Source organism: Ahaetulla prasina, chromosome 2 (assembly GCF_028640845.1).
Source record: "Ahaetulla prasina isolate Xishuangbanna chromosome 2, ASM2864084v1, whole genome shotgun sequence".
NCBI lineage: Eukaryota > Metazoa > Chordata > Lepidosauria > Squamata > Colubridae > Ahaetulla > Ahaetulla prasina.
The window spans coordinates 74,970,259-75,114,437 of NC_080540.1; the positions used below are offsets into that span (position 1 = coordinate 74,970,259).

At 40.8% G+C, this 144,179-nt stretch overlaps 3 protein-coding genes across 8 annotated transcripts in view; 1 reads left to right on the forward strand and 2 right to left on the reverse strand.

Annotated features, from left to right (window-relative positions):
* The window catches only part of LOC131191034 (protein mono-ADP-ribosyltransferase PARP3-like), a 26,370-nt gene extending 14,661 nt beyond the window's left edge, over positions 1 to 11,709 (reverse strand). The window contains exons 1-3 of one of the 5 annotated variants that reach the window (XM_058168719.1): positions 11,215 to 11,709; positions 4,141 to 4,367; positions 3,072 to 3,197 (exon numbers count right to left, since the gene is read on the reverse strand). In XM_058168719.1, the coding sequence (XP_058024702.1) occupies positions 3,072 to 3,197; positions 4,141 to 4,341 (327 nt within the window). In that variant the 5' untranslated portion in view covers positions 4,342 to 4,367; positions 11,215 to 11,709. Of the gene's footprint in view, positions 1 to 1,466; positions 1,578 to 3,071; positions 3,198 to 4,140; positions 4,368 to 10,589; positions 10,772 to 11,214 lie in introns of those variants that run through there. The other 4 variants (XM_058168721.1, XM_058168718.1, XM_058168720.1 and 1 more) reach the window with 4 other exon arrangements.
* Positions 11,710 to 11,781: 72 nt separating this feature from the next.
* Positions 11,782 to 29,007, forward strand: RRP9 (ribosomal RNA processing 9, U3 small nucleolar RNA binding protein). 2 transcript variants are annotated; one of them, XM_058168723.1, is made up of 15 exons: positions 11,782 to 12,013; positions 12,507 to 12,589; positions 12,917 to 13,017; positions 15,830 to 15,897; positions 17,341 to 17,382; positions 19,594 to 19,720; positions 21,220 to 21,344; positions 22,160 to 22,252; positions 22,885 to 22,985; positions 23,700 to 23,834; positions 25,017 to 25,079; positions 25,167 to 25,312; positions 26,693 to 26,772; positions 27,672 to 27,745; positions 28,821 to 29,007. In XM_058168723.1, the coding sequence occupies exons 1-15, from the start codon at positions 11,927 to 11,929 to the stop codon at positions 28,924 to 28,926; spliced, it is 1,431 nt and encodes a 476-aa protein (XP_058024706.1). In that variant the 5' UTR covers positions 11,782 to 11,926; the 3' UTR covers positions 28,927 to 29,007. The 2 variants fall into 2 exon arrangements, 1 of the variants encoding a protein (XP_058024706.1); XR_009153400.1 differs by lacking the exon at positions 28,821 to 29,007 and having other exon boundaries at positions 25,172 to 25,312; positions 27,672 to 27,729.
* A 7,826-nt stretch (positions 29,008 to 36,833) lies between these two features.
* GRM2 (glutamate metabotropic receptor 2) lies at positions 36,834 to 105,983 on the reverse strand. The gene is made up of 5 exons (XM_058168717.1): positions 105,513 to 105,983; positions 52,740 to 53,577; positions 49,862 to 50,928; positions 41,844 to 42,018; positions 36,834 to 36,907 (listed from the first exon to the last, which is right to left on the reverse strand). The coding sequence occupies exons 1-5, from the start codon at positions 105,981 to 105,983 to the stop codon at positions 36,834 to 36,836; spliced, it is 2,625 nt and encodes an 874-aa protein (XP_058024700.1).
* Positions 105,984 to 144,179: the final 38,196 nt, after the last annotated feature.

Here is a 144,179-nt window from a genome sequence, read left to right on the forward strand (position 1 = left end):
CTGTTGGGTGCTATTTTGGCATGGGTTATCACAGAGGTCAGACACATGGCTTCCACAGATTCATCTGCCTGGATAATACTTAAAAACTTTACACAAGCTTTTCATACATTTCAAAATTTAAAAATATACCTTTTAAACACATGGTTAGGGGTCTTTGGAAAGAGCACTAGTTAATTAGCAAAAAGACTAGGGTGAAATAATTTAAATTGGAAAATAAAAACAGATTTTACAGCTGCATGTTGCTGTCAAGTTTTCCATGGCTTCTTCTGAAAAGAATTCTCATATACTGTAGCTGAATTTTCATCTGCGTAAACTATTTCCGTATGATGCTAGCTATAGCAACCCTTTGGCAATCTCTTAAGATCATGGATTTGGGATATATAGTAGCTAGGTGAAACTGATGAGTTCTATTTGTTTCCTCTTTTAGTGACAGGTCACAGGTGCAGTGGAGGGGTGCAGGGTGAAGAGGAAGATGGCCCATTACTTCTCACAACCTCTTTAATCCACAAGTGACCTGTCACTCAGTCTATTTTTGGACATATGTTTAGCAATCTGCTGAAAAATAACTAAACCTGAATTCAAAGTGACAGGTTGGTAGAACATAGCAGAACACATTGGTAGAACATGGTAGAACATAATATTTTCAACTCACCTAATACTCTTCACTTACCTGATTGACCTTTTTATTTGGGCTACTTCTGAACACGGGCTTAATGTTTTTCCACAAGAATGCTAGACACATGTTCAGAAATAGCCTGAATGACAGGACATCACACAGATAACTTCCAAGACCTGTCACTCAATCAATTTGAAGGGCAACTAAAACCTTGACTCTTAGGGCACCTGCCCATAGTTACCCAAATCCATCCCATAATATATTAAGAACAGCAGTGGCTGGTTGTTTCTCACACTGGCAGGTCAGGGGATATGGTGGGTAGTTAGGAGGGGAAAACTTCCAACCACTGACTTAACTTAATCCAAAGTCTTGTCATTAAAGCAGAACAGAGCTCAAGCACTAGGGCAGCACAATTTACTCTTGCATATTTTTCTTCTGACTCATGGTCAGTCTGTATATTAAGGGGGAAAGGTCTGGGAAGAACCCTGGATTATCTCCTTATGTTTGCTTCCTGCATTTTGTCTTTTTTAGACCGGAAGAACCTATCTCTATGAATAGCTCGTGGGCTTAATTCTACTCACACATCTAATTTTGGATCCTAATGAATGAATGGCAGGATCCCAACGAGGGATTCTCAAGTAAAGACATGCTCTTTCAAAAAACAGGTTAGAGATTTTGTAGTTCAATTTGAACTGGATCTAGAAATTAACTGCTAACTAGCATGGATGACAAAGGACTGCTATAGATTGTGTTAGCCAAGCCCATCAAGGTACCCTGTTTTGAATAAACTGAGATGTCTCGTGGATTTTCAAATAGTGATACCAGTAAAATAATCTAAAGAGGAACTCACCAAATAGTCAATAACAACTGCAGGCCTGCTATTTCTGCCCATGCATAGCATATATTTGAGTCACTGTGAGAACGATCAGTTCCAGAGCATCCTCATGCTACATTGCTGATCCTGGAGAGAATGGATCTCCTTGAAGGACAATGTTGAACCCTACTTATTAAAACCAATGAACCACTCATAAACAGCAACATGGCTCACACATCACACTAAGCCAGAAATGTGTATATGCATGAAGGAGTTATAAAGCAGCTTGGCATTACGCATGAACTGGGCCACTACGACTTATGTAATAAAGACGTGAAACAAACCATAGCTTAACACAACATATTATGTATCTCCATCTTATCATGATTGAATTTTAGCTTACTGGCTCTGATCCAGCTCATTCTTTACTGTTTTATTTTATCTGTTATAAATTTTTTTGCTTTAGGTTAGACTAAAAATTTGTGAAACAAGAATACCTTACAATTTCCAGGAGAATTGTTGCATATCTAGGAAATGATTGTTTGAGAAGTGAACATTTTTTACATAGGTATATAAATATTTTGTGTTTAATTCAGTCTCATAGGAAATGCCCTTAAGTTTTGAACTATGGTTTAACTGTAAAAAAGATTAAATCAACATAGTGTGCGTATACACGTGCTACCGTAAAGCGTACACAATTGAAGCACTAGCTAATTATTATTTTCTTGACTCTGACTTTTTTGCTGCAGGCTCATAACTGCTGCTTTGATCGGGAACTAACTTGTTTGATTTTGTATTTTCACAGGAAAACTACACAAAGAGCAAATACTTTATTTGATTTTTTCTTCTCTGAAATGAATCTTATGAATAATAACCATGGTTATGAATACTATCTGAAATGTCTGACCATAATTACTTCCAGATCAGGTTTTTTATTGTTCAGCAGGTTTTACAAGAGGGAAAGCAGCATCAATCTTCCACTTGTAATCCTATCGCGTTTTCTTGCCATTTCTTTTTCTGTTTGTTTGGGAACAGAAAACCCATTAAGGAGGGAAAGACGGAATTGTTATGTAATGACTTTTGACTTATACTGCTAAGAGCTGTCCATTTGGAGACCAAGATTGCATGTCTCCCCCTGTCAAGGTACTGCGTATTACAAGGAAATGCCTTTCTTTCTTGATATTCATATAGCAGCAATCACTACACTCAGCAAAGTAAATAGTCATTTGGGAAACACAGTTGTTCAACTGAGGTATATTTTTTATGATAGAGGTTTCAGTAATTGCGCGCCTTGTTCTGCGGTTAGGAATCACTGGGCATAATGAGTCTAATAATGGGGTGGGTTCTACTTACCTTTACTACCGGTTCGCAACAGGAGCGCATACAAGCACTTACTTCGCTCACGCACGCGCTTCTGCGTATGCATAATTGTCAATTATGACATCCGGGTGGGTGGGTGGAGCCTCCCGCCACTTTTACTACCGGTTCTAAAGAACCGGACAGAACTGGGAGCGACCCACCACTGAAAAGCCATCTTAGGGAGAAGCTGCCTACAATGTCTCCCACCAGACCCCTGAACTGTTGAGAAATAAGGTACCAATCCTTTTGTTTACACAGACAAATTGTGGTTGAGAGACTTACTACACGGCCCCAGCGGTTCCAGCAACTGTAATTCCCATTTTGCTCTATCAGCTGGATGATGTAGAACTTGTTGTTGTTGTTGCCAATGTTGGTTTGGTTCAGCATACAGTCATAGTCTTGGTAAATCTAAAGTGATAAAAGAGGAAGCAGGGACTATGCATATGCTGCTTTCAAAACACCCATTAACCTCTGCACTTCTGCCAAATTGTAGTTTGGGGCTTTGATTTTGGGCCTTTACCTATTTGGCTCGGGGCCATCCTTACATTTCAAACTATACCTGCATTGAAATAATGGGAAGGGAATAATGACACAGCATCAGAAGCACTATGAAAACAAGGCAAACAAGGCTTTGAAAATAATGTGTTATTGGGACCTGAGCCAGGTGCCAGTATTGTGTCCTGCATTTTATTTGTTCAGGAAGTAATGGAGTCCAGGACCTATGACAGACCTGCATTCAGGTTGGAATTTGATTGACATCCCACCCATTACTTCCAGAGAGGCAGCTTCAGCTAACAAGATTGGCTTGGTCTGGCAGAGAACATTCTAAAGAATGAAGTACAATGCATTATGCTGGTTTAAGACCATCGTGAAGATTTGATTAGATTTAAATACAGTGCAACCCTCTGCCAAGAAAAAACTATTAGCTAATGAGACTTCATCATGGAAAAAAACCCCAGATTTCTGGCCAAGTAATTTTCTTCTCCTCCCAGACTGACTCTATGTGTTTTGAATAGACATGCAAAGAAAAAACAAAACTCTTACTTATGTAGAGGAAACCTGAAGAAGCAGGGTGCATACAGATTCCTATTTTTCCTCTGCTAGCACCCTCCAAATGTATTGGGGCTTCATCTCCTAGCATTCCTAGCCAATTTAGGCCACTTACAGGCACTTTCACCCAAAATATCTGGAAGGGAATATCCCTGTTGTAAGGAAAGCCAAACACAGGTGATCATTTGGCCTAAACCAGGGGTGTCCAAACTTAGCAACTTTCCTGGCTGAGGAATTCTGGGAGTTGAAGTCCACAAGTCTTATAGTTGCCAAGGTTGGACACTAAACTCTTTGCTCTCACCTGGGCACCATCATCATGACTCAGCTGACAGGCAGTATCAATTTTGGCCTTGGACTTCTCCTTGGGGGCTGCTTTCAGTGCTGCCATGGTGGACAGGAAATTATCTTCCTCTGGTTCAGGTTTCAGCTCTGGCTCCTTTTTAACTTTCTTGCCCTTGATGGCAGCCCGAGTTTGGGCAGCTGCTTTACGCTTTGGAGGCATGGTTCCTGTCCAATCTTAATTGTTACCTGAAAAAAATAAAACTGATATTCAGATTTACTTCCTCGGGGTACTGTGGACATTGCACCAATAAACAAATCAATTCCCGACAGCGTCCTTATTATTATCAGTTCATATTAATTACTGCAAAATTAAGGCCTCTTCATTGAAGATTATGCACCATAATCTACTATTCTGCTCCAACCATGCTGGTCCAGTGTCAGCCAGTTGATAGCTTTATCCCCACTTCTAGTCCAGCATTTTAACCACTACTTCACACTCTTTTTCAGTTCTATGTATCTAAAGACATAAATTGTAGAAAGACAGGGACTTAATTGTTTAATTAAATGGGAAAGGAAAACCTAAAGCTAAAATCTTATGTTAGTCACAAAATAAACACAAAATTCCAGGACAGACCTGAAAAAAAGGAAAGTGATGGTTCTGCTGGTTGGTTAATAGATTAAAAAATACTGGAAATGATGTCGAGTCCTTTGGCAACTACTTTGGCAAAATCTCAATAACATTTGGAAGAATCACTGATGTTTCAGGCCCACTATTTTTAACAGCTCATGTTACTTTGGAGATTAGTGCTAAGCAATACCCAGCAGTCTGTAGAAGCCATTGCCATAGCTCTGATATTCTTTCTGTCATGGCTTGAACATCATTCTGATTCAAATTTCATTTTTCCTTGTACATATATTTGTAAATCTTAGTGAGAAACAGGAGTCTATCCAAAGGTGGGTTTCAGCAGGTTCTGACCAGTTCTGGAGAACCGGTAGCAGAAATTTTGAGTAGTTCAGAGAACCTGTGGTAAAAATTCTGACTGGCCCCACCCCCACCTATTTTCTGCTTCCCAAGTCCCAGCTGAACAGGAGGAAATGGGGATTTTGCAGTAACCTTCCCATGGATTGGGGAGGGAATGGAGATTTTACATTATCCTTGCCCTGCCACGCCCATCAAGCCACACCCACCAAGCCACGCCCACAGAACTGGTAGTAAAAAAAATTGAAACCCACCATTGAGTCTATCAGAGCGTAAGTTAAAACTGTAAATGAAATGTACTGAAAAACCAGATAAGTCTTGTGAACGGCAGCATACACAGTGACTCTAAGAAAAAAATATTTCTTTGTAGGTTGTGTTTTTCCAAAATATCTTTACTAAATTACTCATAATAATCATTAAAGGGAAGCTGGAGAAAGGTTCTGCCTTTGAAATCATATCTGAAAGTTACAATTCTAATCTTCCCCTCTCCAATTCTGATTGTTTTGTTTGACTGATTGGTTTCAGTTAACCACGTGTAGTTGCATGTAGTTTGACAGATTCCCCAAAGGAGCTAGTTTTCATTTAAAATTGCAGCCTAATTTTGATTGAAGCCACAAAACCATACCACAGGCCAGTAGGAATAGATAATTCATAGAGTTTCTAAGCTTATTCACAATTTTGTCCTCAGATTATGTATAATTGTAAATTTTCACCTTCAACTAGCCTTTTTACAACTGTATTTCTTGGAAAGGAAAGATTTTCCTCTCTTTCTTATAGGTATTTGGAATTCAGTTTTCTCATTAAGCAGATATTTATGGGAATCCCATAAACAGAACCATATTTTTTTCTCATTGTTTCCCAATGTTAATAAGCATAGTTCTGAATTACTCTCATTTTCAATGAAGCATTTAAGGCTACTCAATTAAGTGGCCATCATAATACCACTAGGATTGCCTTGCTCATTCTTAGGAATGGGCAAGGAGAAAGCTAATTAAAAAGCATATTCAAACTAGTAGGCAAAATATGAAAGCTATAGTCCTGAGTTAAAATGTAACTTATAGTATATGCAAGTCTTCACTCCAATTTCTTAACAATGCACAAATATACAAATGTCAATGTCAGGGTTCCAAGTAACACCCCTTGATCTCGGCCTCAGCTTCTTCTCTGTCGGCCATATCTTCGAATCAGGTCTGTAGCAGCTGCACAAATTCATTGGCGTCATCTAGCTCTGGGGCTCCTTCATCGTGCAATTGGGTTATCCATTCAGCTGCTTCTCCCTCCATTATACTGTCAGCAATTGCTGAGATTATCTCCTGATCTGTTTGGTATTGATCCTTGGTAGCAGTTGAGGTGAGACCAAATCCAATTCAGGAAGTAAGCCAGCTTTCCAGGGGTTCTGTCGAAAATTGCTCTGAACCATGGGGGAGGGGCAGCTGGTGGAATCAGTTGCGGAACTGGGACTGGCGGTGAGGCCTGGGCTGGCATCCACTGGTACCTGTACCGACCCTTGGCTGGGATAAAAAGCCCATCCAGGTGGGATCTGGTCTGCCAGAGGCAGTTGGATGGGTGGCCGGCGAGGAGGGTATTCGGTCTCAGCAGTCCTAGTGCCTCCCCCTGCAGCCCCAGGCTGGACTGCCCCAGAGGCCCCTGCTGCTGGCTGGCGCCTGTTTCCACCAGAGCTGTCATTCCAGTAGACCGGGCTCGGTGGGGGAGATTCAGGTATGATCCGCTTTGCGCCAAGTGGAACAAACTAGATGCTTCACTCTGGATGGTCGTGCTGTATTGGCCCAGGAATGTGAACGTGGGCTACGCCACAGCCCAGTCAGGCTGACCGCTTGGGAAGCCTTGAGCGATGCTGCACACGCTGAGCTGACCTCCTCTCCAGGAGGCCAGCTAGTGATTGACTTCAAAACGACGGCGGAAGACCCCATTCCCCAGACTCACTGAACTCGATGGGTCTGTTAATCTCTACTCGAAGACTGTGGTGCGCTTTGCCTGGCCTGATGCAACCCGGGGTTCCTGGAGCACTGTCCCGCTAGCCAGCTCTTGGGGCAGTGGGATTCCCGCAGCTTCACCCCATTGAGAAGGATCCAGTTGAGCGATCTGCCAGGGCGCCAGCTCTTTGGACCGGGGGCCCTGCCGACACTCAGCCCCCGCAGCTTCCGCCTCTGCCAGCACGCTCACCAAGGGGGAGTAGATCGTTTCAAGGATGATCTCTGAACAAGCCTCGGTGGCTCCTTCCATGGTTGCTGTCTTCTCCTCCATCTTCCCTAAGTCTTTGCACTACCTGGTATTCCAGGCTGGTGCCCGGGGCTCAGGATCCTGGACAGCGGCCTCATAGAGCAGGGAGCTGAGTGTTTTTTAAAAGCAGATTCAGGTTAATGTCAGGGTTCCAAGCAACACCCCCAATGAAATCAAAACTCCAAGGCAGGCATTTTCCTCAAAGTTTGAATTTATTAGAGATATCATATTGGCACATCTGGGAAAACCCGAATCTGAAAGCCCCAGGTTTTCCCCACCCAAAGTCAAGTCAAAGTTCCTTCCCCTGCATCCACATAGCCATCACATGGTCCAATCAGGTCACTGTCCCAATTGTAGTTGACTCCCAGTCATGCCTCCCCAGGTGCAGGCTGAACATCCTTGACCCCCAAGGGAAAAAATGTTGTTACGACACCCCACATTGTCTCCACCCCCCCTCATGTTCCCTCAGCTTGCCCATCCACCACTGTGGTAACCCTGAAGATTCCAATCTAAATATGGCTCCAGGGCTATTTTAGTCAACAAGAGGGCTGGGCTTTTTGTAGCCATACAACACAAACTTAAATGCATATGCAATATAGGAATGTGTTGGAGATAAATTCGGGGAAAGAAAAACTTTATTTCACCTGATCCAGAAACTATCCTAGAAGTTCTGTACTGAATGTGGCATCCTGTAATATGTCTGCCCTTATTATGAAATGGCTAAAACATCATTAAAGACATATACAATTACAACTATTGCATAAAAACTATACTCACAAGAAACATGAAGAAATTACAAATTACTATATAAATGAATTACCCTTAATTTTTCCATCAAAAGAACAAAACACACATCCAGAGCCTATAAAATATAAAACCCAAACCAAGATTTCCTAAAGCTGCCTTGGAAAAACCTCCCACCAAAATCATGGCCAGGATGAGATCATGAGAAAGACATTATCTCGTATTTAAAATACCCTCACAAAGTATTCTAGCTAGAGAGCTATTTTAATTTTAAATCTTTCCTCTTCTGCCATGTGTTTCTGCAAAAGCTTAGCATGATAAAATGATTGACAGACAAGGCCCCTCTAAAAGAAATAGCAGCTCCCTATGCTTACCTATAGTATGTATGGACATGGTTAATTAAGAGCTCCCAAAATAGGTTAATAATATATTTACTTTTTCCATGTACTTCAGTATTAAATGATACAAGAATCTTGTGATTATAAAATCATTCATATATTATTTATTTTATTCTTATGTTTTCCAATAACTCTGAGTGGTTTGCAAAGGGTGAATTTATTAATTAGGTCTCTATCCTGCCTTTAATTGAAGAGCTCCAGGGAGCATATATAGCATTGCTTCCTCCCATTTTTCCCTCTTACAACATCCATATGAAATAGACTGAGCTCTGAGAGGGTGACTGGCCTAAAATCACCCAGTCAGGCCTCCATAGCTGAAGGTGATCTATATGTAGAAGCCAGTCGCTTTCTATTGGTAGAATAGGAGAGAGATTCTTCAAATAGGAAAATGACCTATTCATTTTGAAAGCTGTACAAATTTAAAAAGCAGCTGATGAAAATGATGAATCAGAAGGAAGGATCCTAAAATGATCATAGGAGCATGTACAATAGAGGATTTTGAAAAGAATGATAAGGCACATAGGTCTCAAGAAAGAAACCAAAATATAAACTTTTCCAAATAAAGATGCTATAAGATATTGAAATGACCAAATAAGAAAGAATGGTCTGCCCAGAATGGTCTAATACTTTTCTGTAGAGTGTGCAGGCAACAGAGTGGCACAAAATAATTCATGTCTGTGCCTAAAGATGTGAACAAATGCATACAATTGTTCATAAAAATATATGAAATATATATTCTCACATATTCCATGGGTGAGAATATATGAAAGCACCCAGGACTCTTGTGAAAATAATAGTATGTTAAAGGTGCTTTTTTCAAGAGGCAACTGGACTGTGTGAACTCTGTCCACATTTTGGACAGAGAGGATTACTGGTTTGAAAGAGGGGTCAATGAAGTCATCTATGTCAAAACTGAACAGCCTTCTCCCAACAGAGAGGGAGGGATATGGCATCATTTATTTTCATTCTACAACATAGTCCAGGGGTCTCCAATCTTGACAACTTGAAGACTTGTGGACTCCAACTTCCAGAATTCCAGCAAAGCTGGCTGAGGAATTCTGGGAGTTGAGGTCCACAAGTCTTCAAGTTGCCAAGGTTGGAGACCCCTGACATAGTCCTTTCAACAGTTCCAAGAAGGCTCCACACCCATCTGCACTACTCAGGTGACCCTGATGACACAGATAAACCTCCAGGTGGCCTCAACAACTTGCTAAAAGGATGCAAATTACTAGCAGTCTGCAAGCAGTATAAATTCTTCCCTTCCCCATCATCCAGTCGTAGCTGAAGAAACTTCTTGAATGAGAAAATGTTTTCAAAGAAAAACCAGAAAGTCCAGTTGCCTCTTGAAAAAGCACCTTTGGGACAACCATGACCTGGATGACATAGACAAATAGCAATAATAATGTGCCAGCTGGTTTTCCAAGGAAAAATACAACTTAAAAAGTCTGCACATTGGCTTCTATTCATTACCTTTCAATGGGGGAATCTCGATGGCAAAGAAAGTCTCGCTGACAGGTCAGTCATCAATGGCAGATAAGTTACAACCACTCACTTATTTTACTAGCCACTTCCTTGTATCTACCGGTATCAATGAGGTACATAAAAAGTCTGCAGGACTGGGAGCAGGAGAAGCGAAATAAAAACCAGCCAGTTTCAGAGTCTTTTTCTACTGAAGGTATCGTCTGTGGATTAACTTTTAGTTCCTGTGATTTTCTGCCACTATGAGAGTGGCCAAGGGTGGGAATTGTAGTAGCCTACAGCTGTAGAAGGCATCAAGATTGTCATAGACAACTAGGTAAATAACTGTTTATAAACAGGATTGAAGTGTGTTTTTTGTCTAAAAGTTTTTGCAGGGTCTCTAAGCCTTTCAGAGTTAGGTTCAGTAGTAGGAATACTTCCCTACTCCATCCCCTAAACACCAGCAGCAACACCAAATCCCGTTCTCCTGCCACCTTTGACATTGTTTGGGAGACCCTAACATTGCTTTATTGACAAATTCATCCAGAACAACAAATCAGGGTAGCTGTTGTTAATCTTTCACGGTTCCCTCCTTTGGAAACAAACCATCAAAACAAAGTTAAAGTGCGGTCTATTTTTAAAGCCCACCTTCTCCTTGCTTGGAGTACAAACTCACCGGAGGGAAGTTTGGGGGCGGGGATCCTCCTCGTTGCCCGGAGGTCCCACTCGAGGAGCCAAACGCCGGCACCGGCCAGGCAAGCAAGACAAGCCCGGACAAGCCAGAGGTCGTCAGGGAACGCCGCTGCTTCGCTTCCCGCCCCTCCTGCCGGGTGAATTCAGCCTTTTACGGTTCAGCAATAGCAACACGCCTCTCTGGGGAGAATGCCAGGCCGGCCCAGCGGTAAGGAAAGGGGCAGACAGCCTCCTCTGGCCGCGGAGGAAGCGCTGAACTAGCCCACGTCGAAACGCGGGAGGGATCCGGTCGCCAATGGGCCGATTGAAAAAGAAGACCCGCTGCTGAGACAGGTCCGCGATGATAAGGAGACAGCACCCCTTCCCCTGTTTCCCCTGCCCCAGTTTGGTTTAATGCAGAGAAATGATGCCGGTCACGATCTTTCGTGAAATCTGGGGTTTATTCTCATTTTTTAATTACACGTCCAGAAAGCGAAGAGGGAACTTTTAAAATACGTCGAGTTAGTGCGAGCGGGAAATACCCGATGCCCAAGAACGTTTTTCTGACAGCGAGAACAATCAAACCAATGGAACAGCTTGCCTTCAAAAGTTGTGGGTGCTTCGTTACTGGAAGCTTTCAAGAAGAGAGTGGACAGCCATCTGTCAGAAATGGTGTAGAGAGGGTCTCCTGCTTGAGGAGGGGGTTGGACTAGATGACCTACAAGAACCCTTCCAATTCTTCTCTTCTCTTGATTTTATTCTATTCTCCTATTCTATTTACTCTATTCTATTCTATTCTATTTATTCTATTCTATTCCCTATTCCCTTTTATATTCTATTCTGTATTCTGTTTTCGATTCTACTCCACTGTACTCTATTTATCCTGTGTAATTTTGTGGGCAAGTTAATAAAGAAATAGCCGCAACCCTCCTGCGTCGCTTCTGGGTTTCTGCATTCAGCAGTCGTCGCTTCTGTCCCTATGCAGCATAATCGGCGCTCGACTCCGTAGGGACGGCTCCAAACCCTGGAGAAGAGCTGCCTATTCGGCGTCCACTTCAGCATCTCCGACCATCCCACCCTGCGCGCTCGAAGCGCTCCCGAGCATCGTCCTCCTGCTGCCGCCTCGGAAGTAGTAACGGGGCTGAACAAGCTCCATTCCTTTGAACCAACGAGAGGGAAGAGACAGAAGGCCTTTTCGGAAGAATGGCAGCCAATGGGGAAGGCCGGAAACGGTTTTGTCCAATGGGAAAGCGCCGGAGGTTGGCTCCGGGAGCCACGTGTAGGGAAGCATTCGCCGGAGAATCCGAAGCGGCATGGCGGCCCCAGGTCCGAAAAAAAGACAGCAAAGGCAGCGAGGCGCTTTTGCTTCGGCCGCGGCGGCTGGGCGAAAGAAGCGAAAGGTGAGTGCAGGGAAAATGGGAGGGAAGGCAGCTAGGCGACCAAATGAAGGGGAGCGAAGCGGTCGTGGTAGAAAAGGAAAGCAGTGAAAGCAACAAGAGTTGTAACAGAACTTCCAGAAAAGAAACTAGTAATCCTGTTACTAAGAAACGAATGAATGTCAGAAAGTGTAGTGCATGCTTGATGGTTTAAAAAAAAGAGGCTAGAATGAAAATACCAGGGCTGAATTATGAAGTAGTTTGGACAAATTTGAAGTTCAGGTGGTTACTGTATGCGATGAGTGGTGAAAATAAACCGTGCATAATATATATATAGAATGATTAGCAAATGCATCAACTTCTGTTGCTTATGCTCTGCTAATGATGAGGATTGTATTAATCAAAATGGACATATTTGAGCCTGCTTATTCTTGCTTCCTCCATCTTTTCAGTAACTGAGTGAAGGCATCTTTTAATCAGTTTTGATTTAAAGTAAGTTTTTTTTTTTATTTCCCAGGTCCCTGCTGGCGAAGAAAAAGTTTGGCAGAAAGCTGGCTCCAAGTTGAATGAAGAGATCTCTAGTGATTCTGAACCAGATGTGTAAGGATATGCTAAAGTTGTCTTGGTATTTTTTTTTCTCTAATTAGGAAGCTCATGTCATAAAATTTAGGAACTTGCCCAGGAATTTTCTTGGAGATGGTGCAAGTGATAGGATTCCTGAAATACAGTTCTTTGTGGCATCACCCAATGGCCCCAAAGGTCTGTACTTTAGGAATTCCATGTAACATTGAATAAGGTACAGCAAATTTGCATAAAATTAGAACAAAGGACTGAAGGATTTTCTTTGAGGGAATTGTCTCTTGTTGATGGATAATTGTTGTGTGATATAAAGTATTTCTGTGTAAATTGTTTCTTTTTCATCTGTAGCTCAGAAAATAAAAATGAAGCAGAAGAAGAAATTGAAGAGACGCCACAAGAGAAGAAACTGAGATTAGCAAAATTATATTTGGAGCAGCTTCGCCAACAAGGTAAGGAGAAGCTAGATTTAATTTAACTGGACTGTTAATCAGATTAAAAATTTTAATATATGAAATGAAACTAGTCTTTCTCTCTGTCTATCTGTTAAATCTGTTAAATTTATATAGCCTCCCATCTCGGTATCATGACTTTGGGCAGTTTATAAAATTAAAAAAAAAAATTCAAGAAAAAATAACCCCAAAAATAAAAACATTAAAAAAAAACTATTAAAAACATAATCAACATCATTCATTTTCCTAATTGTGCAACTTATTAGCAAGTTCTCCACCAACATCCTCAGATCAGGTAGCAAAGCTATATCTGCAGAAGGCCAGGTGGATCACAGCTAATCTTACCCTCCGAGGAGAGGCTGTTCAAAAGTGGGGGGGCACGGCTCTCCTCCTGGGTCCCATCAGATCAGATGACTTTGCACCTACCACATGCCCTTTCTGATGGGATGGATAGGTGTGATTTGGTTGAGGTGGTCCCTCAAATACCGCAGCCCCATGCCATGTAGGGCTGCACCTTGACACAAACTGGTAGCCAATGCAGTTTACAGAGCAGAATTGTAACTTGCACTGCTGTAGATGTGTGCATAGCTGCCCATGCTTCTGCATTTTATACCAGATGAAGCTTCTAGATGCTGTACAACGCCACACCCTTAATAGACTATTGTAGGTAAATGTTTTAGATGAGGGAATAGAAGGAGTACTCATCAGATTTGTAGACAACACTAAGCTGGCAGGAATAGCCAACACCCCAGATGATAGGCTCAAGATTCATATAGATCGCTGGGCCCTATCCAAAAAAATGAAATTCAGTGTAGAGAAAAGCAAGATTTTACACTTAGGCAAGAAAAAACAAATGTACAGGTACAGTTTATGTGAAACCTGGCTCAAAAGCAGTAACTGAGAGGGATCTCAGAGTCCTAGTGGACAATCACTTAAATATGAGCCAACAGTATGTGGCAGCAGCCAAAAAAGCCAGTGCAATCCTAGGTTCCATAAAGAGAACAATAGAATCAAGATTGCATGAAATATTAGTATTGCTTTATAAAACTTTAGTAAAACCATATCTGGAATTCTGCATCCAGTTTTGGTCACCACATTGTAAAAAAGATGTTGAGACTCTGGAAAAAGCACAGAGAAGAGCAGCAAAGATGATTAGGAGCCTGGAGACTAAAACATATGAAGAACAGTTACAGGAATTGGGTATGGCAAGTGTAGTGAAAAGAAAGTTTAGGGGTGATATGATAGCAATGTTCCAATATTTGTGGGACTGCCACAAAAAAGAGGGAGTCAAGCTATTCTCCATAGCACCAGAAGGCAAGAAAAGAAACAATGGATGGAAACTAGTCAAGGAGAGAAGCAAATTAAAACTAAGGAGAACTAACAATTAACTAGTGGTATGGCTTGCCTTCAAAAGTTGTGGCTGCTCCATCACAGATGGCTTTTAAGAAGAGACTGGACAGACACTTTTCTGAAATGGCTTGAGCAAGGTGTTGGACTAGAAGACTTCCAAAATCCTGCCAACTCTTATTAGGGCATGAGTGACTGAGCATTGGGCCTCCTGGTCCAGAAATAGATACAACTGGGATACAACCTGAAATTGTACAAAAGCCAACCTGTTGTGTCTTGTCCGCTCTCACCGCAGCCGGGGTCTGCTTATCTGCTCCCGAACACGGAGGAATGTATGCCTCCCGGCCCCAGTTCTGGCTCCATGCCCAGACAAGCTGCAGAGGAGGGGGCACCTCCCGGTCCCAGCCCTGGCTCCATGCCCAAGCAGGCTGCAGAGCAGGGAGCATCCCCCGGCCCCAGCCCTGGCTCCATGCCCAGGCAAACGGAGCAGCTAGACCCCTCCCCCTCCTCCACAGCATGTGAGCCTGAGGAAAGTTTACTTCCAACAATAGCTGATTGGAGTGACCCTCACATCAGAAGATTGGATAGGCGGAGGCAACAGAAGGAAGGGAGGGGCAGGCCTTAATGAGTGCTGAGTCATGGAGCCACACCCCATGGCCTATATAAAGGATCTGCTTTCTGGCAGTCTCTGAATCAGGCAAAGTCGAACTTATCTTACTGAAGTCACTTACTGGTCTCCTGCCTGCTCTGAGGACTTTGCTAGGACTTTGGGCAGAGCTGCAGAGGCAAGCCTGATTCGGATTTCCCTGACCCGGCCGTCAGCGGAGGAGTGGGACACGACACAACCTATCTATGATTTGAGCAGGAGTTTTGAGTCCAAAAGGATTTCCAAATGGTACATTGGGTTTGTCTGGGGCAATGTCACCCATCCGGAACTAAAGATGGTTAATTGTCAAATCCTGTTGGTCCCAAGACCCGAAGCCACTCAGTTTTCCCAAGGTTAAGTTGAAGTCTGTGGTTTCCCTATATATAATTAACAGTACATTAATTATATAAGTTACTTAACCTGTTGTGAACTTTTATTTGCTTATTTAACTTTACAACTTTTTTAAAAGTTCAGTCCCAAAAAAGATGACTGGGAATTCATCTTGAGAAGTGGGGAGATTTTTTTTTAAAAAATACTCTTGTGTAAAGAAGCCATAGAAATCACAAAAGTTCCCCAAAATTTATGAACTGGGAAATTTTAAGACGTGTTTTTTAAATCAATTTCTCCACTGCTTTAGAAGATAATTTAACTTATTGGAAATACCAAATACTTTGGGGCGAAAAAATCTTACCCTACTGGGTAACTGATTGGTTCTGAGCATTTGTTTTACTGAAGGATCTTCATAATTTGAAATTTTATTCAGATTGGATTCTTTGATTAAGTAAACATAGCTATGTCTTTAATTTTTGTCTCTGGCAGAAGAAGAAAAGGCTGAACAAGAGGCTTTTGAGAAAGACCTGGTTGCTGGCCGATTAAAGGAAGATGTGGTGAGTAGGACTTGAGGTAGTTGACTGGAAAGAATTTGGTGCCTCTACCTATCCTGAATTGGGCATTAGAAAGCTTAAATAGCTCCACCTTCCTCATGAAGGTAAATGGTATCTTCTCACTGGAAAATAGTGGAATACATTGCTTCCCATGCTTCAGGCCTTGCAAGGCTCAATTCTAGTGGAGTGTAGGTATTGCTTTTATAAATAACACTCACTCTCCTACATAGAGAAAGAGATTAATAATTTGAAAAACAAGCATGCGTGTGTTTTTCAAATTATTAATCCTATGGTCCAGTTTTAAATGGCAAAAAGAGTATGAGAGCGTTTAGACATAAAGTCAATGGTTTGACAGGGAAATTGTACAGTCTAAGAAGTGACATGCAGAAAGTTTCCTTCCTCTTGTGAATTAAGCATCCATTCTTAAAATTCAGAAGTATAGTGACTTCTCTGGCATTTTTTTAGCATTTTGTTTATTTTATTTATACATCAAACTGTGATCTGGGTACAGTTGTTTTTAAGCAGTCATAAGACACATATTTGTTATAGTATTCATCACAATAATATTGATAATATAATATAATAATAATACTTAACATCTTCTTTAACCATTCTCCACTTTAATATTTCCTCTTTTTATGTCTCCTCCTTTCTAACTTCTGTTTCTATTGTCTAGCCATTAATAAAATACGTCTCATGTAAAAAAATATTCAGTTTCTTCTTTATTCTTAATAGTAAGCATTAATCTATCCATTTCTGCGCATTCTAGTATTTTCTTAATTGCATTCTCATCTGATGGACTTTCATCATTTTTCCATTGCTGTGCAAATACAATTCCGGCTGCAGTTAGTATATGTAAAACCAGATATATAGTCCTTTTATCATATTTTTCCGGTAGGATACCCAACAAAAATGTCTCTGGTTTCAAGTTTATATGCTGCTTTATCATTTTTTCCAACCAAGTATGCATTTGTAATCTGATAATGTAGTGTAATTTATTTTTATATCCACAACCACAATTTGTACTCCTTCTGAAAAAAATTCAGGCTGAAAAAAGCTAAGTAGTTTTGAAGAAGTGACTGTTTATGGGTTTTTCCCACTTAATCCTTGGAAACCAGTTCCTGCCTTGCTTCCTTTCAGTCATAAGCCAATAAGGTAATAATAAGTCTGATACTCTCAGTGTCAGTTTGGTAGAACTATGAGTTGAAGTTCTTAAACGTGAGATCTCAGAAATTTGCCATTTACTCATTGATTCTTTTGTCAAAACTGAAAGGAGATTGTGACCCATATAGAATAATTTAAGGTCATCTTAAAAAAGGAAATTAATCCAATTTAATATTTAGCTATATGTGGGTATAAAAATGAGAGCCACATACTTTTTCCTAATTTATATATTTTGTGAAGTAGGAAGAGTCAATCTAATTCTATGTTATTTGTCCCCCATAGCTTGAACAGAAAGGAAAATTGCAGAGACAAATTGCCAACAGTGTAAGTAGAAACTTTTCCCCACAATTATGCAGAATTTCAAAGCACCTATTACTCTTTCCCTCAAACTACATGTGATATGAGTGCCAACACATCAGTTTACAGAGCCTTTTATTATTTGAGATTATTGCAGGATTTTGCTATTTTTTATAGAATTATAAAATTCTATAATTAGACAGAATTATTTAAAACATTTATTCTTACACCCAACTCTGAGCAGTTAACATTGAATTAGCAGCCACAAACAAAAGCAAAAAACAAACAAACCCTAAAACACATTGTGCCTGAGGCCATTCGTACACTTATGTAGTAATTTTTTTAAAGATAAGCTCATCTAATTCCTTGGGACAAGCCCTGAGTCTTCAACGCCATGGCAAATCTTCAGTGCCTGCCAAGTCTTGAATGCCTGGCAAGGTAAAAGCAATCTAGATCTTGAAGGTTATGCCATTGTACAAAACATGAGCCACAATATAGGAGGAGCACAACAGGTGACATTGTGTAATACAAGGGACACAGATGCCTATGGGACAGCGTGAAATAACAGAAGAGAGGTGGTTCTACAGATAATCTGGCATTTTGCCATGAAAACCTTTAGGTGATAACCAACATCTTGAATTGCCTGCATAATTTCCTAGAAGCCACTGCAGAATAGTGACATATTGTATCCAAAAAAGTGAGGCATACCATGGTGTGCCTGAAACTACCCACCCCAGCACATCAATTGCAATTTCTGAATAATTTTCAGAGGTATACAGTTGAAATCTAACCTTGTGCTGGTGGATAGGCTCACCTAATAGTTTTATGTATATATTAAATATGAATGGAGAGAAAGTCCTGAGGAACCCTGCAAAAGAAGATTGAACCTCTCTCCCTCACTAACACCAACTGGAATCTCCTCAAGAGGAGTGAAAACCACTGCAGTATTATGCCCCCGTTCTCACACCTATCCCGAGCTAGTCTGGAAGGATATCATGATTTATAATAGCAAAGGCCACAGAGAGATAAAGAAGCAGCAGATCGGATGCACCATTATCGGATGCACCATTACTATTCTGATCCCATCAGAGTTCATCCTCAGATCAATGCCATCTCACTGCAGTATCCAGTTCGGATACCAGACTGAAGCAAGTTGAGATAACCCATTTCCTCTTAAACTATACTTCAATATTTTTCTCACAACCCAAAGAGAAAAACATTAAAGTGTAGACAAAAATTATTCAATAGCACAGTAGGCAGCAATGGTTTTGTGAGGAGGGGACAGGCCTACCTTCTTCAGTGCAGGAGGTGCCACCTTCCTGAAACAGGAGAAATTGCTGTTCAGAATTCACCTTCCTGAATTCTGCCTTGACCCATCACATTTTTTTGGCCTGAAGACGTTCATGGATCTAATATATAAGTGATCCTAGAGACTTAGACAGTCGGGGACGCAGTGGCAAGGATGCTTAGCTTGTCGATCGAAAGGTCGGCAGTTCAGCAGTTTAAATCCCTAGTGCCACGTAATGGGGTGAACTCCCGTTATTTGTCCCAGCTTCTGCCAACCTAGCATTTCGAAAGCACGTAAAAAATGCAAGTAGAAAAAATCGGGACCACCTTTGGTGGGAAGGTAACAGTGTTCTGTGTGCCTTTGGCATTTAGTCATGCCGGCCACATGACCACGGAGACATCTTCAGACAGCGCTGGCTCTTTGGCTTTGAAACAGAGATGAGCACTGCCTCCTAGAGTCGGGAACAACTAGCACATATGTGCGAGGGGAACCTTTACCTTTATCTTTAGAGACTTAGACATTTTTATACACATTGGCTAAATTCTCTCTTTGTCCTCCAGCAATACTCCAGGCATCCCTTCTACTATTTTATCTTCCAGAGTTCCTCTGAAAATGAGGGCTCCCAGGGATTCACAAACAAGGAAAGGCTGCCAGATGCAAGTCTAATTCAAGACTGAGGTTGTGATTAAGGCCTCTGTTGAACTATGCGTCAGCAACCCCAGCGCCCTCAGAAAGCTGACAGAATCTGTTAACCACCTGGGACAGACCAATTAAATAGATCCTACTTCTATGGTGACAGATAGTTGTTGAAAGCCAGGCAATCAGATTCCAGTTAACACTGTGCCATAAACTTCAGTGGTATCTCAGCACTGAACAAGTTGGTATGCTGCAATTTTTTTCATTTGTATTCGTGGTTCAGAATGCTGATGTAACTGGTATTCTCTGAATAGTTGCAGCTTCCAGACATATCTGACATCAAGATACTACGAGGTCACCAATTGCCCATCACCTGCCTAGTCATTTCACCAGATGACAAATACATTTTCTCTGCATCCAAAGACTGTTCGATCATCAAATGTAAGTCTTATTTTCTGTAAAAGACGATAAACTACAAGAAAGAATGGGCATGAAAGAAAGTATTCTAAACTTATATAAATTTATATTTTTATAACCCTATAAACATTATGAATTTTTTCTATAATGATGGCAGGTTCAAAGGATCAAATTTTCATTGCCTGAACTGACTAGATCACTATTGGAGTAACGGAGTGTCAACTAAATGCTGATGGCCAAGAATTGTAACCAGCATATTTTTTATAGCTACATTATTCTTAATATGCTCCTTTCCATTGATGTATTACCAAGCTATTTTGATATTTTTGAACATATTCTTGTAATCAATCTTTTAATATTAACCAGTGTATAGAAATTTGGGGTTTCTTTATTTATAGAGTGTATACTGTAGAGTGTTTGTTTATACACCCAGCATAAATAAACACTCTACAGAGTAAAACATTTTAGAACTTTTATCTTTCAGCAGAGGATTTATTTGTCAGTCTCTGTTGTGTCTGCATATAAGTTGGCATTGTTCTTCCATGCCAAGATAGGGGAAGGTGGGAGTTATCAGTGGCCTGCTGCAAATAAGTTTGCATTGTTCTTTGAGGCCAAGGTTGAAGAAATCTCCTACAATTTGTACTATAGAGATGGGATAGCTCGTAGGTAATTTTGGAAAATTCTTGACCCATTTTTTAAGAATGTCTTCATCTTGTAGATCTTGAATAAGTGGACAGAGTGTGTGAAAAGATGAGGGCCATACACCGGGTGTGAGACTCTTGCCTCTTCTGGGTGATAAATCTGGTTAAAGAAAGTGGTTTATGCCACTGTGAGAGGGATGTGCCACTTCCCCAGTAATAATAATGAGAGTAATAATTGGGGCGGGGAGCGGGGGGAGACAAGTGTGACTCAGGCTGCTTCTCAATAGAAGCACTTTATTGAACAGCTTCCCTTTGGAAGTTAGGTTTGCCCCTAAATGTTCTGCTCTTCTGGAAACTCCTGAAAATTGAGTCATCTCTTGGGGTGTAGATTGCAGAGCATGGCATCAAGCCAGCTGGTTTATGAGATATTGGAGATAGGTTGGCTTCTTCTTATGAAATAATTAGATTGGTCTCCACTTGAATCACTTGTAAAATTTAATTATTTAGTAGATTTTGGTATGGTGAACAGCAGCATTCAGCAAAAGTTACCGGGAAGGTGGAATTGGCAGGAATAATTATTAATAAATGAATATGGGTCTGGAGAGTGAGCAGGATCTTACTAACACCATACTTAACATATTTGAGTCCTTTTTTGTACGTTAGTATATTTGCAGTGAATGAAGTGCAGTTCCTGAGTCACTTATTCGTGTTTTGGAGGCAGTTGAAGCATGATGGAAGATTATTTTTTTCTCAAATTATGGATTTTACTAAAATAAATTTCAATGCTCTAGCTTGCTTACTTTAAAGTGTCAGAAAAAGAATTGTAATGTTTGAAACCCTAACCTTAACCCTAACCCTGATTTGAGCATCTTTATGCTGCAGGGGATGTTGAGACTGGAAAGAAGCTCCATGTGATACACAGAGGGAAAAAGGGGGCAGAGGGCAGCCATGTTGGACATACCGCACACGTCATCTCAATGGCTATCTCGTCTGATGGCAAATTCCTGGTATGAATCTTTTCTTCTGCTATGCTGAGGAAAAGAAAGCAACTCCACACAGTTCTAGCAGTGTTAGTAGAGATTTCTGAAGTTTGTTTTCTCCTCTGTGTTACAAAAACGATACTTTTTGTGATGGTTAGTGATCTTTTAGTACAGTAGAGAGATTCTTCTTCATAGTTCTTGAAACTGTTCAGTAGATCCTCCGACACCCCAACCTCCGGGGTGTCAAGCTAGATTTCTTCGAGGGCGAGATCAGCACTGTAGTTCTCCTCCACAGGTTGGCCTGGGGGTGGGGAGAGACAGGACATAAGCCTCCTGCAGCACTTTGCCAGCCAAAATAGGGTGTGTGGAGGGGCTTATCAGCGGGCCAGTCCGTTGCTATTTCCAGGCTGGTCCTGCGGGCCAGATTTAAGCACCCCACGGGGCGAATCAGTTTGACACCCCTGTCCTATATCAACTAACTTTTGATATAAGTTATACATCCACCCTGTTCAATGCTGTGGATCTGTGAGATCTGTGTATCTTGAGGAAATTTCCCTGAATCTAATCAATGGATATAATAGACACCTCTATTCACATAGACATTCAATCTCCCATTTTTGCGCCAGGCAATTCTATTCCTTTATTCCAGCTGGACTCCCTTTCTCAAAAAACCAAAAGGCAGTTAAAGAATGAGGTGTTTGAGTTATGTTATTGTAAGGAAAACTTTAAGGCATTAAAATAAGTCCGTCCAGAAGGTTTCTATAACAGTAGACCCATTACACAGAATGTGTGTGTAATGTGATAGGAGAGAACTGAGCAGGGTCTTTCTGTGTCGCTTCTAGGCCACAGGTGACAGGAACAAACTCATTATGATCTGGGAAGCTGCAACCTGCAAACACCTCTATAAGTTCACAGGCCATCGTGATACTGTATCGGTAAGTGACCCAAACTCTAGAGGTATTCGTATTTGTAGATAAAGTTCATTCCCATATAGGGGAATGTATTTATGGATGCTACTACTACATCTTTCAAAAAGAATTTAACAGTTGAAATGTTTTTACAACAATCTGGAAAATGATTTGTAGAAACAACTTGCGCTCTTCAATCAACCATCAGTTAAAATGATTTGAATCCTTTTTGCATAGATTTTTCTACAGTAATATTTTTTAACAATTTTGTTCTTTTGTAAATTGTCTGTATCACAGGAAAGCAAAATAAAAAGAATATTTTTAAAATATGGGAAATCGATATTAAATGTATCTATGCAAAAATTTGCATCCCCTCTCCTCTACCATCCCCCCCCCCATGCAAACATGAAAATCTCTGCTTAAAGTATAATGGGTATGGTGTAACAAAAATATTTTTTAATCTTGTTTTATTAAACAAATGTACATGGTGGTTATTCCATGTGTACTTTGTATGTGTTGTTCACTCTCTAATAGAGAAATCCACATTTCCCTCTGGGACAATTAGATTGGATGCGGTAAAGAAATCAAAGATTAATTCTGCCTGCCCTTGGGCTCATCTCATTCCATCTCTTCCTCTCTTCACGCTTTCTTCCTTTCAGGGCCTATCTTTCCGCAAAGGCACTCACCAGTTGTACAGCGCCTCCCATGACCGCTCAGTCAAAGTATGGAACGTGGCAGAGAATGCATATGTTGAAACCTTGTAAGGAACAGTTTTTCCATATACATGCAGAATTAGTGATATGCACATAGCATGTTTCTGATCTATGAAAACTACATTCTATGAAGATCAGAGACAACAGGAGGCAGAATTAATGTATCATTAATACATTGATATGGTGATTCATTTTTACAGAGGAACTCTTTATCAACTCGTACCCTAACACGGTAGTAACATTGCTCCAGGCTAGAGTTTCCCCAAACTGGCCTTTCAGATTTCAGAATCTCTAGCCCAGTGTTTCTCAATCTTAGTAACTTTAAGATATATGGATTTCAACTCTGCTATAATTCTGCTAGCCAGCAATCTGGGTAAATGAATTCTGGGAGTTGAAGTCCACGCAATTTAATGTTTCTGAGAAACACTGCTCTAAACAGTATGGGGATTTTTGGAGTTGCTGTCCCAATGGAACTCGAGGTGATCACCTTGGAGAAAGATGGCCAAGGTCATCGTGACATGCATCTCTAGGTCCTCATTGGTATGAAGCAGCGATAAATGAGGGAGCTTGTATGTTATTGTTAACAAAGCTTTTAAAAGAAACAAACTCCATTTCCCCCTTTATTGACGTGGCCATTCAGAAAGCCAGGATTTGCTGAATATGTAAGCGCCTACATAGCTTGCAATATACCCAACTGAAATACTGGATTCTCAAACATAATAGACAGGCCATAATTGTATCTCATTCTCTTTTCTCCCAAGGTTTGGTCATCAAGATGTGATCACAGGCCTGGATAGCCTGAGCCGGGAGTGCTGTGTCACATCAGGAGGGAGAGATGGCACTGTCAGAATCTGGAAAATCGCTGAGGAGTCCCAACTTGTGTTTTATGGACACCAGTAAGTATGAGAATCATTGCCTATTCAAGCTTCTTTTACAAAGTGTATTGTTTCAGAAAGAGAAACCTATATGCAGCATATTACAGAAGAATAATCAGCTACCACACTGTGCTTTGTTGCATCTCTGTTATCATCAAAACTAAATGCACTGATGAATGCTTTTTTTGAAATTAGGCTGTGGTCAGTTGTAGTTCTAATTTATTTGATCAAAATATCTTTAGATCTTTTAAAAAATAATTTGATCAAATAATTTTTAGATCTTTTAAAGAACTACTTTTTAATCCTCTCTTGGAACTGGGTGGATCTATAACTTCATGTTGCAGTCATTTTATGTCTTCATCCAAACTATTTGAGAAGGTTGAGGGAATTGTAAGAATGAGGTGAGATCTGATCTGAAGTGAGATGAAGCAGGGTACTAGAACTAGAAGAGGAAATGGCATGGTGAGGAAAGCACTGTTTTTGAGCTGAACCTTTCCCAACAAAGAGCCTCACAGTTTCTCCGATCCATGTGATTTTTGACCTGTTATGCAAATGTGAATCACTTTTAGTACATGAAATGGCGACTCTGGTGAAAGATAACCTTTATATTTTGCAGCGCAAAAAAAATGTAACTCATGAAATGGTGACAGGTCCACTTTTTGCAAGTGAGAAATTCACTTTCTAAAACTTTTCCAGCACTGTGTATTTTTTTTTAAATGAAAATTTAGAAGTGCAACTCTTTAAAGCAGCTGAAGCGTTTTTCAGGCTTGTGTGAAAGCTTCAGCATATGTGCTGAAGAACCTCTTCTGAATAATTTTTAAAGTATGCACAGTCATGTCCAATATTTGCGGCTTGTTTATTAGTTAGTTTTTGTTAAAGGAGCACAGTGTTTTGTAATATAGTCATGGAGGGCTCTAGAGGTTACAGAATGCTATAGATTTCCTAGTTGAAGATTATTTTTCTTGGTTGAATGGATGTTATTCAAATGCTTTATTTCCTTAATAGGAAGATCTTTCTACCTAGGGAATGCTTGAGAGATCTTACATTTTTCACCTTTTGTACAATATGTAGTTAAAAAGTTGAGTGTTTTTCATTATAAAAAAATATGCTGTGAAGCATACAGGGTAGATTGATTACTAGGAGCCTGGAGTATTTGCATTGCTGATTTATTAGCTGTAAGTATGGTTTTGTTTTTCCCATTAGGGGTTCGATTGACTGCATCCAGCTCATCAATGAAGAGCATATGGTGTCTGGTGCAGATGATGGGTGAGTATACTTTGAAACTGTAACTCATTAAAAATAAAACCAAGTGATTCCCACGTGATATGTAATGATTGTGATTTTGTTTCCAAGGTCAGTTGCCCTCTGGGGTCTCTCCAAAAAGAAACCACTAACAGTAGTGAAGCGTGCCCACGGTTTTCATGGCACGCAGGGGCTGGAACAGCCATTTTGGATCTCTTCAGTTGCTGGTTTGCTAAACAGTGACCTCGTAGCTACAGGTGACAAGAGATATTTTTCTTCCTTTTCCTGTTGCCTTTGGGGCTAGGAAACCGGATAAGGCTCTTTTTCTTGACATTAATAAACAACCAGTGCAGCAATTCAGCTTAAAATCCTTTATACAGTTCTAGGAAAAATCATATATATAAGTACTTTGAAGTGTATCCTATTATTTATGGTGGAGCTTACTTCTAAGTAGATATATACATGATTGTCCTGTCACCATATTTTTTTAAACAATCTTCTGATTCCCAGCAATCAATCAAGGACATTCCAAGATACTTATAAATGATACTCAGAGGCGTTCACTGCTCTGACTTTGCTGTTTCAGGTTTTGCCGGGATGTGTCTCTGGTTAGAAACATTCTGGTTTCTAACATCCCGAATCTCTGTTTTGGGTCCCATTTTTTTTGGAGTTCTGATAGCAATAGCACTTAGACTTACATACCATTCCGTAGTCCTTTACAGCACTCTCAGTTGACAGAGTCAGCATATTGCATCCAACAATCAGGGTCCTCCTTTTACTGACCTCTGAAGGATGGAAGACTGAGTCAACCTAAAGTCCGTCAGGATTGAACTCCAGGCTGTGAGCAGAGTTAGCCTTGCAATACTGCATTTTAACTGCTGCACCATCAGGGCTCTGATGTCTTGGTCTTGATGTCAGAGGATAACAATGGTTTTAGATAAATGTTTGGATTTATAAATTTGGGTCAGTTGGTTATTCCTATTAAAAAGGTCACAGAAGCACAGACTGAGAACCAGATATTCTTGCACTTCCCATAGCCATGACAGTAGTCACAAGATTGCCTCCAAAATTTACTTCTGTCTTATAATTCTTAAACTATCAGAAAGAGAAATGATTAAATACATGGGAGGTAATAAAATAATAAAATAAAATAAATACATTAAAAATATGGTTTTGGCCTGAGCCATTCTCAGTTCATAGAAGTGTGGTCCAAGGCTAGAGTGATGATCAGAAAGGAAATCTTAGTAGTGTAGATTACATGAATGTTCCTAGTATAAATAAAGAGCATGTAATTCTATTCTATTATGGCTAATAAGCACCAGACTACTTGCTTTTTAGCTAGAATAATAGATAGCTGCTAGACTTTAGAATTATGTGCCGTTTATTTGTATATGGTATACAGTATACTAAAGTTCCTCATGCTTATTGTATGTTCAATGGGGTAAGAAAATAACAGCAACAGTTACAATAAAGTCTTAAATTTGGAAGGATAAAAGTTAGATTGAGGTTTAGCCATTAATTTCTAGCTGTAGGTTCTTCAAGAGCATCACTTGAAGAAATAGGGAAGTGTCACTGAACTAGACTTTTTAAACTTAATGTGGACATTTTAAAAATATTATATGCTCTGCTTTTGACAGGTTCCCACAATGCCAGTGTGAAATTGTGGAAATGTGGAGAAGGATTTCGGAAGTTGGAGTTCCTCTTTGAGATTCCCTTGGTGAGGAAGCTGCTTTGAGCCATGGGCTTAACTTCCAATTTAAACTTTTCTAGCTTGAGATTCATATTAAACCAGTTTAAGAAACAAGTGGAGCAAGAGGAAATAACACTGTGGAGTTGTTGCAGGGGGAGTGAACCTGGGAACTCTATGCTGGAGTTGCCTTGTTAGTTTTAGTTACACTTTCCTCTCAGCTTCTTCCCCTTCTATCACAGGTTTAACTGTTCCAGGGATCTTCCTAAGGAATCCAAGGTTACACAGTGTAGATGAAATGTTTTGAATGTTACAGGAATCTACTTTTAATGATTAGTTGAGTGTATAAATGAGTTTTTCCTCAGTAACGTATGGAAGCTAATCCATATTGCAGCCTAACCCAATAGTTAGACCCCAAGGCTTCCTTTTGGGCAGTCAGGAGCACTTAGCCTGATACAGAAAATAGGTGTCTACAGATCACCTGCAGCCCTTTAGTGGCGGTTGCCTGTAAGTAGCAGGTTGCTGCAGACTGTGCTCTTCAGCTGGAAAAGGAGCTTCCCAGCATCTAGCGAATGGGATGTGGAGCAGGAGGCCTTCATTGCTGTAACTCAGATGAAAAGTTTGCTCATCTTTAACCTTCATGTGGACCCCTTTTTCAAATTTCCAGAAACTCATAACTGGGATTCATGTTATGGATCCTTATGCCTTATGATTCCTTATGCTTTTGTAAAGTGAAAAATCTCTTTCTGTCACTATCCAAGTAGAGGTCAAAGACTTAAAGATTAACATTTAATGTGACAGAAATGGCAGAAACCAGGCTTCCTCCAGTGTAGGCCCCTATACATATAATAGGACTTCCAAACTTCCCAAGCAGCACAGCAGGGGAAAAAACAATTACCACATTAAAAAAAACTCATTTTTTTCCCCAGGTTGGTTTTGTTAATAGTTTGAAATTTGCAAATTCTGGAAACTTCCTAGTTGCTGGAGTCGGACAGGAACACAGGTATGTGCAACATGAATTCAATTCACATTGGCAAACAACCTTTACACATCCTCTATCAAGGTTAAACATACTGTTAAAAAGTGTCCTAGTCTGTTCCCGCAAGGTATTTTGAAAACATAGTGTCAAGGTTCCAGAAAAACCTCTTCTGCATAAAAAAACCTCAGAAGCCATTGTCTTTCAGAGTTCTAAGGAAACTGGCACACAATGAGTGAAATTCCAAAACTGAACTTCCGGATTCTTTTCCCAGTTATACAAACCCCAAGAATCCCACCCCCCTAACCCCTTTGCTGATCACATGGTCCCACGTTCTCCCAGATATTCTCCCCCGAATATCTTCCCGCCACTCCTCCTGCAGATGTGAACACCATCCGACCTTGACCGCTTGAAGAATGTTACCATACCCCTCAACCCCCCTCCTTCCCCTCAGGGGAAAAATGTGGCAGCGTCTGGAACCCTAAAGTCTAGTATGGTTTCCAGGCCTGACACATAGATTCAGATTTGGGCTCATCTAAAAATTCTTTTAATAAAAATTATTCCTGAAAGTGTCACCGGCAGGTGATTATGTAGCAAATGCTGATGAACTCCCAAATAAGGATTTATGTTTGTAGCAAAAAATTTGCTACAAACAGGGAGAAATTTGGGCAGGGCAGAGAGGTTACTTCCTTTACTTTAGTACCCTGCCTTAGCTAATCATAAGAGTAGCTCTCTCATGCATTAATACCAAATTGTAGGTAACCCTGGGGTTTTTTGTTGCAATGATCAAAACAAAACAATGAGCTTTTATTCAGAATAGAGAACAATAAGAGGTGTGAAATTGACTGCCTTCTCCAGATTTGGGGATTGAAATATAAAACCCAGCTGTGAAACCACATGGAAGAAAGAACTGTCCTTGTATTAATTGTTTAATTCCAGCCTTGTCAGTGTCTTATTGTTTATCCTATTGTAATTTTTTGGGGTTTTATAGCATATATGAATGGTGAAATGTTTCCTTCAGCCCTTTTGTAGATTTCCTATTCAAGCCGACCAACAGAATGTTTCACAAGCAGATATTTATTTTTTCTGGGTTGTATTTCAGGTTGGGTCGTTGGTGGAGGATTAAAGAAGCCAAGAATAGTATTTGCATTATTCCACTAAAGAAGACCACAGCAGGCAATTCACAGAAATCATCTGAAGGCTCCTAATGCTTTCTTTCTGCAAATCTTGTTCACATTTCATGAATTATCTTCTATATTATATATTAAAGCTATCTTGTGTTTCTAGAACTTAGAGGTCATTTTGATTTCTTTCATTTTTATTTCACTGTATGGATCAATCACACTAATCTTCAGTTTCTCTTCTGGAAACTGAAACATTTTGTGTTAAATCATAAAATGGCTTCCTTGGTCTTGGATTAGCATTTTGTGTTACCTCAGCCATTCTGTATAGTGTCAAGACTTTTCAGTCCTGGAGTCTGGTAAAACATCTATTTCAAGCTCTGTAATCTTTGGCAATTCAAATCTACCCTGGCAATACATAGTGCTTTATGATCTCCATATTCTCTACTTGGAAGTTAACAATACAATTATATGCATTTTATTAGAAGAAAAAAATTGTTCACTAGAACTTACTTATGTTTCCTTCAGCCCTGAAGTATAACCCTGAAATAAGAAAAATGTGCTTGATGACTGCCATGGATGATTAGAAAGAAGAACACAAAGTTGGGGGCGGGGGAGAGCGGAGGACACACTGTTTTAACTTTTTTAGTGCCTTCAACAATAATTACAGTGAAAAGTGCCCCCAAAAATGTACTTAGGCCTACATGTATATGAAATTACTTTTTCCAGTATTAGAATCAGTCTTTTTTTTATTGTTTTATTTAAAGCATTTATATAGCTTCCTGTCTTATATCGAACTCAGAGAAGCTCCCAATCAATAATTAAAACAATGTCAATAGTACAGTAATACATATATCTATTAAAATCATAAACATTAAAAATCTGGCACCAAAGCCCTTCCTCTTGGTTTGGCTCCTTCAGCAGGCCTCTAGGAAAGCACTTCAACCCTGGCTTAAGTTGATATCTAGGCCAATGGTCTTATCTCGCCCAAAGTGCTGAGATAGGGTAAAGTGGATGAGAAGATTTAACAATGGTCTGCATGTGGAAGCTTAAATTTGGTGCCAGGTTTTTAAAGTTTACAGTTTTAATAATTGTTTTCTTGTTGAAGTTTTAATTGTTGATTGGTAGCCACCTAGAGTTCAGTATAAGATGGGTGGCTACATGAATGTTTTAAATACAATAAACAACAAAAGAGAAAGACCGGTTTTCAGTCTCAGCAATGTGCTAGAGCTAGTTAGGAAGCAAAAACTTTGATGCTGTAACTAATTACCGTTTTGTCAATTTCAGGCAGCAGGCAAGGGACCAGATAGGGTACTAAACAATTTGTGATTAAGGTCACAAAGCAATGAGCTTGTAAACTGTCCCACTTGGTAAGGAGATGCTTGGCTAATATTTGATTTTAAGACTATGACTTTTGGCGAGTAGACATGGGGGCAAAAAGGAAGTCATGTCCTCCTTTTGCTGTAAGTCTGGTAAACCTGTATAAGAACTTCTCATGATTCATGACCAGTAATAAAAAAGCACTTTATTTACATAAATTACAAAAAAATCACAAACTGGATCACAAAAAGTCTACTTTAAATTCTGGTTTTTTTAAAACAATATGCATCACAATAATACTTTTTAAAATTTAGATAATACTTACATTCTTTTTTGTTTTGTACAGGAGCACTTTTTCATTCCTATCGTTCCCATCTTCTGCAAAAAATTCTAACTTTGGCGAAAACGTCCCTATAATTATTGGTCCCATACAGATGTGTTGACTGCATTTCCCATCTTTAGCGAGGCTATATTGGCCCGGATGGTGTGGATAATTGTGAGTATAGTCCCGCATATCAAATTGGGGAGGTTGAGCCGTACTTGAACTATCAGGGAGCGTTGGTTGAAATCAACCCATGACCTAGATATCAGTTGGTTACCCTGAGCCAATCTTAGTCCGAGTTTAATTTGCAAGATGATTATGAATATAAAAATATTTATATAGGGCACCCAGGATATCCAGTATCTCCCTTGTGGAAGGGAAAAATTAAAATTTGATAAAGTGCAGAAGGGATTGGTTTGAATGGCATAGTTTCAGACTTGTATATTTTATCAGAAATGTTTACTTTAACTATCTTCCACAAGGGAGATATATCCTAGGTGCCCTGCTCCATTTTTTATAGTCGATAACTATCTTGCAAATTAAACTCAGAGACCAGGTTTGGCTGAAGGTAATCAGTTGATATCTAGGTCAAGGGTTGATTTCAACAAGTTGTCCCTTATGATGGTTCAACCACCCCAATCTGGAACCTTTCAGGTAAAAATTGCAAAATACCTAAATTCACATTTTACCTATACCTAGTAATAATACAACTATATTGCAGCAGGAACAGACTTTACCCTGGCTGTCATTGATGTTTTAGCAGCTTAGGGGTTTTCTCGCACATTTTACTCTCTTTTACTGAATACATAGTAGTGTTCAGCTGAAATAGAGAATTATAAGTGATGGAAAAGTAGGAGTCCTTCAGCTAAGTTCTGAAACTTCCAAACAGATTTGCAGTACAGAGTTAAAGCTATTCTACTTTCTCTATTTACTAAAACTACAGGCCTTATCCTTCAGATTATAATAACTAGTTGAATCATGCTATGAAGCTAAGGGACATTAACAGCCATTTTCTTCCCCCAGGCTGGCGGGTTTATCTTGTCAGGTTTGCAGGTAAATGTCACAGTTGGAGTAGCTATTCCAATTACTAGATTTAGAATTTTCCATTCAGGTTTCTATGTCATCTTGGTTTGATTGTATTGCCTTTTTTCATATGTGTTTATCAGGAATATGGTATTTCTCAAATCCAGGAAACATGTTTTTTTGTAGCATGTTGAAATATGAAAAATGTTCACTTAATTTAGTAATTTTTAGGCCGTCCTTCATTATAATCATGGATATTTTGGCTTACCATTAAAGACACAAGTTCACAATCACAGCACCTACAACACTTAGCCGAACTTGGCTGTTCTTGAAAAAGTTAAGCTGTTTCAGACCGGGTTAGTTTTTGGTTGGGAGAGAATCAGGATACCAGAGCCATAGACGAGATTGAGAAATGGAGACAATATCGCAAAAGAAAGCAAGGGCAAGCTAATAAACCAACATGGGCATGTCCATCTAGTCCTTTTGAGCCAAGCTGCATTATGCAAGAGACTCAACTTTAAAAGGGCAAGAAGGAAGGTGCCAATCATTAGTAATAGCAACACCGCTAAACTGCTCTACAGATTATGACTCAAATGAAACTTTCCTTTAGATTCTTGAGTATCAATTTTCCCCAGATGAATTAATCACTCAAGAAACTACTGACCTAAGGATGTTCTTTTTCTTTCAAATCATAGAGGCCTCTACTTCCAATCAATAGTTTTAATATGATTGGTTAGAGATCAGGCTAAGGGAAAAGTTTTCCTCCATTGAGAAACAACGGAAGTACCCAGTTGTAGAAGAGTTGATTCTATAAAGCGCAGTTATATTCCTTCTGTAACAACTGCTAATGTTTCTTGCAAGTGGATTGATATTACAGAATGGTCTGGTTGAAAGGAACCTCAGATGTTGCTTAGTCCGACTCTGCTCAGGACAGAACGCCCTACTCTGACAGATGACCATGAAGTGGGTTTCATCTTCAGTAAAAGATAATTCATCACTTCATTAGGCAGACTGTTCCATTGGCTAAAGGTTGCAACATCAGGCAATTCCTCCCAGTATTTAGCCTGAACCTACTTTCTTTGCAGTTTATTCCACTGATTCTGCTCCTGCTCCAGAACAGAGTCCTATAAAAGAGAACCATATATCCAGAATTATACTTCTTCCCCCTTGCTTGTTTCAGTGACTCTGGAGTTGCCTGAACAGTTTGGCTCCAGCTGAAGAAGACAATCCTGACACACCTCCACTGAATCAGAAAGAAGAGTACCCAAGTAGCAATCCTAAGGTATTAATGGAGCACCCTTGGCAACCTCTGTTAGCTTTGGAAGCCCTACTATATGCTGCCACTTTCTCCGGTGTGGAAAAGTAGGAGAGGGGGGTGAGGGTACAACGGGCTATTAGACATAACAACAGTTTGGAGTTTGTATTACTGAGGGAAGAACCTGAATCCCCAATTTTGGTTTTCATCCACTCAGTAATACAAACTCCAAAATCTCCACCCTCATGACCCCTCTGCCGGTCACATGCTCCAGTCCTCAACCGTCCCATGTCGAAGCATCACTCTGGCCACTCCTCCAGATGCGAGCCCAGCCTGACCTTGACCGGCAGGAAGAATGTTGTTATGTCTAATAGCCCCTTGTACCCTCACCCCTCTCTCCTACTTTCCCACACCGGAGAAAGTGGCAGCGTGTGGAAGCCTTCAGCCTAGTATGGCTTCCAAAGTTGACATCCCCATTTTTTCAAAGAGGGGGAAATGTCTGCTTGCATTACATCATGCTGAGGAGCACCTAACAAAGTTCAGCCATGTTGCTGTCACTGACTGGCAGGTGAAGTAGATCCTTGTGACAGTAGAAATGCTTCCCAGCATCATTTACTTGCAGAGGAAATCTAGTATTGGCATACTATCTGTGTAGCTGATCAAAGAAAAATAAGGCATTGAAATCATATTATTTTACACCCAAGTCCTAACAATGATAATTCATCATACCTGTATTGCCAAGTTCAAACACTGACATTGATAACGCTGAAAAATATTCCAACCTAAAAATACTTTTAGATACCCAAGAAGCTGTTTTTATCATTTTTGGGGCCATGCCCCACAGGCAGTTCACATGGGGAACATTTGAGAAATGGAAAATATAGTTCAGTTTTTGAATCACTTTAAAATTCAAAATACGAGCTTTTTAAAATGATATTGGAAAAGTTAGTCTTCCTGGTTGTGAGGTAGTTCTACCTCCCTATCTCACTCCACCTGTGAGCTGCAGGGAGAACTGCTCATTCCAGACCATGAATAAGGCTTACATTAATAATTGCTACTGGTTCTAGTAGCCTTGTGGTATACAATAAGTACGGTGGTTTTATAAATAGAATTGCTTTAGAGAAGTAAAGTTGTGCTTTTGACATTTATGTTAGCTTCCCTTGTGGCTAAGTCTTCAAATTCCTTCCACATTCCTTTGTTACACTTTACTCTTGTCCTGAACAAATTTAAGAACATACTGACATAATAGCATTTTGTTTAGTGAGATAGAGAAATACGAGAATTCATTTTCTTCAGCTGCCAGGAAATGGATGTTCAAACCTTTCACAAACATAAGCTCCATCCCAAATGATTGTCGAGCATCAGAACTAACAGAGGTGTGTAATAAAACTACCAAAGCACACAAAGTGAGAAATAGCTTCTTCCTTTGTGTTACTTTAGGATGAGAGTAAATATCTGAAAACAGAGCAAGCATTGTGATATTTAATTCTTTAAATCTTATTAAAGAAGCCCAAATCAAAACCATATGGGGGCAGAAGCCTCCAATTCACCCTTGCCCAAAGAAATGTAGGAAATAGTACTGCCATTGTGATTTCACCTGGGGTTGACACATTCCCAAGCGTTCTCAGAAAAGCCACAAATTAAAGTTATCCCTTTTACTCTAGCATGAGTGCTAGATCTCTATAGATTGTGCAAGAAATATTTAAATCTTGCTCCAGCTGCTAACCATACAATCTTTTTCCACTCTGGAAAGTTTATGAAAGTCTTCCATGTGACATCTAGTAAAGAATTTCATTTGCATTGTAATTTTGCCTGAAGTACTGAAGACCGTCAGCAGCCGGCCACACCCCATTTTTTACAGTTGAGATTTCTTCCCTGTAAACAGCTGCCTGAACAAAGGCTTCTTTTTCTCTCTCACCCACACCAACATCCCACTTATAAACAACTGCTCTTTCCTTTGTGCTGGCCTCAATGAAAGTTGGTTGAAGACGGTTTGCCTCAACCCCCAAGTTTGGAATAGCCTGAAGCTTTTCCTGTTGTTGACAGTGAGTTTTAGAGTTTCACAAGCCGTGATGAAGGTTTTAGTGCCCCTCATAGGCAGTATGGTATAAAATGCGTCCATTAACCAACTGTACAGCCAGTCATAGCAGCTTAGAAGAAATCACAGCTATGCTTGCACAAAGATACCAACTATGTTTAACAGAACTGTCTAATCAATTGGCTTTGTACAAAACACCAAGGCATAAATTAGCAAAAGATATTTTTAGTCTAACATACTAGGCTAACTCAACAGCCAGTCACAGATGGTTCTTGGCGTAAATTGTAACTGATGAAGTGGTTTGCACCAAAATATTCAGCACCGTATATACTTAGACGTAAAGGGTTTCCCTTCAAACCCTTCAGCAGCATTTCTAAAGTAGATAAATTTGCCCAGAGACGATGAATGGAATCTTTTTAGAGATGAATCTTTCCCCCCCTTACAGTTAGGAAGAGTTTGTGATGATGTTTGGTGGCCCAGTTGCTCTTTCAAGGAAGCATTTTGGTGCTTAAGAATGATAGATACTGGCAGATCCTCCAAAGAGTGACACTAACTGGAGCACCCAGTTTCTCACTACTCGCATAATATTGTCCCTTGATGCATCTGACAGATTTGAAAAGGCAACTCTACGAGCAGGGATAGAATGAAGAAAGCATAGAAGACAGATGGAGGCTGGGCAGGCTTTTCCATGGAGAAAAAAAAATGTGCTATTAACTAATTTAGCTCACTGGCAACACTGGTAGCTGAAAAGAAGAAATAATTGTGCTATAATAGAGCTGTTGCCAGGATCAGGCTACATGTAGACAAAGGTTCAAGAGTCTTCCGAAACAGAAGTTTGACTTTTTTTTCCAGATCTGGCCCAAAGCAAGTACTAAAGTTCCTTTATAACTTGTTGCCTCTTCCTTTAGATACCAGAAGTTCTGTGCATCCCTTTAGAAACCAACAGAAATGATTGCCATCCTACAGTAGTTCTAAGAGCAAAGAACTTTAGCCGATAGCTGTGGAGTAGCAACAGCCCAGAGGGCAGCCAACAGTTTTTGTGAAACATTAGCATCGAAGGCAAGCAGAAGAAATATTTTCCATGATAGAAGAATGTTCTCCTTTTTTCCCCATCTGGATGTAGTGGCATTTTGTCCATTGTTTTTCTCTCACTAAGTAGCTTGGATAAACTCTTGCTTGCTTAAGATCCTACGTTTTCCCATAACTGAATTTCTGTGAATCATTAGGACAAAAAGAAACTATTGGGCTTATATTGGCACTGTAACTCTCAATATTTAACTACTGTATAATTCAAGTAACAAGATCAAGGTCTTCTTCCTCTTCATACAACTGAGGACGGTCTGGAGATTAGGATCCCCTCTGAATCAATGTCTACAGTCCTGAATCATCATGGAAGTTTTCAGGCACCTTTTTATTGGTCTATACAACTAGTCCTTTGCTTATTCCGCTATTATTGCCAACAATATTACCCAACCATCAAAGAAGATTTCAGTGTGCATCTTCTGTATTGTTATTAAAACAACACAATTTCAGTGCTTTTCTTCCTAGTTTTGACCAGCTCTGTGTATTAAAATTCCATTTCTGCATTTACTTTCCTTCGTAGATTATGTCATAAGTTTGTTCATCAAAGAAAGCTCTCACCGAGTGCTAAGTTTGTAAAACAAACTGAAGAATATAACAATTTGGTTCAATGCAATTAAGACACATGAATCTCCAGGTTTTTAAATATAAGATTCTCTTCCACCTCTTGCACTGTACCAAATTTTCCTTGGTTTCTTCATAATTTGAAGTCTAACAGAAAGAAAGATGAAAATTAATACAAACAGAAACTGTTTAGATCACTGTCTTGTAGCCCAAATTCTTGTGTCCCTATTCCTTTGCCTTGAAAAAGTTTTACCAACAGATGAACTTGGAAACTAGTTGTTGTTATTATCATTTAAGGAAAGAAAAGGCTCAGTGAGAAACAAAAAAAGGCATTTGTTTGTAGGAGATGAGCACAACGGCTATAAATACTCATGGTCACCAAGCACAAGTGTTCACAAGGATGAGGTTGTAGAATCCACCACTTCGCGGCCATTGCAGACTGTTGGGACATATTGAGAAGTTGACCCTGGGAAATACAAATTGGGAAAAGATTTCAAAGGATGATAATTAAGAATCTCATGCTTAACAATGTGTTAAACATCACCATTTACCAACCAACCAATTATCAATCCCTTTCCCCACTGATAAAAGAGTTCACAGTAGGCAAACTGTTCAAATGAAAAGACATTACATCCAGGAAAATTGCCAAAACGTGTATAATAGAAAAGGATATATAGAAAAGAGTGTATCTTTGGAGAGATCTATCAAACAAAGTACATAAAATGTGAAATAGTCATGGAAAAGGAGTAGAAATTGATTGAAGCAAACTTTAAAATGGGGAAGGGGATGAAACCGGTCTTTTCGTTAATCACTATTTTCAAAAAAGCTAGAAATTTTCCTCAGTACATTTTCTTACATATTGACCTGTTCATCTAGTTTGATTTCTAAAATGACAGCTGGCATGTTCTGTTATTTTTATCCTTGAGAAACTCTTGAGCAGCCTGATATTTATCTGATGTGACTGCTGGGTCTAATCTAGCCCACCAATTCTTCTGTTCAACAGCCTGATTGGATGATGGTGCTTTCTCATGGAAATGAAGAAGGGCAAAGGAAAAGAATGAGAGCAGCAGTGCCAAAATAGTGAGATGCTGTTGGAGAAGACAGGAGAGCATCTTGAAAACTACAAACACTATATTCACTAATAATGGTAGGAATTTAAAATGCAAACTATAGACACTAGAAACATAAGCAGATTATACATTATTATTATTATTAATATCAATATCTTTATTCATTAAACATGAAACTCAGTCAACTGAACATTCAAAAAGGCATCACAAATACCATTGACTGGTGCTAATGGTTGATACGGGTTGCTGCCAGCGTCCTAGGTATCAACCAAGTGCCTTCTTAGAATGTACAATGTTCCAAGTAGCGCAGTTTTTTGCAGTTCCACTGGTGTTATTGCAGAAGCTGCAATTTTTTGATGTATCTTATAAAACTGTTGGACAGGGTACCAAATACCCCGATGACAATGGGGCAGTACTATTATTATTATTGTTGTTGTTGTTGTTGTTGTTGTTATTATTATTATTTTATTTACACAAAATGACAGTATACACAGCAAACGAGGTAACTATGCTAGATTTCGTATCACAGATCACTAGCCGAACACTTCCCAAGAGTTTAGGACTGCGTGATGTATCCGCGAATTATGCGAGCAGATCCCAGTAAGGTGGCCTTCTGCAGCTGACCAATGGTGATCTTGTCAGCGCCAATTGCTTTTAAGTGCTTGCCTAGGTCTTTAGGCACAGCTCCCAGTGTGCCGAGTACCACTGGAACCACCTGCACTGGTTTATGCCAGAGTCTCTGCAATTCGATTCTCAAATCTTGATATCTGGTGACTTTTTCAAGTTGTTTCTCATCAATTCTGCTGTCACCAGGTATAGCAATGTCGACTATCCACACTTTTTTCTTTTCCACAATCATGATATCTGGGGTATTGTGTTCCAAAACTTTATCAATCTGTATTTGGAAATCTCAAAGTAGTTTTGCATGCTCATTTTCAATCACTTTTTCAGGCTTATGATCCCACCAGTTGTTGTTGTTGTTGTTGTTATTATTATTATTATTAAAAGTGTGATTCATGGATGTTGCAATATTAGCCAACAGTTCAATTGACAAAAAACACATGGAAAAAGTAACAGAATACGGGATTTGCAAATTGCAGTTGAAAGGGTTTGGAAGAAAAGGTCAGCTTTAATACCATAGGAATTAGAGCTTTTGAAGCCTTAACAAACAGATTCTCCAAATATTTGGAAATTTACTGGACTTGAACACCAACACGTTTGTGGGGGAGAACCCTACCTTGTTTGGAACTTCTTCCATGCCACAAAGATGCCTCCAAGGTTCCTAGGCTTTTGGATAGAACCAGGGGTGAAATATAAAATTTGTTACTACCGGTTCGTGGTGTGGCTCAGTGGGGGAGTTAATGTGACTGGGTGCGTGTGGCCAACTTTTTTTTTTTTACTTTTAAAAGCATTTTTTCTACAACCTCTTCGGCCCAAGAGGTTGTAACAAAACACTTTTAAAAACCTCTGATGATCCCAGCTGAGCCGCGCAATCATCAGAGGCTTTTCTTTTTTTTTACTTTTAAAAGCATTTTTTTGGCCGAAGAAAAAATGCTTTTAAAAATAAAAAAAACCCAACAACCTCTGATGATCGCATGGTTCAGCTGGGCGGGGGGGGGGCAGGGATTTTTGCTACTGGTTCTCCGAATCACCCGCCACCATCACTACCGGATCGGGTGATCCAGTCCAAACTGGGAGCATTTCACTCCTGGTTAGAACCCAAATACCCAGTCTAAAGGCTGTGATACAAATTGGTTGAATAGACAGTGTAACAACTAGAATAGTATGTTGGCCAAGTATTGTTAAGAAAGTGTCCTAGGCATGTTTGCTAACAAAGAGATTTAGTTTCTCACAGTGCAGGCTCTCCTTAGATTATCATTCTATCTCTGAAAAGAATCTTGATTTAACTGTTTTGCCAGGACATATTTACTGGGAAACGTCCCTGTAGATAACTTATATAGATAACTTATTATAATAGTTATAATGTCCTTCCTGCCAATGACTACTTCAGTTTCAACTACAATAACACAAGAGCTACCAACAGATTTAAACTTAATGTCAACCGCACCAGTTTAGATTGCAGAAAACACGATTTCTGTAACAGAATTATCTATGCTTGGAATGCATTACCTGACTTTGTGGTCTCTTCTCATAACCCCAAAAGTTTTATTAAAAATCTATCCACTGTTGACCTCACCACATTCCTAAGAGGACTCTAAGGGGCGTGCATAAGAGCACAAATGTGCCTACTTTTCCTGTCCTATTGTTTCTTCCCCTATATATATATATATATATATATATATATATATATATATATATATATATATATATATATATATATATGTATATGTATATATATATATATATATGCTTATACTACCTTGTTTTCTCCTCATATATATGTTTATATATTATATAATCTTTTGTGTTATGCTTGTTATGCTTGTGTATATTGTTATGACAAAATTAAATAAATAAAATAAATAAATAAAATAACGCAATATCTAATTAAATGGGCTGCATCACTGAATTCAAATGGCTTACAAAGATGGGTCTTCATTTTATGTCCGGAAGTAGACAAGACAAATTGTGTGACAAAATAACTAGTTTTCATCTTTGTGTAGTTTCTTTTTTTGCTGACTATTTTCACAGATCAATTGTTCTCTGAAATCTATGACATGATTTCACATTCAGAGAAGAGCCAAGAATAATGACTCAAGAGCGGAGAAGATGATGACACAAAATTAACACCATTAGTTGATGGTTTTAGCTTAGCTGTTTTGATTAAGGAAAAAAACAATGTCACAGATCCCCCTTCTTCAGCCTTCATTCATCCTTCATATACCCTCTTTCATCCTGATTCTTTTCAGGCTTTTACTATGGTGGTTTATATAGAGCAGGGGTCTCCAACCTTGACAACTTTAAGACTTGTGGACTTCTGGCTGAGGAATCTGGGAGTTGAAGTCCACAAGTCTTAAAGTTGCCAAGGTTGGAGACCCCTGATAGTACATTAATTGTCCAATGCAAAGAGAGTTGTCAGTAAACTAGTTTGTGGGAAAATGGAATCACTTTATCAGGTAAGACATTTAAGAAACTTCCTTAGCAACATTGATTGATACTGAGGATGAAAGTTCATTCTTTGAGCTTGTGGGTTGGTTTCAGAACGTTTCATTACCAGGCTAGGTAACACCTTCAGAGGAATTTAATGTTCTTCTGTTTATAAGGGCTTCAGGTGTGAGTGTGTCAAGTGAGGGTCTTCTGATAAGTCAGGTGTGAGTCATCTTGTGACGGGTCTTGTGATAGGGAGGTAACACCAGGTCAGAATCATTGGGAGGTGAACTGCTGGTGGAGGGGGAATTGTGTGGGTTGGTTGGGGGTCAGTGCAATCTCTGGTTGGCTGTGCAGTTGATTTGGATTCTGAGGGGTTCGTAGGATGGTTGTAGGTCAATGTGTCTGTTGATGGAAGTGCCAGGCTTCAATGAACTTACAAGCATGGCTGGTGGTAGTGTGACTGATGATTTTTGTGTTGTTCCAATCAAACTGGTGATGTTTGGTGTCAGTGTGGGAAAAGGCTGATACTGCTGTTATATTGACTATTTAAACTGAGACAAACTGCAGATGCACAAATGATCACTTTGTCTCCATCACAGTTAATAGAGGGAGACTGGAAACTTCCACATTATGCCCAGATCCAAAACTATGATTAATCTATCTACAATTACCCTATTTCCCCAAAAATAAGACCCTATCTTATATTTTTTGAAATAAGCACTTGGCCTTATTGCCATGTGATCAAAAGCCCGTTTGGGCTTATTATCAGGGGGATGTCTTATTTTGGGGGAAATAGGGTAGTGAAAACAGGTCAGTTTTTTGAACTAAGATTTCCAGGTTTCCACCCAGCAGACTTAAGCCTCAGTCCATCAGAGATCAAGGCCAGCTGGGTTGGTCAAAACTGAAAAAAAGAAAAGAAAATCCTTTTTCAGAGGAGAAGGATAAGTACTGCAACTTGTCTTCATCCTACCAGATTTACATTATGTGTAAATATAGGCACGGGTGACAAAACCAACCACTATCAGCAGTTATTTTGGTAATTTCCCAGGAACATTTGTTGCTTTTCAGAGTGGTGCACTTTGATCTATGCTAACATCTACATGAACTCCCAGATGTTTAAGAATAAAGACAATTCAGCCATGCAACAGTCAGAATAAGTTGCTGCTGTAGACAAACTTATCCACTGAGTACACCGAGTAAGGAAAATCTTTGCTCTCAGTCACACTGCAGATAAATATAAGGTGGGGATCATTGCTTATAAGGACTCTCTCACACACTCACCCTGCGAGTGGCTGGAGCCTGCAGCTGTCACACTGAATCGGTTGGTGGAAACGCGATGGCTGGCTACGTTTTTCTGGGGCTGGAACAGAATGATATGCAGCTTGGGAGTAAAGAGGCAGCCAAGAACTACTGTGCCACTTAGGCTAACTGAGATGCACATCGTCGTGGTCTGAACCTGTAAAGGGGAACAGAAAGAAGCAAACCAGTCCAGCAATCTGAAGCATAAAGCAAGGACATAAAAAACAGGGATGGATTGATGGGCACTTTAACTATCCAGATGTAATAATCCACTGGCCCACTTTGTGAAGAAATGTTCATGTAAAGTCCAATCCCAACAACAACGATAATCTTTGGGCAGCCTGAAGGACATTTATAGCCCACCAACTTGCTGTCTCCTACCATGATCACTGAACAAGGTATGAAGCTTCCTTGTATCTCAAAATGCTTTTAGGCCTATTTGAAATGAGAGCAAACTGTATGGGGGGGCTTAAGATATTTGCAGGAAGTTCTGGGACTGGATGAATAGCCGCGTTGCTATAGCCCTGTGCTTGCACAAAAGGAAAGGAGGTTCTAACATTTTTAATGTCTTTTTTCTTTTCTTAGAAAAGAGCAAACTTGTGGCAAACATGGGCTAAGAGGTCTCATAGAGAAATCAACTAAGAAAGGGATTCTGTACCTCCTGAGCAAATGGCTGAAGAAGTTCCTGGAGGCAGTGAGGGTGCCCCTCTGCTGGTAGAGAATGAGTCCTTGTGGGCAAGATGCTGGAAATGCCCAGATTTGCAGGAGAAAAGTTTGCAAAACTTTCCATCAGTCCCGAGAGTTGAAATATGGCATTCTGGGAAAGTGACGCAGGACCCTCCCTTACCCCTCCCCCCAATACTTCCCAAATAGCCCTGAATATTGATGTAGGAAGAGTTAATTGCCTCCAGAGTTAATTCCACTTTTCCCTAGTGGAAGGGGGAAAAGGGGAAGAAGGAAAACAATGTTCTGTGCCTCCTACCTTCAGAAGCTGGCCATTGATGGATGTGATGGACATTCCATCATACTATCTCCCTATTACTATTTCTACTATTAGATTGTTGTGTAAGCTACATATGGATTTTGGGATTCAGTGTCTTCTCAAACAGCAATTGATAAAGATATATGGAAACTCCAGTAAGAAGCTTAACAGCAGTTTAAAAATTAGGAAATCTAATCAACCTATCCCCAAATTTCAGGAAAAAAATAGAACACCTAGTGCTGTCCATGTGCCCAATATAGCTGTATCTATTCTGAATTATTTTCCTGTGAAGATCTTGTCTAGCCAGACATTAAGATAGGCCCACAGCTGTCCAAATAGTTTTCTCAGCTCGACCAATATGGAGTCCCAGTTCAATAATCCAATTCTAATCCAATTTAAGATTGGAATAATTAAATTATTGGTAGATTGCTGCTTAAATGTCAAAATGAATGCATAAAAATACATGAAAAGAAGTGGGTGGTTAAAGTGTAGGAAAGACTAGCAGAGATTTATACAATGTGGAGAAAGAGACTCATTTCAGAAATGAAGCCATCCTTTTTTTGCACTCACTCAATGCATTTGCCACGTTGTCAGAAGTCAATTCCCACAACATATAAATGGATTTTAATGCAACAGAGTGTGAAATATGAAATAAAAAATATTATGAGAAAGGCTCAGGAGACCCGTGGTTGTCTTCAGGAATATACAAATAAATTATTTTTAACTTCTTCAGTAAATAAGGAATTAATGTATTTTCACAATAGCCTTACCGATTTGGAGGTAAAAAAGGAAGACTAGTTTTAGCAATACGAAATAAATGCATTGAAAAAAAAACTCAGCCACAATTACTTTTATACTTGTAAATCCTACTAGTTAACCATCGGTACTTCATTTAAAGTTTGTAACTATGTATCTTCTACTTTAACCCAACAGTGAGTTAGCTCCACATGAGGAAATATTGCAGGAATCCTGAAAATGTGGAGACTGCTTTCCATATAGATAGACTAGAGCAGAGGTCTTCAAAGTTGGCAGCTTTAAGACTTGTGGACTTCAACTCCCAGAATTCTCTAGCTAGCTATGCTGGCTGGAGAATTCTGGGAGTTGAAGTCCACAAGTCTTAAAGCTGCCAACTTTGAAGACTTCTGAACTAGATAGAATAGTCAAAAAACTAAAGTCTTGGAAGAAAAATAAGGTTCAACCAGGAGTAACCTTGCCTTTCAGAGATTAATTCATCATCTTGATATTTTGCATCTTTTAACTTATTCTAGGAATTTTTCCGTTTGTTCCATAGAAGTCTAAACTCATTCAAGAAGCCATAAACCTAAGAATTTGACTCCCAGCACCAGCTATTGTTTAATTTCCCCTGAAAACATCCAAAACTTTGCTCATCATCTATGCTCCTAATTTGCTTTTGTGGCTGGCTTCATACTCTGTGCTAAGCCATGTATGATTTATGTGGGGTTTTTTTGTAAACTCTTATATCTAAACTGCAACCATTTGAATGACAACTAGATGGCATCAGAGGATTTTTGCAACCCTCTTATGGCAGTCCTATTTTTGCTTCAATGTTCTCTGAGAGTCTGGTTTATAATTCATTGTAGTGCATTACAACCAGCAACTGTGATTTAGTAATTTATGATTAAACTAAGCCAAGTTTTTAGAATGATATGTGAAACAAATGTTAAACATGGTTCCTCTTCAAGGATTTTTAAAAAAAATTGTTTAGATACTTACCTTTACATTTCATGTCCCCCCTCAGATTTTAGGCAACTTACATTCCAAGCAATTAAAAGCCATCGAAAGGTATTAATACAGATCCATGCAGTTTCCTTAGCAACATTTTCCCAAGTGGTTTGCCAGGATCTTCTTCCAAGATGTCTTTAAATTCCCAAATTAGGGAATAATAATAAGGGAGTGGCTGGCTCAAAGACCCTCAGCTAGCTTCCATGCTTAAGGAAAGTCTAGAATTCAGGTCACCCTGCTCCTAATCCAGTGCCTTTAATCCAGTGATGGGTTTCAATTTTTTTTACCACCGGTTCTGTGGGTGTGGCTTGGTGGGCGTGGCGGGGGAAAGATACTGCAAAATCTCCATTCCCTCCCCAATCCAGAGGAAGGTTACTGCAAAATTCCCATTTCCTCCTAATCAGCTGGGACTTGGGAGGCAGAGAATAGATGGGGGCGGGGCCATTCAGAATTTTTACTACCGGTTCTCCGAACTACTCAAAATTTCCGCTACCGGTTCTGCAGAACTGGTCAGAACCTGCTGAAACCCACCTCTGCTTTAATAATTACATGAAAGTGGTCTCAACAGTATCATTCAGTTCGTTCTTATTTCTTTCAGAGCAGCCTTTTGGAAGGTTATCAGGAAGCCACCATTCAAATATGAAGTAAGGGCCAGGCTAAATCAGATTGAGGAGCTTGCTACTCAGGCTTGTTTCCAAACCCTTCTTCTCATGGCTTGTGGGGGGAATTTTCTCAGCCAGCTCTCTTGGCAGGATGGAAGTGGATAGGCTGCTTCATTTGAAGGCCAGACTAAAAATGTAGGCTCACATCCATGTGCACAGATGTATTCATTTTTATCTCCCAACAGGTTCTGCTTCTAAGCTACTTCAGTATGCTACGTGGAGTAACAGAGCACCAGCGTCTCCAGCTACATAATGACAATCATTGCATTTCTTCAATAAATCCTTACAGCCACAACAATTCTTTCACATTGCATTTTGTGGGATTGGGTAGTTTTGTCATAACTGCAAATGCTATTAGTATTATAATAGCAACTTCATAACCCTGGCTCCATACTAGCAACCCAGACCTTCAGCTGCTGATACTGATTAGTAGAGCGGGATTAAGAAATCTGAAGCCTCTAGTCTGATTTCTCCTTTAGTCAGATGAGATCCCAATGTGAAGATCTCCCATTTCATGTGGGAAAAATATCTAACTCTGCTGATTGTTTTAGAGCAGGGGTGTCAAACTCAAGGGCCGGGCGCTGGATCCAGTCCGAGTGGTTAAATCTGGCCCGCGGGGCCACCCTAGAAACAACAAAGGACTAGCCCAGTGTGCCTTTGCCAGCGAAAACAGAGCTCGGAAAGGCTGCATATGGCCCTCCGAGCTCCGTTTTCACTTGCAGAGGGCAGCAGGAGGCTGTCACAACTGAAAACAGAGCTCAGGAGCCTGTTTTCACTGACAGAGCAATCGTGCCACCACAGACGCTCCTGACATGAATGACATCAAGCTGGCCACACCCACCCCATCCACGCCCATCCCAGCCACACCCATCCTGGCCCCCGAGGTCAAACACAACCCGGCCCTCAATAAAATTGAGTGTGACACTCCTGTTTTAGAGGAAACTTCGCTGCTGAGATTCCTAAATAGTACACTCTCTTCAAAAAAAGTTAAGGAAAAATCATCCAGACAGCACAAGAACAGCATCTCCCAATCTTGGTTATAGCAGTGAAAACTTTTTCAGGTTTCCTCATAAATCTGACAAAACAAAATTCTAGTACTTCAATAGCTTGGCTCCTTAAAACAGCAGCTGCAGTTTTTCCAACTATCATATATTTATTATATCTGAGCTACACAAATCCAACTGGCAATAAAGAAAGATCTCTTTGCCTTTTTAATAAGGCTCTCACAGGCCCTTATGGAAATAACACATGCTTAGTCTTTAGTAAATTAGAATTTGCTAATAAACTCATCTTCTGCAAAATTCCTCCCAGAGCAAACCCTCCCACAAGCACAGAGGATTGTTAACCAACAACTTTAAGTGACAAGAACATGACCCAAGACTCTGCAACTCCAATTAGGCAGCGGAATTCAAATGTATTAGGGGAACCATCTACAAGCAGACAGGAACACCCATTCCTTCTCAAGCATTATGTGGAATTAAATTACCCACTCTTAAGGAAACTTAAGATGGTGCTTAATTTGAATGAGCACATGCTCATTTAATGTACTTAATACCCAAAGGCAAACAAGCTAACAAGAGCTATGCCAGTTGCCCAGTTAAAACAAGAGTAACGCAACCAGAACACTCATTATAGGGCCATAAAGATTTCCAGTATGAAACAGGAAGAAGCAGAAGCTGAGTGAACTTTCCAATAGCAACCCAGCTCCATGTTCCACAAGCAGATTGTGATCTTTAGGTCCTGCGGAAGCGTCTCCCACAAGGTGAGCCATAAGATCCTTGCATTAATGGCAACTCTATTTTCAGTTCCCGAACTCTCAGATATTAAAAAGGGTCACCTGAAAAAGCCCTAGCATTTATTTTTTATTTTTTATTTTTGGATGGGCAAAGGGGGTTGCTGTTTCTCTAAAGAAAGAAACATGATGGCTACAAGGTTCAAAGGGACCGGATAATTGAAGGTGAGGTCTAGAAATGCTTATTTTGAAAATTGCCTTAAGGTTCAAAAAGTAATTATTTCTCAGTTTCTAATTACTCAATTATGGATAATTTGAACATGATGAGAGCCTGCTATTTCTGACCAAAACTGTGAGGTTCTTCTTATGCAATTATATAATTATGAAAACAGTGTGGGCCCATGGCTCCCAAATTACTTGAACTACGATAATTTTGTTATAAGAATAATGCCTTTAAAATGACCTCTTTTATTATATTTCCTTCCCCAAGAACACCAGGGGCTTTTCTAAATAACCAGCTTTTCCAACTCTCAGTTCTCCTGAATCTAATTTCAATGTACCCAAAGTTGATTCTAGCCGTTTTGTTTACTTTCAGTTCTGCTCAGACACCAAGATGAAGTGAAGACAGGCACACTTATCTTCACAGAGGGTCACCAGCCCATTAAGCATTCATCCTTCAGGCCAACGACTGAGAAGGAAGATGGTCAGCAAAGCCGTTCTTGTTTGTCAGCCAATCAGTTGAGTGCTTTGTCCCACCTTTCTTGTCAACCCCTAAATGTATTCCTTTTCACAAGAGAGAGGCAGGGACTAAATTGCTAGCATTAACCCACGTTTCTGTGCTTGCTAACAGGAGAAAACCTTAGTTGCTTTCCAAACTCCTCCCGGTGATGGGCTAGCACCGTGATGGCAAACCTATGCCATGTGTGCCAGAGGTGGCACACAGAGCCCTCTCTGTGGCACGTATGCCATCGCCAGCTGTTGTTCTGGTTCTGGCTCATACATGTGCGCCAGCTAGCTGGTCTTCGTGGGTGCCGGAGTGCTGGAAAACTGCCCAAAACTGCCCGAAAAATGGCCAAAAAAACACCTGAAAAACGGTCAAAAAACAGGCATGCACGCGCCGGCCAGCTGGTCTTCAGATTTCCAGTGCTCTAACATGCACAAAGACCAGCTGGCTGGCGTGCATGTGCATGCGCTCTGGCCAGCTGGTCTTTGGGTTTTTAGTACTCCGGCGCACACACATGCATGTATGTGTGGGCACTCGGTGTTTGGGCACTCGGTGCCGAAAAGATTCGCCATCACTGGGCTAGCAATTCTGCTTTTCCATTTAATGATGCCAGAATATTGCCATGACTGGATGCCTGGAGTGGAAAGGGGCGCAATTAAGTCAAGCATCCACTCCAGGAGGAGTTTCAATTGCCCTGTCAATCAAAAGGCTGCAATATCTTGCTTAGCACTAGTAATCATTTCTCTGGACCATGGCTATAATACCTACACACAGGGATGTGGGAAATTCATTTTGTCCTACTGCTAGCACTGTACATTCATCTGGGACCCCTGAACTCTGAGTGCAGCAAAATTCTCTGTGTTAAAAAAACTCCTTGTGTCTCACTATATTTAGTGAAGCATGTTCTTAGGTTTGTGCTCCCCAAAGTGCAACATGATGATGAATAAATAGCTCTATTGTTGTGGTTCTCTATTATTGTTCTTGTTCTAGTTGCGCTATCCAGGATGCAATTACGCAAGCACCATTGGCACTTTTTGGATAGTTCTTATGATCTTAACAATAAAGAGCTACAGGTTCTTCCACCCCCACCTGAGCTTTTATTATCTAAGGATATTCCAGAAACTGAATCACAGTTAAGTATATCAAGTGTGGAGAAACCCTGGAGACTTTTATGTATTCTTTCCATAGGGAAAAGATGTTTCAAAAATGGAAAGAAAGAAAGAAAAAAGTATGACTCTTTTAATCTGATATGGTGAAGGACAGCTTACGACTATTACAGTGACAACTAAATTGAGGGTATAGTTTGACACTCTTTATCAAGTTCTGTTCCAGAAATTCCTAGACGTAGACTGATAAGTCAAAGCACAACTGCTGGGATATTTGTGTCTTGTGAAAGCCAGTAATACAGATATGCAACCGAAGAACTTTGCTGTTTGTCCATTCAAGACCTGGAATGCTGCAGCATTGTCTTTCTGCAATTAATTAATAGAATTAAAACAGAAGATACTTGTCACATTTTAGCTACCGTAGTGCTAATTATGCAGCAAACTTCTTTCTTATGTCCAAGATCTTCTTGGAATGTTTGCTCACTAATAAGCCTCACAGATAAAGTTGCTAGCACCTTCGACTTAAATTTGACTATTTACTCTTTTTGCTGTCTTTATTTTCTTGTTGATGCATGCTGTGGAATGAATGAATGAATGAATGGGTCTGTTAGTTGTTCTTTGAACAGATTAACTAAAATATCCTAGTATCAGGTGAGAGGGATAAAATTTGACATATGTCAAATAAAAAAAAAGATTACTTATGGAACAATTCACAATTTCTGATCGATTATATTTATTAGGGTTATATCCCACCTTTTATTCAGGAGCTCCAAGTGGCATACATAGCATTTCCTCCTCCTATGTTTCCTCACATCAATCATCTAATGAGGATGGAGCTTTGATTGAAAGAGAATAACTGGCCCAAAGTCACCAGTGATCTCCTGTAGCTAAGAGTAGACTAGAACTTCAATTTCCCCCCTTCTAGTCCAAACTCCATCAGTGGAAATTGTATCCCAGGACATCTGGACTGAATGTGGGAAAGATTCTCTGAAGCTGCCTGCTGTATGTTAAAGATACTTTTTAATCTTATTCCCAGCAAGAGCTAACTTACGCGGTAATCGCTGGAGGTAACATAGAAGATGGGCAGGAAGGCTAGCCAAATGATGCATGTGGTATACATGGTGAATCCAATGAACTTGGCCTCGTTGAAGTTTTCTGGACATTTTCTGGTCTTGAAGGCATAGACTGTACATAACACGATCAAGAGGACATTGTAGGTGAGTGAAATTAGCATACTGGAGTCTCGGTTGCTGCATTTGAGGGTGACAATATACCTTTTGTCAGACTCAGTCTCCTTTCGTGTGCCTGGGATCTCCACCATGAGCCAGATCATGACAATAATGAGCTGGCATGAAATAAGAGCCAGGCAGATGACCACTTGGGAGGTGGGGCTTATGAACCGTGGACGCTGCACGCCTTCTTTGACTCCACTGAAAATCCGTGCAATGCGGTTTGTCTTGGTCAAGAGGGCAGAGTAGCAGACAGCAAAGGAGGTGCCCAACCCTAGGCGCCGCAGAGTACAGACCACAGTGGAAGGCTTGGCAATGAAGATAAATGTCATGCTGTAGCACATCAGCACTCCAGTCAGCAGGATGTAGCATAGTTCTCGGCCTGATGCTTTCACAATGGGAGTGTCATTATTCCTAACAAAAAACCCCAAAACAAACAGAGTGGACATGAAACCAAGGCAAGAAATTGTGACTGGCCCAATAGCCCAGACATCCTTCCAGTGAATATACTCTTGGGGTAGTTCATAGCATCCATTTAAAGTCATATTGGGCCAATAACCAAGGCCACAATCTCTGCAAGTAAATTCATCCAGCAGAAATTCATATGGCTGGCATGGGATACATATCCAACAGCACATGTCTCCTGGTTGCATGCTCTTCATTTCATTCTTCTTGCAGGGATCGCTGCACTGGGAAACAGGAATGGAGGTCTTCACCCATGGAATGAGGCTGGTGTTCAAAAGGAGTCCTTCTGCCCAGTAGCCTACCTTCTGATAGCGATATCTCCCATTGGCTCTCTGGTAGTTGAAAATATTGTAACGACCAATTCCATCTCCACATTGGTCAAATCGAACCATACTTTTGGTGTCTAGTGGTGGTCGAAATGGAGCTGTGAAGTGGAATTGGAAAATTGGATTCAAATGAGAAAAAAATAGCATGATTACAAAACTAAGCTGTCCACATGGAAACTTTTCCCCCAGATTGGTTCTGTTATACTTTTGTCACTTTGCTATTTAAAAAGTGAAGTTCTATTCCTCGTCATTTTCATATGGATATAAACTACTTCATCACAGAAAGATGCTTATCGCCCCCAATGTACATAATTTACTTGCATATTCTCAACAAAGTTGATAGCAATATAATCTGTGCAGAAATCTTAAAAACTGAATTAGACATGGAGCTGAAGTCCAAAATATCTAAAGGGCATGAGGATTGGAAAGCTATCTTTGGAATCACTGCAGAGCAGCCAGAACATAATAAATAATCTTTTAATGTTTCCAAAAAGCTGTGCATTAGAACTATGCAAAGCATTTGGAAGTGGCATTTTTTTCAAAGCGTGTTAGTACAAACAACGCCTCCCTCCTTGAAACACTCAAACAGCTACATCCTCTGGAAGGCTTGCTGCTCCATATGCAGTTTTTGGTAGTTTTATATATAGACAACACTTCTGATGGATTGTCAGTGAAGCAGTTTTATATGTCCCCCTCACATATGGAAGAAACAACCATTAAAACAGCCGCCAAAGCTTTCTAGAACAGGGGTCTCCAACTTTGGCAACTTTAAGACTTGTGGACTTCAACTCCCAGAACTCTGGGAGTTGAAATCCACAAGCCTTAAAGTTGCCAAAGTTGGAGACCCCTGTTCTAGAAGACATGGTTGCTGAAATGAGTGCTTTTCAAATGTGGCAACTTTAAGATCTGTGGACTTCATCTTTCAGAATTCCCCAGCCAGAATTCTGGGAGTTGAAGTCCACACAACCTTAAAATTGCCACATTTGAAAAACACTGGTTTAAATATTTTGAGAAGGGACACTTCCACAAAAACTGAGTTTTTTGTGAAGCATCCCTTCTGTAAGCTTTGCACAGTCCCACTGTGTGTTATATTAGTATAACTTGTTCTAAACTGCAAACTCAGAGGCTCATACTGCTTTATTATTCCAGTGCTGTGACACTCAAAGTTGAAGACATAGGAAAGCAAAATCTAATGTATGCAAGTGTGAACTTAGGTGGATACAGTTGGGGAGCCTTTTGGCTTGATCGTAGCAATACTGCAAATCTCTCTTAAATGGAATTTAATGTGTGTAACTATCTTGCTTTCACTGTAAGATATAAGCAGAACTTACGGAAACTCAAATTCTAAGCAGTCAAATCTCCTGGCCTGAGAAAACTACAGTTTTGTTCCATTTATACAAAACTGTATGCTAAACTAGCAGCTGTCATGCCCAAGAGAACAAGAGTGATACTTTTTCACTTGATGGCAACATTCAATCAATGAGAGATTTTTTTTCCGATCAATAATGTTAGAGCAATTTACACAGAAATATTTCTGGTAACCACAACATCAGGCACAATGATAGATTGCTACTGGTTCAAACCGGATCGGGTGAACTGGTTGGTGGGAGGCTCCGCCTACCCGCCCAGAAGCTTCTGCCCATATGCACAAGCAGCCCACGCACAAGCGCGCGCGCACAAGCGAACCAGTAGCTATGTGATTTGGAACCCGCCCCTGATCAGGCATTTTGTGCTCATATAGAAAACTACCTTTCAGGATATTTCTACCATAATCTGCCCTAAGATTGTACTGTTCGTCTTAATCTAAGGCTCCTGTTTTGTTCTCCATGCCCTGATCTTTGTCTGTTTGTTCTTCATGTTCTTTACTCCTCCCCACAACATTCTATATCAAACCATTACTTTGGCTTACCATCAAAAGTTACGTTGAGCATGAAATCCTTGTAGAACCGCTTACCATTCACCGGCTTCATGGAATCACAGAGCTTGGTGGCATTGGGGCAGAGTGCTTGATGCATGTTATGAAGGGCATGGGCCATCGCATAGACTGCATTGACCACAAACATGATCTTTGATTCCTGTTCAAACTGCCCTGACTTCAAGGAGAAGTGACTGCAGTTCTGGCTGTGGAAACTACACTGGAACTTGTGTTCCCAGAACTCCTGGAACCATGGATTTCGGCTGTTGTTGTGGAGGTTGAGGTTTTGGAAGTACACAGCAAATTCCTGTATTGGGTAGGATGCCAGTTCAATAGTGATAGCACCATCAGCAATTGGCTCACTGCCAGCCACTACACTCTCCAGAGCCCCCCAACCATCACTGGCCACCCAGGTGAAGGACACATTAATCCTTTGAGCAGCTGCTAGCAGCTCCCGAGCATCTTCACTTCGGGTAAATAGCACTACCACTCTTGCACTGGGTTTTTGCATCAGTGCCTTAATCACCCCATCAAAAGTCTTCTTGTTCATAGAGCGTCCCACTTTCTCAGAAGTGGCAATGCAGATGTTGCGGGCCCGAGCCTGTTGTTCAAAAGCTTCAATGCCTGTTTCTCCATAGTCTCCTTCAGAGGCCACGGTGGAGACGTAGGTCCAGTTGAAGAAGCGCAGGATCTCAGACATAGCTTTGGCCTGGTAGAAGTCTGGTGGGACAGTGCGAGCAAAGTAATCATAGCGAGACTTGTCACTCAGTTTGGCACTGGTGGAAGCATAACTGATCTGAGGGATCTGGAACAGCCGCAGGAGATTGGCCACCTGAAGAGAAAGAGATCAAGGAAGAGAGGGAAGATTCTTAGTGAGTAATTGGAAAAAAATGAATGTGCAAAAAGGAACAGGACTACACTGCCCACCAGCATGGAAAACATTACTATTTAAGTGTAACCCACTAGAACAGTGGTTCTCAACCTGTGGGTCGCGACCCCATTGGGGGTCGAATGACGATTTGCCAGGGTCGCCTAAGACCATCGGAAATATGGGAAGTTACTTGCGAGTCGAAGAATCGTGCTCCAATGGTTGACTCCACAAGCCATCTGCAGGCTCTTCAAATTGCTAGCTGAATTCGGCTTCAGGCGCGATGAATTAAAAAAGAGAGAAATCTTTGCTCTGATGTCTCCCTCTCAAGCCAGCTGCAATCACTCCCAATCGCTAGCTTAATCTGGCTTCAGGCGCGATAAACTTAATAGGGGAGGAGTCTCCGCTTTAATGCCTCCGTCCTCAAGGCAATCACAAGCAGTTCAGATCGCTAGCCAATACGGCTTCAGACGTGATAAATTCAAAATACAGTTTGCCGCTTTCCCCCCCCTTCTGCGCCTGCTGAGGCGCGCTTAGATCCTCATCGTGGGGAATTGTATTAAAGGGGTCGCAGCACTATAAAGGTTGAGAACCACTGCACTAGAATAATTTCCTGCTATTTTTTAAAGGTGGTGGAGTAAGAATTAACATTTTTTCCCTGTCCTGTTTGGGGATCATACAGACCTTCTGGAGACTCTGGTTTTAATAACTGCTACTTAAGGTTCAGTTCTGACATTGCAACTAAATATGGTAAAGTTGCTTAGGAATGGGTTACTCTGAATTTATTATATAATGTTTGTTATAATTGTTTTGCAACTCGCTGCAGATCATGCAAGTGCCCCAACCATAACTTCTATTTCATAAGCATTTTGTAGATATCGGAATTTCATGTCATAGTTCTGATCACCCTTCTGCCTTCAGAAGCTATACTTTCTTGGCTGGAGAGAAGCAAGTTCACTGATAAAGTTGTATGCTTACACAATGGGGAATAAAAACAAACATGACACTATTACAGCATGGTTTACCCAAAGCAGAACACACATAGTCTTAATGTCTACACTTTCTCTGAATAACAAGTGAATTAAAATTCACTTGACTTTTTATTATCCAATATATTTAAACAGGTGGTGGAGAGTAGATGAGTTCTCCAGGCGAAAAAGTATTTAAAACAGTGTTTTGGTCAGTATCTGACTTCCAGGAGACATTACATGTAGAGGGGATTTTCACGCCACAATAGATGCTCTCATTTCCCCTAATCTTCCAGTCACACATTGTTTGGCTATTTGTCTCTCCCCCCCCCCCCCATCACTAGCCCTGAAATGTAGGAAAGAAAATTATGACAAGGGAAAGGAGCCAGGAGTAGAGTAAACTGTGAGTAACCACCAGCTCTCCCAAAAAGTATAGCACTTCAAGACAATCAGTTTGGCTCCAATGTTGTATCTTCTGCAGAGAAACCAGGAATAGATTTATCGGTTTTGAAAGCTGTTCTGGAGTTGCATTTGATTCCCCTGCCCCCAAACATCCAAGCCAGAAGTGATCACCGTTTCAAAATTTACCCATGGTCATAAAGACTAGGCTCAGAGGCAGCTGAGTGCTATGCCAAATACTTCATTTAGAGATTCTGTTGACAGGGACCTAACATAGCATATTATCTACTTTAATGCAGTGTATTTCATATGCGTGTACATGTGTGTATTCTATATATATTCTATATATATAATATATATCTATTATATATATATAATAGATATATATATCACCATCACTCTGCTAAACCAATAATTCCCTCAACATTGTCAAACTATTTATTAAATCTGCACTACTATTAATTTTCTCATTGTTCCCATCACCCATCTCCTTCCACTTATGACTGTATGACTGTAACTTTGTTGCTTGTATCCTTATGATTTATATTGATTGTTTCCTGATTGCTTATTTGTACCCTATGACTATCATTAAGTGTTGTAAGTGTTGTACCTTGATGAATGTATCTTTTCTTTTATGTACACTGAGAGCATATGCACCAAGACAAATTCCTTGTGTGTCCAATCACACTTGGCCAATAAAAAATTCTATTCTATTCTATTCTATTCTATTCTATTCTATTCTATTCTATTCTATTCTATTCTATTCTATATGTGTGTATTATATACAGATGTAGGATGTAAACATATGATGTATGTGACATATTTTTGTATATGGTGGTTGGCATGTCTTCCTCAATCTTGTGTCCTTTACCAGACGGCTGGGAGTTTGAGGGTTCTGCACAGTATCTTAATTTTTCCTAGCCCTGCACTGTTCTGGATAGAGACCTCTGATGTCTCCTGGGATCTGTTGGAACCACTCTCCTAACTTAAGAGTCAAAACCCTGATTGTTTCTACCACCACTGGGGGTCACTTTGTCTTTTACTTTCCATATCCTGTCTAGCTCTTTCTTCAGGCCCTGGCACTTCTCCAACTTCTCATATCCCTTGGCACTGCTACATCTATTACCACCACTGTTCTTCTACAGGTAATGTAGGTACAGACAGGATTTGAATCCTGGTCCTCCACATTGAACGGTGATCCTCTAGCAATTACTTCATTCAGGTGCATCTTTATGCTACTACACATATACAGTTATAGTAATAGAATTATATACTATTAGATGACATTGAAACATATTCTATATGCACTTTTTAATTCAGATTCATGCAAAGTACAGCAACTGGTGCTGAAAAAAATAATGCCTTAAATCAACCTGGTCCAACCTGGTGTTACCCAGATGTGCAGAGATTGTCTGAAAATTGCACTTGGCAGCACATAGAAAGAATGACAGGTTGAGGAAGGCAGACCTAAATGATCTTGTCCATCAAAATGAAGAGCGTTTAGTGGGATGATTTAATTAATACTAGTTTCTATCATTTTATACAATTAAATGAAAATTTAGATAATTTGATTAAATTTAGATTCCCTCCCCCACCTCTGGTGCCATAATGATGGACCATCTGGATTTTAATTTTGATCAGATCAACAGAAGTAAGTATTTGGCTGCTGACCTCAACAAGTCATGGAGTGGACTTTTTATATACTGTGTTTAAAAATGAAATGAAATGTTACATTAAATGAGGCAGCTACCGGTCGGGAAACCCTCCTCCCTCAGCCGAGAAGGCTGGCGGCTCCCCGCCCGCCTCTCACTGCACCGGCAGGGCTTCGCTAATGCAAAAGCCCGCCAAGTTTGCGCCATCCGTATAATGTGAAAAAGAAGAAAAAAAACTCGAGTATAAGCCGAGGTCCCAATTTTACCCCAAAAACTGGGGTAAACTGGGGACTCAGTATAAGCCGAGGTCCCAATTTTACCCCAAAAACTGGGGTAAACTGGGGACTCGAGTATAAGCCGAGGATGGGAAATGAGGCAGCTACCGGTCGGGGAAACCCTCCCTCCCTCAGCCGAGAAGGCTGGCGGCTCCCCCGCCCCGCCCTCTCACTGCACCGGCAGGGCTTCCCCGCGCTAATGCAAAAGCCCGCCAAGTTTGCGCCATCCGGTATAATGTGAAAAAAAGAAGAAAAAAAAAAAACTCGAGTATAAGCCGAGGTCCCAATTTTACCCCAAAAACTGGGGTAAACTGGGGACTCAGTATAAGCCGAGGGGACGTTTTTCAGCACAAAAAACGTGCTGAAAAACTCGGCTTATACTCGAGTATATACGGTAAGTATTTGGCTGCTGACCTCAACAAGTCATGGAGTGGACTTTTTATATACTGCGTTTAAAAATGAAATGAAATGTTACATTAAATAGCAGCTGCATATATTTCTGATACAGCTTTCCATCGGCTGTTCAGTCTTATCTCTGCTTCTTTAATGGCATAGGTAGACATTTATATGCAATTAGGCTAAATTAATTGCATGTCAATGTCTACCTATGTCATTAAAGTTATATTAATAGAAAAACAAACTAGGACCTGTTATATCTAATGAATCACCCACAAATTATTTGTTAGGTGCATGTTACAAACTCTTTATAACTGGGTTGGCAAAATAACAAGTCTATCTTATTTTGATGCTTTGCATTGTGATATGCAAAGCATCAAAATAAGATAGATTTTCAGCACTGATTTTGTGCACTTTTGTGCACTTTTGTGTATGTGCACTTGTAAAGCATGTAGATATACATCATTCAGTGGGTTGTCTTCCTATCTCTTTGCACCTATCACTGATACAAGCATCCTTCACTTTTGCAAGAAATTGCCTGAAGATAGCAGTTTGCAACAAAATAGATGTTTACAGTAAAAAAAAAATCTCTTAAAACTACTCAAGGACAATCTTCCTAGAATGCCAATTGTAATTAGGGTACAGATGCAATTTAGGGGAAGCAAGGTCACCCCATGGCCAATATAAAATAGTACATCAACATTCTAAGCCTTGGGATGTTTCTTCCTTCAAAATTCTCTGGTTTCTTCCAGCTCAACCTGTCAGCCAGAATGCAATACAGCTTGTTCGAAACAAGTTGTTCAGCATGAGATCTAAGGCCTTAATGGTTAGGGAATGAAATCGTTTGCTCTCAAGTCATGTTTCTCACCAACATTATTTCTCAGGTGGTCTGAAGTCATCCTGCAAATTGTTAGGCTGCAATGTTTCATAGATTAATGGCATGCTCTAATTCTTCCAAAGTCATCCTAATATAAAAACCCTGCCTCAGAGGAGCACAATACAATGCCCTTTTTCCTTCTGTTACCCCAGGTGAAGTGGGAAGAAGCAAACTGTGTTTTGGAAACAACATAACTCCATTGAATGGAGAAAAACAGCCATAAAGACTGTTAGCAGATACCTAGATCCTGCAATATTTCTAGCTCAGGAAGAGGCATTAAAACTAGAGTTGGATGGGCTTGCTAAATCAAACCACTGCCATTGCTTTACTGTTGGAGACCCTTCCAATAACCTTAGCTGAAAGCTTACTTGTCAGGGTTCCAAGGAACACTCCCAACGAAATAAAGCTCTGAGGCTTGAGGTTCCTCAAAGTTCCAATTTATTAGAGATGTCATGTTGGCCCAGCTGGGAAAACCCGAAACTGAAATCTTCCAGGTTTTCCACACCCAGTTGACAGTTCACAGCCCTGCCCCACACCCACAAATTCATCACATTGTCCAATTAACTTTTCACACTCAATTGGATACAATCTTCAGGCAGTCTCCATCAGACGCAGGATGTCCTTGAAAATGGAATATTGTTATGACTAACTTTCTACTGCTCCAACAATAACCCCCTCCCAACTTCCCCAGCTAAAATATGTGGCAGTTAAGAAGCAAGAAAGAAAATTGCCTTCCAAAACTGACATTACTCATCTTAACTGCAGAAGGCAAATAGGCATAACTGCAACTAAGAAGATAATTGGTGTTTTCATAGAACATGTAAATGGACAATACTCATCTATTGGAACAATTTGCCTCTCATATCAGCTGTGGTTGCCCCCTACTGCCTTCATGTCCCTTTTTTAATTCCAACAGAAGCAGAATATAAATAGAGCAGGGAACAGAAATGATACTGTGGCTAAAATAGTAGCATTTTGGAAAGTAAGAGAACTTGGTTGCAACTAGAAGTTGGCTTCTTCAAGCATTGTTACGGAAGACTACTACTATATCTAAGATAGTGGCTAATCATTGCAAGTCATTGTAAGATCTGAAGTCAATGTGCACCGATTCCTGGCTCCATTTAGGACAGCTTAATAGCTAATGGTATGCATGATCATTTGGAAGTAAATTCTAGGGAATTTTAAATGAGTTTCCATAGATATATCACTGTATTTCAGACATCATTACATTAGAGGGGATCCAGAGATATTTTACTAGGACAGTTCTCAAATCTTCTGCTTGAAATAAAATTCCCTATACCACCAGGCTTGAAATTTTAGGTCTGGATAGCCTCGAACTACGTCATCTACGTTTTGACCTATGCTTAGTTCTTAAGATTATTTACCAAAATGTTCTACCTGTAAATGAGTACTTTAATTTCAACCATAATAATACAAGGGCCATCAGTAGATTTAAACTCAATGTAATTCACTCTAATCTTAATTGTAGGAAATATGACTTTTGCAATAGAGTAGTAAATGTCTGAAACAATCTACCTGATCCTGTTGTTAGTCTCTCTAATCCCCATACCTTTTACCGTAAACTGTCTACCATGGACCTTTCATGTTTTTTAAGAGGTCCCTAAGGGAGCGTGCATAAGCGCACCAGCGTGCCTACCATCCCTGTCCTACTGTTCACATTTATACGTAATCATTCTACGTGTTTATGGCTATGTTTTGCCTATTTATATCCCGTTTTTGTGCCAAAATGTTTTCATGTGTCCATGTCTGTGTCTACTCTGTTACTTATTTTCTTATTTGTTGATAAATAAATAAAAATATAATATAATATAATATAATATAATATAATATAATATAATATAATATAATATAATATAATATAATATAATATAATATAATATAATATAATATAATATAATATAATATAATTTAATATAATATAATATAATATAATATAATATAATATAACTCCAGAGCTGTGGTGATTTAGTGGTTAGAGTGCAGTACTGCAGGCTACTTCTGCTGACTGCTGACTGCCGGCAGTTTGGCAGTTCAATTTTCACTGGCTCAGGGTTGACTCAGCCTTCCATCCTGCTGAAGTTGGTAAAATGTGGACCCAGATTGATGGGGGGGCAATATGCTGACTCTGTAAACTGCTTAGAGAGGGCTGTAATATACTAAGAAGCATATATAAGTAAATGCTATTGCTATAATACAGCCACTGTGGTATTCCTCAGGGAGACACAGGATCTAATCCAGGGGTGAAATCTAAAAATTTTCCCTACCGGTTCTATGGGCGTGGCTTAATTGGTGGGCATGGCTTGGTGGTCAGATGGCTGGCTGGGCGTGGCCAATAACAATAAATAATAACAATAATAAACAAAGTATAAAAAACAATAAGAGGTACCAAAAACCAACTTTCACACTTTACATACACACACAACACAACACAACTGACTCACACACAGTGTAAAAGCAACTGCACTTCACACTTCACACAGCCACAAAAAAGCTCAAAAACCAACTTTCACACTTTACACACACACACAACACAACACAACACAACTGACTCACACACAATGTAAAAGCAGCTGCACTTCACACTTCACACAGCCACAAAAAAGCTCAAAAGCCAACTTTCACACTTTACACACACACAACACAACTCACTCACACACCCACCCACCCACACACACACACACACAAATACCACATACAGCTTTCTGAGATTTTGTGTGTTTGTGTAGTTAGAGTGAAACACTACAGAAACACACCAAATCTCAGAAAGCTGCACAAATATTTTATTTTATTATTTTATTTTATTGTGGACTTCAATTTCCAGAGTTCCTCAGCCAGACAGCATTAATCACTTCTCCACCCCGGGCCACCCCAATGAAGTTGTTGAAGTGCTGTCCCGGTGTTTGGAAGCCGTACGGGTCTGGATGGGGAGAAACAGGCTCAAGCTTAATCCCTCCAAGACGGAGTGGCTGTGGATGCCGGCATCCCGATTCAGTCAGCTGCAGCCGCAGCTGGCTGTCGGAGGCGAGTTATTGGCCCCAAAGGATAGGGTGCGCAACTTAGGCGTCCTCCTGGACGATCGGCTGTCGTTTGAAGATCATTTGACGGCCGGCTCAGGAGGGCCTTCTACCAGGTTCGCCTGGTCCGCAGTTCGCCCTTCCTTGATCGGGATGCCTTATGCACAGTCACTCATGCCCTCGTTACCTCTCGCTTGGATTACTGTAATGCTCTCTACATGGGGCTCCCTTGAAGTGCACTTGGAGGCTTCAGTTGGTCAGAATGCAGCTGCGCGGGTGATAGAGGAGCTACGTAGCTCCCATGTAACACCGCTCCTGCGCAGACTGCACTGGCTGCCTGTGGCCTTCGAGTGCACTTTAAGGTGTTGGTTACGACCTTTAAAGCGCTCCATGGCTTAGGACCTGGGTACTTACGGGACCGCCTGCTGTTACCACATGCCTCCCACCGACCCGTCGCTCCCATAGAGAGGGACTTCTCAGGGTGCCGTCCGCCAAACAATGTCGGCTGGCGGCCCCCAGGAAGGGCCTTCTCTGTGGGGCTCCCACTCTCTGGAGCAGGCTTCCCCTGGTTTCGTCAAATACCTGACCTTCGGACATTCCGTCGCGAACTGAAGACCCATCTTTTTATTCGCGCGGGGCTGGCTTAATTGGATTTTAAAAGGGAATTTTACCAATTTTAAATGGGGTTTTAATTGACGATGATTTTTAACATCAGGCTAATTTTGAATAAGTTTTTTAAGGGTATTTAAATTGTGTATATTTGTATTGTTGGTTTTATTTTGCCTGTACACCACCCTGAGTCCTTCGGGAGAAGGGCGGTATAAAAATCAAATTAAATAAATAAATAAATAAATAAATAAATCACTCAGTGGTGAAATAGATTAGCTAAGTTTAAATTAGTTCTGTCTGGTGCTAAAAGCGAAACTGGGGCTTTTGGGCTGCAAGAAAAGCCATGAGGTCGATCAGTAATCAGGTAAGTGGCTTAGACTCTTTTAAAAGGAGTTTTTCTACATGTTTTCTACAGAAAACATGTTTTTTAAGGTTCTGCTGATGAGGAACTCAGGTGAGATCCCCAGAGTAGCCTTTAAATATTTTTATTTTAAAAGTCTCTGCCGGTCTCAGCTGAGGGGCAGGATCCTCAAAGGCTTTTTTTTTACTTTTAAAGGCCTGTTTTGGCTGAAGCAAAACCGGCTTTTAAAAGTAAAAAAAAAACCAAAACCTCTGCAGATGGTGCGGCTCAGCAGAGGGGGTGGGGTGGGGGCAGGGATTTTTGCTACCGGTCCTCCGAACCAGCAGCTGCCATCGCTACCTAATCGGGAGAGCCGGTGCGAACCGGGAGCATTTCACCCCTGATCTAATCTACCTTCAGCCACAGAAGCTCCCTGGTCAGTGATTGTCACTTAGCCCAACCTTTTTCACAAGGTGATAGTTGTGGGAAAGATTTGGAGAAGGAGCAGATGCTACCTTGTACAAAAGGTGGGATATAAATCTAAGAAAATATATGTCTGTATCTGTGTCTGTCTGCTTGTCTGTCTGTAGTCCAAAATTCTGGACCCTTTGGATTATAACATTTTTTTTTAAATATTTAGCATGCTGTGCTGTATTTCTGTTTATAAAAAAGAAATACTACTGCATTCACTTCTGCATAATTTTTTTTTTAAATTAAGAACTGACCAAAAAGGCTTGTCTGCTATGCCATGTGCTTTGGCACCTGTTTATGAGCCCAGCAAGCTGCTGTATTCCATAATAGTAGTTAAACAAATAATTGTTTGGCATGACACATGGATTGAGTCAATTTCTACTTCCAAAACTGACAATGTCCTTCTATCAAAGAACTTCCGTATTTTTCACCAATTTTCTGCCAGGCGCTTCCAATGCTCGGCCAGTTCCATCAAACTGAGGAACAATTCTAAATGTCTACTCAAAAGTCCCATTGAATCACCCATTGGGTATAGAAGTATGGAACTGACTGTACTGTACTTGAAGTAATTTAACTGGAATTGATGTAACTAAGGTTATCCCTGTTGATTGAAACAGATTTACTCACTATACAACTACATTTGGTTCCAAACCATTATGCAACATTGAAGAAAGCATAATCTGTTGACTTTCCACTTAATTTAGGACCTCCCCAGAAGCAGAGAAAACCAAGAGCAGTAAAATATTTCCTAGTAGCGGTTGCAATGTGCTCCAGAGCTGTTGCAGATGGCATCCCTGTGATCTGCAGCTCTAACTCTCCACTTGCTCCAGATGCTCTGCAGTAAGGCTTGCTTTCTTCAAAGAGGAGAAATCCTCACTAATGAGGTTGTTAAAAATACTGACTACAAAAGAGGCAGGCTAGAGAAAAATCTTCATTTCTGCAGAGAGGAGAGCCAGCACAGGCTTCACAGTTTGGGAGGTGTCAAAAATCTTACTGCATAATCAATACAATTGAGCGAGTCCAGAAATATTTTACAAGAAGAGTTCTCCACTCCTCTGAAAACAACAAAATACCTTATCCCACCAGACTTGAAATCCTAGGCTTAGAAAACTTGGAACTCCGTCGCCTTCGACAAGATCTAAGTTTAACTCATAGAATCATCTATTGTAATGTCCTTCCTGTTAAAGACTACTTCAGCTTTAATTGCAACAATACAAGAGCAACCAACAGATTTAAACTTAATGTTAACCGCTTTAATCTAGATTGCAGAAAATATGACTTCTGTAACAGAATCATCAGTGCTTGGAATACTTTACCTGACTCTGTGGTCTCTTCCCATAATCCTAAAAGCTTCAACCAAAAACTTTCTACTATTGACCTCACCCCATTCCTAAGAGGACCATAAGGGGCGTGCATAAGCGCACAAACGTGCCTATCGTTCCTGTCCTATTGTTTTTTTTTCTTTTCTTTTCTTCTTCCTATATATATATTGGTGCTTATACCTCCTAATATTTACTCATATATATGTTTATATACTATATGATCCTTTTTATATGATGTTGTGACAAAAATAAATAAATAAATAAAAATAAATAAATAATTAACATAACAATTTGAAGCAGAAAACTACATTCTCTAACTGCAAGTAAAGACCCAAGGCTACAAACACTCTTTCAATGACATTGCACATCTGACATTATGGAAATTCACCCAAAACTAGGAATTGCCAGATCTGGTCTGACCCTAGATATCTGGTTGACCCTAGATCTGGTTGACCCTAGATATCAGCCAAGAAATGTTGACATTTCTTGGTGGCCATTCAGATCTTGGAAGGTCAGATCTGGATAATCCATGTTTATCCAAATATGTAGGAACAAACTGCTATGATTTCTTCATCCTTGATTTTTACAATACCAGATTTTTACCATAATTTTGAACTACTATGTCCTTGGTGAAGCCTGCAAAGTGAAAATTTTGTTCCGTTTCCATGTGCAACTAATTCCACAACACTCAGTGCTTCTGCAGAAAAAAAATGCAGCATTTTGCTTTTGTTAATGCAAAAATTTGGAGGTCAAAATTGTATCGTTAACATTTGGGGGAAAGTAAATGGACAATTTTCACTGAAGTAGAAATGAAACTCTAAAACGAATGCTGTACTAGCTCCGGTTAGTTGCATGTAATAATCCCATTTTATTTGCTAGACATTTGTAGCTTCCAGTCGTAGAAAAACACAGATCAGGTAAATACCTGGGGAGATAGTTGATTGCATTACTTGCTCTACTGCCGGGGTGTCAAACTCGCTTCCCGTGGACCGGATGCGGCACGTGCTGGTTCTGCCCCTGCCTGGTTTAGCAAAGGGGGGAAAAGTCCCCATATGCCACGTTATACTGCCACGACAAAGCGAGGCAGTATAACGTAGACTGCCATCCAGGCTGATGTACTATAATAATTCTTCTGGCTAACAGAGAACTATAGTGATTCATTTCAAAATGAAGCAAAGGCATTTTAAGCACTAATATACTGTAGCTTTTCTGTAGCCTATCAAGTACAAAGAATATTATCTTGAATTAGAAGTCTGTGGGTACAAAGCTTAATCGGGGTGGGCTTCAAAAATTTTAGCAAGGAGTTCCCTGCCCAGTTGCTGGGTGGTTGTGGCCATGGAGGGTGTGGCCTAGTCGATCTCCTGCACCAAGGTGGGGGGGGTGTTTTTGCCCTCCCTGGGCTCCAGAGGCTTTCCTTGAGCCTTCAGGAGGGTGAAAAGGGCCTCCCCAGGCTCTGGAGGCCCTCCAGTAGGCCTGTTTTTCACACACACCCGAGCCTCCATGCACTTGCCTTGCACTTACCTGCATCCAAAACTGGCCTCGTGGGGACTCCTGGGAGGGGCAGGTAGGTGCAGCCAGCCAGGAGTGGGATTTGAGGGTTCCTCGAACTGCACAGAATCTTAGCTAAAGGTTCTGCGAACCCCCAGCAGCCCACCCCTGAGCTTAATGGAAAAATAGTGAACTCAGGAGCAGAAACTGGAAAATTTGATTGATTGGTCAATTTGATTGTTCTACAGTAAAGGAACTTCAAACCGCTCAATTTCAGGTTACTGAAAAATACAAATTTATCTCTGTGGCCAGAACCAAAATTATGAGTTTTATTTTAGTATACTAGTTACTTTATTGATGAATGCCAGAAAGATTGCTTCCCAGATGCTCAATAGAATTATTTTTAATTGCTATCAAGTACCTAAGAATCTCCTCTCATTTTATCTCCCAATAACAAACCATGCATTGGGCTAGGCTAAAAGCTTATAATGCAGTGAACAACATGGTCAAATGAAAATTTGACCTTGAATTTTTCCAGTCCAGTACCTTAATCCTTAGATTGAATTGCTATATATTTTTTACAGTTGTGTTTATTGCCGTTTCCTTCCTCAGCTTTGTCTTTCTCTTCTTGTTCCTCCATTTCTTTTGTATTGCAGCGAAGTTCATCAATGCATGATGTGACCAAAAGTTTTGTTTTTCAGTTGGCTTGGTGCTGAGAGGAAGCAATTGGCCTAAGGTCACCCAGCTGCCTTCCTTGCCTAAGGAAGGGCTGGAACCTGGGCTTCCCCACTCCTAATCCAGCCACACCTACCCACTTTAATGTGATTATTGCTATATTTAGGCTCAGAGTGGATTCTCTCACTCAATCCACCAAATTATTCTAGGCTTCACCTCTTTAATCTGGACTGTTTTTGTCTCTCCATTCTCCCATAATCCAGATTTTGATTTTAAAACATCATTATACTATCTATGCTACCCAAAAATTTGAAATTTTCCTTCATTTCAGCATTGGTTTCTTAAGTCTTTTAAGACATACGGAAACAATGATAGAGAAGTATGTCTGGATCCTATTCCCCACTCCAAGAAAAAAGTGTATTTCCATGGCCCATGCATGCTCCAGTGTGATTTTAGTGCACTATCTAAAGAACTAGCTTTAGAAACAATTCTACTTTGCCCAGATTCATTCCTAACTAACTTAGTGACAGTTGGAGCGATGAGCTCATTGTGTGCATTATGACATCATAGATTACAAGACAACTTGGTGCTGCTATTTTAAGAGAACTTCAACAGTTGGAACTAAATTCTTTCTAAACAAAATCTGACTTTTTCTGAAAAAAATGGCAAGTAAACCAAAGGAAGAGACTTTGTGGGAAAAAATAAAAGTAAGTGAAATATGGATAATGGAATAATAGAGTTGGAAGGGACCTTGGAGGCCTTCTACTTCAACCCACTGCTCAAGTAGGAGATACTATATCATTGTGGACAAATGGCTGCCCAATCTCTTCTTAAAACCCTCCAGTGAGGGAGCACCTACAACTTCTGGAGGCAAGCAGTTCCAGTGATTAATTGTTCTCACTGTCAGGAAATTTCTCTTTAGTTTTAGGTTAGATCTTTCCTTGACAAGTTTCCATCCATTATTTTTTGCCCTGCCCTCAGGTTGTTTGGAGAAAAGGTTCCCCCCCTCTTCTCTATGACAGTCCCTCAAATATTGTTCTCACTGAGCTCCCATATTAGCTCTGCTTCTTCCACCATCATTGAAATCTCACCAGTGATCATCTCCTTGAACTCTATGAAGATTAGGAGGTTTAGTTGTGTCCCCTTATACTTCAAACGTTGTCCATCTTTTGATTTACTGTTGATCTAATTATAATTGGATGAATATTTGCAATATGTTAATTCAAAACCTGAATCTGTATTTCTGCTTTGAGAGATCCTTCTGGAGTTGACCAAAACACCTTATCCATCTCAACTTCTATCACACCATATATCCTTCCCAGGCAACTAAACTTTGGCTAGATTCATCTAGATACCTAACTGGATCAAAAGTGGGGCAACTATTGCACAAATCCACCAATTAGTATTGATGCATAAGTGGGACAGTTTTAACCCCACTGGGAGTCTTGTCAGTCAGATTATCCTTTCTCAGTCAGTCATGCTGGATGACGATAAAAAAACCCCACCAGATTTGTGAGTTTGGTGATCTTTCATTGCCATCCTGAACTTGCTTAAACAACTTGGGATTGATAATTAATTTCACTAGGATTCAGGTCTTTGTGGATTCCTGTTTTCCCGTGAGAGATGGCACATTTTCCTCAACCCAGCTAGCAGAAATTTTATTGCCTCCCTAGCTGCCTTGATCTGCTGCCTCCCTTTTTCCTGATGTGGGCTTTGATGATCACATTACCTTATAAAAGGAGGACATGCAGATGTTTTTGGGACTTGCCCAAAGCTTCTTGTGCTTCATATAATCTCAGAGGTTTATGCTTGTTTGGGTTTCTCCCATCTAGACTTCCCGGGCTATTTGTGCTAAGCAATACAACTGTCAGGCTGCCTCTGATTATATTTAGGAAAAAATACACCTTGACTTCATTTGTAAATAAAGAAAAGTACTTTTACTAAATACATCTGGACTACAGCAGTATAAAGTTGGATCTGAGACAAACTATGGCTAACATTCCATATCCCCTCGTTAGTCCCTCCTCCCCCAAGTGGTCAGGCAGGTCTGGTCCAATGCCAGCTCCTTCTCGGCCCCGTGGTAATCTTCTTCCCCCACCCCCCACCCCAGTCTCTGGCTGTAAATCATCTCAGGAATGCAATGTCAGTTAAAAAGCCCGCACTTTAACATTCTTGCTGATTACAAACCATAAATCTCCCCTCCCCTTGATCTCATGTCAGACGACACTCTTAAAGGGCCCTCTCCACTTAACCTGAATCCATGAGCTATTTACATTACACATAAAAACCCCATTGCAATCTAACTACTGAATATAAAGTGTACAGAAGGATGTGAGGATTGGAGTGGAGGCTGACAACAACTTCCATTTGCTGAAATTACGGTTATGGTGAACTTCATCCACTGAGAAGACCACAGTGGTTAAAGAATGGTCTTGCTTTTATTGATCAACAAACCCAGATCCTTGAAAGCCTTCATCAAATGTCCCCTCCCTGCATGGTGGGTCAGATTGGATCAGCAGGCCATCTAGAAGGCGGCATATAAGCTTTTCCTGGCATCTGAGGTGGGCTATAATAGTTGATGTGGCAGTTTCCTACTTTAGTGGAATGGAAAACTGTGTTTTATTCAATCTTATTTAGTTATATTTGGGCATCACAGGTTGTAGAACAACTTTGGGAGGTTCAAAACATAACGAAACAAGACAAAAAACACAATACTAAATAGATAAACATGATGAGAATCCAGACATTTGACACAAAAATAGGTCCAAAACATATCCAATAAGGGTAACCATCCACCCTAAATCAAGGCCTGAGAGAACAGTCAGGTGACTGCTTTTGAATAGGGAAGCACTAAGAGATGGAAATCTTCTGGAATTAAATGGCCCTAATATCACCGGCCACTTTCATGGTTGCAATGCTTCCTCCTGTTCCTTAACATTACTTTTATAGCCCATTAAAGTGGTTTGGTCTTGGTAGAATTGAGTTGCAGTTAGTTTTTCCTCAGCCAGATCTGCATAGCCTCCAGGCACTGGGATGAAGTCTTGACACACTCACGTGGCCAGCCTGGAGTTAGGAAATAGTTTCATTCATGTATTGCTAACTCCAAACTAGCAAATGACCTCACTTAGTCATTTCCTATAGATGTTAAAACAGGAAAGTGAGAATATCAAACCCATAAAGGAAGGGCCTAAGGAACATCCTCTTTCCCTTTGCCAATACCAACTACAAACAGTCACAAGGAAAGGAAAGAATCACCATAAGAGGGTACTCCCTAAATTCTCAACCACCTCAATTGGACCAGAAATCTACCGTGGTCAATGATATTAAAAACTGGTGAGAGTTCAAACAGCACAAGAATGGATGCACTATCTCCATTTTGGCTCTGCCACTGGTCTTCCACAAGCACAACCAAGACCGTTTGTACTGAATCCAGCATAGAGCCCAAACTAAATAATCCATTTCCTCCAGGGTTTCCCACAGCCACAGTCCAACCACCCTAAAAACAGAATGATGGAGACAGGTGATCCTTTTTGAAAATGGTTGAGTCCAAAGAGAACCTCTTGAGGAGGGAGTGCACCATCCTCTTCCCCAAAGTGGCTGACACCACAGCATGGACCTGACTATAGGGCACCTCTTTGGCTGCCTTAACAACCCAGGAGGGTTAAGGCAGCCAAAGAGAATCGTGTCCATTTCCTACTTACTTACTCAAACTTATCCCAGATCATACCACAAGACCTGTCCATTTGGAGCAAAACCTTTGTGGATTTGAACAACTTTATCTTCCATATAGCCTTGTAGTGGTTCTGTGGTCCATCCCTACCCAGAAAGAACTGGATCACTCTAAACAGGGCTATTGGATGGCTACTGGACACAATGTTAGAGAAATATTGATATTACTATAGCAATAGCAATAGCACTTAGACTTATATACCGCTTCATAATGCTTTTACAGCCCCCTCTAAGCGATTTAAGTCAGCTGAAGTAGCCTGCAATACCGCACTCTAACTGCGCCACCTCACCTCCTATGAATATGGGCTCCTATGAGTGTTAAACTCATACCAAGACTTCCTTTAATCATTTTCCAGGCATTTCTTGTTGTGGTTTATCTCCCAGAACTCTTCAGTGAACCAAAGAATACTCTGGAAGTAGACAGGGAGAGGCTTTCTAAGGATAATATTACCCAAGGCCCCACCCACTCATCCATCTAAACACTGACTCTTGGTCAATATATCTACCAGATCCTTTGCGAAATCCCCAACTCCCTCTGGAAATTCATTGGGTAGAACAGTCATGGGGTGGGGGGGGGCAAATGGATCCTTCTTCATAGGGGAGGGTAGTGAGACAGAAAGCAAATCGGAAGTGATTTGTCCACAGCAATCAACTGAACATAGAGTATAGAATAATAAAGAAGGTACCTTGGAGGTCTTCTAGTCCAACCTCTGCTCAAGCAGGAGACCTTATATCATTTCAGACAAGTGTCTATCCAGTCTCCTCTTAAAAGCCTCCAGTGATGGAGCACCCACAACTTCTGAAGGCAAGTATTCCATTAGTTGATTGCTCTCACCATTAGGAAATTTCTCCTTGGTTCTATGTTGCTTCTCTCCTTAGTTAATTTCCATCCATTGCTTTTCATCCTGTCTTTTGGTGCTTTGGAAAATAGTTTGACCTCTCATCTTTGTAGGAGCCTAAGATATTGGAACATCATGTCTCCCTCAGGCCTTCTTTTCATTAGGCCAGACATAACCAATTCCTGTAACCATCAATAGGTTTTAATCTCCAGCCCCCTAACATTCTTGTTGCTCTTTTCTGCACTCTTTCTAGAGTTGCAAGATCTTTTATATATTGTGGTGACCAGAACTTGATGCAGTGTTCCAAGTGTGGTCTTACTAAGGCTTTGTAATGCTGTAATAGAACTTCATCTGATCTTGATCCTATCCCTCTATTAATGCAGCCTAGCTTACTGTTGGCTCTTCTGTAAGTGATTGTCCGCTTAGGAGTCCAAGATCCCTCTCACAGTTACTGGCATTAAGCCAAGTTTCACGTAGCTTGTACCTATACGGTTGTTTTTTCTTGCTTAATTGTAAAACCTAATTTTTAAATTTATATTGAATTTCATTTTGGTAGATTGGGCCCAGTCTATCTTTTTGGATCTTCTGGAGTGCTGCTATTCCTGCCAGCTTATTGTCATCTGCAAATTTTACAACTTCCCCTTCTATTCTCTCATCTAGATTGTTTATGAAGATATTGGAGTGTACTGGGCCTAAAACAGAACCTTACGGTACCCCACTGCTTACTTCCCTCCATGTGGCTGTTGTTATGTTGAGAACTACACATTAAGTATGATTTATCAGTTAACATTAACTGCATTAACTGATGTTATATCTTCCACTACCTGATCATATCACTGCCTTGAGACAATGTGATCTATGCAGATCTAATGTACAGCCACTAATATATATCAGTCCATCATTTACTTGGGACAGGTCCATGGTTACCATGGAAGCCATAAATTCCTGAGCTGCCTTGGACTCAAAGGCATCAAGCAGCAAATTGAATTTCCCAACCATTAACAGCCTCGGGGATCTATTGCCAGCCCAGCAATGAAATCCAGAGTTCTGGTAGGGATGATAATGAGCAGCAGCAGGGATGGCAGTATACCCGCAGCAATCCCAACTGTTCCCTTGAAGTCAACTTTTATCTGTGCCTCATATCCAATTTATCAGGATTACCAGAACAGCAAAGCCTTTAAGGGCCTTCAAAGTCTCATGGATGACAACAGCCACCCCATCCAATCCTCCCAGTTAGTCTCAGTAGATGTAAAACCTGAAAATCTCTGGGCCCAGCCAGGTCTCAAACATGTGGGGTTGCTGCCCTTATCCATGATAAGGTCATGAATGAGGACAGACAAACCAACCAACCTCAAAAGCATAGCTGGAGCCCAAGGCCACTGAGGATCTGATAGCCATGCATTGAGAGTGGAAATTGAGGACCAAACAGTTGGACAGTTTTCAAGCACTGGATCCAGTATTATTTAACATGGTCCACCCTGGATTCTTGTCACACTTACCTCTGCCCATTATCATCCTGATGTTCCTTCTTGTCTTATCCCTCCTCGTTCCTTCCTCCTAGATCAAAGACACATTCACCAGTCTCTCCCACCCATCTTATACATTCACAAACCAATGCCCTGTGTGTCCCCTGGCTACAATCACATGTGATGGCCTCAAGGGGGACAAGCACTGCAGAGAAAATAATGTACCCAAAAGCCCCACAAGCCACTCACACAACCCATAAGTGGGGAACTTCAGAACTCTGAATGATTAGGAGGGCTGAGGTTACACCATCCTCTAGAACTCAGAGCAGAGTCCCAGCCAGAAACTGTAGAGCCCAAAAAAGAGGGGCTGGAGCCAAAGGGGTGGCTTCCAGCAACATTGGTAGTCCCAGAGTCAGGGCCACCAATTGCCTCCAAGTTAGCAAAAGAGGTCCTAGAAAAAATACAGCACCACTCTGGTATTGCCAGGCACTATACAACATCCACCAGCCACCTGGGCCCCATCAGGCCTCAGGCCAATCATGTTAAACATCCGAGGATGTCTGTCTTGCCACAGCAAGCTCTAAATATCTAACAGTCCACAGCACCTTCTTGTCACTGTTAGCTTCAAAAGTGTTGCTGGCTCCATCAATTCTGGCAGACTCCCAGGACTCCAAGTTCCCAGCACCAGAGATGGCTCTGCTTTCTATGCATCCTCCAGCCTTGCCTGCAGCAGTCAGACTCTAGATGTCCATTGGGTTTGGTGGTGCACCAGGGTTCTGGTGAGTGTCTTAACAGCCACCCAACCCAGCTATCATCAATGACAGAGGGCTAACTATTGTAACCATGGTGGTTACAGGACTCCACAACAAAACAAACATAACCAACCAACAACCCCACCCCCATTAATCTATCAATCACCCTGACTCCCTCATGAACAACCAACTCTTCTGGACACCAATAATGTATCATGATGAGCAATTTGGAATATGAGGCTGAAGATCTCTCTTCTTGTTTTGACTGCTTTCTCCCTTGCAGATTGAAAAAGTTATTAATGCCAATTATCTCCTGGTGGCCATGTTGCCTACCCTGCTTCTAGGCACAGTCCAGACTAGCATTGCTCAGGCTGGTTTCTTTATCCTCTGCCTCAATTTTCTTTGCTTCAGAGGAGGATGAATTAAGCTAGCACTCTGGCCCTAAAGACAGAAACCCTGACAAAGGCTTAGGTAGAGGGATACTTTAAAAAGGGATATTTTGTGGTCAGGAACAATGGAAAGACTGGACCATAACCAATTTCTATCCTATCCTGGCCTATTTGGCTGCTTGAGAGGTGACATCTCCTCTAGCAGCTGGTTAAATAACATCTCCTTGGGGAAGAGTATTAGTGAAACAAGAGGATTATTGGCATACTGCTGGAGGCCACCCCTTTGGCTCAGCTCCAGCCAATGTAGATGTCCTCCAAGGTATGATCAGACAATGAATTCAAGCAATCAAGCAATCAGAATAAAGCTGGAAGGGACCATGGCAGTCTTCTAATCCAACCCCTTGCTCAAGCAAGAGAACCTATAGCATTTCAGATAGGTAGCTGTCCAGTCTTTTCTTAAAAACCTCCAGTGTTAAAGCCCCTACAACTTTTGAAGGGAAGCTGTTCTACTGGTTAATTGTCCTCACTGTTAGGAAGTTTCTCCTTAATTCCAGGTTGCTTTGCTCCTTGATTATTTTCCATCCATTGTTTCTTGTCTTGTCTTCTGGTGCTTTGTAAAATAAGTTGAACCCCTCTTTGTGGCAACCCCTCAAATACTGGGATACTGCTATCATGTTACCCCTAGTCCTGCTTTTCTCTAGACTGGCCATACCCAATTCCTGCAATGGTTCTTCATATGTTTTTGTCTCTATGCCTTTAATCATCTTACTTGCTCGTTTTTGCGCTTTTTCTGAAGTCTCAATATCGTTTGGTAATATGGTGACTAAAACTGGATATAATATTCCAGGTGTGGCTTTACTAAGGCTTTATAAAGTGGTACTAATACTTCACATGATTTTGATTCTATGCCTCTGTTTATACAACCAATGATTGTATTAGATTTTTTGCCTGCTACTGCACACTGCTGGATCATGTTTAAGTGATCATTCACTAGAACTTCAAGATCCCTCTTACAGTTACTGTTTTTGAGCAAGGTTTCACCTACTCTGTACTTGTGCCTTTGGTTTTTCCTGCCTAGATGTAAAACCTTGCTTTTCTCCACATTAAATTTCATGTTGTTGGATAGGGCCCATTATTCAAATTTGTCAAGATCTTTTTGGGTTCTGAGCTTGTCTTCTGGGGTGTTGGCTATTCATGCCTAGTTCATCAGTACCTTGATGAATGTATCTTTGCTTTTATGTACACTGAGAGCATATGCACCAAGACAAATTCCTTGTGTGTCCAATCACACTTAGCCAATAAAAAAATTCTATTCTATTCTATTCTATTCTCAGTATCATCTGCAAATTTGATGAGTTCCCCTTTTGTTCCCTCATCTAAGTCATTTATGAAGATATTGAAGAGCATTGGCCCTAACACGGAACCTCATGGTACCCCACTCTTACTTCCCTCAAGGCAGACGTAGTACCATTAAGGACTACTTGTTGATTATGGTTTGTCAACTGGTTACTGAATTGTGCTGATACACAATTCTTGAGATTTCCAGGCAGCATTCGAAATTATGGGAATTTATGGGCTAGGAAAGGATGGACTCACCAATTGCTTCATCACCACCCTTTTGTTCATCCACCTTTCGAAGTATCCAAAAAATGCACAATGACACCTATTGGGCTAATAGGGCTAACAGTAACAGAGTTGGAAGGGACCTTGGAGGTTATCTAGTCCATCTTCCTGCTCACGCAGGAGACCTGTACTAGGGATTCAAACCGCTGAACTGCCAATCTTTCTGATTGACAAATTCAGTGTCTTAGCCACTGAGTCACCTAGTCAGGTAAATTGATACATCTATTGATAAGCCCTTAGGCTTATCAGTAGGTTTATGGTAGCACCGAACTATAGGTTTTTGGTAGCACCGGACTCAGTGTTGCTCAGTGTTCTCCTTCTGACAGCTCTAAACTTTTTGTAGATTTAACTGATATCTCACTGTCTCTTTTCTCTGCAGAAGAAATTCCCCTGGGCCAAAAAAGAGGAACCCCCACCACGACCAGCAGCACCGCAGACTAAACAGGTTTCTCCACAAAAGGCATTGGAGGTACTGGTCAGGGATTTGATGTTGCCACTTTTGAGAATATAAACTCTTTGACTATCCGTTAAGACAAAACTATAGCATCTGTGTCACACCAGAGCATTACATTATCATGTACATAAGCAAATATTCAACCAAAGAATACTTTGAATGCATCCTTTTCAGTCTTATAAAAGGGTACATTTAACTAAGAGCGCAAGCGATCTGATCTGATCTGATCACAACCCACCAGTGAGGTTCTGAATTATATGTGAGAATCTGTGCCCCATGCACTGGAGAAATGATCTTAATAGATCTTGGAACTTGTGGTCTAAGAACCCCAAAAGCCCGTCAGTTTATTAATTTCAAATGTTATGTCTCCGTAGAGGGTAATCTTAGGCTAGCAATATTTAAACTCAATTTTACTTGAACCATCTGAAAAGAAAGAAGAGAAGCAAAACCTTGAAACATTGCCAAGGGCCTGCTCCTGACACACGGCAAGAGACATATTTTAAGTATCATTAATATTGGCAGAGAGTGAAAGGCAGAATTGATTTAGCCCTGGAAAAAGAATTTAACCACTTTGACACATTACACCAAAGGCCCAAGGAAGTCAGCATTCTCTTCTTTCTGTTGTCAACACCAAATTTCTGCAGGTGTGCCTACAAGATTTAAGGACTCCAGCACTCTTCTAATGAGATTGGTATAAAAGAGGTCTCATTCTGACTCAGAAGGTAGTGTCTTGCCATTGTGACTAGAAGCTTTTTATACAGGTAGATCTTGTTTAATCATTCAGTGACTGTTTGAAGTTACAACAATGGCAGTGAAAAAAATAACTTTATGACCAATGCCTACATTTATGACCCTTGCAGTCCTCCTCAGTCACATGATCACCTTTACAGTCAGTATACGTTGTCTTGTGCCTGACCTGTTGTTTCACACACACCCCACTCCCAGCTTTGCAGAGCAGAGAAATTGAAGAGAAAGGGAATACAAAAGACTAAGCAGGCACACAATGGGAAATACAACAGCTGTTTGTGTAATGCTCAAGACTGCTAGTACCATCACATTCCTTTCAATGTGGCATCCATTGTCTGCCTGGTTGTAATCTTTTCTTCTCAAATGAATGTATATACAAAGGTTAGTTCTGTTCTTCCAATTATACCACACAGTAAATGAGCTTTCCAAAGGATAGGAGGGTTGGGAAAAGAAAGCACAATCACTGTCATCTGGTTTTCCACTTAGCAACTACTTCTCTTAATGATAGAGTTGCTGATCTCCTTTGTAGTTGCTAAATGAAGACTACCTAGTAGCTTTATCTTCCATGCATATATTTAAGTCACTGGTTAGCTAAAAGTAAACAGTCTTTTGGAGGACTGTCCTAAAATAAATAAATGCATTCTGGTTTCTGATTTCTGAACCTTTTCCAGACATAAAGTATAATTTTTAGACCCGCAACGAGTTTTCCCAATACTTGTCAAATTAAAAAGCTATGCAACAATAAACACTGAAATGAATCAAAACCAGGGAGAAGCAAAACATTTAAAAAGTGTGATTTAATGAGCAAAAACAGAATCCGCACCATAGCCTGACATAGAGATCAATTAATTATCAATCAGCCAGTTTGGTCTAGTGGTTAAGGCATCGGGCTAGAAACCAAGAGACTATGAGGTGTTTTTTTAAAAATTAAAAATATATTTATTTATTAAACCTCGATCTCCCCAGCAGGCAATTTTTGGTTGGAGTTCTAGTCCTGCCTCAGGCATGAAAGCTGGCTGGATGACTTTTGGCCCAACCCCACCTCACAGAGCTGTTGCTGCAGGGAAAATAGGAGGACTGTTAGTTCTCTTAAACTTGTAGTTGTTTTAAACTACCGTGTAATCAAGAGTCACCATGACATAAAAAAGATGTTGAGATTCTAGAAAGAGTGCAGAGAAGAACAACAAAGATTATTAGGGGACTGGAGGCTAAAACATATGAAGAAAGGTTGCAGGAATTGGGTTATGTCTAGTTTAATGAAAATAAAGACTCGGGGTGACATGATAGCTGTGTTTCAATATCTCAGGGGCTGCCACAAAGAAGAGGGAGTCAAGCTATTCTCCAAAGCAGGGGTCTCCAACCTTGACAACTTTAAGCCTGGAGGACTTCAATTCCCAGAATCTGGGAGTTGAAGTCCTCCAGGCTTAAAGTTGCCAAGGTTGGAGACCCCTGCTCCAAAGCACTTGGGGGCAGGACAAGAAGCAATAGATGGAAACTAATCAAGGAGAGAAGCAACCTAGAACTAAGGAGAAATTTCCTGACAGAACAGTTAATCAGTGCCTCCAAAAGTTGTGAATTCTCCAACACTGGATTTTTTAAAGAAGAGATTGGACAACCATTTGTTTGAAATAGTATAGGGTTACCTACCTATGCTCAGGATATGTTTAAAAAGTCAATATGATGATCATGAAGATGTGTGCACATTACACACAAAAAACATTTTTTGTGCATGCATTACACCTTCAATGTATCATCCCTTCTCCCTCTATCATGGTAGCAAAAAAAGAGAGAACATCTTTAGAATGTCACCAGGGAGATTTTGTAGAAAAGCTTGTTCCAGAATGAATCCAGGAAGAAAAACAATCAGAAGCCTTGTTTGTCTCTCTTGGGTAAAGAGAGGTCAGAACATGAATTGCTAGTCCCTGTGAATTCCCCAGTTAAATTAAAATGTTAAAATGTCCATCATCCCATGAAATCATCAATTCACATGAGGCATTGTCCAGGGGTGTCGATACAACTGGCAAGATAGTGCCCAGTTTTTGAGATGTTTGTCCCCTCTAGTCCGGAACAACCATATTTTAAATTTGTAGTTTCAGACTTTTATCTCTTTACTCTTGTGCAGTTGATAGAAACAATCAAATGGAACACTTGACTATTTAGTGCTACTCCCCACCCCCCCTTTTCTTCTGCTTTTGGCTACATTCTTTTGACACTCAGTTAATTGTTTCCTCTTCTCAGACTGCTCTTTTCCTCCAAAGATGGTGGCGGGGTATGCTGGTCCGGCGGTCTCTCTTTTTTGCTGCTGTGTGTGCAATGTCAATCCAGAGGTGGTGGCGCCAACGTTCCTTTCAGCTCAAAGAGGAGAGGAGGATTAGGGCCTTGATGATGTATGTTTGGCCTGAGAAGTCGACCGTCCTCTTGCAGTCAAAGTTAAGGATGTGGCTTATAAAAACTCAGTTCAAGAAATATCAAAAGGCAGCCCAGGTTATTCAAAATAACTGGCGGAATTACGTTCTTCAACAGGAGTTCAGCAACTATTCACTCAACAGCCTGGGTTATGATGGCATAGATTTGAATATTGACATTATTGTTGATCAACAAGAACTCAAGAACAAAGGAGAAAAGTATTTGTAGCGTACAACTCCAATAAATAAATAAATAAATTTCATGATTTTTTGAGCAAGGTGACCAGAAGGCAAAGCCCAATCACAGTCTCTGGGATGAAACGAACAAATTGGAATGGGTTGTTAAAACACAGTACCAAACAGTACTGTGTTGGAATGGGTTGTTAAAACAGTACCAAAATTTCTTTGGACTGCTTGGAATGGAAAGCCAGAGTTAGTAGAGAGTGTACATATGTTTATAAAAGCAGCGTGAAATGGGGAGACACACATATTTTGAATCTGAGAAATTCTGGGAGAGGCATGGTGAACTAACACGTCTCTAAAAGAGTAAAAAGAATGACCATGGCTTCAGACAGTTTCTATGAAACCCCTCAGGAAGCCAAGAGGTCACCTACATGTGCTCTTTGCAGCTACTGTTGAAAGGAGATACAAGACACTAGCTTTTCATGGGTTTGAGTGCTGAGAGACAAAGGAATCAGCCATCATTCCCACAACCATGGTAGAACCATTTAAAGGGCTATGAGTTCAATAGCCTCATTTTCTAATCACTTTCAGTAATTACCTATTTAACTATATCAGGTTATTACAGATCTTCAGAATTGTAAGTTTGAACAGTCACCCTGTAACTTTAATTTCATTCTTGAACAAAAGAAAAAAAAAGCTAAGTTTAGCAATTTAGCAAAGAATTGGAAATAAATGCCAAAAGCTACCATAAATAAGACTTTAATCCAAGAATATTATAAACAAATTAAGGGTCAAAATAAATTTGAAATTTTAAGATTTATATATAAGATTTTGGAACTAATTATAAATAAACAACTTTTCATGGGAACTAAATTGTTTTATGTATCTTAAGTCATGAGAAAGATATGAGATCTTATGATTTCAGAAACTGGATACTAAGAGGGACTAAACGTTCCAGGAAAAGAAGAAAAAAAGTGCAGATTTGCCCTTTGTTCTCAGTCAGTGTTGGGATTTACAAAATGATATAAAATATTTTGACATTTGAAACACTTTAGGAAATTTTTGAAGAATAAGACCAGAAATTACTAGCCACAATATCAACATTAATGCCTGTTTCTATGCACAGATTGTCTCTAAAAGTTGTTAACAAAGGAATGATAGATGAAAAACAAATCCTTCTTGATGTAGAAATATTAGAATAAAAAATACTGGATAATAAAAGAAGTATGGATTGCAAAGTAGAGAAGGTAGCTAAGGGAGAAATACAAATGACAAGCCAAAAAAATGACCCGGAAAAGGACTTTTTGCTAGAGACGCAAAAGAAAGGAGGCTATGACTTTGAAAACTAAAGTGGAAATACAAATGACAAACTAAGAGAATGACATGAATATGACTTCTTATGTTATTTACAAAAGAGATTTGATAAAGCTTCAAAGAAATCTTTGGGATGGGTAAAAGAAAAACTGACGAAAAATAGATTCCTATAACAACTGAATGAATTAAATATCAAGATTGTTAGAAGTAAAAAATGAGAATATAAAGATGGTTTGTTTGATCAAGGATAAAATAACACAAGTTTTTATAAATCTGTGGCAATCCTTTACAAACTTTTTGTTGACACCAGAATTGAAAAGTTGATGATTTATGGATTTGCATATAGATAAGGACTGTGTTATAGCAAGAAGAGATATCTGTTTGTAGCCTTATAGGGATGAAGATTTACTAAATTAATTTGTATTTATTGTGTGAAGATTGGAAGTTACTTTCTTCAATATTTTTCTTTATTTTCTTTTTTTCCCTTGCACTTTTTATTCTTTCTATCTCCCCTTTTCTTTCTGAGTTTCGTTTGTATTTGATTTTAATACAATAAATAAAATCTTCAATTAAAAATTATATTAAAAGAGATAGGGTGACGGAGAGGCACACAAACACAAAAAACTGGGAGTTCAAAGATAGAAGTCTCTTGCTTTCAGGGTGCTTCTCCCTTGAAATCAGAAGTCAAATAGTGACTTAGTATCAGAGGTGGTATTCACTTACCTTTGTTACCGGTTCGCAAATGTGAGCTTGCCTGTGTGCACAGAGCGTCAAAAAGATTCATTAATGGGACGTGATGACGTCTGGGCAGGTGGGCTGAGTCTCCTGCAGCCGCCACTACCAATTCGCCCAAACCGGATAGAACTGGCTGAATACCACCACTGCTTAGTATCATATATGCAGTTGTTCCACTTATTTGGACATTTGTGTGTTTTAAGATTGCTGTCTTCCCTAATTATCTGTCCTAGCCCACATGTCCAAATGTCACCCTTGAGCTTTTTATTGCTTGAAGAAGTGCAAAGTAAGTTACAACATGCTTCATTTTCTCTAACGGTGCCTTTAATTAACAAGCAAAGTTAAGGTCACCGCTCAGCGTAATTAATGAAACCAGCAGGTAAAATTCGTAAATTAGTACCTATGCTACTATAGTTTCTATATTTGAATAAATAAGTTATGCTGACTTCACTGAACCTTGAATTTCAGAGAAGGCTAATTTATATTCTGAGAGTACTTGAGAAGCAGATCAGAAGCAACTTAATATTCTTCTGCAGTGGATGGTCCAGATTAATCAGGGTCTCATCTTTTTCAGTGGGTTCATTTCCAGACACAACTTTAAAAAATAGGGAAAAAATAGGACTCTGCTTCAATTGTAATAGTTATAAAACAAGTTTGCTTATTTATTTATTTGTTAAATCTATATACAGTACTTGATACTTTATATAAAGCTACTAATGATCTACAGACTGAGATGTTGTTGATTTTACCTGTTTTTGATACATAAAATTCAGTAGTGGGATTCAATTTAGTTTGCTTCTGATTCACTCGTGTGTGTAACGCTTCTGTGCATGCGCAGAAGTGTCCGGGAGGGCGGGTGGGGCCTCTGCCGCTACCCATTCCACCACTGATACAGTTGCAAAGCTTTTTAACCATGGCTTTAGAATAATCATTTGATTATTATTTTTGTTTGTTTGTTTGTTTTACATTTATATCCCGCCCTTCTCCGAAGACTCAGGGCGGCTTACAATGTATAGGGCAATAGTCTCATTCTATTTGTATATTTTTACAAAGTCAACTTATTGCCCCCCCAACAATCTGGGTCCTCATTTTACCTACCTTATAAAGGATGGAAGGCTGAGTCAACCTTGGGCCGGGCTCGAACCTGCAGTAATTGCAGGCTCTGTGTTCTAATAACAGGCTTCTCTGTAGCCTGAGCTATCCCGGCCCTATTATTTAATTTATTATTTATTTTTATAATAATTATTTATTATGCTTAATAAATTCTAATGGCACAATTAATTTGCACTAAGGCATGTCTTTATTAATATAATTTGATGAATAAATATTGTAGCCTGATTTGCACATAGCAAGACTTAGCATGATGTATAAACACACTACTCTTTGCTAGCTTGCTAATAAGTAATACACACACACCCATGTCCCAATGTAATACACACATACCCATGTCCTAATCTTCTAGAGATTATATGAGGTCATAGTAGCACAGTGTTTAGAATGCAGTATTGCAGGCTAATTCTGCCAACTGCCAGCAATTCGATTCTCATTGGCTCAAGGTTGACTCAGCCTTCTGAGGTTGCTAAATGAGGACCCAGACTGTTGGGAGCAATATTCTGACTCTGTAAACCACTTAGAGAGCAGCCCTCTCTAAAGCACTGTGAAGTGGTATAGAAGTCCAAATGCAATTGCTATACAGTATCTCCATATCAAGGAAAAAATGTCAAAAGTAGATATATTCATCCCAGATCTTATAATCAATGTCACAAAAGTTATCAAGTCACAGTAATCAACACCAGTCTGGCTTCCTCTGGGGAGCCATTTGAAGTCCTAAAGAAAAGGAATTGCTAGTTTCCTTTTTAAGTTTCCTAAAAATATTTTCATTATTGCACTTAGGCTGTACAAATCGGGATGATTCCGGATGTGCAAATTTTCCATTTCTCTTTGCCATTATCTAACAGTTATATTTTGCAGCCCAGATATAGAAGCCTTATTTTTACCTCATGTTTTTGAATCTTTCCCCCAAATGACTCATCTGGCACAAACCTGATTAATTTTGGGCACTAACAAGAAGTTTATTTGCCTAGGATGTTAATGTTTGCTAAGTGCTGTCTTATTGATTATTATGTTTTGAACTATTAACTTCCGTTCTAATTTTTCTGTTGTGCCATATTTTAAATACTGATTTAAAAATTTATAAAGTTATCTAGAATCTTTTCAACTAGACTTGGAAAACAATTTTTTTTCAATAATTAAGAGACAACTAGTTTACAACTACCATATAGTTTCTGACTTAGATGGACTCGGATCTAATGCAATGCTTTATCACTGAATATTTCTCAGAATATTTCTCTTGGGAGGTGATGTAAAATAGTTGAAATAGGGCATCCCTGCATTGGCTAAACAAAAGAAACTGTACATTTCAAGAATAGAATTTTCTATTGGCCAAGTGTGATTGGACACACAAGGGATTCGTCTTGGTGCATAGGCTCTCAGTGTACATAGAAGAAAGTTTTATGTACTTTATATACTTTTTCCTTATTCTAAGAAAGTTTTGTTGTTAGTTACGAAGTCATGTCCGACCCATCGCGACCCCATGGACAACATTCCTCCAGGCCTTCCTGTCCTCTACCATCCTCTGGAGTCCATTTAAACTCATGCCTACTGCTTCAGTGACTCCATCCAGCCACCTCGTTCTCTGTTGTCCCGTTCTTCTTTTGCCCTCAATCTTTCCCAGCATTAGGCTCTTCTTCAGTGAGTCCTTCTTTCTCATTAGGTGGCCAAAGTATTTCAGTTTCATCTTCAGGATCTGGCCTTCTAAAGAGCAGTCAGGGTTGATCTCCTCTAGAACTGACTTGTTTGTTCGCCTTGCAGTCCAAGGGACTCGCAGGAGTCTTCTCCAGCACCAGAGTTCAAAGGCCTCAATTCTTTGGCGCTCAGCCTTTCTTATGGTCCAACCTTCACAGCCATACATTGCAACTGGGAAAACCATAGCCTTGACTATACACACTTTCGTTGGCAGGGTGATGTCTCTGCTTTTTAGTATGCTGTCTAGATTTGCCATAGTTTTCCTCCCCAGGAGCAAGCATCTTTTAATTTCTTGGCTGTAGTCCCCATCTGCGGTGATCTTGGAGCTCAGGAAAATAAAATCTGTCACTACCTCCATTTCTTCACCATCTATCTGCCAGGAATTGAGAGGGCTGGATGCCATGATTTTAGTTTTCTTAATGTTGAGTTTCAAGCCAACTTTTGCACTCTCCTCCTTCACCCGCATCAAGAGGCTCTTTAGTTCCTCTTCGCTTTCTGCCATTAGAGTGGTATCATCTGCATATCTGAGGTTGTTGATATTTCTTCCGGCAATCTTAATTCCAATTTTTGATTCATCTAGCTTTCTCATGATGTGTTCTGCATATAAGTTAAATAGGCAGGGTGATAGTATACAGCCTTGCCGGACTCCTTTCCCAATTTTGAACCAATCAGTGGTTCCGTGTCCAGTTCTCACTGTGGCTTCTTGACCCGCATACAGGTTTCTCAAGAGACAAATAAGATGGTCTGGTACTCCCATCTCTTTAAGAACTTGCCACAATTTGTTGTGATCCACACAATCAAAGGCTTTAGCATAGTCAATGAAGCAGAAGTACATGTTTTTCTGGAACTCCCTAGCTTTCTCCATGATCCAGCATATGTTGGCAATTTGATCTCTAGTTCCGCTGCCTCTACGAAACCCTGTCTATACTTCTGGTAGTTCTCGAACCACATACTGCTGGAGCCTAGCTTGTAGGATTTTAAGCATAACCTTACTAGCATGTGAAATGAGTGCAATGGTGTGATAGTTTGAACAGTCTTTGGCATTGCCTTTCCTTGGAATTGGAATGTAAATTGACCTTTTCCAATCCTGAGGCCATTGTTGAGTTTTCCAAATTTGCTGGCAAATTGGGTGTAGTACTTTTACTGCATCATCTTTTAAGATTTTGGAATACTGTCTCCTCCAGTAGTTGCTCAGATTTCCTAAGGCCCATTTGACTTCACATTCTAGGATGTCTGGCTTGAGGTCAGTGATCACCCCATCATGGTTATCAGGGATGTTAAGCTCATTCTTGTATAGTTCTTCTGTGTAATTTTGCCACCTCTTCTTAATCTCTTCTGCCTCTGTTAGGTCCCTGCCATTTTGGTCCTTTATCATGCCCACCTTTGCATGAAATGTTCCCTTCATATCTCCAATTTTCTTGAAGAGATCTCTGGTTCTCCCTATTCTATTGTTTTCTTATGTATCTTTGCACTGTTCATTTAAGAATGCATTCTTATCTCTTCTAGCTATTCTCTGGAATTCTACATTCAACTGGGTGTATCTTTCTCTTTCTCCCTTGCCTTTCTCATCCCTTCTTTCCTCAGCTATTTGCAGAGCTTCCTCAGACAGCCATTTTGCTTTCTTGCATTTCTTTTTCTTTGGAATGGTTTTAGTTGCTACCTCTTGTACAATGTTGCGAACCTCCGTCCATAGTTCATCAGGCACTCTGTCTATCAGATCTAATTCTTTAAATCTATTTGTCACCTCTACTGTATATTCATCAGGGATATGATTTAGTTCATACCTGAGTGGCCTGGTGCTTTTCCCTACTTTCTTTAGTTTAAGCCTAAATTTTGCAAGAAGAAGCTCATGATCTGAGCCACAGTCAGCTCCTGGTCTTGTTTTTACTGACTGTATAGAGCTTCTCCATCTTTGGCTGCAGAGCACATAGTCAATCTGATTTCTGTGTTGACCATCTGGTGATGTCCATGTGTAGAGTCGTCTCTTAGGTTGTTGGAAAAGAGTGTTTGCTATGACCATCGTATTGCCTTGACAGAATTCTATCAGCCTGTGCTCTGCTTCATTTTGTACTCCAAGGCCATATTTGCCTGTTATTCCGGTTATCTTTTGGCTTCCTACTTTAGCATTCCAATCTCCCATGATGATAAGGACATCATTTTTTGGTGTTAATTCTATCAGGTGCTGTAGGGCTTCATAGAACTTGTCAATTTAATCTTCTTCAGCACCAGTGGTTGGGGCATAGACTTGAACTACTGTGATATTGAATGGTTTGCCTTGGATACGGACTGAGATCATTCTGTCATTTTGGGGATTGGATCCCAGTATTGCTTTTCCTACTTTTTTATTGATTATGAAGGCCACTTCATTTCTTCTGACGGATTCTTGCCCACAGTAGTATACCTGATAGTCATCTGAATTAAATTCGCCCATTCCTGTCCACTTTAGTTTGCTGATTCCTAAGATGTCGATGTTCAGTCTTGTCATCTCTTGTTTGACCACATCCAGCTTGCCTTGATTCATGGATCTTACATTCCAGGTTCCTATGGAGAAAAAATCTTTCCAGCATTGGACTTTCCTTTGCAGATCCCTCGCATCCTGGACATAAATTGTTTCAACTCCTACCCTCAAAACGACGCTATAGAGCACTGCACACCAGAACAAGTAGACACAAGAACAGTTTTTTCCCGAAGGCCATCACTCTGCTAAACAAATAATTCCCTCAACACTGTCAGACTATTTACTGAATCTGCACTACTATTAATCGTTTCATCGTTCCCATCACCAATCTCTTTCCACTTATGACTGTATGACTATAACTTGTTGCTGGCAATCCTTATGATTTATATTGATATATTGACCATCAATTGTGTTGTAAATGTTGTACCTTGATGAACGTATCTTTTCTTTTATGTACACTGAGAGCATATGCACCAAGACAAATTCCTTGTGTGTCCAATCACACTTGGCCAATAAAATTCTATGTCTTTCACCACCAGATACATCCACAGCTGAGCGTCCTTTCGGCTTTGGCCCAGTCGCTTCATTCTTTCTGGTGCTACTAGTACTAGCCCTCCGCTCTTCCCCAGTAGCATATTGGACACCTTCCGACCTGAGGGGCTCATCTTCCGGCGTCATATCTTTTTTCCTTTTTGTACTGTCCATGGGGTTTTCATGACAAAGATACTGGAGTGGGTTGCCATTTCCTTCTCCAGTGGATTACATTTTGTCAGAACTCTCTGCTATGACCTGTCCGTCTTGGGTGTCCCTGCACGGCATAGCTCATAGCTTCATTGAGCTACGCAAGCCCCTTCGCCACGACAAGGCAGTAATCCATGAAAGGGTCTAAGAAAGTAGGAATTGTTTTATGGTATATCAAATTAGGTTATTTGATTTGAATCCAAGTCAAATGATCTTACACATCAAAGGAAAAGATCAAGTGGCAACCTGAGATATCTAGATCAAACGCAGAAGATTCTGCCCATGTATGTGCCTTACTAGAGATTGTAATTGATTCGGAGCCATTGACAACAAATATTACTGTGGTGAACAGAAAACACCAGTCTCCTTGTGAACAAGCCACAGCAGTAGGATACAATATCTGTTGATTCTGTACCCCAAACATAAAGGCTGCTCTGAAGAAGGGGTGGCCAGAGGGAGATGGCTAAGAGAAGTTTCTAGGGAATGCACTTGCTGGGTGACACTTATCAGGCAAGTATAAACAAGCTCCCCAATCTTTCTGGACTGCCTGGTTGGGATTTAGCTCATTGCCTGTGCAGGGAAGAGATGTGGTTCCTCATGCTAGAAAGCCTTCCTCAAAGGGAAGAATAGGCCAGAGACTATTCATATGCCCAGAGCTAAACTGAAAGGCTTATGGAGGCTGTTGGTGTGAAAGCAGGAAAATATGCCTCAAATAGCTGTGGCTGCCAGACCTGTTGACCTCCTTAGCTCTTTTATTTGGAATATTATTTTAAGGTTTGGGCTGCAGGGGCTCCAAAGGTCTGCTTGTTCTGGGTGACCCGTTCCCTCCTGCATCAGGAGGTTTGGGATGACCCGTTACAGGGGCGGGCTGAGGATTTTAGTAAGTATCTGCACGATAAAAGCGCTCAGCTTTGGGATGGATTGGACCAAAATTGGGTAAATCCAGGTGAGATGACGGAGACAAGTCTTGTTGAGAACATCTGGGATGGGTTTGGCTCCTGAGGACGTGGACAGATTGCTGGGAAGGTTGAATGCCATCACATGTTTATTGGACCTGTGTCCCTCCTAGTTGGTGCTGGCCACATAGGAGGTTACACGAGGCTGGCTCCAGGGGATTATTAACGCTTCTCTGATGGAGGGTGTTGTTCCTACCGCCTTGAAAGAGGCGGTGGTGAGGCCCCTCCCCAAGAAGCCTTCCCTGGACCCAGCTGTTTTGGGAAACTACCGTCCCATCTCCAACCTTCGCTTTGTTGCGAAGGTTGCTGAGAGTGTAGTGGCATGTCAGTTACCCCAGTACCTGGGTGAAACAGTCTATCTGGACCGTTCCAGTCCGGCTTTCGACCTGGGTATAACACAGAGACGGCTTTGGTCGCGTTGGTTGATGATCTCTGGAGGGCTTGGGACAGAGGTTATTCCTCTGCCCTGGTCCTTTTAGATCTCTCAGCGGCTTTTGATACCATCGACCATGGTATCCTGCTGCACCAGCTGGGGAGTTTGGGAGTGGGAGGCACCTCATGTGTGGGGTACCGCAGGGGTCGGTTCTCTCGCCTCTCCTGTTCAACATCTATATGAAGCCGCTGGGTGAGGTCATCAGTGGTTTTGGGGTGAGTTACCAACTGTACGCTGATGACACTCAGCTGTACATTTCCACCCCAGACCACCCCAACAAAGCTGTCAAAGTGCTGTCCCGGTGTCTGAAGGCCGTGCGGGTCTGGATGGGGAGAAACAGGCTCAAGCTCAACCCCTCCAGGATGGAGTGGCTGTGGATGCCGGCATCCCGGTACAGCCAGCTGCAGCCGCGGCTGACTGTTGGGGATGAATCATTGGCCCCGGTGGAGTGGGTGCGCAACTTGGGCGTTCTCCTGGATGGGCGGTTGTCCTTTGAAGATCATCTGATGGCCATCTCCAGGAGAGCTTTCTATCAGGTACGCCTGATCCACCAGTTGCGCCCCTTTCTAGACCAGCATTCCCTATGCACGGTCATTCATGCCCTCATTACTTCTCGCCTGGACTACTGCAATGGGGCTCCCCTTGAAGAGCACCCGGAGGCTTCAGTTGGTCCAGAATGCGGCTGTGCGGGTGATAGATATAACACCTCTCCTGCGCAAGCTGCACTGGCTGCCTGTGGTCTTCCGGGTGCACTTCAAAGTGTTGGTTACCACCTTTAAAGCGCTCCTTGGCTTAGGACCGGGGTATCTACGGGATTGCCTTCTGCCACCGTTTGCCTCCCATCGACCCGTGCGCTCCCACAGGGAGGGCCTCCTCAGGGTGCCGTCAGCCAAACAATGTCGGCTGACGGCCCCCACGGGGAGGGCCTTCTCTGTGGGGGCCCCTACTCATTGGAACGAGCTTCCCCCAGGACTTCATCAACTTCCTGACCTTCTGCCGCGAGCTGAAGACGTATTTATTCTTCCGCGCAGAACTGGCATAGAAATAGTTTTATTATTTGTAATTTTAAATGGGGTTTTATGGTTTTATGTATTTTAAATTATGTTTTATTAGTGTTTTTACTTGTATTGTACCTATTTATTGTTGATTTTATTTGGCTGTGAACCGCCCTGAGTCCTTCGGGAGAAGGGTGGTATACAAATTAACACACACACACACACACACACACACACATAATAATAATAATAATAATAATAATAATAATTATTATTATTATTATTATTATTATTATTATTATTATTATTATTATTATTATTATTATTATTATTATTATATACAGATTTACAGCCCTCTCTAAGCAGTTTACAGAGTCAGCATATTTCCCACAACAATCTGGTTCCTCAGTTTACTGACCTCGGAAGAATGGAAGGCTGAATCAACCTTGAGCCTGGTGAGATTCGAACTGCCAAATTGCAGGCAGCTGGCAGGCAGCAGAAGGAGCTGCAGTACTGCATTCTAACCACTGCGCCACCATGGCTCTTATACATGCAGTTTTGCAAAAACATGCCAGTTGTTGGATTTTTTTTTCTTTTAAAGAGCATTTGCAGAAACATCTTAGAAGAAGACATAATAGAGACTTGGGAAAGTGTTAATTCACTTCCTGCTTTGGACAAAAAGTGTCTTAGCTGATTCCGATGTATTGCTTTCTCTGCCAGTCCCAGGCGACTGAATGGAGAGAACTGGAGACAGAAAGCCCTCAGATTCCTTCCAACCTGGAGGGGGCACAAAACACAGGGGAGAGCAACTAGTAAGAAGAACCCAGAGTTATTAATTTTGTGTTGCTACCACACAGCTCTGTGGAGAGGAACAGCCACCGTAGCTAATTAATCTGCTTACTCTTTTAATAAGCTCACTAATTATCTTGCCATCTACAGCTCTTCCACTCTGTATCCCTGCTTGCCCTTTTTTGTTTATCCAACTTTTGGTTTGTTGGGTTTTGCAGAAAATCCCTTTACAAAAATGGCCATCTGTTGTGTTTTGCTTTGTATTCTGGATCCTGTCTTGCATTCTTTGTCTACTGATGTACAGTGTTAAAGCTCTGAGGGGTGGGTGGACATGGGATGGACCATCAGCTTTATATATTTCTTCTAGGGCCTCCTTATCCAAAACAAGCTGGTGTTTGTCAGCAATATTTGCTCATTTGGGCAGAGACAAAACGGACATCGCTAGGTTGCCCCAAAGATGCTTTTTCAAGAGGCAACTGGACTTTCTGGTTTTTCTTTGAAGATGTTTCGCTTCTTCATTGAAATGTCTTCAAAGAAAATCCAGAAAGTCCAGTTGCCTCTTTGCTTGAAAACCATGACCTGGATGACTGAGAATCTCCATGGACACAGCTAGGGCGTTTAAGAAGAAGCTATCAGGAACAATATTTGCTCCTCTTTATAAATGGCAGCAGTTTCAAAACTCCCTAGAAGTGGGAAGTTAAACAGATGCTGAGAACAGCAGAGTTGAGCTAGGCAAGCAATGTTCTATGAAATGTACCACTTCAACTTCTGTGAACTGGGGCCACACATTCTTTGGGGTCATCAAGGGAAGAAGATGCCTCACCCTGCTTTGGATGTTGGAAGACTATTGACTACCATCTGTAATGTATCTTTAAGGGTTTTGGAGGGAAAATAGAGTGGGAAATAGCACGTTGCTAATTGGCTGAAGCCTCCAGCTGAACTGTATATAAGGAGGGGTTTTTACCGTTTGCTTTTGCTGGGTTCACTATAAACTAAAGAGCTTATAAAATCATATCTCGTAGAAATAGAGGATGGCCGGGTTTGGAAACGCCACATAGACCAGTTAAGAAAAAGAATAGCCACCAGTCTAGAAACAGACGAAACAGGCCCTGACTATCCAATGATTGAATCCACAGCTAACTCAAACCCGAGAAAACCGCAGGACTTATCTGAGTTCCAGCGACACCAACCGGTCCCTCCGAAGGAAAGCAGGAACGACTCTGCAAGTAATCCAAGGCCGGATGGCCTGGAGGAGGAGCTGAGAGGAACGAACAGTCCCTCCAGCCAGCTCGACTCACTCCCAGATAATGAACTGCGCAGGTCCGAAAGAGTTTGGAGACGCCCTGCGTACTTACGTGACTACGTAGAAAAATAATTATTCATTTTATGTAAATAGGGGTAAAAGGTTTTCTGGGAGGGGAGGACTGTAATGTATCTTTAAGGGTTTTGGAGGGAAAATAGAGCGGGAAATAGCACGTTGCTAATTGGCTGAAGCCTCCAGCTGAACTGTATATAAGGAGGGGTTTTTACCGTTTGCTTTTGCTGGGTTCACTATAAACTAAAGAGCTGTTGTTACTCATCTGGTCTCCTGCCTCGTTATTGCCCGAATCTAACACTGGCGACGAGGGTGGGATCTCGAGGCAAAAGAGCACCAGGAACGAACCCAGCAAAATAAGGGCGGTTAGCAACGATGTCCAGCTATACACCGCCAGCGCCATTCGACCCAGCCAAAGAAAAATGGGGGTCATACATGGCTCGCTTCGAGTGTTTCCTCGAAGCCAATGAGCTCCAAGGAGTCTCGGACAACAGGAAACGGGCGTACTTCCTGAGTCACTGCGGTCCCGAGGTTTTCGACACCGCGGAATCGCTTTCTGAGCCAACGCCGGTACAGGCGGTACCGTGGCAAACTCTGCAGACTGTTTTGAAAGCCCACTATGCTGCGCCTTCCAAGTTCGCTCAACGGTTCGAATTAAGGCAGCGCATGCAGCAAGAGGGCGAGTCCATCAGTGTGTACATGGCAGCACTGAGGAAAGCCGCGAACCATTGTGAGTACCGAGACTTGGAAGGCGTTGCTCGACCAGCTAATTTGCGGGGTCAGGGACATCCGTTTGCGGCGGCTGCTGTCCAGAAGCAACCTAACGCCGCAATCGCCCTGGACGAGGCAAGGGCTCACGAGATGTCTACCCAAGCGGCAGAAACACTACAAAGCCGGTCGCGCCAGGGCGGCAGCGAAAACAACCCGGTCCACAACGAGGAAGTCCAGGCCGAGTCGGAAGAGGAGGAAGAGGAAGAAGTCTTCCACACCGGGAGGCGGAGAGGAAGACCGGGCGAATGCGCGAGTTGCGGGGGCCAACACCAACGGCAACATTGCAAATTTAAGGATGCCACGTGTCGGCGATGTGAAAAAAAAGGGCACATCGCGAAGCCTGCCGAGCGCCCCAACCTTCCCGCCAAAAATTCAAACCGACCAATCAAAGCGCGGGAACCGCGAAACGGCCCAGATTGGTCAAGGAAAAAAAGGCGCGAAGTTGAATCAGACCGCCGTGAGAGTGGGCCAGGCATCAACACGCCTAGAAAAAAAAATCTTTATTAAAACACTCATCGAAGGAGTGCCGTGCCGAATGGAAGTGGACACTGGATCTTCAATTACGATCATGTCCTGGAGCAACTTAGAAAAAAACTTGCCGGCTATCGCGAAACGCAAACTGCGGCCACAGAAGCTACGAGTGCAGGACTATCAAGGGAACAGGATCCCTGTCCGAGGGGCGACGACCGTCCACGTCAAGTATGGACAGTTCGAAAAAACTCTGCCCATCACCATCGTCGATGGGACTCTGCCGAGTTTGTTGGGACTAGACTGGTTCCGGGCATTGGGCATGGGAGTGACCGGAGTTTTCCGAAATGAAGTCGACCTCAAGGACGAACTCATGAAGGAGTTCGAGGACGTTTTCAAAGACTGCCTGGGCAAGTACAAGGGGACCCCTATCTCCTTCAACCTAGACCCTCAAGTTGCCCCTATCCGTTTAAAGGCTAGGAGGGTTCCCTTCGCCCTGAAGCCCAAGATTGACCGGGAACTGGACAAACTAGTAAGCCAGGGGATACTAGTGCCAGTCGACCATGCGAAGTGGGAGACGCCGATAGTCACCCCAGTGAAACCAGACGGGTCAGTCAGGATTTGCGCCGATTACAAGGCGACGCTAAACAAAGCTTTGCAAAAAAGCGCTTACCCCGTCCCAGTGGTGCAACACTTGCTGCACTCGTTAGGGCAGGGCAGGTTTTGCCAAACTAGATTTGGCCCAAGCCTATCAGCAGTTACCCGTAGATAGCAGCACGGCGAGCACAAACAATCGTAACGCACAGGGTGCTTTCAAATGCACCAGGTTACAATTTGGGGTCAGTGTGGCACCAGGATTATTTCAAAATTTAATGGGCGGCTTCTGCAGGGCTCCCGGTGGTACCGTGCTTTGATGACGTACTGGTATCCGCCGACAATATGGAAGAACTAGGGTGCGACTGAGAAAAGTTTTGAGTATTTTCCGGTCCGCCGGTTTAAAAGTCAAATTAAACAAGTGCCAGATCGGGGTAGGATCCGTAGAATTCCTGGGCTACCGGATAGACAGGGAGGGGATCCACCCCACTGAGAGCAAGGTTAGGGCAATCAGAAAGGCCCCAGCACCCCAAAACAAAACAGAGTTGCAGGCGTTTTTGGGTCTGGTAAATTTTTACGCGGTTTTTTTAAAAAATAAGGCTACCATAGCCGAGCCGCTACACAAATTACTAGGAAAAAATGCTGCATGGTCTTGGGGAAAGGCGGAAGCTAGAGCATTCGAAGCAATAAAAAACCTCCTGTCTAGCGATAGCCTATTGATCCAATACAATAGCACACTACCATTGGTGCTAGTTTGTGATGCATCCCCCTACGGGGTGGGGGCTGTGCTCAGCCACAGGCTGCCAAATGGCACAGAAGCCCCTATAGCGTTTTACTCCCGAACAATGTCCTCAGCTGAAAGGAACTATAGCCAGTTGGATAGGGAAGCCTTGGCCATAGTCTCCGGGGTAAAGAAGTTCCATGAATATGTGTTTGGTCGCGACTTCGAAATCGTCACAGACCATAGACCCTTACTAGGGTTGCTGGCTGGCGACCGCCCAACGCCCGTGGCACTTTCGCCCAGATTGACCCGATGGACTATCTTTCTGGCTGCATATTCTTACAAACTGCTACATCGGCCAGGAAAGGAGTTAGGGCATGCAGACGCCTTGAGCAGATGCCCTTTACCAGCGACTATCGAAGACCCCACTCCGGGCACACCCGTCTTGTTAATTGACTCTTTGGACTCTGGTCCAGTCACTTCCAAGGAGGTGGCTCGGGCTTCTTACAAGGACATTACATTAAGGACTGTAATGGGTTGGGTGCAAAGAGGATGGCCCGCTGCGCCGGGTGAGCATTTTAGGGAATTTGTAAAAAAGCGCGGGGAATTGTCGGTGCAAGGGGGGTGTTTGCTCTGGGGGGATAGAGTGGTGGTCCCAGAGAAATTGCGGAAAAAAGTTCTGGAACTTCTGCACGAAGGCCATCCTGGAATCGTGAGAATGAAGGGTTTAGCCAGGAGCTATGTGTGGTGGCCCTTGATGGACATGGAGATTAGCGATAGGGTTGGGAAATGCCAAGCATGCCAGGAATCAGACCACTACCACCAACGGCCCCAATCCGAGTGGAGAAACCCCAGGGCCCATGGTCACGTATCCATATCGACTTTGCGGCCCTTTCCACGGCCAAACATTCTTAGTGGTGGTAGACGATTTTCCAAATGGCTGGAAATCATTCTAATGAAATCCATGACCGCAGAGGCTGTAATTTCAGTCCTCGGCACCTTTTGTAACACACGGGTTACCAGACACACTCGTTTCAGACAACGGGCCACAGTTCACGGCGACCCTTTTGAGGGTACTTGGCGGAAGAGGGCATCCGGCATGTCCTCTCGGCGCCTTTCCACCCTGCGACGAACGGCCTTGCAGAGCGTTTCGTCCGGAGTGCAAAAGAGGCATTGTCCAGAATCAGACCCGGGGATTGGCAATTAAAAATTGACACCTACTTAGCGGTACAACACAGAACCCCTTGTGTAGCGACTGGCCGCAGCCCAGCAGAGCTACTGATGGGGAGAAAGCTTAGATGCCCGTTAGACCGGTTAAACCCGAACTACACATCAGACGGGTACAAAACAACACCGGGCAAAACAAGAGAATTGACAGGGAGTTCCATATGGGCACACAATTATGGTGAAGGCCCAAACTGGCAAAAGGGAACAATCCTAGAAACAACCGGGCCCAAATCATATCTCGTAGAAATAGAGGATGGCCAGGTTTGGAAACGCCACATAGACCAGTTAAGAAAAAGAATAGCCACCAGTCTAGAAACAGACGAAACAGGCCCTGACTATCCAATGATTGAATCCACAGCTAACTCAAACCCGAGAAAACCGCAGGACTTATCTGAGTTCCAGCGACACCAACCGGTCCCTCCGAAGGAAAGCAGGAACGACTCTGCAAGTAATCCAAGACCGGATGGCCTGGAGGAGGAGCTGAGAGGAACGAACAGTCCCTCCAGCCAGCTCGACTCACTCCCAGATAATGAACTGCGCAGGTCCGAAAGAGTTTGGAGACGCCCTGCGTACTTACGTGACTACGTAGAAAAATAATTATTCATTTTATGTAAATAGGGGTAAAAAGTTTTCTGGGAGGGGAGGACTGTAATGTATCTTTAAGGGTTTTGGAGGGAAAATAGAGCGGGAAATAGCATGTTGCTAATTGGCTGAAGCCTCCAGCTGAACTGTATATAAGGAGGGGTTTTTACCGTTTGCTTTTGCTGGGTTCACTATAAACTAAAGAGCTGTTGTTACTCATCTGGTCTCCTGCCTCGTTATTGCCCGAATCTAACACCATCTATTTTCTGGGAGGAGGACTGTAATGTATCTTTAAGGGTTTTGGAGGAAAATAGAGCGGAAATAGCATGTTGCTAATTGGCTGAAGCCTCCAGCTGAACTGTATATAAGGAGGGTTTTACCGTTTGCTTTTGCTGGGTTCACTATAAACTAAAGAGCTGTTGTTACTCATCTGGTCTCCTGCCTCATTTTATTTTTTAGTTATTAAATTTATATGCCACACATCTCACGGCTCAAGCATGAACAAGTTCTTATTAGTGGTGGGATATAGCCAGTTTGGGCCAGTTTGGGCAAACCGGTAGTTAAATTACTGGCTGCCCCCTCCCCTCCCCGCCCTGCCCCTTCCAGGAGTCCCCACGCACCCCATTGTGGCTCCCAAGTAAGTGCAGGGAGGCCTCCTAGGCCCAAAACAGAGCCTTGGGGTACTCCACTGCATACTTCCCTCCATGTGGATGTAGTTCCGTTGAGGACTACACGTTGAGTGCGGTTGGTCAGCCAGTTACGAATCCATCTGGTGGTGGTGCTGTCTAACCCACATTTTCTACTTTATCTAGTAGTAGGTTATGGTCTACTTTATCTAGTAGTAGGTTATGGTCTACTTTATCAAATGCTTTACTGAAGTCCAAGTAAATTATATCAACAGCATTCCTCTGGTCTACTAATTTTGTCATTTTGTCAAAGAATGCGATAAGATTAGTCTGGCATGATCTGTTTTGACAAACCCATGTTGGCTTTTTAACAGCTGCTGCACACTGCTGGCTCATATCTAGATGGTTATCCAACATTTTCTTAAAATTTCCAGTGTTGGAGCATTCACAACTTCTGAAGGCAAGTCGTTCCACTTATTAATTGTTCTAACTGTCAGGAAATTTCTCCTTAGTTCTAAGTTGCTTCTTTCCTTGATCAGTTTCCACCCATTGCTTCTTGTTCTACCCTCAGGTGCTCTGGAGAACAGCCCAACTCCCACTTCTCTGTGGCAGCCCCTGAGATATTGGAACACTGCTATCATGTCTCCCCTAGTCCTTCTTTTGTTAAACTAGACATACCCAGTTCCTGCAACCGTTCTTCATATGTTTTATCCTCCAGTCCCTAATCATCTTTGTTGCTCTTCTCTGCACTCTTTCTAGAGTCTCAACATCTTTTTTACATCGTGGCGACCAAAACTGGATGCAATATTCCAAGTGTGGCCTTACCAAGGCATTATAAAGTGGTACTAGCACTTCACGTGATCTTGATTCTATCCCTCTGTTTATGCAGCCCAGAACTGTGTTGGCTTTTTTAACAGCTGCTGCACACTGCTGGCTCATATCTAGATGGTTATCCACTAGGACTCCAAGATCCCTCTCACAGGTACTACTATTGAGCAAGGTACCACATATACGGTACTGGTGCATTTTGGTTTTTTGGCCTAAATGTAGGACCTTACTTTTTCACTGTTGAATTTCATTTTGTTAGATAGCGCCCAATGTTCAAGTCTGTCAAGATCTTTCTGTAACTTGAGCCTATCTTCTGGAGTGTTGGCTATTCCTGCCAGCTTGGTGTCATCTGCAAATTTGATGAGTTCCCCATCTATCCCCTCGTCCAAGTCATTGATGAAGATGTTGAAGAGTACTGGGCCTAAAACAGAGCCTTGGGGTACTCCACTGCATACTTCCCTCCATGTGGATGTAGTTCCGTTGAGGACTACACGTTGAGTGCGGTTGGTCAGCCAGTTACGAATCCATCTGGTGGTGGTGCTGTCTAACCCACATTTTCTACTTTATCTAGTAGTAGGTTATGGTCTACTTTATCAAATGCTTTACTGAAGTCCAAGTAAATTATATCAACAGCATTCCTCTGGTCTACTAATTTTGTCATTTTGTCAAAGAATGCGATAAGATTAGTCTGGCATGATCTGTTTTTGACAAACCCATGTTGGCTTTTGGTTATTACTTTGTTTGCTTCTAGGTGTTCGTGATTCGTTGCTTGATTATCTTTTCCAGAATCTTCCCGGTATTGAGGTCAGACTGATAGGTCTGTAGTTTCCTGGATCTGTTTTTCCTTTTTGAAGATGGGAACTACATCAGCTCTTTTCCAGTCCTCTGCCAGCTCCCCTGTGCCCCAGGATCTTTGAAAGATATAGTTCAGTGGTTCTGAGATCACGTCTGCCAGTTCCTTCAGAACCTTGGGGTGTAATCCATCCGGTCCTGGTGATTTGAACTCGTCTAGGGTAGACAGGTGTTCACTTACCATTTTCTTCCCTATTTTAACTTGTGTTTCTAATCTGTTTTTGTAGTGCTGTTTTGATAGGTTGGATTGTTTTTCCTTTTGTGTAAAGACAGATGCAAAATATGAGTTAAGTAGATCTGCTTTCTCCTGTTGCTTGTCATCTTCTTGCCACTTTCTCCCAGCAATGGGCCAATTGTTTCCTTGACTTTTTCTTGTTTTTAACATGTTGGAAGAAGCTTTTTATTATTTTTACTTTTGTCGCTAGCCTTTGTTCATTGTGAGCCTTAGCTTTCCTCACTTCATCTTTACAGGCTCGGCTATTTGCTGATATTCTGCCTTAGTTATTTGCCCTCTTTCCACTTTTTATATTTGTCCTTTTGTCTTTCAATTTGTCAGATAGTTCTTTATGCATCCATGCTGGTTTCTTTTGTGATCTACTATTTTTCTTCTTCATTGGTATTGTGTTAGACTGTGCTTTTATAATCTCACTTTTCAAAATTTCCCAAGCTTCTTGAGTTGTTTTCCCCCTGAGGATTCTCATCCATTGAATCCTTCTCAAGATCTCTCTAAGTTTATTGAAATTAGCTCTCTTAAAGTCCAAGACTCTAGTTTGACTTTGTTCTACTACTTGTATTTGCTTAATGTTGAATTCCAATATTGCGTGGTCACTTGCCCCAAGGTTCCTGTAGCTTCAACACCTTCTATCATTTCATCTCTGTTAGTGAGAATTAAGTCCAATATGGCTGATCCTTGTCGCCTTCTCTATTTTTGGGAAACAAAGTTGTCTGCTAGGTTTGTTAGAAACCTGTTGGATCTTCCGCTTAGTGCAGAGTTTGTTTCCCAGTTGATGTCAGGGTAGTTAAAATCCCCCATTACTACTGTGATGTGCTTCCTACATACCTTAGTTAGCTGACTAGCAAAAAGTTCATCTACTTCCTCTGTTTGGTTGGGTGGCCTATAGTATAGACCTATGGCAATATCGTTTTTCACCCCTTTTATATTGACCCAAATACATTCAAGATGATTTTCATCATTGTTGTGCTCTATTTCTGTAGAGATGTAGTTATTTCTTATATATAGTGCAACTCCACCTCCTCTTTTATTTGGTCTATTTCTTTTAAATAATTTATATCCCTCTAGCTGTATGTTCCATTTGTCAGTTTCATCCCACCAAGTTTCCGTAATGGCAACAATATCATATCTACCCTCATTTACTTGGATTTCTAATTCACCCTGTTTATTCCTCATACTCTGTGCATTGGTGTATAGACATTTGAGTCCATTTGGATTGATCTTGTGTTTACTGTCTACATAACCTGTGTTGACTGCCCCTACTTTCATGCCACCTGTTGGTTTAGTGCACATGGTATGGCACTCACTGTTAAATGCTTGGTTTTGCTTGATAGCATGGTTGATAGTCTTACCCATACAGACATCCTCCTCCCTCCTCCGTGGCCTGTCCCTCCTCCCCCCGTGGCCCATTTTCGCTCCCAGAGGGGTGAAAGAGGCCGATTGCTGCCTGTCTTACCCCCTGGCCATGCCCACCATGGCCACGCCCCCCCAACCAGTCATTAGGGCAGAGAACCGGTTGTTAAATTATTTGAATCCCACCACTAGCTCTTATTCATTTCCTAGATATGGAATAGAGTAGGGTCTTATCTTACTTACTTGCATGTCTGGTCTTGGAGAATGAAGAGGCAGACAAGGGAAGAAAGCTAGGAGTCTCTATATTTCCTTGTTTTCCAATCACATGGCTTTCTTTCTTTTTTAAAAAAATTATCTAAACATAAATTATTCTATCCCAGAACCAGATAGCCTTGAAAAGAGGATTATTTTCTGTCTTGGAAATTCACTTACATGTCAGAGTAGAATATAGAGGCCGTAGAGTGCCAAATGGCAGGATGGAGAATAGAGTCCCAAGAGAGGAGACATACCTAGAGTTGGGGTGGCATCTTCTGCTTTTCCCAGTTTGAGCAGTCATGTGACTCGTTCTAAATTAAAAACAGAGCTGGGGCAGCTATGAGCTGGGATGACGCTGTCCAAATTTTGATTTCAAGAGTCCAACCCAATTCTGCATTTCAATGACCAATTCCCAACTGTGTCTGTGTTGTTCTGCCAGCAGGATCTCCTGCTGCACATATCAGATATGCCTATGAGGAAAGCCAGCGTGTAAATGTCTATTAAAAAACAACATAAGAATTTGTTTTGGGCTCATTTGTTTGTTCCCCCAAATATAACCTTCCTGCCACAATTTCCTCTTCTTCTTTTTTTACATTCTAGGCACCAAAAGCTGATTCTAACAGAACAGAAATCAGCTCTCTTGAAGTCCAAGACTTTAGTTGGACTTTGTTCTATAGCTTGTGCTTGCATAATGTTGAATTACAATATTGCATGTTGTGATTCCCCCCAAGGTTCCTGTAGCTTCAACACCTTCTATCATTTCATCTTTGGTAGTGAGAATTAAGTCCAGTATGGTTAACCCTCTAGTTCCCTTCTCTACCTTTTGGGAGACAAAGTTGTCTGCTAGGTTTGTCACAGGGGTGAAATGCTCCTGGTTTGGACCGGATCACCCGATCCAGGAGCGATGGCAGCGGGTTGTTCGGAGAACCGGTAGCAAAAATCCCTGCCCCACCCCCCATGCCCAGCTGAGCCACGCGATCATCAGAGGTTTTTTTCCTTATTTTTAAAAGCATTTTTCTTTGGCTGAAAAATGCTTTTAAAAGTTAAAAAAAACGCTTTTAAAAGTAAAAAAAATGCCTCTGATGATCGCGCTGCTCAGCTGGGATCATCAGAGGCTTTTAAAACCTCTTTGGCTGAAGAGGTTGTAGAAAAAATTCTTTTAAAAAGCTCCTCTGGTGATCCCAGCTGAGTTGCCTGATCGTCAGAGGCTTTTTTTTCTTTTAAAGGCAAAAACAAAAATGCCTTGAAAAGAAAAGAAAAGCCGCTGATGATCAGGCAACTCAGCTGGGATTGTCGGAGGAGCTTTTTAAAAGCATTTTTTTCTACAACCTCTTCGGTAGTAACAAATTTTACATTTCACCCCGGTTTGTCAGGAATCGGTTGATCTTCCACTTGGTACAGAGTTTGTCTCCCAGTTGATAGTAGTTAAAGTCTCCCATTACTATTGTGGTTTGCTTCCTGCATACATTAGTTAACCGACTAGCAAAAAATTCACCCATTTCTTCTGTTTGGTTTGGTTACCATAGATATACCCCTTTGGCAATGTCATTCTTTTTTCATTTTATATTGACCCAAATGCATTCAAGATGTTTTTCATCATTGTTCTATTGCTGTAGAGATATAGTTATTTCTTATAAATAACGCGACTCCACCTCCTCTTTTATTAGGTCTGTTTCTTTTAAACTATTTAAATCCCTTTAGCTGTATCTTCCATTCATGGGTTTCATCGCACCAAGTTTCCATCATGGCAACAATATCATATTCTCTACAGTTACAGGGTCATTAGACTAGGTAACGAAGGAGGTTTGTCCTGGCATGACTCCAGAAGATTTGCTGAAATTTCGTAACAAATGGTGAGTGGATCCAGGCAGTGGTGGGTTTCAATTTTTTTTACTACCGGTTCTGTGGGTGTGGCTTGGTGGGCATGGCATGGCTTGGTGGGCGTGGCTTGGTGGGCGTGGCAGGGGAAGGATACTGTAAAATCTCCATTCCCACCCCACTCCAGGGGAAGGATACTGCAAAATCCCCATTTCCTCCCGAATAGCTGAGACTTGGGAGGCAGAGAATAGATGGGGGTGGGGACAGTCAGAATTTTTACTACCGATTCTCCAAACTACTCAAAATTTCCGCTACTGGTTCTCTAAAATTAGTCAGAACCTGCTGAAACCCACCTCTGGATCCAGGTATCTCTAAAGAAATCATGGTTTCTGGGCAACTGGAATTGAAGCCAAATCTAAGACTGAAGCAAACCTAGCATAAAACCCTGAAGCTTAATAGAAAAAACTAAGCTGGTGAGAGTTCTTTAGTGCTAGTGCAGCTTCAACAAGCTCTTCTCAGCCAGAGGTTGTGCTGAATAAAAGTCCACCTTGAAATGCTACAGGATTGATTTGAAGGAATCAGTCTTCCTTCCTTCATCTTCACCCATATTCCCCCATCTTCACCCATATTTTCAATAAATCACTAGAGATGTGCTATGTTCTTTCTTGCTTCAAACGCTCTACCATCATCCCAGTGCCGAAGAAGCCCACCATCAAGGAACTGAATGACTACAGACCAGTTGCTTTAACATCTGTAGTCATGAAAACCTTTGAAAGGCTAGTGCTTTCCTACTTGAAAACCATCACGGATCCCCTGTTAGACCCCTTGCAATTTGCATACCGAGCAAATAGATCAACAGATGATGCTGTTAATATGGCTCTGCACTACATCCTACAACATCTTGAGTCTCCAAAGACCTATGCAAGGGTCCTTTTTGTAGACTTTAGTTCAGCATTCAATACCATCATTCCAGACATTCTTCTAACTAAGCTAAACCAGCTACAGGTACCGGAACAGACTTGTAAGTGGATCACAAGCTTCCTAACAAACAGGAAGCAGCAGGTGAAGCTAAGCAAGATCACATCAAATACCTGTACAATTAGCACAGGGGCCCCCCAAGGCTGTGTGCTCTCCCCACTTCTCTTCTCTCTGTATACCAATGACTGCATCTCCAATGATCCATCTGTTAAGCTACTGAAGTTCGCAGATGACACAACAGTGATTGGTCTCATTCGAGACAATGAAGAATCCGCATATAGACGAGAGGTCGAACGACTAGCCTTGTGGTGCAACCAAAACAATCTGGAACTGAACACACTCAAAACCGTAGAAATGGTGGTAGACTTTAGGAGAAACCCTTCCATACTTCCACCTCTCACAATACTAGTCAACACAGTATCAACAGTAGAAACCTTTAAATTTCTAGGTTCTATCATATCGCAAGATCTAAAATGGACAGCTAACGTCAAAAACATCATCAAAAAAGGACAGCAAAGAATGTTCTTTCTGTGCCAACTCAGTAAGCTCAAACTGCCGAAGGAGCTGCTGATCCAGTTCTACAGAGGAATTATTGAGTCTGTCATTTGCACTTCTATAACTGTCTGGTTCGGTTCTGCAACCCAACAAGAAAGACACAGACTTCAGAGGATAATTAGAACTGCAGAAAAAATAATTGCTACCAACGTGCCTTCCATTGAGGACCTGTATACTGCATGAATTAAGAAGAGGGCCATGAAAATATTTACAGATCCCTCACATCCTGGACATAAACTGTTTCAACTCCTACCCTCAAAATGACGCTATAGAGCACTGCACACCAGAACAACTAGACACAAGAACAGTTTTTTCCCGAAGGCCATCACTCTGCTAAACAAATAATTCCCTCAACACTGTCAAACTATTTACTGAATCTGCACTACTATTAATCTTCTCATAGTTCCCATCACCAATCTCTTTCCACTTATGACTGTATGACTGTAACTTGTTGCTGGCAATCCTTATGATTTATATTGATATATTGACCATCAATTGTGTTGTAAATGTTGTACCTTGATGAAGGTATCTTTTCTTTTATGTACACTGAGAGCATATGCACCAAGACAAATTCCTTGTGTGTCCAATCACACTTAGCCAATAAAAATTCTATTCTATTCTATTCTATTCTATTCTATTCTATTCTATTCTATTCTATTCTATTCTATTCTATTCTATTCTATTCTTATGTCCTGTTTTGGGAAAGTAGGTCAGAAATCTAAGAGCAAAGCCCTGGCAACCAGCGTTTCCTCCCTCAGTATATGAGATAGCGACACTCAATATTCTGTTTCTTTTTTATTTTGGCAGAAGCTCTGTACATGATAATGATATATTAATTTGCATTAATTGTAGCATTAATAGGGATTTTTCAACAGCAGCAGCTAATTACTCTGTCATATGAAAGCTATGGGCTATGGTCTTTACATTAACAAGCTTAAAATCAGAGTGCACTTTTGTGGAAAGGGATGAGCCCAAAAGAAGGGGTGAAGATATGGCTGGCCTTCAAGATGGTCTTCATGTTCCTGAACAGGTACTGGAATTAACATGATTATACATTCTGTGCACTGCAGGGAGTACTGCCAGGACATTCAAAAACTGCTAAAAAGCCTCAACTGAAATCCCCAAAGTTTTATACCATTTTTCTTAATGACCAATTTCTCTTCTCCCACAATGTAACCTGTGGGTTCTTATCTTGTTTATGTGTCTATTTGTGTTCTTATCCTGTCTGTTTGTCATTTATGTTACAAGCGCATGACATTAAAATTCCACTCCAGGTAAGAGTTCTATTCCATTTCTCCCCCCACCCTCAATATTTTTTTTTTCTTCAATATTCTCTTTGAAAGTACAGAAAAGGTTTAGAATCCTTAAGTGGCCAATTCCCATAGTAAATGTGAGGGAGGAGAAGCTATGAGGCTCATGATTTAGATCAACATTTCTATAGAATCCTTTTTGACCCAGAATGAAAGAATCGAGTTTATTTGATCGGTGTATTAGGCAATGCAATAATCTTTCAAAAAGCAATATCAACCTTAAAATTATACTGTACTTATTTAATCCTTATTATGACTTGTGAAATAATTCTACTCAGTCTTACGTTTAGTCAAAGAGTAAGTGCTTCTCATTAAAAATGGATATGTATAGAATACATGCAGCATCTTTACAGCATAAACCCATATGATGTATGCAGTGAGATGCATGGCAAAAAAACTTAATTATAAATGCATACTTACTCACACTATAGTCCCATATTACTTGGTCTGAAATAAATTCACAGTAATGCATTCTTAGTCTTTAAGGAAAAAGAGGTTAAAACTTGTCCAGTCCCTAATAAATGAAAAGGGATGGGTGAATGGCATCTTTTTTAGTCCCATTACATGTGATATATTGAAAGTTTTATTTCCCGAGTACTGATTATGAATTACAGTCAGGAAATAAAAGAACTGGAACTTTCACAGCTGTTCACCTATTATGTCTCAACAATCCTTACAACAACCCATAAACTAGAGATGAGCAAATTGTGGCTCTTTAGATGTTGCTGTAATAAATGTCCAACATTCCTCAATGTTGACCAAACTGGCTGGAATGGAAGTGCTAAAATTTTGTAGTAGAGTAACATTGGGGAACCATAGATTTTCTACTACCTATATGATGTACAGGCCAAGGCTAATTTCAGAGTAAATATGTCCTCCTCATGGCATGCTAATGTTTCTCCCCTGTTTTCCCATGTCCATAAAATCAACATAAATCTTCCAAGGCTTTTACCCAATGCCCAATTCTGCAAGCCCAATTCCCTTCTTTTACATTGCTCAGCATCTTATCACAAGGTTCCAAGCATAAAGTCTCTTGGTTCTAGGCATCAACATCCCCACAAACTCTCTCTTTCTCTCTCTTTTGTCCCTTGTACCTGGATTGAGACATCACTGTAGGAACCCCCAATGACACCTGTGATGGCTGTAGGTACATCGTCATGGATGGCGTAGGACCCATCAGGGCAGATGTGCTCAGAGCCATCCACTCTGGTGAGGGAGGCACGGACAAAATCCAGCGATTGCTCCAGGGCATAGGTGTCTTTGGAGCAGGTATCCAGGATGTGTGCCCCTAGGGTAATGCCTGGTAGAATATGGTGATTCTTGTTGATCTCATCTAGGGCAAACAGCATAGCCTCAAGACGCTGGATGCCACGATGTTCATTGATTTTGCCACAATCCTCCGCGGGGCCACCTTTCTCATGAACGGGGAACAGGCCTCCAATAACTAAGTCTCCTTCCAAGCTGATCTCCTTCTTGGTCGCCACATTATGGCTTGGATTCTGACTATTGGCAAAGCATGTAACAGGATAAACCAGCCAAATCCATAAGGTAGCCAAGGATATCATTGCGTTGCTCCAAAAAGGCAGCAAAGACTTCTCTGAACCACTAGGATAATCCAGTCAACACAAAGGCCTTAGATGGTTTCTCATTTGTTGTGGGCAGCTGAGCCCGTAGAGTGCAAGTGGGCATGGAGGAAAAAGAGCATTTTTGATTCAACTGTAGGGATCAATTGTACCCCTCTCCTCAGGAGATGGCAGTCTCAGAGGAGCTTTAATGGAAACATCCTTGCTTGTTGCTCCAGCTGCTGCTTCTTGGCTGGAGGCTTTTGAGAATGAAAGCCCAATGCCTGCAGGAGGAGAGAGAGAGAGAGAGAGAAAGAAAGAAAGAAAGAAAGAAAAAAGAAGGTGGTAGTGGATCATCAGTTGCATTAGGACAAGTTCTTTCTGTTCCGGGTCTGAGTTTTTATGAAGAGCCCTCTGCTACTAATATTATCACTTCTACAGGGTGTGTGTGTCTCTAAATCAGTCACTCCATACATGGGAATAAACAGAAGAGGCAAGGGCAATACAGATGGCCTGATTTCCATAGTTGTGTCAGAGGGTCCATCATTACATCACGATAGCATCTGTTGTACAATGGTGTCATGACATATGTATCATCATATGGACATTGGCATGGCCTGCTGCTCTCTTCACAGCAATGAATTAAAGACCCTCTGGCAAAGAAACTTGCATTTACTTTGGGTGAATCGGAATCTCCTTTTTCAGCATTCAAAGAAAAGTTATGGGGAATATGTTCCTCAGGCCATAATGAGGATCAAAGGCAATCTTTCAGATGTCCTTCAGATGCATTGGGCCATCACTTCCATGTCCCAGAAATCATGCTATATGGAACTGGTGGAGACCAGCCCACCTGGAAAGTGCCTAGCTGCAGGAAGCTGCTGAAGTCCTAAATTCCCACTCTGCTTGACAGATCCTACAATTTCTCTACTTGAAGAAAATAAATTCTAAAATTTCTATTTCCTTTTTAAAATAATCATTCTTATAATTTTCAAGGTGTATTATTTATTTTCAAGTAAAAAAAAAAAAAAGGAAATGCTATACAGTTACACCAATCATAATATCCCCAAGACTTGTAGGGTATTTTTTCTTCATATTTAAAACTATTCTATAACTATTCCCCCTCACCTATGTATCCCTAAATTTAATATAATTAACTGATATTGACAAACCTTATTTTCTGGAGATAGCACCAGGGCTCCTGAGTACGGCAAAAAAGAATTCAAGATAGCCTCTGCGACCCATGGAATCAGAGCCCCTTTATTTACATTCATATCAGGGGTGAAATGCTCCTGGTTCGGACTGGATCACTTGATCCAGTAGCAATCTTGGCTGGTGGTTCAGAGAACAGTAGCAATCATGGTGCGAGTCTCTGCTCACCGGCCTGGCTGTCAAAGACCCCACAGTCGTTCTCCGTCCTGGTTTTAACCAGGAAGTAATGTGTTTTGTACCGTCTGGGCATGCACAGAAAGGTTTTGCACATTTGCAGAGGATGTGTGCGCGGAGGGGTGCGTGCCCTTCCGAACCAATAAGGAAGGTAAGTAGATTTCACCCCTGATTCACACATAACAACACACCTATTCGGGGAGGGGTTTGATGACATAATCATGGCAATGTTGACTTTTTTTTTTATAACCCATGGCAACACTATTATCCTTTGCTCTGAAAAGAAATTCCAAGATGAAATAAAGTGGATATACTAGAACGTTAGATATGAAAAGTGCAGTTTTACAGAACTAGAAATATCCCAAACACTCTTGATTTCTCAGTCATGGATAATGCTTCTTAATAATAGCAAAATCACTACTACCATGGAAAGAGGACTGTTTTTAAAGATCCTTGAACAGAGCTGTAAACTGCTTTGCTTTTTTCTACCTTGACTTCATATATCCAGGATGCAGGAACCAATCTCCAAAGCCTTTTTGTGTTTGCTTCTTTTATTCCCTTAATAGAATTTAAAGTTTCCATCTTCTTTTGTCTTTTATCAACCCAATCCATTGCTCTCTAGCAAGGGCCTCCAAAGGCAGTGGGTCAAAAAAGTCAAGATGGCAGAAGCAAGTACCTGATCAGGACCATGTCCCTTTTGTCATGGCTCGTGGATGTGAGGAACTACAAAGGACGGGTTTGCATCATTCTGATTTTTAGATTCCCCACCCCCTTTAAGCCATCCCTGTGTTTTAGAAACAAGACTGCACATTAATAGCTGTTTGGCATAATTTTTCTGTTAACATTTATTCTTTTGGAAGTTGTTCTCCTAGAATTAATTTGGAAGAATGAATGACACGAATCTGAAGTACCTGTAGTGCTAGAGGTGGGCTGTTGTTGTTATAGCAAGCTGTTTTATTTTGCGAGGTGACAGTCCAGTCCGCCTAAGTGTCCTTTCAGAGGTGGGCCTCTCTTCTAAAATAGCTGACAAGCACTTGCAGGTAACACTGAAATTGCCTATTTAAAACCGTTGCTGATGATATTGAACAAATTGACTGGGAGTTGAAAATAAATTGACTAGGTGACTGTCCTTAGTGCTTCGCTGAAAATAATCTCACTTGTTTGAAAGCATCTGAAGGCTTGCAGGACATAATAATAAAGCCTTCATTCCAGAATAACCTAAATTCCAGGGAATAAAAGCTGTGCCTTTCTATTGTTTCCAGTTTTTAAGGCTGAAAATGAAGGAAGCCCCAATTTGGATCACTTGAAAGTTTCTTGTCACCATGGTGATGACCAGAAGGCAGCTTTACCATGTGTGTACCTACCGTAGTTAAGGATGTGCCTTTCAAGGGGTTTCCTAGGACAACACTATGCAACGGTAGCATTTTCTCTGGAAAATTAGTATAACCCCCCCTCCCACCCCCATTGGAGAGACAGGGGCTGACAGCACAGCACAAAGAAGCTTCGAGTTACTGTTGAATCGCTCCTCCATACCCTTTATGAATAGCAAAGGATTGTAAGAAGAAGGAAGGTGTGTGGAAGTAATTTTCACTTTCCACATAGGGAGTTAAAATATCTAAGACCACCCGTGTAGGTGTGTGCGTGCGCCCGTGTGTGATCAGGAAGAAGTGTCTTAAAACTTGAACAAACCATTCCTCTTAACCAGTTCTAAAATGCATGCACTAATATATATGATAATTCTCCACTGTGAAGAATCTCCTGCCATTTTGGTCAATCTACTGTATCCTATTTCCTTGTTCTTTGAATAAATACAATATCTGCAAGATGCCTGCAGGGAGTTCCTCTTGAGCCAAGCTTTAAAATTCACTCTGTGAATAAGGAGCCCATGGTGCCACTATGTAGTTGCCCAGTCCATTTGGCCCCAGGATTGTAGAGTAGAGCTTGGTTGTAGGAAAGCTGGTGGTATCATTAAAGAAGAATGAAGCCATCATCTGAGCAACAAAGGCTGCTGATGATCTCTGTCACCTAAGTTGCCCCTGCTGAGGAAGCTTTAACTGCCCTTTCAGCTTTAACTGTTTGCATTTCGAAGCTACAATTATGCTGTGACTCAGACAGGATAATGCTTGGGAACAGCCATTGGTAAAGTTCTCATATGGCCCCAGGCCTCTTTGGCATATCTGCTTCAAAACAGGAGAATGGAAAAGAGCTTCTAATGTGTTTTAGATGATAAATGATTTAGATCATAGATGACCTGTGTTTAACACACAGAATCATCTATTGCAATGTCCTTCCTGTTAAAGACTACTTCAGCTTCAATCGCAATAATACAAGAGCAAACAATAGATTCAAACTTAATGTTAACCGTTTCAATCTTGATTGCAGAAAATATGACTTTTGTAACAGAGTTGTTAACGCTTGGAACATACTACCTGACTCTGTGGTCTCTTCTCAAACTCCCAAAAGCTTTAACCAAAAACTGTCTACCATTGACCTCACCCCATTCCTAAGAGGACTATAAGGGGCGTGCATAAGTGCACAAAAGTGCCTACCATTCCTATCCTATTGTTTTCTTTCATTACATGTGCTTGTATATAATGTTGTGACAAAATAAATAAATAAATAAATGTAAATAAATGTAAATCCCCTTTGCAGCCCTTTATATAGCAATTGCTCATGATCTCATAGCAAAGAAATGGAGCAGTTCTCTGTCCCTGATGTGATCAAGGACTCTGGCCAAGATCTATCCTACAACATGGCAATGGTTTTATGCAAGGAAGCCATAACGTGGAGTTTTTGAAACAACAGGAGTGTCTGTAAAGGAGAATTTGTTTTTGGTTGTTTTTTTTTAATTTCAAAATAGGGTCATCATACCGCAAAGCAAAAGACCAGCCCCTAACAAAATCTTGCTTTCCAAGAAAGCCTCTGGGATCCAGGTAGGCTCCAGAGCTATTATAAGGAAATAAAAAATGATGGATAGCTGCAACCAATGCTTTGTTTGGAAAAATGTCCACTTACACGGAAAAAGAAAAGGTAATCTGTTGAGTGACAGAAAAAGTCCTGGAGGGTTAGAAAAAATTGGAGGTGAGCAATGTCACTGGTTTGTTTTCCGATAAATAGGAATTTTCTGACTGCTTTATCAGGAGCCCCCAAGTCTCTTTGGACTGAGGAGATATTGGGAGTTTTGAAAACTAGCTTTGGGCAATTTCACAATATTTTCTACTAAGATGCGTGTTACCAATTTTTTCTGGACTAGTGGGCCCCGGAGTATAACCACCCATTAATTTATTTTCTGTACTTGCACCAACTCTTTTGGGGAGCCCCAAAACACATTGGGAAGCTGTGTTTTGCTTTGTAGGATTATTACCTTCCCATTCATTTCTTTTTAGATGAAAAATATTTGTAAAAATATAATGGGCAGTTAGCCTGGTGATAGCCCATAGGAGTGATCACTGGTGTTGAAGAATTATGCTCACCAAGGCAACCATTTCACAATGTATCTATAATTTACTGCCAAAATTCCAAATATACCTCCTTGTAAAAAAATTGTGGTCCTCAGTTGTATCATTAATACTGCCCACGATTCTACCCAATTTTAGCTGATCTGCAGGGACAACCGACTTGTTCCACTAGCCTTGTTTCTTTTCACGGCACCGACATATGTTACATGCTATGATAAATTTCAGTTTAATAGGAGAGAGGAAATTTGAATTGTCTGTTAAATCTAAATTGATATAATTGACATTAGATGTGCGTAATTGGTTAAGTTTATTACAGTCATAGAAGAGCATTACACAATTGTTATTTTTACTTTGTTTCCAACAATTTTGGTAAGTTGCATAAATGTGCCATTACCTAATTATTTTAGATAACTTTTTACTGAAAGTTTTTATGTACATAAAAGATAAATGTAAAGAAAAAATAAAAGGAAAAAAGATGAAAGAAAAACAATGTGGGGAGGAAAACAGGAAAAGAAAGAAGAGGAATTAATTAAAGAAACAAGAATCAGAAAAAGAAAGTGACTTCTGACCTTCTCTTCAACATGTAAACAAACTCATTATTACTCCCCCCTTGTTAACTCTGCAAAAGATCCTTTCAAAACCCTTTATTTAACCCCTTTTCAATCATCAAATCCATCAATCGTCAGTTTTTGTTTCATTTTCACCAAAAAGTCCCTAAAAAGTTTTCAATCAAGTTTTCAAAAAGTATTTGTTTTATTCCTAACCATATAGGTCAGTGCCCTTTCTCATTATCAGCACATAATTATGCAAATAACACACATCACTTGTCCAGTCCATTGGGGAAACAAGACACGTCCTACTTTGAGATGGGGGAGCAAGTGGAACTAAATTTTGAAACTCTGCATACCAACTCTTCTGAATGAAGATCTGTGGACCAGTTTCTAGCTTGTTTATGTATTTATTTAATTTCTATAGCCAAGTGACTCTGGGTGGCTTACAATTCTAAAATTCTTATTATCACAGGGAGGAGGGGAGGTTGTGGCTGCATTTTCCAGCCCCTTGGCAAATGGATTTTCAACACCCTTGGCTTATGCCCTCTCTTCAGTGTATCCACAACCTACAGGCTTTTAAAGCTTCCCATGAATTTCCAAGGACTGAACTTGTGTCTCTGTTTGCTATTGCTCAAACTTGAAGAGTTGTCTCAGCTGACAAGTCATATTTGCAGATGTTACAGATCCTTCACCCTGAATCCTTGCCACAGATGTAGCAGAGGTAATAAACTTGTGTTATTAGCTACCACTAGCCTAATGTTATATGCCTGGAAGTCCATTAGTCTCAGTAGGGATTAGTTAAGTGTAAGATTGCACATTGTGACAATTTCTGCTGCTAGCCCACTTATTGCACAATTAGCCTTGAAAATGGTTATTACTTTTTAGCTTGCAGCACAAATGTGTTTATCGTAACTGCAGTTGATTCAACATTTACCCCGCAAGTTCAGAGGAGATAAGAACTTGGCCCTGTCATCTCTTTGGCAGAATGGAGTAAAGCAATTCAATCCTAAGAAATTGCATGGCCAAAGGAGGATTTCAAATATCTCCTTCCTATTGCTAAGATTGATTTCCCCCTTCAAGCACTCTGCATGCCTCACAAATAGCATAGAATGTACTTTATATGTTTTCATTCTTGTTTAAATTATTAGCCCATCAAACTCACAGCTACTCCGAGGCTGCTATTAGTTTTATAATGCTGTCATGCCAACAACTATTTTAAACAGACAATAGCATGTTAAAAAATGTAAGAGAGGCAGGAAGCTTTCTATAAAAGTAAGCATTGTTTAATGAAATGATCGGCATGAGATCCCGGCTTTCCTAACTCAATTGTATTAACACAGCTGAGATATATTTTAGGGCTGTGCAGAGATTGTCCAATCCACTTCATAGCCATTGAATCTGGAAGTATCATCAGTCCATGCAATTGCCTGTTTCTTCAGCATGAATTGGGAAAAGCAGAGGTTCATCCTCTCACAATCTAGACTGGGAAGACCCTCATTGTTGTTGTTTTTTAATTGAAAAAGTTTTACAAAATTTTAACAAATATCTCCCCTCCTTCTCCCTCCCCCCAACTCCCCCCTCCCCCTCCCCCCTTTTCCCAACCCCCCCAAGACTTCCCAGAGCAAAATACAAACATCTAATAATCATAAGCTAAACTTATGCTAACTATCCATAAACTCTCATCCTCCCCAGGACCTTAACTCTTCTTTTACATAAAGAGAAATATAAATATAATTCTTGCAGTCTTCAAAAGCTATTTGATATTTCTTGGTCTGATATTTATTTTGAATATAGTCAATCCATTTTCTCCATTCCATTATGTATCTTTCTTATGAACAGTCTTTCAAATATGCTAAAATTTTTGCCATCTCTGCTAAATGTGCAACTTTTAATATCCATTCTTCAATCGGAGGCAGATGTTCCTTCTTCCAATATTGCGCTACCAATAGTCTGGCTGGTGATATTAAATTTAAAATCAATTTACTCTCTATTATCGTATAATCTGAAATTATACCCAGTAAAAACAATTGTGGAGTAAACTTTATCTTCTTTTTCAAAATATTTTGCATGACCCCTCATTGTTAAATTACCTCCAATTCTTCTCTTCTTACCGCAAGCTTTTGTAGAAGCCTTATAAAAATACAAGCAGAATTGTGCTAACTTAGTTGAAAGATTTCTATCATATTCTCTGCCCATTGCAAGTGAGAAGCCACAAATGGCAATAGCAATAGCACTTAGACTTATATACTGCTTCACGTCCGTCTCTAAGCGGTTTTCAGAGTTAGCATATTGCCCCCAACAATCTGGGCCCTCATTTCACTGACCTCAGAAGGATGGAAGGCTGAGTCAACCTTGAGCCTAGTGAGAATCGAACTACTGGCAGTGACTGCATTCTAACCACTGCACAACCACAGCTCTTAAAGCACATCCCACAGGTACCTGGCAAGATTATTAAGGCAGTCATTTTTCAAGCCTAACAAAGGGCTTTGCCTTTAGTAGTTGCCTGGCAGGAAGAAATGTAGCCAGTGGAATTGGACAGTGGGAAAGGCATTGAACTTCTGTAGAGGAGACAGGAGGAATGACCCTGAGATGGCCTTCAGTCAGCCATTTCTATTTGGATAGCCTGCATAAAAAAGTGGGGTGGGGATAGGGCACGGGTTAGGGTTAGATTACGGCAGAGGTTAGGCCATGCCCACCCCAGCTCCGCAAATGGGAAAAAAGTCATGAAACATCACATGACGGCAATGTGATTTGGCGAGTTTGATACCCATGATGTAGGGCCAAAAGCATCTTAAATCAATAGTTCTGATTACACCTTAGTAGAGAACTTCCTATTTAAGCAAGTAATGCAGAAGCATCTCCCTTTTGCTGGACCAAATCCAGGTTCATCAAGTCTTTCCCATCTCCCATAATATCCAGTGGGTTGAAGCTCTTGATAGCCAACATGAGGAAGAAGGTCTGACTAATGGTTTTGGTGCTTGTGGAGAGTAGCAAAGAGGGAAGGAAAGTAACAGCTTGTGTGTGGTATATATTACACCTTACATTTAGGGATGGTAGTTTCTTAGACCAGTCTTTTCTAAATTATGCTCACATGATCCTGAGAAAAGAAGCAACTGTTTTAAAGTATTGCTCAGAGAGGTTACACTGGTGTTCCCATGTATCCAAAGAACTTTTTAAAATCAAATCCAAAGCACAAAGTTCCTCTTTAGGACTACCACAACCCTAATGCTACCACTAATGATTCCACACAAAAGCATAACGTTATCCCTCAACTGCCTTCACAGGCATCAGGCAAAACCGCAATTGATTTGTTCAATTGATAAACTCTTGTTTGGTTTGAACACTATGATAGATGGATGAACCACAAGTCTGGCTTATTGAGCTATCAATGGTTAAAACAAACCATTGATTAGTTCAAGGCACAAACTCAATTCTTCTGATGAGGGAAAATGTACTCTGAACCTGTTTAGATATGTATATCTTAAAATGTATATCTCCTGGGGAAGAAAGCTATGGCAAATCTAGATAGTACACTAAAAAGCAGAGACATCACCTTGAAAATAAAAGTGTGTATAGTCAAGGCTATGGTTTTTCCAGTTGCAATGTATGGCTGTGAAAGTTGGACCATAAGAAAGGCTGAGCGCCAAAGAACTGAGGCCTTTGAACTCTGGTGCTAGAGAAGACCCCTGCAAGTCCCTTGGACTGCAAGGCGAACAAACAAGTCAGTCCTAGAGGAGATCAACCCTGACTGCTCCTTAGAAGATCAGATCCTGAAGATGAAACTGAAATACTTTGGCCACTTAATGAGAAGGAAGGATTCCCTGGAGAAGAGCCTAATGCTGGGAAAGATTGAGGGCAAAAGAAGAATGGGACGACAGAGAATGAGATGGCTGGATGGCGTCACTGAAACAGTAGGCATGAGTTTAAATGGACTCCAGAGGATGGTGGAGGACAGGAAGGCCTGGAGGAACATTGTCCATGGGGTCGCGATGGGTCGGGCACGACTTCGCAACCAACAACAACAATAACAATTTTAAACATTGTTCCTGTTCCCAAGTTGTATTATACAGATCTGTGGCTTAAACCAGTTTAAATTCAGAGGCAGTTCTATGAGCAAAATGGTATCATGGGAATGTTGTCCTTTCCAATAATTAGAGAAGGAAAATGTTCTATTTTAGGAAACAGAGTGATTCATAAGTGCTGCAGACATATAATAATTTCTGCAAAATCTAAACTCAAAGCTTATTATTATTATTATTCCTGTACCAAACTATACAGAAACTATTCCTGTACCAAACATCCTTTTTTCAAGAAAAAAAAAAGGCAAACAAAACATTTACCCTCAGGCAGGATTGAAAAAAAGCACCAAACCACCTGTTTAAGTACAGCACACCAGGTGTGTCCTGAAAGTTTAAATAATCACTGTTGTCACTATCTTCTCAAAGCGCCAGCTGATAGCCTGCAATTAAATTGTCAATTTATATGTTACAAGCATTAAAGAACAATTCCCAGCTTGAACCCACCAATGTTAATGTTTCAACAATTGCAGTTTCCAGCTACTGGAAAGTAAAATTGCACTGTGTAAAAATAACACAGTCCAACCTACTATCTAAGTAACCATCTACTTGTGCGCCTGCTTGTCTGATCTGGGTGTATACCAAGGGAAAGGCTGTTTATGACTTGGAAGACACATTCTTCAGCCGGGGTGGACAGATTTGAGACTTGTCAGAACAATGTCTGCTTGCTTTTGTTTCTTAGTAGAACATTAAGATCCATCGACCAGAGCCAGATCAACAGCCATGTATTTACAATAAATAATATGGTGCCTTTGAGCATATTTGGCACCTAGAAATTTGATTTCAGCACACAAACTTCATTTTTTGGTAATTCTAAGTTTTATTTATTTATAACGGTTTCTTTTTTTTTCTAATTTTTTTCCTGTGTAATTGAATAAATACAAAGACCGGGAAAAAGTTTGTTTTCTTTATTTCAGCTATTGAAGTCATTCCTATTATCAAATAATTCAAACGCTTTACACTGAATCATTGCAAATTGTCCAGAAAGCTGATCTCCTTTCAGACCATTCCTACCTTAAGCTCAAACTGGCATATTGAAAGCTTTGGTACCAACATCTAACTATGAATTTCAGTTCAGTTTGGCACTAAAAGGGGAAATGAAGAGGAGGAGGAGGAGGAAGCAAAGTTTTTCCTGTACTGTTTCTCTCTTGACAGGGAATACCACTGAAGCCCCATCCTTTTTGAGTGCATTCTTACATGTATAATCCATGTAAAAGAGGCGGGGCTTGGTTGCATGGTTGTGGCTGCCATCTTAAAGATTTTGACCTACTGAGCCTGTTTTATATTCCTTTCTATAGTCCTGGCTATTTCTTTGTCCTCCTGCCAAAGAGTCCAACAAAATGACACCAGTAATACTTAGAATGATCATTGTACTCCAAAATAGAAATGTATTCCCCCTTTAATGGGGACTATGTGATAGAATTAAACAATTACGTTATTTTCATTTTCTCCCATTGGATGTATGAACAGTGAAGATTTAACACTGCTCAGAGGCTGTAAATGAGACTTACACTTCAAAAGGTGTAAAATAGGGCCAAACAGTCATATGTTAATGCACAAGGATGCTACTTGGGGCAGCAAGAGTTGCAAACAAATAGTCTTTATCCTCTAGAAGCCTTCCAGCAAAGCACTTTAAGACAGTGGTTATAGTGCTGCGACCCCTTTAATACAATTCCCCACGATGTGGCGACCCCTGAGGATCTCAGCGCGCCTCAGCAGCCGCAGAAGGGGAAAAAAAGCGGCAAACTGTTTTTTTTAATTTATCGCGCCTGAAGCCATACTGGCTAGCGATCTGAACTGCTTGCGATTGCCTTGAGAACGGAGGCATTAAAGCGGAGACTCCTCCCCTATTAAGTTTATCGCGCCTGAAACCAGATTAGGCTAGCGATTGGGAGTGATTGCAGCTGGCTTGAGAGGGAGACATCAGAGCAAAGATTTCTCTCTTTTTTAATTCATCGCGCCTGAAGCCGAATTCGGCTAGCGATTTGAAGAGCCTGCAGCTGACTTGTGGAGTTCAACCATTAGAGCATGATTCTTCGACTCGCAAGTATACTTCCCATGTTTCCGATGGTCTTAGGTGACCCATGGCAAATCGTCATTCGACCCCCAATGGGGTCGCAACCCACAGGTTGAGAACTGCTGCTTTAAGGTATCAAAGGCTTAGTGTCATCTGCCCAGAAAAACCCAGCTGAAGAGCCCTCAAAACTTGTTGTGACAAATTTGCAAAGCACTTGAGGTATACATTCACCTATTTGCATGCCAAGATGAATGCTGCCTGGATACATTATGTGCTGTTTTCTTATCAGCACTGCTTTATGCTCGCAGCTATTCAACCTGCAAAATGCATGGATATTCTTAAAGTCATCTCTGATATCTATTCTCAAATTCCATTGAGTTAGCAATTGCTTGAATAACTACTTGACAAATGCAAAGAAGATATTCGCCACTATCGCGGAATGTGGTTGGAAGTAGCCTGGCTGAAGCTGATCATTTGGCCCTTAATATAAGATGAAAGTTTGATAGACCCACAAATGTAGGCTTTAAATAGACCAACTCTTTCATTTCATTTTCCCAATGGCAGAAATAGTCAAAGCTTGAGGGCCAAGTAACAGAATAGAGATGGGAGTTTTACTCAGAATATCTAAGGGGCCTATCAAGATGACAGACTTAAGGGCATTCTTTATTGTGTTATTCTTTTGCTTGCATGCCTTAGTGAGATGTTTTGGATCCTGAGCTCATAATGCAGGGAAAAAAATACCCAGAACAGCCAAATAGTGAAAAAATAACTCCTTTCCCTTCAACCAAATGGATCACCACAGATTTTGAATGCCTCATTCATGGTGCCTTTCAGTGACTTTTCCCACCCACAGATCCTATTCCATAGGTATAGTTTTGTGTGTGGAGTAAGTTAGTAACTGATTCTATATTAAATTGCAATTGAAAGGCTGCAGGGCAATCTGGTATACTACCACATTTCTTCTATATGACAAATTTCTAGCAAAACCCATTCAGGGTACCAGCTGCTGCTACGGATCTCTAAAATTAGTTTATTAAAGGTAACATTTGTGACTTCCATTTATTGTTTAGCCCTCAAACTAAGAGGTAAATAAATTCTTTCTTTTCCTTTTTATCCCTCACACTTCCAAATGCGTCCTGGCCAAAACAAACCACAGCCTCCAAAGGCATTCAACTATCATTGGGAACCTGACAATGGCAACATTGGAGAAACACATCATCATCATCGTCATCATCATCATGCATATTAACAAATAACCATGCAGGATTTATTTCATTTCTTTTGGATTCCTTAACAGGCTTTTACTGTTAGAATTTATAGGACTAAAAATGCCTCTTGTTCTTTCTTTACTGAAAATCTTTTTGTGTAAGTTGGCTTTTTAACATTATTTTTCTTCTGTTTGTTTCTATAAGAATGCAAACTAGTGTCAGAGATCAATAGTAATTTCTCCACTCTGCAGTAGAGGATGAAAGAAGGAAAAGGGGGAAATTTCTCTTTCAGAACCATCCTTTAAATTCCGAAAACAATGGCGTAATGCCACCTAACAACAATTTATAACTATTACAGTCATTACACTATATTGTATTTTAATTAGTATTTTCAGATGGGAGAGTGGCATAACTGCCCGGTCAGCAAAAAAGTAGAAATCAAAGAAATCCTCCTCCTCCTCCTCATCTATAGAATGTTCCACATTTTAAATCATATATTTGCTTTCTAATCTAACTTTCCTAGAAAAGTATACATGTTCATCCTTGATTGACCTCTGTTTTCTTTGCACCCTGTGGCTACTGAAGTCTTTTTGAGAGGAGAAAACCCCCCTTCTTTTCAGAGTAGTGGTCACATTTGGCATTGTAAGGTCTGGCATGGGCGTCTGGATAAAAGGGATGCCATGTGTGAGGGTTCCAAGTAACCACCCCCAGCGAAAGAAAACTCCAAGGCTTCAGTTTCCTCAAAGTTCCATTTTGTTAGAGATGTCATATTGGCACATCAGGGAAAACCCGAATCTGAAAGCTTCCAGGTTTTCCCCACCCTAAGGAAAGTTTAAGTCCCTGCCCAGCAATCCATATGTCCATCACATGGTCCAATCAAAACACCGTCCCAACTGGAGATGCCTCCCAGTTTCATCCATCCAGGTGCAGGGCAAAATGTCATTGACTCTCTGAGAAAGGAATGTTATTATGACTATATATCACCCATGCTCCATACAATTCCGCCTCCCAAATTTCCCACAGTAGTAAATGTGGCAGGCCTGAAGGCCCAGTGCAAAAGATGGCTTCCAGGCCTGACAGAGTGTTTGCCATTCACAAAATGTGGCTACCAATTTACCAGAAGACAAACTAATGAGGTAATCCTCCTTTTCCCTCTCTAATTCTCAGGATCAACACCAGTCTCTATCTATCTTTTTTTCCCTTCAGCAAGTAGCTACATTTATAAATGAAGCACTGACCTGAAGACACTTACAGATTTTATTTTCAAAAAGAGCTATGAAAATTATACAGAGCTTCGGGGTGTCCTAGAAAACAAAACATTATTCTGGAGACTAGTATTTTGTATTGTACCCTGCCAACTTTCTTTATAATTTTTTAAAAGTAGAAACAATGTTTTAAAAGTTAAAAAGTTTAGCCTTGGTGGATCCCAAACTTCACATTGGCAGGCATGTAGTTCTCACACAGGGATCCCAAACTTAATGAATGGATTGATCAATTAAGATGAATTTGGGGTTCATGGCATATATTAGATTTATTAGCATTTATTTTTTAAATTATGACAGATAAGTAAAATGCAGAGCGAGAAAGTGTTCAAATTCTGTACAAGGAAAATATGCTTTGGTCGGTGATGGAGAAGATACCATTTTACATCCAATGAATGGGTAGTATCACCTTTCCAAAACCATTCAACAAGAATCGGCCTCTCTTTAATGTAAGATATTTATTTATTTAGTTTTATCTGTCATTTGTCTGTCTGTCTGTCTGTCTATCTATCTTTTTTTGTTTTTGTTTACATTTATACCCCGCCCTTCTCCGAAGACTCAGGGCGGCTTACAGTGTATAAGGCAATAGTCTCATTCTATTTGTATATTTTTACAAAGTCAACTTATTGCCCCCCCAACAATCTGGGTCCTCATTTTACCTACCTTATAAAGGATGGAAGGCTGAATCAACCTTGGGCCGGGCTTGAACCTGCATAATTGCAGGCTTTGTGTTCTTAATAACAGGCTTTACCAGCCTGAGCTATCCGGCCCCTCTATCTATCTATCTATCTATCTATCTATCTATCTATCTATCTATCTATCTATCTATCTATTTACCTATCTATCTATCATCCACCTACCTATCAACCATCTATCTGTCATCTATCATCTATTTATTTTTGAGACTGCCCATATTTTTCAAAGAGGGACTCTGGGTAGTGTACAAGTGAAAAAATATTAAAACATAAAATTTACAATTTAAATGGATTAAAAATTAATATTAAAAGTTAATTAAAAGGTGGCAGGAGGGCTTTCATGGCAGCGTGCTTTTCGGGAGACCTCTAAGCAAAGGCACAGAGCCACCTTGCCACCTCATCTCTCAGGGAAAAATATTCCACAGGGTGGGGGAAATGGCAAAGAAGGTTTTCTTCCTGGATCCCCAGTTGTGATTCTGTTGCTGAGAATCTTCTCCATTCTGTGATAATAGAGAATTCATCACAACTTCTTTCCGAATGATACCCCTTCCATATACAGCCTGTACCTTATAGCATCCTGCTGTACAGCTGACTCCACTTTGAGGTCTATCAAGGAAGTTTGTGGCTAAATAGGTATGTGACCCGGGTCCAGGGCCTTCTCCCTCCAATCCCACTACTTTGTCTTCAAAATCCATTCCGTTCATAAAACTAACAAAGCCAGATGTTTTCAAAGGAATGGAGCAGTGATGGGATTCAAAAAATTTTTTACTACTGATTCTGTGGGTGTGGCTTGGTGGGTGTGGCAGGGGAAGGATACTGCAAAATCTCCATTCCCTCCTCACTCCAGGGGAAGGTTACTGCAAGAATAGATGGGGGTGGGGCCATTCAGAGGTGGTATTTATCGGTTCTCCGAACTACTCAAAATGTCCGCTACCGGTTCTCCAGAACTGGTCAGAACCTGCTGAAACCCACCTCTGGAATGGAGAGGTGTTTGCTGTCCTACTATATGCAATCATAGAGGGGATATTCCTACAGGACAAAGCATTAAAACACCACAGTAAAAGCAGCCCTCCAAGGCATTTCTCATATTACACTGCCCCAAATGGGTATTTGAAAGAACCCTATTTAAAAAGGGAATCACAACCAGTTCTGGCTTTTTGAAGACTGTTCCTGTAAAATCAGTTGCTGCGTTCACACATTACATTTTTAGTTACCCATTTAAAAATAGAAACATTGGGGGGGGAAATCCCCCAAACATGTCAAGTCTGTGCAAGCTGCCAACTCAAAATGACAGTGCCCCCAAAATCCCTGTGAACGCTTTGCATGTAGTAAATTATGCCTTCTACACAGTTAATTAATTCCTTCTCTCAAATGCAATTATTTCAGAGTAACAAGAATAATATTATTATTACATATGTCTGAGTTTTTTTAAAAAAGTGTTCCTATTCTCTTAGCCAAGAAGTCATTATTTTGTTCCTTGCCAGTTCTTTCTATTTCACCAGTTTTATAGCATTCCCAGATTATGTACTAATTCTTTAAAAAAAAAAATTAAACATTTTTCCCAAATGAAATGATATCAAATTAAGCATACTTTACAAATCAGTGCGTAGGCTAGTGAAACAACATATTTAGCAGCATACTCTAGTTTCACTCTTGCAATACAGTAGAGATTGTTTGTTCCAAACAAAAGAAATGGTTTGTTGTTCATTTAAAATGCCTTTGAAACAAAGTAAAGACTGCCTTGCAAAAACTGTGTTTTCTCCCCCCCCCCGCCTGCCTCTCTCTCTCTCTCTCTCTTTCTCTCTCTCCTTTTAAAATAAATGCAATAGATATTCTCAAAAGGACATTATCATATACAGAGTTTCTGCTCCTCATTAGCATAAACAGGAAAGGCAAACAGATGGAGGGAAGGAGAATTAAACAGAAAGTATCCACGGTGTCATCCTTTTGATAATCACTGAACCAAAACATTAGTTTTTGATGGTGGAAGGCTGGGTTTGCTTTCTTCAAATATGATTCAGATTGATCCCTGAAAAAAATAAAGGGGTGGGGGAGTGTTATGTAAACTAGAATTCTTGATAATAAGGCAAACTAAGGTTGCATCAGGCTTGTGCTCTAAAGAAGCAGATTTTAATGAACTCAGGAGAAAGATAAATAGGATTCCACTGCAGGAGAACCTTGTGGGAAAAAGAGTTCAAAGCGTGTAAGAATTCATAACATAGATACTAAATGCACATTTCCAATGAGTATGTGCGTGGGGAGTGGGTGGGAGAGACAGCAGAAGTTACCAAAGTGGTTGCACAAAAAAAGTTAATGAAAGGTTGAAAATCAAAAAAAGTGGTGTAGGATAGTGATGACGAACCTTTTCAGCACCGAGTGCCGAAAGGTCATGTGGAAACATCATGCTCGCTCGCTCGCTCGTTGGGGCTGTGCTCTGGAAAAGCCGAACTTCTGGGTTCTGGTGTGCATGTGTGTCCAATGATCAGCTGGCCAGTGTGCATGCGCAGGCCAGTTTTCAGCACTGCCACACGTGCAAAGGGATTGTGCTCCAGAAAAGCTGCACTTCCGGGTTCTGGTGTGCATGATCACACCTGATGATCAGTGGCCGGCGCGCATGCACACACCGGTTTTCGGCACTGCTGTGTTCACGAAGGGCAGATAATCATTGCATGTACATGTGCGCCAGAAACCCAGAAAAACAGGCACGCGTGTCGGGTGACATGGCTTCATGTGCCACTTTGGGCACGTGTGCCATAGGTTTGCCATCACAGGGGTAGGAGACGAAAAGAGAAGTCAGGTCATCAAGAAAGAACATGCCCAACCAACTTCACTTTGTAGGAAAACTGCAGCATAGAATAACCTGAAGCTAATGAAAGATTGTAAGAACAGAACCAAAGGTAACTTTTCTCGTTATGTCCAAAAATAAAATATTCAAAATAAAAGAAGAGAAAAGAAACAGGTTGTTAGCTGTTGAGTGAAGATGGCAAAAGGGTGACAGAAAAGATAGGATGGCACACAGTTCCTATTTTGGCTTGGTCTTTCCAGAGAACATGACAAGCATTTTACTGGGTAGTTGTGAAGAGAAGCTTGAAGGAGCAATTTGCAGTCAGGCTTCAAGAAATACGATTAGAAATCACCTCTCAACTTGGAATTCAAATTGCCAATGGTCAGATAGAATCCATACAAGCATATTGAAAGAAATTTATCATGGTCTTTCTGAAAGGTTAACCATGATCTGAAAAATCCAGGTGATTGGGTGTCATAGTAGATGATGGAAGGAGGGCAAATGCGGTCCCTACTTTGATAAAGGACAACCTAAGGAACTGTAGACCTGTTCTGATCTCAAGGCAGCATCCAGCCTTTGCAACCTTTCCTCCCCCAAGATGTTGAGGAGTAGAGACACTTAGCTAGGGACGTCATCTTCCTTCCTCCCTCGGTCTCTCTTTGGCTTTCCTCTTAGCTTTCCCATTCAAACAGCTTCCTTAGGAGAGGAGTCTCCTACAATCCTTTTGAAACATCTGCTTTCCAGCTGCTTTGCAGAACTAAAGCCCCTCTTTCTAGAGCCTTCAAACAACTACTCCTTGGCACAGCTCAAACAGCTGCTCTAAAAAGGGTTCCCACGACTTCCCAGGTGTATTTACAGAGAGCCTCTTCAATTTGCTGGTGGTCCCAGCAGAAGTGTTGTCTAGATATCTGCAGTGAAGCAACGGAGGGCAGCTTTGGGAGCAGCTTTACAACCTTGCAAAGGAGACAATCATTTAATGGTTTGAAAATAGACACCAAAGCTTCATTTCTGGGAGGCTACAGAACTCTCACAACCTAACTTACCTCTCTGGTTATTTGGAAGACCAGCTTAGCAGAAGGAGAAGGGAAAAAGCTATGAATCCCTCGTGAACTACGCAAAGAAGAGACTAGTTACCTTAACAACAAGTATAACTTTATTTACATGTAGAGATTTGGTCCCCCTGGACCTTATATAGATCAAAGAAGATTATACTACAGTGTCTCTGATGGTTGCAGATAAGGAAAGACAGGTAGCTCTGTGGACTCCTTAATGAAAACATGACTGGTGGGTCATACAGAAATAAGTGTTGAAGATTTTAACATCAACATTGAGCTTTCAATAATGAGTGTTTGAATCTTAATTCCAGTTTATGGAACCGGCTGACATCAGTCTTGGAATTTTACTGAATGTTGGTGTGTCTTCTATTGTAGCTGTGAAACAAACAGATGCACAAAGAGGTGGTATAACTTTATTTACATGTAGAGATTTGGTCCCCCTGGACCTTATATAGATCAAAGAAGATTATACTACAGTGTCTCTGATGGTTGCAGATAAGGAAAGACAGGTAGCTCTGTGGACTCCTTAATGAAAACATGACTGGTGGGTCATACAGAAATAAGTGTTGAAGATTTTAACATCAACATTGAGCTTTCAATAATGAGTGTTTGAATCTTAATTCCAGTTTATGGAACCGGCTGACATCAGTCTTGGAATTTTACTGAATGTTGGTGTGTCTTCTATTGTAGCTGTGAAACAAACAGATGCACAAAGAGGTGGTTAGGACTGGAGATGAGAAGATAAAACCTCCTGTGCAAAGGAAACCAGATCTTTCTTCTTTTTGGCAAAGTTCCCTAATTACAGCTTGCCAGAGGGGCCTTTTAGAATGTCACAACTTTTGGGTGAAAAGCTATTGTTAACTTTCAGCTTACCCTGCTTTGGGTCCATCCTATCAATACCATACAGTCCTTTGTCTCTTCTCTGGTCTTTCTCCAGCCTCCTGACTGAGGTTTCTGGGTCAAGCATTATCAAATAAAAGAGTTTGCTTCAGAAGCCCAATATATCTCATTGGTCTACATAAAATGAGAGTGCCATCCAGGTTCTTATATTCTCTATTCAGAGAATCAAAATGGGCATTTAAAATTATGCAAGCATGCAACTTAAGCCCAAGGAAATTCAGGCATAGTCATCACTGGAGCTGATGGCTGGGAGCTGATTATGACTTATGAGTAGGAAATCTCAAATTCAGATTTTGTTTCGGGCAATAAATTTGGCAAAGTATTACTTTTCCCTAGTTCAGCTCTTCCCTAACATTAGCAAATTGCAAATAGAAAGTCAATCTCCATAAAAATGCAGAATTGGGTGTAAGATTGTTCAGCCCGATGGGAAACTTTTCAAGGTCGCCAGTATTCATTCTGTCAAATGTTGTGCAAATTTAAACTGCAACAGGATTACAAATCTCTGTGATCTTGTACATCATTTTCACCAAGAAACACAGTTTTGTGTACACTTTCCCCAATATTAGCTGGCGTGGCCTATAAAATATATATTTTCCCTTGCCTTTTATGGTAATATATTCTTTTAAAATATATCAAATATACACTTGGTACGTCATCCCCCCCCAATGGACATTCTTTTGACTAAAATTATAATACAGAGATGATGAAATACTACTGAAGCTATGTGTTAAGCTTCTGTGCCACAGAACAATGTAAATGGAGAGTTTATGGGACAACCGTGACATAAGGAAAGTGTGCTTTCATGGCTTGGAATCAACCCTCTGTGTGGTCATTGCCAGAAGAAGAAGAATTTATTTCTTTAGGTATTTAAATGTTTTTGTATGTGTATATTGTATTCTTTTTGCTCTAGACCTGCCATATCCTCCTATTCCTTTTGGATAGAGGCCTCATACCAAAAAGGTTGCCCAACTCTGGAGAAAAAAGTATCAATTTACTTAACAAAATAAGGAATTGAAAATGGCTATTTACCATTTATACCTGATTCCATTTTTTCCTTTCAAAATAAGCTGATTTATCTTTTTTTAAAAAAGCATGCAGTATTTTCTGTTTATTCTTTAGCTATATGCATGTTTAGGATGGATTTTGACTTAATGGGAGGTGAGATTCATTCATTCATTCATTCATTCATTCATTCATTCATTCATTCATATCTATAAGCCGGCAAACTTATAATGATTCTGGACAGCATACAGATAAAACCAGCGTTCAGTTCAGTAAAAAGCCAAACAGAGATGAAAACCTGGCAACTGAAATACTAAAGTATTGATTACATTTCCTCCCCCCACCCCCACCCCAGTGCATACTTTACTTACTCCAGGGCCCAAGGAAAGGGTTTGCCCATTCAAAAGGACAGCAAGGTCAGGGCAACTTAAACCTTTAGCACAGTATTCTCAATCTCAGCAACTTTAAGTTGCATGGACTTCAACTCCCCAAATCTCCCAGCCAACAAGGCTGCCTGAGGAATTCTGGGAGTTGAAGTCTACACAGGTTAAAGTTGCTGAGGGGAAGAAACACTGTTCTGGGGCTTGCTGTTTTTTTTATTTATTTATTTGCATTTATATCCCGCCCTTCTCTGAAGACTCAGGGCGGCTTACACTATGTTAGCAATAGTCTTCATTCTATTTGTATATTTATATACAAAGTCAACTTATTGCCCCCAACAATCTGGGTCCTCATTTTACCTACCTTATAAAGGATGGAAGGCTGAGTCAACCTTGGGCCTGGTGGGACTAGAACCTGCAGTAACTGCAGGCAGCTGCTGTTAATAACAGACTGCATTAGCAGCCTGAGCCACAGAGGCCAGGTAATGTGACCGAGAAAGCATGCTACCTGGGTCTCATGAGATGACCAATATTTTGTGGATGGGACCTGGAATATGCCCTGGTCTGTCAGATCTTATAGGATCAGCTTTTAAGAAAGGCATTTTCTCAGAAATCCAGAGATTCCCAGTCCAGAAAAGAATGTAATTGATACATTGGACAAATTGGAACCCTGAGCCATAGATACCATCTTTTTGAGTCACAGCATCTCTGAGAGAACCTCCAAATTACACACCCATACTGTCCTAGGGAAGTTCTACCTTGTTCAGAACAAAAAGTGGAAAATTCACAGAATTGAGAAGACCAGAATCATATGGCCACTCAGTCTTGTCAAAGTTAAGCCTCAGCTTTCTCCTCTTCAACTAGACCTCTACAGCCTTTAGGAACTGGAACAAGATCCCAACAGCATCATTTGGCCAGGCCAGAGTAAGATGTACAATTCAGTATCGTACTTAACCCCTGTTGATGGAAGACCTCACTCAATGGTTTCATATAGATATTAAGCAGAAAGGTTAAGAGTGTCAAGTTCCATGGTGCCCCATAAGACAAGGGTTTCTAGATTAGAAACTGAATGAAAATTATCTAGCAGCATTAGGTCCAGAACTGTCAATGTTTGAGGGGAGGCGCCCCCTTGCCACCTACAAGAAGTATAAAACATTCCTTCAAGGGTGTATTCACCACTGTATGGTCCCAATCAGATGTTACTCCTTAACAATCTTAATTAACTACAAAGGACATGGATTTAAAGCACAGGTGGCCAAGTTAATGGTCCAAAGATGCTGACAGTTCCTTGGAATTTATAAGGAACATCTCCCAGATACAGGACAAAACAATGCCTCAATTAACATGCACAGAAGCACCCAGCCAGACTCTCTGAGCAGATTCGAGTGACTTCACCTGACAAATGCCTAGAATATTGTTCACAGTAGCTTTGAAGATGTTCCTATGACTTTGCCTTCCCAAACAGAGAGTGTGTCACCTTAAAAAAGGTTGCTGGTTGCAGACACAATAATAACTGAAAAATAACAATGTTTTCCTGCCTATGTGAGCATGAAGTTATCTGCAATGCATGTTGTTGCAATCACTCTTCCTCTTCCTCTAAGACACTCTAAGTGTCTCTTATATCATTTAATCTCCTGGACTCTTCAGAAAACTAGGAAGTCCTGGGGTCTAATAAACAGGGATGGGCTGCTAATCCAACCCAAGACCCTTGATACTTGTCCATTCCAGGTGGCAATTAACACCTCAGTCAAATTTCACGCCAGATCCCAGGAAAAAGCCAAACTCACTTTGGAATCCACTTTCAAATCAAAATGTAAGAGTACTGCGGCAAAACTCAGATCCATGTGTGGACCCTTATTGAGTCAGGCCCTCAATAATTTGCCATGATGGCCAAGAAGTCCTGAGCCCCTGCAGACTCAATACTTTATGAAGGCAACTTAAAACCACGAAGAAGATAACCTTGGAGACCTCACCACCAATCCAGCAATGGAAGCAAGTAGCTTAGGCAGAAATATTTCTGAGCAGCCGATATGCTGGTTTAGCAGCAACAAACTCACCTGATGCTTAGAGCCCTCCTTCAACTACCCTGTCTAACATCCTATTGTCTTTGGTACAATCAGAACCAGAATAGAGCTGGAAGGGACCTTGAGTGCCCTGCTCAAGCCTATACCATTTCAGACAAGTGACTGTCCAGTCTCTTCTTAAAAACCTCCAGTAATGAAGAAGCACCCACAATGTCTGAAGGCAAGCTTTTCCATTGGTTAATGGTCCTCATTGTTAGGAAGTTTCTCCTCAATTCCAGGTTGCTTCTCTCCTTGATTAGTTTCTATCCATTGTTTCTTGTCCTGCCCCCAGGTACTTTGGAGAATAGCTTTACTCCCTCTTCTTTGAAGCAGCTCCTCAAATACTGGAATCATTACAAGACCTCTGAAAGCCATAAAGGCTTCCAGGATGACAGCAACTACCAAAGCACACTGCCCCTGCAGTTGGTACCAAACTCAAAACCCAGTTGGACCCATTCTGAGAGATGACCATTCCCGCAGAACCCTCTTAGACATGCCAGGATAGCTACCTTAGCCAGGATATATTATGGATGAGAACAGATTTATCGCAGGCCAAACTGGCCTTTAGCAGCAACAGTGGGAGGCCAGGGCTTAATTTCTTAGACTCTGGCACTAATTGTAACTCATTCCGCAATCACATATCTGTCATATAGGCCTGACACTATTTTCAAATCATTAGTGAAAGATAGAATAATTGAGATATACCTGGAGAGCCAGTAAAATGTTAGATAATGTCAGGGGGAAACTAGAACCTAAACATCTTTATGGTTTGGTAGCTGTTTAATTGGTCTCTCGTTTGTTTCGATGGCATACGGTTTTGATAATAGATTTATAGCATATATATTTTTCTGGATTGTTGACCTCTGCTCATTTACAGCCCTAGAGAAAAAATAATTCATTTACTGTTTCTGTGTTCTGCTAACTAGTTTCTTGATTTCTATAATCTAGAAAGCTCTTATCCATAATAGATCATTCTGTAGGAAGACTTTCTCTGCTTAAAACATCAGTGGTAAGTCACTGGCAAATTCTTGACCTCCAGATGTCCTGTCAATGAAGGTAATAGAATTGGACAATTCTGTTATTAGTAATTCCCCATTCATGTCTAATAGGAGCTAAGGAAAAGATCTGTGTCAAAATAATTCTAGCTGAGTGCAAATGGAAGGTTCATTGCTCTCCATTTGCCCTTGAAGTGGCAATCCCATTCTATCTTGTTAAGGCAGCAAGACAAGCCAGACATTATAAATTTGCCTCGATGGGGTTCCCTATCAGCATCAACATGAACTACAGCTAAATAAAAATGGTCCTTTGAAAGTCTTCATCAAAGTTGCAGGTAAATACCTTGGGTGAACAGTTATTGCCGAATTTTTCCATGGAAATATGTTCTCCCGCATCCTGCATAGAAAAATGGCTGCTTTAATAAATAAAGATTCTATATTTGCCTCCATGCCAAATTCAAAACATGTCTTTTGAATGATGTTACTGTCCAGTGCTTATAGTTGTATCATCTATTTACATAGGCCGGTGCTGGCGAACCTTTTCAGCACTGAGTGCCGAAATGGGAGCATGCACGTGTGCGGGGGAGCTCTAGAAATTGGAAGAGCAGTTCCCCGGTGTGATGTGCGCACCGGTCACTTGGACTTCTAATTTCTGGTGTGCATGCATGCGCAAAGGCCAGCTGGTCAGTGCACATGTGCGCACCTGAAACCAGAAGCTCAGTTTCCCGGTGCATGCGTGCGCGCCAGGGAGCTGCTCTTCCAGTTTCCGATGCTCCCGCACATGCAAAGACCAGTTAGCCAGTGTGCATGTGCACACCAGAACCCGGAAGAGCAATGGACGATGGCTGGCATGCCCGGAGAGATGGCTCTGCGTGTCACTTCCGGCTGCATCGCCATCACGGATATAGGCTATTTAGCCTTATGCAGGTAATGTATATGAAATATTTGGAATTGTTTTTACCCTAAAGGTTGATTGTATAAATGTTTAGCAGTGTGTGTGTTTATGGTGGCACAACATGCCAACCTGGGTACTGAATTAATCCAATTTCTGGGTTAACTCAATACAATGAGTCATAAGCTGTCGAATAGCCTGAGTTCCACATAACACTCAAAGCTGCAATTAAAGCTTCACACAACTGCTAGGTCTTTTACTGATCTGATTAAGCCTGTTCAGTGAACACAGCAGTTAATGTAATCTTTTGTCCTATCTTGACCTGTTCCTCCGAAGTTAGGTAAGGTACTTTGACTATTCCCTTCCTAAAGGCACTTATTTCAGGACCTAAAATTGACATCTCAAGATTGGAGAGGGTGGGAGCCACAGTTCAGCATCCTTACCTTATAAAGAGCCATGGGAGTCATCCAATGATGTTGGATGTTCCCGTTTCTACTCTCCATTTTTAAGAATTTGAATTATTAAATGTATTACCAAAGACATTAGAGTATTCTTGGATTTTTTAGAGTAGAATAGAATAGAATTTTTTATTGGCCAAGTGTGATTGGACCCACAAGGAATTTGTCTTGGTGCATATGCTCTCAGTGTACATAAAAGAAAAGATACCTTCATCAAGGTATAATACTTACAACACTTAATGATAGTCATAGGGTACAAATTTAACACTTAATGATACAATATTTAATGATAGTCATAGGCTACAAATAAGTAATCAGGAAACAATATCATATTGTAAGGATACAAGCAACAAAGTTAAAGTCATACAGTCATAAGTGGAAGGAGATGGATGATGGGAATGATGAGAAGATTAATAGTAGTGCAGTCTTAGTAAATAGTTGGATAGCTTGAGGTCCACCATGAGGTACACGTGACCCACCACTGGTGTAAAACAGGCAACCTTCATATAGGACTAGTGAAACATGAAATCCATTTATGACATCTTTGTGATACTCCCTTCATCATGTTTATCCTTCTACCTTTCTGAGAAACCTTTCATTTCCCATTCTACTATTGATGGTCCAAGGTTAATCGGTATGGAAACATACACAAAAAACACTCACACAAATTAAGCCGCTCATCATTTACATAAGTTCTTTGCCCTGCATACCCACACAGAAAAAAACCAAGTTGTCATAAGAAGAAACAGACATGTTCTTTGCCATGCTTATTCAGCTATGAATCTCCTAAGTAATTCCAAAGTAATTATGCAGCCTCCTTAGAGAGGATCCAATTACAAACTCATCACTAACACAGCAGCAGGTTGTTTTTACCCCTGCACCTTTTTTTTCCTGACCAGTACAAAGCCATCTGTTTTTCCCTTACAGAATGTTTGGATAAATAAATTGCTGTTAGCATAACACAATCCCGTACATGTCTATTTAGATGGGAGTTCGATGAATTCAATGAGGCTTGTTCTAAGATATGAAGACAGTAGAAGTGCAGCCTTTTAAAACAAGACTGATAAACTACAATGAGAAAGCACTGATTTCCTGTGCAAATTTTATAACCATTTCAGGAAAAACACAAAAAACCCTTTATCTCTACTTCAAACCTTTTCTGACCATTGGTTTATACAGATAGTCCTTGACTTAGGGCTGTCAGGGTTTCTACTGTGGGAAAATGGGTCAGGCCTGAAGGCCCAAATGTAAAAGATGGCTTCCAGGACTGACAAGGCCCATGATTGAGCCCAAAATTTCCTCTCTTTTTTTTGCCAAAATTTTTTATTTTTTATAAACATAATAAAAAAGGATCATTGTGAACAAATTATTGGTCAGTTACATCTTTAAACACATCAAATTTCACCCAAATTTATAATCTAATACAATATATTTCCCGCTTCTTCTTAAATTTAATTATTTATTTGCACAAATCTAATTTGAAACAAATAAAAAAAAAATCCAAATTCAAGACATCCTGGGGATTATTTAAATGAAGTTTAGTCCCCGTGCTTACTTTCCCAAAACATAAATAATAAATCTTCTGCTTACATTTTAAAATTATCCATCTCAATTTTGCATCTACATTATTAATCAGAGGTCAGACCACCTAAAATCTCTTCCTTAACAACTGTCCAGAGATCACATAGACAATTTCTTTCTTTCCTTTTCATCATCCTCTGCCTCTAGATCAAGTAACATATATTAAAATTCACATCTAATCTTTTGTGATAACCAACAAAAAAAAAGATTAACTATTAAAAGGGGTACTTTTAATAAAAACATATTTAATAAAAACAAAAACATATTTATTCATTCAAGCAGGACTGGCATAAATAGTGGATTTTAAATTGGGGTTTTAATAATATTTTAAATTTTTAAATCTTTTAATTACCGGCCATTTAGTAATAGTTTATTTTAATCTCTTTTAATTGTATATACTCTGTATTTTATTTCGGCTGTACACCGCCCTGAGTCCTTTGGGAGAAGGGCGGTATAAAAATTTAATAAAAAAAAAAACTCTCATTATTTCCAACAATTATTTCTCCAATATATTTAATTATTTCCTTAGAAGTTTTAGTCAAGTCATTTTGTTACCTTATTTATCCATAAGAACAAGAAAAGCAAAAAAGAACAAAAGAAACTTTCCCCAAACATAATACACTCATTTCCCTCTTATCCCAAATTGTTCTAATATCTTTCCCCCCATTTCCCAAAGCATCAGCAAACTCCCCATAGCTCCTGACTTTTCCCCCCAACCCAGCGGGGAGGAATGCAGCGTCATAAACCCACCATGGCAGCTGCACTAAAGCCACGGCAGCTACAGGAGCGTGTAGAAGGGAAATCAACAGGAAAGGACAAATTGTTGAAGTTGGGTGAGTTGTGAGCTCACGAAGAAAGATTTTTTAAAATAAGCGCAAGCTTTGGGAGAAACTTTAGTCGGGCGGCTAATTGAAGAGGAAGTGAAAGTGGAAGGAATCAATGTAATGAATACACACTCTGGAAATGAACTAATTTTTGGGGGCTTGGAATGGAAGTAGAGCCCTATTTAATCAAGGAAAAGAAAAATAATTTCTTAAAATAAGTAATGGCTTGGGAAAACCTGGAACTGTTAATGGATTATAATGGAAACTAAAGAAATAACGAGAAAAGTATTAAATAAAATATTGAACTGTTTTTAAAATAAATATCTCTATTCCCTCTATCCTAAATCTATGGAATATTAAAGGAACTTATAAGAGATAAAAACTTGGAAGAGGAATAATTTGGAAACTATAAAATGAATACTTTTAATTGAGAATGCAATTCAAAAGAAGATAAGTAAAAATAGAAGAAAAAGAGAAAAGAAAAAAAATGTTGTTTTGGACTTAAAATACAATTCACCTTTCAACAGTTAAAGAAATTTTTTGGAAAATCAAACTCCATGTACTGAAGCATTTGAGAACAAAGGAGCTTTGTCACCAAAATGGTTACTTATTGTTTGGGAGTTGTAATTGTTTCAAGATGAGACACCTAGAGGCAGATGAAGTTAGTAAGAGTCGAATAGCTTTCTTGTGACTATTCCCATGATGTTTGGCGTTGCTGGGACTGCGTAACAGTTTTGGAAGAGAATTTTTGATGGTGTGCTCTTGGATCACAAATCTGAAGAAATTGTTATTTAAGTGCGGATCCAAAGGCAGAGGCAGACTGTAAGAATGAAAAAAGCAGACTATTCCCCCAAGAAAGTACTGTTTACGTGGGCATACATCGCTTTGAAAGGAACTAATGGCTGTTTTTAGAATTTTCTTAAGAATTTAAAATAGAAAATCTTAATATCTATGTTAAAATATAAGTGACAAAGAGGGAGGTCAATTAGGCAAGATAATGGCTACCATTTGTGATTAAGCCCTGCCCCCTTTTTACATGCATTGTATGTCATGATGTACGGTGAAAAGAGGTAGGGCTTTGACAGTGGTGGGCTGCTGCCAGTTTGGACCGGTTTAGGTGAATTGGTAGCAATCGCGCACGCTCCCATTGCGAGCTGGTAGTGAGGGTAAGTGGCACCCACCCCTGACGTGCACACATGAAGCATGCACTCAACAAACCGGTTGTTAAACCGGTTGCAATCCACCACTGGGCTTTGATTGCATGATTATGGCTGCCATCTTAACATTTTGTGTTCCTCCTGCAAATGTCCTGGGCTAAATATAAAACATAACTCACAAAATAATTACAAATGCAATTTACGTTCTCCATCAGAAAGAATTAAAACTTTATCAATGATAATTTGGCTTACTTGCAAAACACTCTTCTCATAGTCATTGCTCAGACAAATCCTGAATGCGTAACTTCCTGCATGAAAGCCAGTTCTGAATGGCAGATGGGATACAATCGGCTAAAGCTGTTCGTTACCCTTATCAGATTGCTTTTGTCCTATCTGCCTGCAGAAATATCCATGTATAGAATGGAAGCCAAAGGAGCGCTTCCAGAAGTAGCCCTACAGAACCATCACCTGGTAAGAGCAGCCAGGAGTTGCTCAAACTAAATGCATTGGGTCTCATTTATTTGAGGCTTAGGCTATTCTAGGAACAGCTTTGCTGCCAGGCAGCCCTTGGATATTCATGGCAGATGGTAGATATAGCAGGCTGAATGTTCATTGGAGAAGTTCTACTGTTTATTCAGAGGGTTCCTCTTTCTTGTAGCTGATTGGACAGAAAATGGCCCATAGAATGGATCCAGGTCAACAAACCATAGGGCGCATAATGGAAGGTCTCACTGCTGTCACATGTTGAGAGAAAGTTCTTTGTCCTTGCTTTTTGGTACAACTTTTCTTCTTTCAGAACAAACCACCTGTGGTATCCTGGAAAGTTTTGGAAGCTACAAAGAGCCAGGCAGCAAGTGACAGCACAGACTTTCGTTTGCTGGAAGAGGAATAGATGAGGGAGAGGGCATTGGGTGACAGATACCATCAATTACTGATTTAATTGTATTCTCCTCACCCACCTCCGGGGCCCAAAGGCTGCATTTAGTGGCCAGAGTCATTATGTGTTGGCTGGAAAATAGTCACATATTGGCTACAATTATTCAATACCAATCCATCAAGCTGCAGAAGACCGAAGAGGATAAATTTTGAGTAACTATAATCAAGGACATTCCCACACCCGTTTCATTAGGGCTCATTTCTAATATTTTCAACCCTTTCTGGCCCTGATTCCACAGCTGCACCTCAGGAATCCCATAGAAGTAATTTGGCCAGCTGGATGCTTCTTGGGGGAGAAGGTCATTTGCCATCTTAGTTATTTAAACAAACCAAGCAAGCAAGGAAAACACGAGGGAGGTTCTCTTTTAAACAAACATCAGAAAGAGAGCAATTGCAGAAGTACTACAACGGAGGAAAAAAAAGTGACGTTTTGATGCTCGCCCACCACAAGATCTAGGTAAATGCTGATTTAGAATTGCTGGGGAGTTTTCAGTCTAGAAAGTATTTTTTTAAAAAAATGAAGAAATTTACAATGCTTTAAAAATAGTGCCCAGATGGGCATAGGTATAATTACACCCATCTGTACTTTTAACTTGCTTCAGTGAGATTGTATTTGGGATTCATTGCTCTACTGGGATTTCAGGAGAATGGCACATCTAGTAGACTATTTGTCTACCCCGACTCTGTGAAGGATAGCCCAGTAAACAAGAAGAGGGAACCAAGGCCTTCAAAGCACATTATGTATTAACAGAAAGCATGCAGGGTAAAGTAAGGCTATCACGGAAGTTCGGTCTTCTTTATATGTGGGAAAGTTCTCTGGACCTAATAGCAAGACCGGTGGAAAACTCTAATTCTTTCCATCAAAGATACCAACACCAATAGCCAGCAGTACGTACAGTACCACCTATTTGACCCAATTACATTATACGTCCTAGATCAAGTACAACATTTTCCAAGGGCTATTTGGACAAATTTTAACCAGCAACAGGGTTTCCCCCAGTTTTTGTGTTGGGGATCAATCATATTTTGAAATTGTAGTTCACACTACAAAAAATGATTACCGTGTGGACAAAAGAAAATAGATACTTACAAGAAACCAGTCACCAGTTTTCAGTTCAATAACTGAGCTTAAGGCATGATTTTTGACATCTTCAAATCATTTCACGTACTGAAGTTCAAGTAAGGAACTTCAGCAAGGGATCAGGAATATTTTTGTCCACTAAGCCTCATCCTCAGGAATTCCTTGTCTTCAAGGTGTCTTGTTTTGTCTTGAATCCTTCTGGCCTAGGTTGAAATTGCCATGCAACCTTTAGCAGCAAAATAAATAAATAAATAAATCTATTTTTCATTCTCAGCCAGAGAAACAATAGGGGTTTTAAAAAAAAACCTAAATATTTCTCAGGAATGAATAATTGTAACAAAGCACTGATTTGCTCACGGAGATTCCTGGAGTGGGAAAAAAAGACTAAAGTTTTCCGGTGCATAATTAATCAACACTCTTGATGCATTTGCTCCTCCACCCCCAATATGTCTCTCCTGTTTGTATTCATGATGTTGTGTCCAGTCACGGAGTGGCACAGCTAGAGAAATAGTTGGAAATACTAGACCAGATTTAGGGTCAAGGAGGACTGGTTGGAACTTTAGACTGAATTTATCTATTCTCAGCCTCTGTATTATTTATGGGCTGAAAAACACATTTTGCAGGTATTTTTTCCGGTGAAAAATTGCTCCTTTTTCGAAATTTGTTTTTATGACAAGGTAAAGAATAGTGGCATTCACCTGTTTTGATTGAGGCAGGGAAGCACTGTTAAAACTTCTGAATTAACCTTGTGATGGCATGTAATCAAATCTGATTGACTACTTAACCCCAGAGTATTTCATTTTGATTTGTTGTTTTTTTTTAAGTGGAAAAAACTTCATTGGGAAAGGACAGTCCCTCTACCAAAGTGCTGTTTTTCCCCCCACTGAAAATATTCACCGCGTGAAGCCTTGGATCTACAGTTTTGCACAAGTCACCTGAGACAGTTGTCTGCTCCACAATGTGCCTGCGCTGTCTTATTCTGAGATCAAGGTAGACTCAGCAGAGCATTGGAACATTGATTTACGGATAGATTTCCATTTCACATGTGTTTGCTGCCCCCCAAAATACATCCAGAATATTGGCAATGTTTAAAGATTCCTGGAGAGGTCTCTGTAGAAACAAGAGTAGAGCATCTGCCTTCTGAGGATTCACACTTACACATTTGTTGTGCTGCTTGTTTATGTGCCCTTTCCATGGCAAACACCTGCCCGGTTTCACAACCCTTCCTCGCACTGCTCACAGTTTATATATTTCCTTATGTTTTGAGTACGAATTAAAAAATGTAAACAACCTGCTACCAGACAGTTCCCTGGTTCCTGTCAAATGCTTCTCAGCCGAGCCAACCTGTAACAGAAGTGGTGTCAAAGGAACACCAAGAACTTCTTTTAATCTTTTATCACCATCAGCAATTACTAAGCTCTTTTTGTTTTTTGAGGAGATCTTCGGCCCTGATGGAACTAAGTTCTAGGTTCTCCAGATCACTGATTCTTAAGTATTCTCCAATGCACTCCTCTCTACAAATGCGGTGGGCAAATTTTATTCTCAGTCTTAGAAATCCATGTCAGAAGTGAAACCAGATTAACAATGGATTTCGAATTCAATCTGTTGGCAGAGATTGTACTTTCTGTGAATTCAACATTAGGATTACCAGATGTAAATTGCAAAAATCCACAACCATCATTAGATGGCACAAAAATCCCACTCTTTGTTGACTTCCATTGGTTGTCTTAGTTAATAGCTTCAATGGGGTAATTCTATTCAGTGGGGCCATCGTTTAGAAATAGAATAATAGAGTTGGAAGGGACCTTGGAGGTCTTCTAGTCCAATATCCTGCTTAGTCTATTCTTAAAAACTCCCAGTGTTTATATCTAGTTATAGAACAAGTTTTGCCAAGTCAGAGCAAATTTGGGCTGGTCACATGAAGCCCTCAAATAAGACACAATGTGATCCCTTGCCATAATTTCTTCTTTATCTTGAATAAGGAGTGAACTCAGGGGTGAAATGCTCCCAGCACCCGCACCAGTTGTAAAAAAGGCTACTGATTCTCCAAATTGGTAGTAAAAATGTAAAAAAAAAAGTTCCAACGATCAGGTGAGCAACACGCGATCATCAGAATTTTCCCCCCCCCACCTTTTTAGCACTTTTTTACTAAGGGTTCTCCGGAACCAGTAGTTTAAAATGCTTTAAAAAGTAAAAAAAAAAAACTTCCAAAGATTGCGCATCGCTCACCTGATCATCGGAACTTTTTTTTTTTACTTTTTAGGTATTATTTTACTACTGGTTCTCCAGAGTAAAAAAAAAAAAAAAAAAAAAGGCTCTGACATTCACTGCTGTGGCGCGCAATCATCAGAACCTTTTTTTTTTACCTTTTAAAAGCGTTTTTTATAACCTACAGATATTCGGTCGAATAGGTTGCAAAAAAATGCTTTTAAAAGTAAAAAAAAAAATCATGCGCCACAGCTGATCACACACATCCCTGCGCACTGTTCTACTTATCCCATGCCTCCTTTTGGCGTGCACTGCACACACACACACACCGCACATTTTGTGCATGGTGCCCACTGCGCATTTGGCGAGCGGCATGTATGCTCAGGCAGTGAACTGGTAGTAAACCGGTTCAAATTTCACCATTGACTGAACTGATAGATGCAGTTCAGTCATCTTAAATTAGGTTGCCAGATGAGCACCAAAAATCTGGACAGCCACTAGATGCAATATGGAGATTCCAAACTCTCTGCTACTATCTAATAATTTTTCTGGGTATAGCCCAGATCCAGAAGCTGTACCTAAGCTGCCTTATACTACCAGCCTACCTCAGTGTGCACAGCCATGTCTTCAAGCAACCTCTCTATCTGAGCTGTCACAACAGTTGCACAATAACCAACAGCTCCAGCATGAGAGCAGTTCCATTCCTAATAAATAATACTGGGATGACAAAGCTCCTGGAGCTACAACTAAGATTATTCAGAGCCCAGTAATTATTCCCTATTTCAGCACATCATTTAGCCAAAACAAGCCCACCAGCTGTCGGTTTGTTCTTTGTAACTACAACTTAATCAGGTTAACTGTCTTCATCTCTCTCTGGCAAAGGCCTTCGAGAGAGCACTGAAAGATGGGAGGAATATGAAGTTACTTACTACATATTAAAGTTTATGGGTGATTAAGATAAAATCTCAAAGGTCCAAGCTCCAGACCTAAACCAAATCAAGATGCCACTCGCTGTGATTTCCCAATGATTTGTTGCACCGGAATCTCGGCACACAGTGAGTTCAGTTCGGGATTGACATAAAAGTTGATATGGAATGGATTTCCTCTCTGTGAAGAGAAATCCTTTAATCCAGGGGTATCAAACTCGATTTCATTGAGGGCTGCTTCAGGGTTATGTTTGATCTCGGGGTGGGCATGGGTGGGGTGGGTGTGGCCAGCTTGATGTCCCTCATGTCAGGGGTGCCTGTGGCGGCCCGAGCATTCTGCCAGCGAAAACAGGCTCCCGAGCTCCGTTTTCAGCCATGACGGCCTCCTGTAGCCCTCTGCCAGTGAAAACAGAGCTTGGGAAAGCGCGTGCAACCCTTCCAAGTGCCGTTTTCACTGTCAGAGGCACCGTGGGTCAGTCCCTCACTGTTTCCAGGGTAGCCCCACACAGGGGCGGGTTTCAAAACCCGTTGTGTCCGGGCAGGTGGGTGGAGCCTCCTGCCACTGCTGCTACTGGTTCGCCCAATCTGGGGCAAACCAATAGCAACCCACCACTGGCCCCACAGGCCAGATCTAAGCACCCCATGGGCAACATCTGGCCCAAGGGCCTTGAGTTTGACACCCCTGCTTTAATGACTTCTTCGGAAATTTGCCACTTATGCAGTGTAAAACTGCTGGTTCCATACTTTCCTTTAAATAAAAAAAATACCAAGAAAATATTAGGCATTAGTTCAAAAGCTCAGAGTAAAATAACATTATTTTATACATTTATACCTTTTACCCATCCTCCATCCTTTATTTTGCTTTGGTTGAGATCAGGTGTGAAATCCACTTACCTTTGCTACCGGTTCACAAACGGGAGTGTGCACACACACACGCTCACTTCACTCCATGTGACGCCTCTGCGCATGCATAGGACCTTTTGGACATGCATAGAGCGTCAAAAATGCACCATGATGACATCCGGGCAGGTGGGCAGAGCCTCTCACCACCAATGCTACCAGTTCGCCTGAAGCCAGATAGAACCGGCTGCCTTTCACCACTGGCTGAGATTCATTCAAATGATATTGACTTGAAGATCTCAGTATTATCTCCTGAGAACAGAGAAGTTACTTGTTTTGCTAGGTAAAGTGCAATTTCTCTATTTGAATTATTCAGCCTGATAAAATAGAAGTAGCTGCTGTCACAGTCCAACTGATGTCAGGAAAACAAACACTTGAGACATTTATGGAGCATGGTATTCTATTCAGATGAAGAGTCAGCCTCACCAACTGTCCGATACTCCATAGACTTAGAAGCCAGCCCCACTCAGTTCTAGAGAGCATTTTCTAACAAGCACCTTTATTCTTGATTTATTATAGTTATAAACACCTTTGTTAGATTTCTGAGCAGTTTTTCTACTAACCGTTCCCCAAAGAAGCAAAGTGAGGCTGCCTTTATATTATTCTTTCCCAGCCATTAATTCCTGTAATACCTTCAGGAACTGTTGTTTTCCTCTTATAATATTTTTGATATTTATTGTAAACTATATGGGATTTATTTTTAACTTATTTACTTGCTCACCAGCATTTGGATGCTGCCTACTCATTCGATTTCAGGCAACTTTTCATATATACAACTAATCCATAAAAGCATCTTTAAAACATGCTTTTTTATTGCAAGAATTTTTTAAAATTATAATAAATACAGCATTTTTTTTAAAAAAAATAAGTTCTTGCTATTATTAGGTTAGGTCTTTTTGTCCAAATGCCCTCCAGAAGGGGACTATCCATTATTTTTTCTAGAGGACATTAGAGTGGAATCCACCAAATGTCAGGTGCCATGTTGTTAAAAGAAAAATATCTGCTTCTGAAATAATGTTTTCTGAGCCCCAACCTCCTCTGATCTCTCTGGGGATAAGCACCCAGAGCATTCTCTCCCCTCTAGGCTGTGAACAGCAGGCAGACAAGAAAGAGCCAAGCCAAATAGGGATTTTATGGTTAACCACCCCCATTTTCATTTGGGCCTCTAAGCCCACTGGCAACCAGTGCAGCTCTCTCAAGTCAGTGTTATTTTGCTTAGTCCTCTAGAATTGGAGAGCAGCCAGCCAGCTGTGCCAGATGCAGCTTCCAAGTTAATTTCAAGGGTAGCTATACATAAAATGAACTGCAGTAGTGTAAGGGAAATGGCATGAGCATGTTGTTACCTCCTCGTCCAGGAAAGTTAGTACCTCCTCGTGCTATTGAAGCTGGCCAAACATCCCATCTTAACTATGGCTTCCATCTGCGGTATTAGCAGGAGCTATGACTCCAGCAGAAATCTCCAGCTGCACACGAACTTGTTCAAGGAAATGCCATCCTGTTATCTCTCTGTCCCTCTCCCTCTCTGTATATGTGTGTTTATGTCTAACTATCCCTAGCTATATAATAGGCAGCATGCTTAGAGGATCATGCCTAGAGTTAGAGTATTTGTCGACTTTGAAAAGAAGATGGATGCCTTGGGCCTTATTTTTTGGGACATGTTACTTGGAGGTTTGACAGTAGTCCTGAAAGTAACTTCATCTTGTTGAGCTTCAACTATAATCTGTTTTATAGTTGAATCTAACTCAATCCATTATCTTATTCCTCCGTGCATTCCATTGCATCGCCTGCTTGGCTTGGGATAGAAATATAAGCTAGATATCCTCAATATATTGACAGTATCTAATCCTAGGGGGATAATTTCCCTTAGTCCTTCCTCTAGATCCACGATGGCGAACCTAGGTGGCATGCAGCGCCCTCTCTGGGGGCATGCGAGCCGTCGCCCCAGCTCAGCTGCGCCGTGCATGCATACGCACCTCCTGCTGGCCAGCTGATCTTTGGATCGCTGCTGTACATGTGTGCGGGTGGGGTGCACGCGGGAGGGCCACGCACGCATGCACAGGGGGTGGGGTGCATGCAGGGGGTTGCATGTGCATGCGGTGGGTACATGCGGGCAGTTGTGTGCACATGCCCAGGGGGTGCATGCACTGGGGCTGTGCAGGGGTGCATGTGGGGTCGTGCAGGGGTGCATGGGGGTGGGGTGCATGCATGGGGGCTGCACAGGGGTGCATGTGGGGGGGTCATGCATGCATATACGGGGGTGGAGCACATGCGCGGAGACTGCACACGCATTGCATTTTGGGGGTTTCAGGTGCACACGCGCACATTTTCATGTGATTATGCACACTTTGGGCACTTGGTCCAGAAAAGGTTAGCCATCACTGCTAATCTTTATTAGATAAAGTGGGAAAAAACCCTAGTTCCCAGATCACTCTACAGTGAAGTGCCCATAGACTAAAACTCTCTTTCCCCAACTGTAGTAAACTGGAATAAAACCATTACCAAAAAAAAACAACCTCCAAGCTGCAGACAGCCCAAAGTAATGTCATGATTGATTGTGCTGAATGTTACTGAAAAACCTAACAGAATCAAGAGATTGTACCACTCCTATCCACATCCCACCATAAGTCATTCTTAACAGTGATCAGCATAGTCTCCAGATCATGGCAACACCTGGCCACAACTGGAAGGGATTCAGATCATTCATCTAACCCAAGGGCCTCTGGAGTCTAAACCCAAAACCTTCTCAGTGACCTTACCAAGAAATGATAGGTTGGAGACTGACCCATGGTTATCTAAAATGGCAGGATGAAGATATTGTCTTTTAAGGAAGGGATACCATTTTTTGTACCAATGCTGATAAGAGCCCTGCATGGACGATCAGGTGCTTTTCAAACTGGCTTTAGAAAAGACTGAGTAACCTAAGACATTATTGCTGATGTATGCTGGATAATTGTGAAAGGCAAAGAATATCCAAAAGAAGTTGGTATATATGTCATTGATTACAGAAATGCAATCGATTGTGTTGGTCATATCAAATGGAATGGGTTTAGAAAAATGAAGATCCCAGCATCTTTCATTGTCCTTATGATAAGCCTATATATGGATGAGGAAGCCACAATGCAGACAAAACTTGGTGAATCAGACTGCCTCTGGGTTGGTGAAAGAGTGAGAGAAATTGGATTCCGCCCCCAATCGTTTATTCAACCTAAATGCTGAATATATATTAAGGGAAGCTAGATTGGAGCATGATTTTAACACTGAAGAAGGAAACATCAATAACCTGATATACTGAGGACACTGCGCTAATAGTAAAAAAATGCAAAAGATCTGCAAGGTCTATTAATAAAAGTCAAGGAGGCACAGTAAAAAAACATGGGACTAAAATTACATATAAAAAAAGGCCAAA

Coding starts and splice junctions, on each gene's coding strand:
- RRP9 (XM_058168723.1), top strand. CDS start 11,927: ATGGCGGCCCCAGGTCCGAAAAAAAGACAGCAAAGGCAGCGAGGCGCT. Junction 12,014..12,506: donor CTGGGCGAAAGAAGCGAAAG/GTGAGTGCAGGG, acceptor TTTATTTCCCAG/GTCCCTGCTGGCGAAGAAAA. Junction 12,590..12,916: donor AGTGATTCTGAACCAGATGT/GTAAGGATATGC, acceptor TTTCATCTGTAG/CTCAGAAAATAAAAATGAAG.
- GRM2 (XM_058168717.1), bottom strand. CDS start 105,983: ATGATATCCTTGGCTACCTTATGGATTTGGCTGGTTTATCCTGTTACA. Junction 50,929..52,739: donor GCTCAACGTAACTTTTGATG/GTAAGCCAAAGT, acceptor TCCACTTCACAG/CTCCATTTCGACCACCACTA. Junction 36,908..41,843: donor AGGCTCCAGCCACTCGCAGG/GTGAGTGTGTGA, acceptor TGTATTTCCCAG/GGTCAACTTCTCAATATGTC.